At 38.5% G+C, this 116,703-nt stretch overlaps 12 protein-coding genes and 1 non-coding gene across 23 annotated transcripts; 6 read left to right on the forward strand and 7 right to left on the reverse strand.

Moving 5' to 3' along the window:
- Positions 1–5,604: 5,604 nt before the first annotated feature.
- Positions 5,605–10,248, forward strand: LOC131320221 (mediator of RNA polymerase II transcription subunit 17). The gene is made up of 8 exons (XM_058350847.1): positions 5,605–5,823; positions 5,913–6,120; positions 6,904–7,017; positions 7,256–7,341; positions 7,684–8,071; positions 8,148–8,615; positions 8,722–9,036; positions 9,710–10,248. The coding sequence occupies exons 1-8, from the start codon at positions 5,735–5,737 to the stop codon at positions 10,034–10,036; spliced, it is 1,995 nt and encodes a 664-aa protein (XP_058206830.1). The 5' UTR covers positions 5,605–5,734; the 3' UTR covers positions 10,037–10,248.
- A 4,250-nt stretch (positions 10,249–14,498) lies between these two features.
- LOC131320223 (uncharacterized) lies at positions 14,499–17,507 on the forward strand. 2 transcript variants are annotated; one of them, XM_058350849.1, is made up of 4 exons: positions 14,499–15,752; positions 16,819–16,983; positions 17,071–17,122; positions 17,248–17,507. In XM_058350849.1, exons 1-4 carry the CDS (start codon positions 15,487–15,489, stop codon positions 17,335–17,337), a joined length of 573 nt encoding a protein of 190 aa, XP_058206832.1. In that variant the 5' UTR covers positions 14,499–15,486; the 3' UTR covers positions 17,338–17,507. The 2 variants fall into 2 exon arrangements, with proteins under 2 accessions (XP_058206832.1, XP_058206833.1); XM_058350850.1 differs by having other exon boundaries at positions 14,647–15,752; positions 16,882–16,983.
- A 488-nt stretch (positions 17,508–17,995) lies between these two features.
- LOC131320222 (probable ethanolamine kinase) lies at positions 17,996–24,443 on the reverse strand. Its single transcript, XM_058350848.1, has 11 exons — positions 24,186–24,443; positions 22,678–22,769; positions 22,371–22,477; positions 21,990–22,095; positions 21,078–21,200; positions 20,823–20,914; positions 20,012–20,096; positions 19,413–19,518; positions 19,255–19,321; positions 18,532–18,624; positions 17,996–18,438 (listed from the first exon to the last, which is right to left on the reverse strand). The coding sequence occupies exons 1-11, from the start codon at positions 24,407–24,409 to the stop codon at positions 18,310–18,312; spliced, it is 1,224 nt and encodes a 407-aa protein (XP_058206831.1). The 5' UTR covers positions 24,410–24,443; the 3' UTR covers positions 17,996–18,309.
- Positions 23,218–23,324, forward strand: LOC131321481 (small nucleolar RNA snoR100). Its single transcript, XR_009198526.1, has one exon. It is a non-coding gene; the product is annotated as a small nucleolar RNA snoR100 (small nucleolar RNA).
- A 1,095-nt stretch (positions 24,444–25,538) lies between the features above and the next one.
- On the reverse strand, positions 25,539–104,992 carry LOC131320229 (ribosome biogenesis regulatory protein homolog). Its single transcript, XM_058350856.1, has 9 exons — positions 104,982–104,992; positions 30,664–30,819; positions 29,556–29,706; positions 28,387–28,438; positions 28,090–28,218; positions 27,702–27,819; positions 26,511–26,694; positions 25,965–26,078; positions 25,539–25,848 (listed from the first exon to the last, which is right to left on the reverse strand). The coding sequence occupies exons 2-9, from the start codon at positions 30,744–30,746 to the stop codon at positions 25,678–25,680; spliced, it is 1,002 nt and encodes a 333-aa protein (XP_058206839.1). The 5' UTR covers positions 30,747–30,819; positions 104,982–104,992; the 3' UTR covers positions 25,539–25,677.
- Positions 31,811–36,020, forward strand: LOC131320234 (uncharacterized). 4 transcript variants are annotated; one of them, XM_058350867.1, is made up of 8 exons: positions 31,811–31,985; positions 32,834–32,946; positions 33,880–33,951; positions 34,496–34,531; positions 34,974–35,019; positions 35,281–35,368; positions 35,597–35,654; positions 35,813–36,020. In XM_058350867.1, exons 1-8 carry the CDS (start codon positions 31,907–31,909, stop codon positions 35,861–35,863), a joined length of 543 nt encoding a protein of 180 aa, XP_058206850.1. In that variant the 5' UTR covers positions 31,811–31,906; the 3' UTR covers positions 35,864–36,020. The 4 variants fall into 4 exon arrangements, with proteins under 4 accessions (XP_058206850.1, XP_058206851.1, XP_058206852.1 ...); XM_058350868.1 differs by having other exon boundaries at positions 31,823–32,043; positions 32,568–32,946; XM_058350869.1 differs by having other exon boundaries at positions 31,828–32,043; positions 32,525–32,946.
- LOC131320227 (chaperone protein dnaJ 49-like) lies at positions 36,963–41,084 on the reverse strand. Of its 2 annotated transcripts, none has more exons than XM_058350852.1 (3): positions 40,707–41,084; positions 38,496–39,380; positions 36,963–37,405 (listed from the first exon to the last, which is right to left on the reverse strand). In XM_058350852.1, exons 1-2 carry the CDS (start codon positions 40,908–40,910, stop codon positions 38,511–38,513), a joined length of 1,074 nt encoding a protein of 357 aa, XP_058206835.1. In that variant the 5' UTR covers positions 40,911–41,084; the 3' UTR covers positions 36,963–37,405; positions 38,496–38,510. The 2 variants fall into 2 exon arrangements, with proteins under 2 accessions (XP_058206835.1, XP_058206836.1); XM_058350853.1 differs by having other exon boundaries at positions 36,963–37,375; positions 40,707–41,064.
- LOC131320233 (uncharacterized) lies at positions 42,049–44,338 on the forward strand. 3 transcript variants are annotated; one of them, XM_058350865.1, is made up of 6 exons: positions 42,049–42,289; positions 42,323–42,343; positions 42,496–42,616; positions 42,750–42,853; positions 43,830–43,961; positions 44,042–44,338. In XM_058350865.1, exons 1-6 carry the CDS (start codon positions 42,098–42,100, stop codon positions 44,066–44,068), a joined length of 597 nt encoding a protein of 198 aa, XP_058206848.1. In that variant the 5' UTR covers positions 42,049–42,097; the 3' UTR covers positions 44,069–44,338. The 3 variants fall into 3 exon arrangements, with proteins under 3 accessions (XP_058206848.1, XP_058206849.1, XP_058206847.1); XM_058350866.1 differs by having other exon boundaries at positions 42,049–42,286; XM_058350864.1 differs by having other exon boundaries at positions 42,052–42,343.
- Positions 46,304–49,656, reverse strand: LOC131320228 (probable sugar phosphate/phosphate translocator At5g25400). Its single transcript, XM_058350854.1, has 2 exons — positions 49,075–49,656; positions 46,304–47,344 (listed from the first exon to the last, which is right to left on the reverse strand). Exons 1-2 carry the CDS (start codon positions 49,462–49,464, stop codon positions 46,682–46,684), a joined length of 1,053 nt encoding a protein of 350 aa, XP_058206837.1. The 5' UTR covers positions 49,465–49,656; the 3' UTR covers positions 46,304–46,681.
- Positions 54,723–83,513, forward strand: LOC131320226 (nuclear pore complex protein NUP205). Its single transcript, XM_058350851.1, has 45 exons — positions 54,723–55,065; positions 55,943–56,038; positions 56,711–56,785; positions 56,906–57,010; positions 57,143–57,253; positions 57,958–58,117; positions 58,951–59,036; positions 60,419–60,541; positions 60,637–60,864; positions 61,228–61,317; positions 62,407–62,568; positions 62,984–63,100; positions 63,210–63,416; positions 64,278–64,379; positions 64,506–64,649; positions 65,604–65,734; positions 65,823–65,942; positions 66,181–66,304; positions 66,463–66,660; positions 68,074–68,192; positions 68,322–68,472; positions 68,622–68,734; positions 68,817–68,898; positions 68,978–69,064; positions 69,168–69,245; positions 70,037–70,243; positions 73,004–73,096; positions 73,171–73,284; positions 73,421–73,591; positions 73,705–73,760; positions 73,836–73,908; positions 74,015–74,205; positions 74,301–74,427; positions 74,523–74,600; positions 75,333–75,497; positions 75,702–75,872; positions 75,945–76,082; positions 79,371–79,514; positions 79,791–79,913; positions 80,027–80,122; positions 80,249–80,386; positions 80,505–80,605; positions 82,072–82,191; positions 82,263–82,395; positions 83,106–83,513. The coding sequence occupies exons 1-45, from the start codon at positions 54,925–54,927 to the stop codon at positions 83,187–83,189; spliced, it is 5,673 nt and encodes a 1,890-aa protein (XP_058206834.1). The 5' UTR covers positions 54,723–54,924; the 3' UTR covers positions 83,190–83,513.
- On the reverse strand, positions 92,045–95,070 carry LOC131320232 (uncharacterized). Of its 4 annotated transcripts, none has more exons than XM_058350861.1 (9): positions 94,877–95,068; positions 94,514–94,644; positions 94,220–94,289; positions 93,821–93,903; positions 93,542–93,580; positions 92,764–92,834; positions 92,578–92,692; positions 92,364–92,491; positions 92,045–92,229 (listed from the first exon to the last, which is right to left on the reverse strand). In XM_058350861.1, the coding sequence occupies exons 1-8, from the start codon at positions 94,920–94,922 to the stop codon at positions 92,417–92,419; spliced, it is 630 nt and encodes a 209-aa protein (XP_058206844.1). In that variant the 5' UTR covers positions 94,923–95,068; the 3' UTR covers positions 92,045–92,229; positions 92,364–92,416. The 4 variants fall into 4 exon arrangements, with proteins under 4 accessions (XP_058206844.1, XP_058206843.1, XP_058206842.1 ...); XM_058350860.1 differs by having other exon boundaries at positions 92,045–92,251; XM_058350859.1 differs by having other exon boundaries at positions 92,045–92,257.
- On the reverse strand, positions 97,122–98,898 carry LOC131320230 (peroxidase 25-like). The gene is made up of 4 exons (XM_058350857.1): positions 98,624–98,898; positions 98,056–98,235; positions 97,829–97,991; positions 97,122–97,634 (listed from the first exon to the last, which is right to left on the reverse strand). The coding sequence occupies exons 1-4, from the start codon at positions 98,828–98,830 to the stop codon at positions 97,213–97,215; spliced, it is 972 nt and encodes a 323-aa protein (XP_058206840.1). The 5' UTR covers positions 98,831–98,898; the 3' UTR covers positions 97,122–97,212.
- LOC131320231 (SPX domain-containing protein 1-like) lies at positions 101,663–106,634 on the reverse strand. The gene is made up of 3 exons (XM_058350858.1): positions 106,255–106,634; positions 102,872–102,995; positions 101,663–102,303 (listed from the first exon to the last, which is right to left on the reverse strand). Exons 1-3 carry the CDS (start codon positions 106,558–106,560, stop codon positions 101,864–101,866), a joined length of 870 nt encoding a protein of 289 aa, XP_058206841.1. The 5' UTR covers positions 106,561–106,634; the 3' UTR covers positions 101,663–101,863.
- Positions 106,635–116,703: the final 10,069 nt, after the last annotated feature.

Consider the following 116,703-nt stretch of genomic DNA (forward strand, 5'->3'; position numbering starts at 1 on the left):
CATTCCCTGGGGAATCTGCATCCTCATCATGGTAACATACTAATATCAATAGTACCCTCGATCTGATTTTTTATTTTTTATTTTTTAGTGTTTTATCTTAATTTTGGCGTGTGATTTACGTACTACTGGTTAGGATGCTGCGCGCTGACGAAAATGTTAAAGAACTGTATGTTCGCGATCGAGTTGCTCCCGGTGGTGACGCGGTGATTCTTGCTAGTGACCCATAGTTTGTATTTGGCGACCCAACTGTTGCCGTGCCTGATGCTGTGAATGGTGGAAACGTAGAGGGGTATGAGGAAGAATATGGTTTGGTAATTCAGAATTAACACGTACTCACTTGTCGGCAGTACTTTTGGACTATTATCTTGGTCGATCTTAGGGTTTTATCGTTCGATTTTTCTCAGCTAGTTTTTCGTTTTGTTTTTTTGTTCTGAGAAGAAAGTGTTCAGGATTATGCATGTATTCCAGAATTAACTTTTGGCAATTTCGGTTGCACGTAGTTTGGGTTGATTCAGCTTGAAATTTTTGGTTGCAAATCGGATAGCACGTGGTATTCGTGCAACACATCCGAGCAATCCAAACAATGCATGCTTGGATGGTTTGAATATGCTGCACGGGTACTATGTCAGCCATCAATTAATTCTTGTTTGGTATGCACATCTGTATCGAGATATTTTTGGTCGTTATAGACACCGTTCGTTTTAAGATTTTGAATTTATAGGTAATAAGTGTAGAGAAAAATAGAGTAATAATTAAAAATATGAGTAATGATTGAAGAAATATAGAGAGAAAATACGAGAATAATGATTAGAGAGAAATAAGGTTATGATTAGAATCCAAACGGGGTCTATATTGTTTGAATTATTTTATAAATTTTAATTATTATTGATAAGTAGTGATAATGTCAAAATCATTTTTGTTGGTGTCAAAATTTTAGTGCACAAAAGGCTTGTAAAATTTTGACACCAACAAAAACGGTTTTGATATTATCACTACTTCTCAATAATAATTAAAATTTATAAAACAATTCAAACAATATAGACCCCGTTTGGATTTTGGATTCTAATCATAACCTTAATTATTTCTCTCTAATCATTATTCTCATATTTTCTCTCTATATTTCTCCAATCATTACTCATATTTTTAATCATTACTCTATTTCTCTCTACACTTATTACTTATAAATCCAAAATTCCAAAACGAACGGTGTCTATAAAGACCATAAATATCTCTATACAGATGTGCTTACCAAACAAGAATTAATTGACGGCTGACGTAGTACCCGTGCAGCATATTCAAACCATCCAAGCATGCATTGTTTGAACTGCTCGGATGTGCTACAAGAATACCATGTGCTACCCGATTTGCAACCAAAAATTTCAAGCTGAATTAACCCAAACTATGTGCAACCGAAACTGCCAAAAGTTAGTCATGGAATACATGCATAATCCGAACACTTTCTTCTCAAAACAAAAAACAAAACGAAAAACTAGCTGAGAAAAATCGAACAATAAAACCCTAAGATCGACCAAGATAATAGTCCAAAACTGATAATAGTTCAAAAGTACTGCCAACAAGTTTTTTTTTTTTTGGAAAGCTGCCAACAAGTGAGTACGTGTTAATTCTGAATTACCAAACCATATTCTTCCTCATACCTCTGCGTTTCCACCATCCACAGCATCACGCACGGCAACAGCTGGGTTGCCAAAGACAAACTACGGTTCACCGCCACCACCAAGAGCAACTCGCTTGCGAACATACAGTTCTCTGACATTTTCGTCAGCAGCATGCTAACTAGTAGTACGTAAATCACACGCCAAAATTAAGATAAAACACTCAAAAATAAAAAATAAAAAATCAGATCGAGGGTACTGTTGATATCAGTATGTTACCATGATAAGTATGTAGATTCCCCATGGAATTACTAGGAAGCAAGCGACAACTAGGTTACAATGCAGTAATAGCTAGGCGAACGTGAGCACAAGGTGGCCGGAAAGTAGCTTCGCCAGTGCACGGGCATCCTACCGTTTTCCATAAACGGCCGCAAAACAAAGAGCAACTGCGAGTGAGGATGACAAAATCCATCCCACAGCTCTTTTACTAGCTAGAGTGAAGAGTGTTCCATTTTCACACCGTAACCCCTCCAACGGCCGCCCCTGTTGAGAACCCGACTGACACTGGTGATACAAGCCGTCAATGCGATCGGCCTTTGGTGAACCCAATCCCGGACATCCACAACAGATGCTTGCAAGAGACATGCAATTATTGCACCCAACACCTGTTTCTCTTTTTCTTCTACACCAAAATTGACCAAGGAAATGCTATTAACCAGTAGAATTATCGCCCCCCACACAACTGCTGACAGCGACCAGAGGAGGAATGCATAGAAGAGATCGAAATAAGCTTGGTTCGCCATGAGAGGGGAGGGTAGCCTGAGATCTATAGAGAGAGAGAGAGAGGAGGAGGAGGAGGTTATGGGATGGGATGTGATTTGTACAGTGTTAACAGCTTTTGAAAAGGGAATTTTCGGAATCATAAATCGGGCCCTTCGAGAATAAAACAGAAGCAATCGGATTGGTTTAAATTCAGAAAGTCTTCGGGTCACCGCATGGACGGTCCACCGCACGCCTTTTGGGGCCCATTTCGGGCTCCAAAAAAATATAGAAAAATATTCATAAATTTTAAAATAATATTTCACGAAACCCTGTAAAAAATTAGCTCCAACAGGTATCGGTAAATATGTTTTTCAGAATTCGTAGGAACGAAACTGTTTAGTTTTGCAGTTTCGTCCTACAAATTCAAAAAACATATCTACCGATATCCGTTGGAGCTGATTTTTTACAAGGTCCCGTAAAATATTATTTTAAAATTTATGAATATTTTTCTGTATTTTTTTGAGACCTGGAATGGGTCCCAAAAGACATGCGGTGGACGGTCACCGCGAATTGCATGCGGTGACCGTAGTCCGGCTGGTTTAAATTTGTTTTGGAATAGGCTCGCTGTGCAATTTCTATTGGCTCGCTACCAGGGAATTGGTTAGCGCCGTGTCCCCGACCCACTGTCATCAACTGAAGGGCACGCACGTAATTTTAACCCCATTAGTTTTGTTCACCCTTCCCTTGAGGGTGTAAACATCACCTTCATTCCTATTAGTTAGTATAGTGTGGATCCCACTACATAGTATGTAAATCACACCACAAAATAATGTCATAATTACCGAAAATATATATATATTGCACAGGTGGAACCTCCTTAAAAATTGCACTCCACGTTGAATTTGTTGAAAGGAGCTTATTGAATTTGAATGCATACCCACAAAGATTTATGGTCGAATTTTTTTAAGCATATCAAACTTGGACCGACAATGAAAAATAATCACCCAATCAGATCTAGTCACCTTCATTTCAACCCAGGAAAAAAATCTCTTACACATGCAATAACAACATTAGCATTACAGCCCATAATTCGGAGGGGTATGGACCAGAGCGGACTAGAGACCTAACCTTGACAATATGTGCTTAAAGTGATTACTTCCAAAATGTTTTACCATTGGAACCGTTCCCTTTTACTTCCAATTTTTTTTTGAAAAGACATATATATAGTATCCCCGACTTAAATAAATCTGAAAAGACATCCAAGATGGATGGAAGCCTTGCTTCTTTTTTCAAAAAAAATTCAAAGCATAAATAATGTACACTTAAATCATATTGTGGGACAATTCATCAAAACAATTGTCCAAGATTGCTAGATCGAGCACGCGATACGCCGATACCCATAGTCTTAAAGTCTTAGATTGATTCTCGTTTGCTTTTCTTGCTGAACTTGTAATATAAAATACCAGTAAAATTCTTTTAATGTTTGCCATCTCCTCCGGGTCATTGTTGCAAAAAAGAATGGTATCATCCGCACTCCGGTTATATCATTGAACTTTTAGAGAGAAAAAAAAAATAGAAAACCTACTAGTCTAATGGGCACCGTAAGAAGGAAAAAAATTCGATCTTTCTATGTGCATAAAAAAAAAAAATAGGCTTATAAACATGTTGGATAATAAATTGTTAAAACTTAATAGGTTTTAAAATAGGCTTGTAAACATGCTGGATAGCAAATTGTTCAAAAAACAGGCTTATCTAAACACCTTTCTATTTTATTATATAGATGGAGGAGTAACTATTTTTCTAACTATTGCTTACTACGTTCATTAGTCTGGATATTGTACAAGGTCCATTGTTCTGGATATAGTTGTAGTTCGCAAAGACTAAAAACTGATCTTTGTTGAACAAGATAACTACTTAACACCCCCACCTCTCTTCATATCATGCGACTCAAACAACCCAAGATTAAACAATAAAGGCTAAACAAATAGTACTATTATTATTAGGCCAGCGAACATAGCCGAGCGTGCAAAGCACGTTGTTAAACACCTAGTATAATAATAACGGAGTACTACAAATAGTGAGGAAATTTCAATTTTTTTTGTTGAGCTCGATTGGGGTGTGACATCTCAAAGTGTTATTCATGTTTTTTACCAAACTATAAAACTGTTATTGAACATTACGAAATTGTGCTTTTTGGGCTGAGTTCTTCGGGCTTGGCCTTGGGTGAATTATTCCTGCTCAAATTTTGGGCTCTCTCTATCAAGCCCACACTAATCCCCAATTGGTCTTGGTCACTCCCAGGCCCATCCAACTTACCCGGCCATAAGCCTTAAATTTATTTATTTTTGCAACGCAAGCAAATGGTTAGTATGTTAGTTTGCAAGGGTTCAAAGATTATCCATAGACGTAAACCCCAAATCACCCCCTCGCGGGGCTCGACTCATGCCTCCACTGAAAGAGGCATACCAACTGAGCTAAGAGCTCATTGGAAGTCAGCGTTAATTCACATATAATGAGTTCGGCCTTAATTTTTCAATGCGTTTTAATGCTGTCTTTTTAGTTGCTTTCTACTTATTAAGTTTTATAAGATTCAGGTTAAATTCTTACATTATAGTTTTCGTCTCGATTTCTTACATTATAGTTTTCGTCTTGATAAGAGAAATTGAAAAAGTATAAAATCATATACCATAGTTGAAAAAAATTTCACATAAGACCACGAAAATAACCCAAAATTTTGGAAAAATTATTTCTCTGGTCGAAACTAAAAACATGGTAGAAAAATTCGACGCATGATCTTGTAAGATGGAAACTTATTATGGAGGCTCCGTGAACAGGTTCTCAGCCATTCATTTGCGCAATTAATGGCTAAGATTCGTTTTCAATTTTAACTGATCACAATTAATTGTTACCGATTACAATTAATTTTCAATCTGGATTATCCAAAAACACTTTAACTAAGATTCGTTTTCAATTAGTTTTTGCACATTCACTAACTAAAATGGAGATGCTCTAAAGATCAAAGGAAAGAAACCACCTCGTGCGTAGGACGTTAAATAACCATGTCAAATTTCGATATTTGTGCTTCATTTTTTATTGATAGCGTTTCATTTTGTTTATGAGTTTACTAGTAGCTTCACATTAAAAAAATAGCGTCATATATGATGCTCCATTTTATTTATGCCATTACTGGTAATTTTACATTAAAAATGAAGCGTGTCCGATAAAAAAAGGAGAGCGAAACGTGGGGATCAAATCGGTCATCTTACACACTGCAAATTTGCTAACCCCGCTTTCTTCCTCTGTTCTAGGGCTCCGTTCAATTTTCTCGGATATTTCCCCGGAAAATAATCATAGGAGTAATGGACGGGAATTTGGAAATCTCTCTGGACAAGCTTCCGATCAGGCGCTTGGAATCCATTGAAGAAAACGGAGCCGAACGATACCCTTCGTAAGCTACATATCTAGTCTCCATCTGATTCGACGTACTTAAGCGTATGTATACGTATATGCAATTTATGTGTATGCTGCATGTTGCAGTGATGTAGGGTATGAGGAGAAGAGAGTGAACCTGATTCGTCGAATAGACTTCGGATGGGCGGTGGAGAGAGAAGATCCGAGCAAGAAGCGGAAGAAGACTTCTTCTTCGAAAGAGGATGCAACGACGCCGTGGCCGTGGCAGAGCATGGTGGAGAATCTGAAGTTGGCTCATCAGGAGCTCTCTGTCATCATCGATCTCATCAATACCGTCAGTCAATTTTCCTGTTTTATATATGTACTTAATTACACTTGAATGTCCATACACTTACCTAATTTCGATAGATGCGTGTGCCAATCGTGTTATAAAAAAAGATAGATAGAGATTAATTGGAATGTAATGAAATATAGGATGTGAAAGTAGAAACTAGAAACAGTGTTATAAAGTCGGCCGACTAGTCAGTGCCTAGGCGCTAAGTGCCCCTCCTCTGCCCAACTAGCGCCGAGCGGTTTTTATAACATTGAGTAGAAAAGAGGACAGAAGAAATTTGGGATGACAGTTTTTTTTTTTTCCTCCCTTGGCAGTTTCTTTAGACAGTTGAAGGGGTAGTTTGGGGACAAAAAGTGTGAGCCAGTCTCAAAATTGACGTACACACCAAAAGGGTTTTTCCTTTTATAATAGTAATAGATATGTATAATAATCTTCGTGATTCATTTTGTTATATAGACAAGTGAGTGAGGATCTCAGTTGAATTTTTTTTTCCCGAAATTTGGACTAGTGCTTGAAATTAGATATCTTATCTTCACAACCAGTGAGGATGAGGATTGCAGTTGAATAACTAAATTCTGATTATCGCTTGGACAATTTTTTTATTTATTTTTGCTTGAACTAAGTAACAAGCTTTTAGCTGAAATTTTCATGCTCTCTAAAGTGCCACTGTTTACAAGCATCAGAGGGAGGAAGAAAAACTTCCAATGGGAAACAGAGTTGTCAAAAGTTAAATTAGGTATAATTGTGTAAGTTGCATGTTTTATGAAAATCTGGTGTGTGTAGGTGGAAGCTAATGATGCAGTTACAGTAGCTGGCATGACCAGGCCGAAGCAGTTACCTAATGAACAATTGTCTGATCTTGCTGTATCTACGGCAACAAAGCTGCAATGTTTCCGGGTACTCTTTGTTGTATTTGTCGTACATTGTTTTTTTGTGTTGTGATACCTGCGATGCTCTTCCTCTGCTTAAATTCACAGTATCGACATAGTTGCATAACTTTGCCTGGGGCCCTGGACAAGTATTGCCTCATAGACAATTTGATCAATAGAAAGATATGTGTGCAGTGTCCTTGCCTATATGTATCATTGTGTTGAATATATCATGAGCTTAGTTGTTCTTTGTTTCCAATTGCCAGCAACTTGGAAAATATTTCAAGCAATCTGCCAAAGCATTGGAACAGCAAGTGGCTAGGGAAGCAAGATTCTACGGTGCTCTCATTAGGTAAGCGCCCCCTAAATGCTGTACTTCTTCAGGACAAGATACACTACGTCGAAGTTTCTTGAATATTGCACTACAAACTACAGCAGCATTTCTAGATGTTTCTGGAATAAACAATCTTAATATTTTACCTTTCTTGTTTGTCCTTGTCGTCGCATAAATTGATTGCGTCCCTCTATAGATCGTGTGCAGTGACCTCAGAGAATTACAAATTGTTTGTATCGTTTTCTTTATCTTCACTGCCCTCTTTCTATGCCTTTATTTTTTTTTTAATGTAAGCTTACTGCGTCACAATGACGTTTGCATTACATCCTGTGTCAACTTGATTTCCTGACAAGCTGATAGATTGCAGCAAAACTGGAAAGTTAAACGGCAGCGTGTGGTCGCTGCCACTTCTAGCAACGAAGGGTTCTATATTGATCTATTAGACAATTCATTACATGATTCAGCGGCCATATCTCGCCCATCTGCTTTATCAACAGTGCGCATCGAGCATGACCCAGCTGGAATGCTTTCTGTGAACTTACCTCCAAAGTCATGCCGCTCTCTTCAATTTGTGTTTCTTGGTGCGCATCTGTATAATTATCCAACACAATCTAGTAAAATGCGAACTCATTGCTCCTCTAAGGATCCATCCAAAGAAACTAAAAAAGAACATTTGAGTGATGATGAATCTGTTAAAGAAACCCATTCAGTCATCCGTCAAGTTCATCGTGCAATCTTTGACGAGCAGGTTTGTGCCTTGCTTATATTGTTGACCTCATATTTCTGAATATTGTTTTTTACCACTTCTGGTTCTCTGGTTCCAGGTTTTTGATTTGGTGAATCGTGAAGCATTCAACCAGTCTTTAGGTGTGAATGTGACCGGAATACGAGAAAACTATTTACAATTGAGCATAGATCAAGGAGCTTCTGCATCTATTTCGCTTGTGCCGTCTTGGAAAGAAAATCAAACAGTTGACAGTGCAGGGACTCAGAATTTAGAAACTGCAATAGTACCTTTAGAAACATTTGATGGGTCAAGGTTAGGTGAAGGGAAAAGTGATACCCATAAAAGAAAACCCAAGCTTCCTAATCAAGTTAGTTGTGAAATCTTTTTGGAGCAAATTTTTCATGAACAAGTACTTGTGAAAGCAAAGGATGGATCGACATCTGCTGTTAGAACTCAGTTAGCCAATCATCCAGCGAAGAATCGGTTAAATCTTCTGGGTCATTTCTGCATGTCTCTGGCTCACAGGATCTTTTCAAACAAAGTTCTCGCTGAGCTGGAAAATCTGGTATAGTTTGACTTCTTGTTCATTCATTTTAAATGGAAGAAAAAGAAGCTGTTTATCTTTGTGTGGCCATTTCGTTTATCTACAATTGTTTGTTTGATGCTTGAAGGTTTCTGGGGTCCCATATGTCCATCTTATATCCCATCATACTTGGAATTCTCGTACATCTTCGTGGACCCTCTCTATGAATGTTCCTCGGTCCATTGTTCATGCCGGATCCCAAATCCAGAACTCGGGCATTAAACATATTGAGGATGGGAAGTCACAGTTTCGGACTAAGGTGGTTGTGAACGATGATTGCATCAATGTAGAAGGGGAGGGTGCACCAAATGTTGTTGGCCTCTTCAAAAGGTCTGAGAGCATCTGCTCTACGAACAGATATGACTGTGACTTGGCAGATCTTCCTGTGATACTTCTTCAGCAGGTATGCCTCAGTTTTTGTAAGCAATTATGGTACGTCTAGATGTAATAAAAGATTAAATTTGAATACAATGAAAGGGGTATCCTTAAGTGAATTCATATTTTGCGAGTTATGATGACTTAAAACTTAGCATTAAATTGACATTTGGCAAGGGGTCAAAAGGGGGGAGGGTCTTACATGGCAAGCATTCTAATTGTAGATTTCCAAACTTCAGTTATTGAATATGGATAAAATGAAGGTTGTACGATTTATTTAACCAAATTGGGTATGTTGCTCCAAAAAGGGTTGGGTATATCATAGCATGGTATGCTTGTATGTGTTGTCATGTTGCTTCCAGTTAACCAACCAAAGAGTTGACAACCATCATTTTCTTTACACTTAGGAATTGCATCAGCTAAAATTTCTCTAATGCATGCTTGAATGTTGCATGTGAGATTTCAGAGGCTTTAATCTCAGCCTCAGCTCTTTCTGTTTGATAACAAGTTCATTGGTGTGTATGCGCTAAACATTCATAAAACGCAATCGTTACAACTTCAATCCACAAAGTCTTTTATAAAATGCACTTTGGTTAATACGCGTGTGCGAGTCTTTTATGTATGCCTCTTTGTACTTCTTTTCCTGCTGTTCTTGCATTTCGTTAATGTTCCTGTCAATGCTATGGGTTTTTTCCCAACAGATTGCAAGCCAGGTTATTCGGTGGCTTCACGAGGAAGCTCTTATGGTTGGAATAAAAGCAAAGCGAGACTACCTGTGCTTATCCTTTGAGTTAGACCAAGGAGAAACACTAGGTTTAGTAGCTCATGTGGATCCAGAAGATACCCAAGGGTGCATCTCCTGGTGGTTGGTGGTGGAGGATGGATTCACTGAGGAAAGCAAATTTCATCCAGATATTTCTGATGGCGGATCCGAAACTCGGAAATTCCTGGGTTATTTATCACTTGATGTGTTGTATTCGACATTGATGGACTTGGTTTGTCTCTGCAATGGTGGTGGGAGGCCCTGATTCTGCACATTCTTCCTGCACTTTGTTAGTGGGCTAGGCTTCCGGTGATTATGCGGTTTTGATGAGCCAAAGCATTTCTCTTGTACTTTCTTTGCTGATTTTCCCCCCTTTGCTCTCATTTGTCTTATTCGATTGTGCTGATCTTATAAAGGGCATAATGGATGAAATTAACGGAGCCTGTTCTCCTAAATTAGTGATGATTTTCATTGCAATGAGTCTGACTCTGCGTTTTATATCCAATTTGAGGTTTTAACCGACACCAAAGCTGCATATGTAAATCAAAAAGGCTCTTCTTTGGTATACTTAACTAATTCACTTTCCTATCAGTGTGTGGGGTATATATACATTGGTATACACATATTGGCGTGTCCCCACGACGTGTTGTGTCCCCCATTTTTTGGAAATTTGCGTCTCAGCGTGTCCATGTAGTTTCCGTGTCGTGTCCCGTGACAGTGTCGGTGCTACATAGCATATAGTTATGGGTCATTGACTGTGATCAATATGTTAATGTTATTTGAGTTTTCAACCATCATTAAAGCTGCGAATGTGATTAACAACACACCAAGGTTCTCTCTGGGGTAAGAAACTAGCTCAAGGAACCTACCCTTTGTGAGTCCATCACACCAGGTCACTTTCGTTTTTGACAGATCACTCTTTTGGACCATTAGAGCAGTTTAAAAACTAGGTTATCTTTTCATTTAAGAATTTCAATGGATGAATCAGTTGTTTGGGGAAGAACTGCTCACCTAACACATGATGCCTGCCTGTTGGAACCTTGGAACTGATGAGTCAGAATGCAGCAAAGTGCACCACTATAACAAATAGGGACTTTAGTACTGGGCCGACAGAAATGTGCGGCGGATAAGGGTGTTGGGACATCATGTGGCAGTGCTAGACTGCCCAATAATTATTGTAGAAATACATTAGTTCAAGGCCCCCGCTATGTACAAATGCTGTGTCTGCCACCGGGCGAAATGCACCACTATAACAAATGAGACTACTAGTATGGATTATCTTTTCTTCACAATACCCATGGTCTGACTAAAAATGGAAGCGCCACAAGAAGGGGCAGATCTGCAGATGCATTTGGCTACACTCTCTAGTTGCATCAGATCATAACCAAGCTCCTTGTTTTTATGTTTATTCTTGTTATTTTTTGTCTTTCGGATAAACCTCAATTACTAGTTACTAATAATAAATTCACTTTTTTTGGGTGGGAATAGAGCCTTTTTAGCAGGGATAAAATTATTAGCGGTCCACAATCATCACCAAGGTTTATCTTGAGGGAGTTTATTGAGTGCTGCTGGTTTTGTCAAACCAGTCACTTTCATCTCAACAAATCCACTCTCTTCAGGACCAATAGGAGAGAGGTGAGAGTATTGTTTCAATGTGATTGATAAACTCTTTCTTGAAAGAGTTTCTCAACAAACAGATAAGGCCTATCTGAAACTGTGTGTTTAGATAACTACGTAGGAGTACTATTAATTAGAGGGTTAAGATATTTCAACCCTCCCTCCAGTTATTTTTTGATAACTCTGGTGTCCGAGGCAGCTTAGGAGTGCCTCAACTAATCCTGAGTCCCAATCTGATCGCTCGGGAAGTCGGGACCAAACTGCACCAGAAGAGTAAACAGCACCTATGTATATCTTTTTTAGTCCTCCAGAATAAAAAAGGGAAAACCACAAGAAGTGGCATTGGCGCATGCCTGAGCCCCACAAATTGTACACCCCATGATTTTCAACAATCTCAAAGTTGCACACCCCATGATTTTCAAAGTTGCTTCCACTTTTCGTGGGTACGGGAGTATACCCCTTTCGGCAGGGATAATAAATAAATAAATGGTCCCCTAACTATTTCTTTTTTTTGATCAGCGTCCCCTAACTATTTCATTCACTTTGTTTTCACACATTCGTGCTCTACCACTTTGAACAAAATTAGGAATGAGGATTAAATAATTGGGAGATTTGGTGATAGGTCCACTGAACAGCATCTCTTCCTCAAAAAGAGGTAAGAGAATCATTCAAATTAAGTTATGATAACAAGACGATACATCAATCTTGTGAGGTCTGCAATAATTAAATCAAACTCAATGCACAACAATTCAAGGAATGGCCGCACCAGGTAAAAAATACAATCCAACGGCCTCTCCAAAATTTTGCTCCATAAGCTATTTGGAGGGAAAATGCTTGTAAAAAAAATTAAAATTCATCACTATAAGACAATGGTCTCACATAAGGCTAGTTAGGAGGCTCCCTAGAATTACCTAATATATAGTATCAAAAGTATAATCATTCGTCGGATTTGTGTGAGTTTTTTTAGATTAATCATTCGTCTGGATGAAAGAAATTTGAAAAAGTAAAAAATTAAGAACAAAAGTTCTTCAAGAAAAAACCAAGTCACACAAAATACAGTTTTAACCCAATTGTGTATTTGGACACCTTTCAACTTCGGTCTATATTTCTATACTAGTGATTCTATTTATTTTGACAAAAATAAATAAATTAAATAAGCGCTATATATCAATAATGCTTTCCGTCTTTATAGAAAAATAAATTTTTCTAAAGACACCTTAAGAACAGCAACTATTCAACTGATACCCAATACTAATTTAATGGTCCAAATTATAATTATTCTCTACTGATAGTTATAGGTTGGCGCATTCATAAGAGTCAAAAATAGAAGTGATGGGCAAGCATCATCCATTGTGGTTATGCATTGCTGGCAAAACACCAAAGACGGGGCCTTGATAATTTTAAAATGGAAGCGGTTCCTCTTCGGTCCATATTTTGAATTGAGGAAACAAGCGAAATCTAAATCATCCAATATTGTAATTAATGATTTGGATCAGCTCAAATACTTTTTAGGGGAATAATTCTTCGCGAGAAGAATCCTTAAGCAGATCCGAACCATTGATTTTTTCAATGTAATAGTCCAAATTTGGACCTTTTCTTTCAGTCCAAAACTTCGACTAGAGAGGATCCGATCCCATATTCTCCATTAACTTTAAGTCATTTGACCATTCCTATGGGAAAAAACCTCTTGTTATAAATTAAAAAAAAAAAGGGTGTATTTCAGTGGACGAAATTCCCGCATATGTGGAGTTTGGCCAAAAAGATTGAGAGACTTTTCAAGATATAGAAAAGATATTTTACACATTAAAAAGAGAACTTGAAATGATTTTTTTAAACATTTTTCTTGAAATTCATATACCTTTTTTGCTGACTAAATGCATAATTTGAAGTTGTTCTAAAGTTCTTGCAATAACTCGTGCTATGTTTTTGACTTTCAAAATGTGCAATCAAAGATAATAATAACATGGATCCAGACGGATCCTCTGCGAGGATTGTATCTGTGGTGATCGTGTGAGACTTTCAACAGGAGGGTGCCACCTCTTAATGAGTGGATCCAACGGTATAGATTAGAGCCAATCTCATCGGCCTTTATATTCTTGCCAAAATGACACCGTTCCATTCAAAGGCAACCAACGGAGACATAACGTTTCATGTGTTTCCCACAAGAACAGAAAATCTCTTTCCTCCATCGTTTCAATTTCATAATCCGATGGAGTATTTGTAATGTAATTTGAGAATTTTCGTTTATTTTTTTATAACTTAGGTATTTGGGTCAGTTTATGCGCATTTCAATTAATCTTGGGACCAATTCCACCGCCCACTTGCAGGGATCCCAATTAAAATTAGTGCAAAGCTCTATATAGACTAACCTCAAAAGAATTGATACTATCACTTAAGAGGTTTCGAACCTGAAACCTTAAGAAGCAAACCCCTAAGTTTCAAGTCTTAACTATTAGCCAACCCCTGGGGTTAATATTTTGATGGAATTTGTTGTACATACGCCATGTGCGGACCTTTTTAAAAATAATTTTTCGAATAGTCTAGTCCTGCAAAAAATCAATTCAATTGAATATGTAAGCGGTCGATCTAATCTTCCAAGTTTCATTCAAAATTCAAGATCCTGAACTTTGAATGAAAATTTTGAAGATTGAATCGACCACTTAGACATATTTAATTGGATTGAATTTTTGTAGGACCACCCAAAAAATTATTTTAAATATAATGAACGGTTTGAGTTATTCAAATAGAACCAAAAAGTGAACCTCACACGGTGTATGCATTTTGGTATCCCAATATTCAGTTTGTTCTTTGAACATTAGATGGTCATATCTGAACTCTAGTCTAAGTACAAGACACGTAACATTTCCCAACCGCTGCGTTTGGCTGCCTTCCAGCGAAACGGTGTCGATTTGTAAGAAAATAAAGGCTCATGGGATTTTTTCTATTCTGTTGAATCCACTCATTTAATAGGTGGCGCTCTCCTATTGAAAGTCTCACACAATTACCACATACACAATCCTCAGACAAGATCAAGATCCATCATGGGATATTCAAAGAAGAGCATAAAAAATGAACAGATCCTTGTTACCATTGCATCATTTTATATTTTCAATGTTACTCCGATATATAATTCTGATATTATTATTATGTTATTAAGTCGTACAATCCACGCTCCCGTAACGACTAGAATTCAAAATTGAATTAGTTGGTCAACTAGTTGAGTTAGTAGGGAAGGATAATCAATTAATCATCAGGCCTTGGAATATTTGGTGGAGTAATTGTTTTGGTCACGTATCTTGAAGTATTTAAAGAGAAGTTTCAATTACGATCCAAAAATTCCTCAAACGTACAAGAAACGAATCTGGCCGCCTACCCCAACTGCAGTTCTCTCCAGTTCTGCCGCTGTAAATACACTTGTACAGATCCCTCTTGCTACCCACACTAGTTTTATTAAACCTTCATTTATTATTGCAATCTCTTTGCTGTTCATTACCTCTTTTTATTGATTCGCCATTGGTGCCTACAACCTTGGAAGTCGAAGAGGTTGAGATTTGGGAAAATTGGTGGGGATGCGAATCGTTATCTGGGTTTCAAGAATACAAGGCATTTGAGTGGTATAGACTTTGTGGGTTGTTCCATGGGTTTCTCAAAAAAGTGAGGAAAGTAGATTGCGATGAGGGTTTTGTGAGAAATTTAAATTTCTTGATGTGGGTTTTGTGAGAAAAATTTGATTTCTTACGTGGGTTTTCTGTGGAGTTAGATTTTTTGATGTGGGTTCTGGATAGGAACAAGATTGGATTATACAGTTAGGATATTTTGGTTTGAGGATTTTATAGGGTTTGGGGTTTGACTCCATCTTGATAACGGTTTGCTTGAAGGATAGAACTTGAAAGGATCCTACGGTTAAATTTGAAACTGTTCCATTAGTGATATTGGCGGATCATCTTTAGGTCTGTGGATTATTTTTCAGACAGGATTTAGGAGTTGCAAAGAAGCAGTTTTCTTTCCTCCATACTAAAAAAAAATTTGTAGGGCTAATTTTTTTTTTTAGTGGGTTGGGTATATCCTAGATTTTTGTGGATTGTTTTGTTTGTGAATATGTCTGGTGGAAGTGGAACACCAACTGGGGGTGGATTGATGAGGCAGAGGCACAACAGCCAAGGATACGCCTCGAGCAACGATGACCTAGAGGATGATGCTAGTTCAAGGTCATTTTCTCAGTCGACATCATCGGAGAAGAAGAGGACTTGGGTTGAGATGGTGGAGAATTTTCTTTGGATTGCTTCTGCAGTTTTTATCATATTTCTCGGTGACGGGCATTCCAATTTTATTTTCATCTTGTGGCATGATGATCGGATTAGAAGGTAATTTGCTCAAGCTTAATCCTTTTCACATCTTCTCATTGCTCATTCAAAAAGATGGGACTCTTGAAATTTGAAACTCATTGTTTGTTTTTTAGAGGCCTAGACTAGCGGAGTTTTGTTAAGAAGCTGAGAATTCTTTCGGAGTTCCCTGTATTGAAGATTAAACTTAGTTTCTCAGTTCCTTCTTTGGGACTGCTTATTCGGGTGATCAATTCGTGTAGACTATGAAATCCCTGTTCCTCTAAGCACGTTTTCCGTTATGGATGATTTGGATACTTGAATTGATTATGAAAAGGTATCATATGGTTTGTTTTCTTCATTTTCCTCTCTTTTAATCTTTTGTTTTACTGTAGTTTCTCCATGTGGATTTGTTGAACAGTTATGATAACAGTTATGATTCTGCAGAAAAACTGGACGCTGTTAACTAATACAGCTTCAAGCTTGTTTGAACAAAAGGATAAAAGAAAATTAGTCCAGCTTCATTGAGGTTCCGTACTTGTACACGGTGTCACACACCTGAAACCTTGCACTGACATTTTGTCTGATATATTCATTCAATACATCAATGAAAAAAATGTGGTCTTCTTTCAAAATTCACACAGGAGGAGTGCAGGATCTTCTACCTTTCAATCATACCAAATAGATTTTGAAGGCTCTTTGGACGATCCATTCAGTTTTGGGCCATTAAACTATTTGTGTATGCTGCGAATTTAACTCATCAGATCAGATTGTTAATGCATTCTGTCTGTCTACTTAATTAGGACAACATCCAATCACAATCATTTTGAATTAAGTAGTGAAAATGCCATGGCTTAAGTGTCACTCCTAAAGGTTTGGATGCAGAGCTCATGCTTCTAGATATTGCTAGGCGTTGCTGTAAATGCTAGGAAGTTATTTAGACACATCAGCTCTGTTTGTCATCCAAATGTGCCGTATTATTTGTCTTTCGTATTCTATGTGCATTTTTACATTCGTAATGTACATGTCGTCAAGACTTGTGTTTTTTGTGGATTAATGAGAATCTTCTTGCTGTTATAATTTACCTCCACGGGTCTGCTTCATGCAGAGTACCATTTTACCTTGGGATGGTGGGAGTTGGTTTGAATGTCATCTTCTTCTTATACACCAGTTTGTCAGCATGGAGTTCGCGGAAGTCTGGTGAAAAGTGGGATTCTCCTAGTACATCTGCCCTTCCGTTCGTTACCTTACTTGGGATCATATCCTTTTGCTTGTAAGAGAGCTATCCTGCCTTCAATTTTCTTCGATATACCACTAAGTTAAAGACTGCTCATACTTTTCCTCTGGACTCCTCATTCAGGTTTTCGTTTTCTTTGTGGCCACTTTGGAGTTTCTTGACCCTACCTCTTCTGGTGAGAGTCTCAATTTACTAGTGTGTTTCACTTTTGTATTAACTTTGTAGATATTCAGAATTCACTTACAGATATGGAAATTTTTACTCGACTAAATTAGCTAATCTATTTGGCATATTGTGCAGTTCACGCTATTTATGGCCGGCATGGTCTTGGTGCCCTACCTTATGCTTGGGACATTGAGGCCACATACCAATGAGCTCCGTAGAGATTGATCATTTTGTTTCACAGTTAACAACTCCATGTCCATACAGAATTAGGTGAATAGTTTATACCTTAGATTTTACAGTTGGTGACATTGAGAGCATAATCATAGTTTTGATTTATTGTGTTGAACGCATTACCAGACGATCAATGTTTATAAGAGCAACAGTTCTAATTTTCATATTGAGTGATTCATACTTTCACGTGTCAATTCATGAAATGCTGGACAGTTTTAACCCTGTGGTGTGCAAATGGAACGGATCGAGTTGAAATGGAATTGCTTAATTTGTTGTTGATTTGGAGCCAATTTGCGGTTCTCATGAGTACTTCATTATTGCCGAGAAGGAAAAGTCTAGGAACACACCTTCCTGACACTATGTCCGGAACCGTTGAATGTATGTGGACCCACATTTATCGAACAGTTCTAGATACAGTTGGGTTTTAAAGTCATTGCCTCGCTTTCGATTGTGTAATTTTCTGAATTTGCTTCCATTTGTTTAGCCATTTTGACACCAGCAAACTACCTGTTCATAACCAGCTGATGCCTGTATAAGACAGATGATGTTGCTCGGTACCTGTTCATGCATATTATCGTTACTTGCTGTGGAATGGACAACTGCTTGATAAAGTTATAAACTAGAGAGAGAGAGAGAGAGAGAGAGAGGGTTTCAACCATATAAAGAATACAGAACATACACCATTTTTAGCTACCCCTTAAATTGCCATCGTTTACTACAATTGTTCCCAATCATGGAGAACATGAATGTTGTACGACAAGACTATCAAAATCTACTACTTGACCGTATACAAATATCAGAGCTACAACAAATGGAATTTCACAATTCCCAGTTCGCAATTATTTCTCCACACCCTTTCCACTTTCTTTCTCGTATATGGCAAACAAATGAATCTAATATGGGACAAGTGTAGGACTCGCACATCTCTCCATATAATTTTACGAAATACAGAAAGAGCAACAAAGTTCACCCGGTCCGAGATCTTGAGAGGAAATATTGTGCCAGAGAGAAGCAGTTCTCCTTCTGCTTCTTGTATTCATTGTATCGCAGGAAGAAGTAACTGAGATAATCAAAATCAATAGGAGACATCTTCGCCTATGACCAATGAGCATAGACTGAATTAGATGATGATGTCTTTGGAATTGTGATCACTGGGATTGGATACGAAGACTGAAGAACAAAATGTACCTGGATTAGAGCCCATACAGCCCAATACAAGTGTGAAGCCAACCTATAAGTGTTTGTCTCCACATATAGGGCTTCGAGATGTTTGTCAGATACCTGTGTTCAACATATAAGCAATTTGGAAATGTTTCTACTCAAATGAAAGTGCTAAACCCCAGTGCAGATTAGATGCTCAGTGAAATATATTTGAGGGTGGTATTATAGAACCAGGGGAGGTGCTGTGCTGCATCGTGATCTATATAAATATTACATACCACACCCTGATCCTCGTGCAACTACGAAAGGTGTACAAGATTTAAGATCCGACCAATGGGATTTACGTCTACGAACTGTTATAAAGATTTAGTGCCACATATTTCAATGACTTATCCACTTCAACCCGTGTAAAAGTCAGATTCCATGAACCAACTGATACAACCCACCAAGAACACATTTTACTTTGAACAGAACCAACAATAACCTAAAGAAGCAAAACAATAGGGGGCCCTTCTATGAGTGCTGTATTACCAGATGTGTCGTCTATAAACAAGCAATAATTGCAATTTTTTAATTAGACAAATGGACATCAATGATCAAACTCAATTCAAAGAGCTTCTTGCCCTTGCGGAAATAATTTTTTTCACCATTTTGTTTTTTTGATCGTCTTTCGCCAATTTGGAACCCTAGAAACATGCGTAAGTAATGAAAATCTGTTTCAAGTTAGACAAGCTTGCAATACTAACGTACCTCAAGTGGTTTTTCAGGTTCTAGATAGTGCCTGAAGAAATGATACTGCTCATCTCTACTTGGATATCTACCCAAGATCAAGAATCAAAAAATCTCGTTAGCCATTAGGAACATTAATTATAACAGACAATGTAGTAAGAGCAAGGAAGATCACGTACAAGCTGTAGTCACAATCGTATCCAGCATATTCGTTGAAGTGATTTCCAATGTCAAAGCCTTTGTAATTGTAGGATCCATACTCAAAATCAATGAAGTACAGCTTTTCTGGATGTCAACCAAGATAGGGGTCACTAAGGGAGAGAAATGATAGTAGCTATGAACAAACAATTAATATCCGGACTCTCTCCAGTGTAATGGACACCATGTCCCACACTAACATCACAGGACCAAAATCTAAGAAATGTTCTAAGCACATCGTATCAGACACCTCTATCTAAATTGGATGACAAAATTGTTCAGTTGTTAGATTAGCCAAGTACACAAATTTTTGGAAGAAAACATCTGACTTCCTCTATCCGCTCAAAACTTTTCATCAAATTGAGACAAATAAACCCTGATTCCAAAAGTTAGTCAAATTAGATGAAAGGATATGCAGTTATAACCTTCTCATGCAACAAAATTTTCTTGCAATAGCTCAGGGTTAACCATGCAGCACAAAACAAAACAGAAATATATTTCAAAATCGTGGAGAACTAAGGGCAACAAAACGAGGGGAAAAATTGCAACGCTGAAACAGGTGAAGAAATAATGCAGATACCCTCTTCATCATTGAACATCAGATTTCCGGAAAGTAAGTCATTATGAGCAAACACCACAGGAGAATCAAGGCGGCCTGTCAATTCCTGTTCCAAAGCAAAAGACACTTCTTCACAAATTAATCTATAGCACCTTGATAGCCTTCAATATAAAACTAGCATATGGTAATCCCAAAATGAAAAAAAGGACTTCGAAGCTAGCCAAAAAACAAATGAATATTTTCTTATTCCCACAACACCAGATCGATTTTTAGATTTGTTTTGAAAGTGAACAAAGATTTGATTGATCCAGTTTGTCTCAACATGGAAGAGTCCATAAGAAACTAAAATAACAACTTAGAATACACTCCAAAGGAAAAACTGCCAAATAAGTGGGGAAAATGAGGCCAGGAAACCAATTCAAAGTTTGAATATGTAATTGCTCTGCTTTAAAAAAAAGAAACATATCTACAGATACTAAAAAGATGCCAAGCAGCAAAATCTCGGCAGCAACCAAAGGGGAGATATGGTGCATTACTTTTCTTATCTTGAGTTCTATTGACCTAATTTCCACAGCAAATTTGGATCTTCTAAAACTACACCATAAGAACTAAGATGAGTAAACAAAATTCATCCGCAAATACATAGAGGCATCAGAAAGTCGAAGGAAATTTTTTCAAAAGTGACAAGAAAGGTGCATAATAATATTCCACACCAGGACCCTTCAGCTGGAAGATTTATCGGCAGAGTCATTCATGTCCAATCCTTTTGCTAGGAAAGAATGTCAACCACGGTATAACACCAATTAAAGCGTGGCATAAGAAGAGTGACTACCTTGAGCTCAATAACTTCAGCATTAACTTCTTCGAATGAAATTGTCTCATATTTATTCTGTTTCTCATCCTCATCAAATGTAAGAGTGGATGCTGCAAGAAGCATTGACTTGGACATGAGGAAAGTGACATGTAATGGATAAGAGACATTCTCAAACTACCAATATTTACAGCCTAAGTTATTTTATCCAAGAAAAACATATGTACTTTGAATGTCTGTCCAATAGTAGAGGAGCTAGTTAAATCAGTAAAGGACCTTTTTGAAAGAACTTGAAAATTTCAATCCATAGCTGAGGTTCTTTTGAGCCAGGAATTTCCACCTGATGGAAACTGCGAAGCTGCTTGGCAATTTCGGCAGCCAGCTTTGGCTTTCTCATGTCTGTCAATCAAACAAGATCCGTCAACACAACGTGGTCTTTAGTAAACTTCTTCAGGAATCCATTGTCATTTCAATAGAAAAACTCCTTGGTTACCAAAGGCCCCCAGTTGCAACTAAGGAAACACCTCCATACTTTTGTCAAATGATCAGGACATGCTAGATAGAGAGGAGATCAAGAGAACGATTTGCTAAAGCTTTAACATTGTAATTCTTGGTGAGATTGGGTGAAATTCACAATTTATCTCGCAAACTTCACAAATTGGAGAAAAATTATCATTTCGGCAAATAATGTATTGACAAGTGGCACCACGCTAGGTGGTGACGCATCTAGGTGGACGAAACAATATAAAAGCTACAAGCAAGTTAAAATCCCTCCACGGGGAATCGAAGTTGGTTTCCAATGCTACAAGTGAAGTAGTTTATAGTAGCAATCACTAGAGATTGTCATAGCAGCAATCACTAGAGATTATCATAGCAGCAATCAACTAGGGATTTTCTAGTGATTTTTTTGATTTCTTTCTTTCATACTTCTCTGAATTTTTAACTCCCATGATCAATCGATGGACAGGAGAATTGCGCAATGACGAGACCGCCTAACCTAAAGTAAAGCCTCTTCCCTCTATTGATGGCGAACCTTGATTGACTAACACTAGAAACTCATTCGAAGTATCAAAGGTCTTAAAGAACAAACAAGTAAACTACGCTCAGCAAAGAAAAAAACCCACCAATTCATTCCTTAAGAATCCCAGCATGAATATTGTTCAAAGAATGCACTTCGTAAGGACTTACCGGATGGAGTTAGTGTGCGTGCATTTATAAATGATTGCACCATGCCATTTCCAAAAACTCCAAGCAACTTCGCACCAAATCCTGCAGCTGAGAGGTATCCAATAGCCTAAAAACAATAGGAGGTCAATAATTACAATCTGCGTCAAGCCATTGACAGGTTACATAACCTATCCTGCGTCAGAGGATAGGGGGTCATGGAAGTTTGCTGTGAAACGGTTGGGTTAAATAGAAGAACTCAGATACCATCTATATAAATGTCAAACGGAAGAGTTTGTCTTAGCAAACAAACAAGAACACCCAAAGAACAAAGGAAAGCTCAAATTTGATATCATGGATAATCCATAACCAACTACTTAAAAATAACAATCAATAGGAAGTCACCTGCAATTCCCGTTCCCGATCGATGACATATTCGGTATTAGGTCCATACAATCTAACTGTCATACTCACTACATTTCCATTTGCTTCCCTAACTGATACCTTCAATACTGCATGGATGAAAGGTAATTTGCTTCCTTAGACTGGGCTTGAAGAAGAGAAGATAGATAAGAAAGCAAGAAAGTTGCCATATCTAACAATGTTTGCATAGATTTATATTATCATTATGCACCCATGAGTTGGCTAGGGGGGAAAGTGAATAAAATAACTAAATGAATGACGGAAATAATACAACCAAAAGAATACGCACAAAGGTTTGTGATGCCACCGGAAATAGTCTCAACAGAGAAGTGAGAATTGTCCAATTTTGACCATTTCTTGAAGAGATCTTTGCATAGCCCTCTGTATGTAGTAAGATGTTGACAAAAAATCAGGCGAAATAAGGGGGCAAACACAAAAAACTAAAGAGAAGATTACTTAAGAACTAGTTTTCCATGTTAGGCCACTTTGAAACCGGATGAAGTAGAAAAAGGAAATGATTTTAGCATTTCGCACTCCTCCTGTGAGAGGCTAAAAAGACCAGAAATCAAAGAGTTGAAAGCTAAACATGAAGTGCTAAAATTACTTCCCAACTGAAAACTAAATAAATTTCGCAAGACTTACTCGCCAAAAAATTGAGTGACACAAAATATAAGACATCAACTCAGTCATTTCCCAAAATTTTCTTAAACTATGTTTGATTTCCTCGATGAATGTTGTCCTCTACTCATATTATGGTTGATTTTCCTAAAAATGTGAGTTTTTCTCTGATTTTTCTTCTGTCTTTGTTTGTGCTTTCCGATGCTCTGGACTAAGAATGAAGCATAGTAATGTGCACATAAATTGATTTGGGTCTCTAGGCCTGCCCTCTCTGATGCCTTTCGGCTTTGATTGGAGGCATGGTTCCGCAGTAAAACGTCTCGTTCATGGAGTAAAACATCCCTTTAGCTCCTCGGTTCTTGGAGGTATAGGGGCTACTGTTTTAGTGTTACTTAGAGCATCCGCAATGTAATAATCAAAAGTGAATAATCAAAACTTGCCACGTCAGCTTTTGATTATTCATTTAGAGGGTTGCTAAAGTTAGCAATGTGAGGTTCCACATTGTTACTTTTGATTATTCAAATGTCCAAATTTGATTATTGGTTAGGAGGTTGCTAACTTTGATTATAACAATGTGAGCACTTTTTTAAGCACACATTGCTAACTTTGGCAATCTTTTAATTTTGATTATTACATTGCGGATGCTCTTAGAGAGCATCCACTTTGTGCATATATAGCCAAATGTTGGTCTGTCTCCAATTCTCCCCCGCCCATACCGCTAATGATTGGAGACTAGGTGGGTTCTGTTATTGTTGTTATTTTCTTCTGTCTTTGGACAATCATTTCGTCTGATGGTTTGCTACAACGGTAAAACTATCTTGTAGCATTTTTTGAAGCAGCACCTATTTGGTCGCCTTCTAAAGAATAAGAGCCAAAGAGGTAAGAAAAAGACAACAAGATTCCTTCGAAAAAACGAATATAGGCAGTTTAGCCAACCCAAACATAGCATTGGAATATGTCATAAGACATTCGACTCCATTTTCAGTTCTCTATTTCCTAAGATTCTCCGCAACCGAAAATTTTATTCTGTTTGCAGAATAAAAAAGATCGAACCCATATTCGTCGATATACTCATTTATGCATTACTTATATCTGCGTATGCGTGTATACCTACATATACAGATATGTGTGTGTGTATAGAGAGAGAGAGAGAGAGAGAGAGAGAGAGAGGAAACAAACATGAGGCGAGGTGACATTTCGGGAAGAGGGAGAGAGTGGTCAACGGTGAGAGAAGACGAGTGGATTGCCGAGCTACCGTTCTCTCGAGCTCCCTCGGCAACTTCCATGGCGTTCCAGATGTTCACTGCTCCCATTCTCTCTCTCTCTCTCTCTCTCTCTCTCTCTCTCTCTCTAGACTCTGCAAATTCAAATGCTGAGATTGGGAAGCGTTTGGGGGAAACCATAACTGCCGGGAAGTTCTTTTTATTAGATTAGACAAAGCCAAGTTTCAGTTGGGCGGATTTGCACGTCTAATATACTGAAATTACAAGCGTGCCCCCTTTGTTTAGTTTTAAGCCGACAAGATAAGCAAACTTACTTTTAGACAACTGGGCCAATAAACATTGTGTGGTGCACGGTTTTTTTTTTTTGAATAATAGTAAAAAATTACCTTAGTCAATGCAAACGTGTTTCCTTTTTTCAAATTGATAGAAAAATGTTTTTATAACTCAAGTGTCCGGACTCCGGGCCCGCCTACGCTCACGTCGATTAATTCTAGAGATCAATCTCACTACTTTCAAATAAAATCATATCAAAATTCTGTATGAATTGGCTCCAAAGGACTTAATAGCACCTTAAGATGTTTCGGACCGGAGATCTTGAGAGGAAATAAGCCTCTTAAATTTACGAGACTCTGAGAAAAATGTTGCCATCGTATAATTATTGAGTCAAAAATTCTAAAGAAAATAGTAATTGATGATGCAAACAGAAAGGGCTCACATTTATCTTACACCAGAAAAAAACAAAAACAAAAGAAGAAATCATTAGAAAGAAGATGAGGGAATCAGCTCTCCGGTCCCTTCATTGCAACAAAATTGAAACCCATTTCTCTTACAAATATATTTCAAAATTGCATCAACCGGTATCCGATCAACCTAATTTTTGACATGATTAATTGATAGTTTCGACAAACTCTAAATCGTCAATGGTTTGTCAAAATAAGCTCAGGAATGGCTCACAAGTGGACTAGGACGGTTCAAATATGAACAGCAGAGAATCCTCTGCCTAGAAAATCTATCCAAGATCGTGACCGACATCCAACAAATTATTGGTACGTGATGTGTGACTGATATCTAAAACGTGATATTTCGGATTGGTCAAACTCTTACTTTTCTTTTTTATGAGGTAGTCTGAAAAAAAGGCTATGGAATTGTCAAAGGAAAAGAAAATTACTACTCCGCATAAGAAATCTTGATAAATCTGCAGAAATGCTATGGTGTTTCATTTTAATTATGGACCTCCCTGCTTCTTCAACAAATAAATACGAGAGAGAGAGAGAGAGAGAGAGAGAGAGAGAGAGAGAGACCAATACAATTAAGGAAAGCAAGGTTTTTGGCCCCGAAAGAACTAACACTGACTTGAATACAGGAAAATTTTAGTACCTCGTTCCGAATTAACAACAAAACTGTAGTAGCGAAAAAACTCGGATTGAATAAGCTCATAGAGATGGATTTCACTTTGATTTGCCTTTGTTCGAAGGACCCTTTTTGAAAGACGTTTTCTTGAAAGGTTTGTTGTTATTTGGTTTCAACTTGCTTGAGCTTTTGCCTGAGGTTGATGAAGACTTTCGCTGTTGTTGGTTACTCCGCTTCTTATCCTTCTTCACATTATACATATTGACAGCCTATTTGGAAAGAAAAAAAGAAAAAAAAAACGTTCAAAAGTCATAGGGAATGGCAAAAAGGAAATCTTAAGACCTTGGAGCGTAAACGAAAGCGTAACCCGATGAATAAGGCATACCCTTTCCACATTCAGTATCTCATGGGAATTTTTGGAGATTAACTTGCTCAGAACCTTCTCAGTTTGCTGCCTCTCTAGTGAACCCATTCCGGAGCCTTCGACCACGGGTAGGAACTGAAAGCAAATAAAGGGGAAAGAAAACTTTTTTTAGTAGTTGCAGTGAGGAATCAGCACAATCAGGGATCCCAGGGGATCAGAATGTGTTTGTTTTGCAGCTTAAAAGAGTTGCTGGAAGCTTTTTCAAAAGGTGAGAGTATGTGCCAGTGTTGTTAGCCTAGCTTCCATTTACAATTCATGCCTAAATACAGATCAAGCGATGCTTTTGGCTTCTGCTTATAGATTATCAGCTTTCAGCTTTTAGGTGCAAATAAACATGCAATATATGATCCACAGAAATTAGTACCGAGAAAAGTACTCAAATGGCAAAAATAAAGACTAAAGAGCATAGCCAAAATTCAACTATACTGAACACTGTTGACGACAAGTTATAATTTTTGGACACTAATCTGGCCCTATAGCACTTATGATTAGGAATAGTGTACAAACCTTGCGATATTTCGCTTCATGCTTTGGAGGTTTTTCTCCAGCAAGCTTCTTGTCAAATTTTCCACCACTGGCTGTTGAGGTCGCTGCCATTCCAGCCACACTCTCAAGTTCGTTTTTACTTGCTTTCCTAGGTGCAGCTTGAGTTCCTGTTATGGGAAGAGCTGTAGCAGCGAGTTGGATATGGCTGCAGAACAAAACACATTCATTATCGTTCTACAATTTGAAGCAGAAGAAATTTGCTGTAACTCAGCACAGTGTTTTCCCTCATAATGAAAACCGTAGAAACAGAGAAAGAGGCTATGGCTATTGGCTGCAATATGACCAAAAACATTACTGGAAGTTCATGCTCAGTGGAAGTCCAAGCATGAGACCTACAAGTAAATCCCTTTTGCAATAACAGAAAAACAATTTCACAGGGAAATGAGTACATCCAACCCAACGGGAAATATCAATCTTTTCATTGTTTTACCTTTCCTCCCCAAAGCAAAAAAGATCAGCACCAGATCGAAAATTGTAGCAATACTCATTCTATAAGAATACTCCAGAGAAAAGCTAAATAGCAGAGGAGAAAATTAGTTGCTATTCAACTAGTAAGTCAGCATTACTTTGGGGCATTCAAATCAGAATCAGATTGTATGCACAGAAGATAAGCACAGATTCTTTCAACTGAAGAGGTAGAGATTTCCAAACTCAATCACATTCGTTGATCTAGTGACCCACCTGTCCATGGGACTCTTCTAGTTTTTCATTAAGGAGGGCGGAATCAGAAATCACATGGGACAGTGATTGGGTTTTTTGACCATAATAAGGAACGGGACGGGACTGAAAAACAAAAATAAGAACCAGAGAATCCCTCCAAAATTGAAACAAAATGAAAGGAAAATTGGCAAGCCATCTGAAGTTACTTGTGTTTCCAATGAGTAGAGATCTTAAGCATAAGTTGTTAACTACAAAAAGGTTTTAAACTACAGATGATCACACTTAGATAGTGATCAACTGTGTTACATGAAAGTAACATCATTCCATCGACCTCAGACTATTTGAAGATCATGAGTCAACAAAGTTCACCAGATAATCCACAAGGACGGTGTCTTGTTTGTACTAGAACACCAAATGTCAAGCAATAAAATGCAAGCATAGGACAATGAATAACAACATCACTGCAAATTAAAAATGGTTACAAGGTGAAACCTCGGCAGGGCACCAACTTTTGCAGCTTGTTTCAAATTCTGCAACCGATGCTTCTCTTGCTTTTCTACTCGCTGCTTCTTTTCCTCTCGTCTCTTAGCAAAAGGATCTACTCCTGGCTCTGAAAGAAGTTACAACCACGACTATTAGAACTATTGTTCTATAATGAAAACTTCGTCATGATTCACTACAAAGGTGGGGCCGTGGGGGATGCAGAAGAGAGAAGGTCAAGGGGTGAAACAATAATGAGATGCTTAGCGGCTAGAACTTGACCATATCAACTACGTCGCAACGTAATCTTTATATTCAAAATATTTTAAGGCTGCATTGAACATACAGAAACAAAAGGCAATTATAGACTGATGAAATTAAAAATACTTGGCATATTTACCATCAGTCGCCTTTGCCTCAATGATGGGTATATCATTGTCATCATTCACACGATCGTAGCCATGGCGACGCTTCCAAGTACCAGTTTGTTCATCAAATACAACCTTGTCTTTTTTGCGCTGTACTATACCTGCAACATAGTTCAAAAGAAGATGACAAACTGTTGAACTAGCAGCATAAAACAGTCAGCATTATGGTTTCATTGCCGTTGTTCTGGTGTTTGGCAAGAAAAATCTTTTGTACAGGAAACATCAAAGGTGAAGTACTTTCTAGGAAGCCAAGATTCTTATTGACTAACCTTTCTTTTTAGCAAACTCCTCCCATTTTGTAGGAGGCTTTTTCTTCGGCAGCTGATAAAAGCAAGAAAAATATCAAATATGTAATCACTAACTGTTGCTGCACATGAAAACCAATGAAGGCTACAGCATCACATATTAGGGAAAGAGGAGTAAACAAGAACAAGCCAGTACTGTAAGAACTTCAAGATTATAAACCCGGCAGTTAACTACTCGAAGTTGGCTACCTCAGAATCACCCATTGAAAAAGGAAAAATAGTGCTATACAAAGCGACCAATGGTGTGATTCTACCAGATACCGTTTTCATCAATGAAACAACAACCACCGAAGTACTCAACACGCGTTGCCTGATATCATTATTGTGTGGTAAAAGCTCAATATAGCAAGGTGATGGTAGCTCGCTTTTAAATTTAGGCTAGTATTAATGTGGTATAATTGCTCCAAGTCTCCTAAATGTAGGCAATCAAGAACTGTGGATGATAATATTGTTGTTATGCTTCTCCTTCTTCCCCTTTCCCCCTTCATCCGCTATGTTGTGTGTTTAAGTGAAGGAAATGCACTACTATTAGTTAGTAGTAGCCACCACAAAACTGTCATAATTGAGAAATATGTGGCATTCTGCAAGATACTCCAACCTTCACTCCCTTTAGCTGTTTATAAATGATGGGGGAAAAGCAGCTTCAAGAAAGGTTACCAGTTATCCAACTATCAGGGGATTTCAAGCACTAGGTAGTAGGTACGCATAATGCCCCAGATTAGTTGAGTGTTTATTCGACAAATTGCCAATGGATTTTCTCAATTTATTTGCCCCTCTCTACCTACCCACCTGTGACGGTTTCGGGTACAGGTACCCAAAGTAAAAGCACATATATTACAGGGAACTGCCATAAAGGTGGTTACAATAATAGGTTCTCTGTAGCAAAAAAAAAAATTTGTTGAGGCAAACCAAGAAAGCAATCTCGACAATTTTTACTTTTCCGTAATTTAAAGAAGTATGAGAAAGCGATCAAAACAATATGCTTTAAGAAGCCACCTTTTGCTATTCAACAACTTAAAAGGAGAAAAAGGAATGAAAAGGGCATTAAGCAAAATCAATAGAGAGGCATGAAAATGGTACAAGGACAAAATTTTGATATTACACAAACATGAAAGAAACAAAGAAGTGCATACAGGCTTCTCTCTTGGCAATCTTGTAGTAGGTTGAGGCAACGTGACAATGGGGCCATCTGGGTCATCAGTTGAAGGTAAGTTGAAGAGAGCATCTGCAACTGCTTGAACCAACTTGGTGCTCTTTTCTAGGCATTGCTTCACAAGCTCCTCCCTAAGAGAAACACATACTATAAAGCTTTCCCCATACCATACAAGTAACATAACACAACCGAAAGGCTTTTCACTAGATAACCAGCCATAACATAAGACCAAACAAAATCCTAGTTCCCAACATTGTGGAATGAACACTTTGGCAGCCCATATATGGTGTATGTCATATGATTCATCCTTAATCTTGCAGGTCAAATGCATTGCACTGTGAATAAATAAAAAGTTGGCTCCTTAAATACCGGAGAGAGTGAACTTCAAATACAACTTCAACTTATGAGCATGAAACTGCTAGTCAATGAATAGGATCAGTGATTGGGGTCTCTCATAAAGTTAATTCAATGCCAACAAATGGCCAGGTATGTGGCAGATTTAGATCGGAGAGAGAACTCAACAATTAATACCTAAGGCCATACTTATTAAAGAAGAAGAGCATGAAACTGCTCTTTTATTTCTCGGCCCGGTTGTACCAAACCAGGTTTCCTTGTAGCTTGTATCCATACTTCAAGCACTTCTGTATACCCATTTCAAGCACATAGCTGATCATGTAAAAAAGAAAATGAACAAAAAACTCGAACCCCCAACCCAGAATATGAAATATTGCTAGGTTTTCGGTTTGGTTGCTCAAATATACACATACATATACTGATACACGTCTACATACGTACATACATATAACTTCTACATATTGTATGTGTAAGATGGAGCTACATCCATGAGAAAAAAACTCAAATATAGCTATGATAAGGGCAATATTTGTCTGTTTTTACTACACGTCCCTTGAAATCACAAGGAAAGTGAAGCGTATGGTGCAAAAGGAAAAAAAATAAAAAATCAATCCTTCTAGAATTCCTTCGAGCCAATTTTCCTCAGTAGCCAAATCAATTAAATTGGAAAGGAGAAACTTGTCCAAATCAAAATAAATAAATAAATAAATAAAGGAGAGAAGAAGAACCCTAACCTGGAAGAGGGAAGAGATGGAAAGTGGTGGTGAGGGTCGAAGGCCATGAGATTGCCTAGGTCGATCTGATACTCTTCGGCCATCGCTCCGTCTGTCTTACCAGCTTGAGCAGCTCACTGTGTTTATGGCTGTCGGGAGACCTAAACCTAGAATCGAAGGAAAGAGTCGAAGGGTTTATGAAAGGATTTTATATATGGTGGGAATAAAACTGGAAAAACAGATTTTCTGAGTGGCACTAGTCGAAACACGTGTAAATTTCCAAGTGACACTTCAACTTTATTAATTATATCAATTAGGCCTCGTTATGTTAAAATTTTTATTTTTTAAATATTTATTTTTACGATACAGACCGCTCTTGCATGATACATCACCTTCAACGGGGCCTTATTAGTGACTTCAAAATTTAAATAATAGCGAGATTCAATAAATTTTGATAAAAGATGTTTTAAAGTAATTTTATGACAATATAAATTACCAATTAATTTATACATCACTTATTATGAATTTTCTTCAACGTATTTGATTATTCAAAAAGTTTTCTTAAACGTAGACCTAGTTTAAATATGCATAATTAGAGGGCATTAAGAATGACACAAAAAGCTATACTATCTAATAATATGTTCAACTAAATAAGTTAAATTTTGAAGAAGAAACTTTTACCTTAGAAAAAAAGATTACATCTAAAAAACACCTCTTCCAAATCTTCTTAAATGGATAATGATTTTTCACGCACTCTTGATTTATACGTACACGTTAAAATTTTGATACATACAAAGATATTCGTTGAAAATTTCTTGAATGAAGATAAATAATGCAAATTTTTAGAATAAAGTGTGAAAGCTAATAACTCTCTCGTCCGTCCTAAATTGGAATTGGGAGGGCCTGTTGTGCGGCTGCGGAACTACACGGTGTAGTGCGGACGATCGACCGTCCATCTCGGTATAAACGGCTCAGATTTAATTCGAGCTCCTGCTAATCTGAACCGTCGATTGTTTGGATTCCAATCCGAACTGTCCATTACTGAGATAGACGGTTGGATCGGCCGCACTATACGTGTAGTGCGTCTGTGCGAGATGCACTACGGGCGGCTTGTCTCATGTCAAGCGATTTTCAGATCGAGAAATAAATTACGTTTGTGTATTACTATTTTAAATTATTTTTCCAAATTTAATACTCCCTCCGGCAGTTAGCAAAGCGCGAGCGAGAGCACAGTTCAGACCAGAGAGAGAGAGAGAGAGAGAGGATGGGGTGGATCGGAGAAGCAGTAGATTCCGTCAAGTCCCTACGAATCAGACAAGTCCTCTCTCAAGCCGTTAGTCTCGGTTCGTTACATCACTTCCCATTCCCTCTCACTCCTCCGCATCGATTCGTTACACATCGGTATATAAGCAGTGAACCAATTCTTGCCTTGTTCGTTAAATTCTATTTGATCGTTTCTCGAAGTTTGAAGTCGTTATTTTTTTCGCGAGGTTCGAATTGTAAGGTGTTTTGCATCAGTCGAAGCTGTAATTAGGGCTTCATTTTTCAAGGTTTTGTTTGATTTATTGCTGTAATACTGAGGTTTTATTTGCTCATTTTGACCGGAAAGATTGGTTGCAGATATTCACCTGTTTCAGAATAAAATACGGTTTCTTTTGAAAGCTTGATCACTTTTAAAGCAATTTACGCAAAATGCATAACCCTTTGCTTGCAGTAAGTTTGTGTGGATTAGATACACTGGAATTTTGTTTACTCGAATTGTTTTAGTTGATATATTATATATAGATTACCGATTATCATATTTAAGTAATTAAACTCTACCATGGTCGATTATGCCTTTTTTGTACGTACATTACAGCTTTCTGTTCGTTGTTATCTGCAGTTTGTTTGTATGCATTATGAGATTCATTCTCACATTATTCCAGGCCTCGTGACAGTGGCGCTTTATTGGTGTCTTTTGATCGGCATCTTCCGACAATTCCTAGAGCTTTCAATCACTCCAGCCATATTCTTGGAACTATATTTGTTAAATTCATTCAGCATATCGCAGTGGTCACTCTTTCACCTCTTGTGGCCACTTCATTTAGTGTTCCCTTATTCCTACTTATTCTGCTGAAGTTCAATACATATTTGTTGATGATAAAGAAAGGGAAATAGGTAAAATTTGTTTTTGAATATATTTTTTTTCCAGGTATGATCGTTACCTCTGCACTTATTATATGGAAAGGATTAATGTGCGTAACTGGTAGTGAATCACCTGTTGTTGTTGTGCTTTCTGGAAGCATGGAACCTGGCTTCAAAAGGGTGAGTCCCGGCGTAGAATAAGTGGTCATTGGTTCCTTTTTATGCAAGATTATTTTAACTGTAAATTCCGATTTCAAATCTCATTTAAATTTGAAACATTGTGGACATGCCCCCTTACTCTCCACATGTTCTGGTGGATTCTCCACAATGCGACTGAGTAGGATGGGAGATTTCGGACATGGCATGTTGCTGCAAATTTTTTAAAATCAACGAAATGCTGACTCCTAATCAAAACTTAAAACTTTCTTTTACAAGATCATTTGTAAATCCTAGTTTCATACTATGCTTTCTTTTCAAGATCATTTGCAATTCTTACTTTGCTTTCTTTTCAAAAAGAGTAACTATAAAATACCATGCCTTATCTCCGAAGTGGAGAAATATGTTACAGTTCCCGCCACGGTCATGCCCTCTAGAATTATTTTCCATTTTTTGGTGTGAAGGTCTAATTTATTAATATGAAGCACCGACACCTCTAGACGTCGAAGTATCGCAGTGTCGGACACAAAGACACGGCGGGGACACCTTGGGGACACGTAGATTTAATATAAATTTTTTAGGGGGACACGGTTGGGGACATGGGAGGACACTGATGGGGACACAGCAGGGAGCCAAATTGTATTTTTTAAAAAATTTAGGGGTCAAACTGTAATTTTTTTTAAAAAATTTGGGGCCAAATTGTAAATTTTGAAATATTTCTGGGTGTCAAACTATAAATAAATATACACCGTGTCCCCATTTTTTTAGAATTCCTATGTCTCCGTGTCGGTATCCATGTCAGTGTCGGTGTCTGTGTCGGTGCATCATAGTTTATTAGGGACATGTCATTTGCTTTCCCAACTTTTAATTCAGCCAAGTTACTTGATGTTAAATTTATATTCCCCAACTTCTGTTTGCTTTTCGCTGGATGATTGGATAAACTTTGTGCTATTGCAGGGTGACATTCTGTTCCTGCATATGAGCAAGGATCCTATTCGTGCAGGAGAAATTGTGGTGTTTAATGTCGATGTATGTTCCTTTTAATTTTCAGGTTGCTATTTTTCCTTGGTCTATTATTTACGAAGTCGTTTTGAGTTCAGTTCTTTTTGGTTGTTAAGTTCAATCTACTACCTAAAATGTCTTCTCCATCTTCCTTTCAAGGAGTTGAAATAACTGCAACTAATTTTTTAATTTGACTATTTTGATTGTGGATTAACTGGGGCACATTCAGTTGTTGAGCTCTATAGTGTTTCTCGCTTCTTTTAGTTTCTGGAAACAACTATAATTGAGTGTGGCAAGCATATTACTGAAAGCCAAGTAACTCTTCAAGGGCCTTGCCATAAATGAAAAATATTCAGGGAGATTTACTTCTGTTCTTCTCTGCCACACATTATTCCATAATTCATTGTAGGTGGATTCAGAATGTTAATGTTATTCTTGATGATTTTCCCCTGCATTTCGTTTGATATGACTTGTGAGGATGTGACGTTGTAGTGTTCTTACTGTTCTATTAGCATGCGGTCATGGATATTGAGTTTAATCTCTTACAACAAACCGTTTCCTTACTGTGTAGGGACGGGAAATCCCAATTGTCCATCGAGTAATAAAGGTAAGCATTGAGGACCCTTACTAATTTTCAAATTTATCACAGCTTATTATTTCGACCAGCACTGACAGCTGAAAATTGGAGCAAGTGATGAACATATATAGTCTTTTGTGTTGGTAAACATAGAACTATTTCTATTGAGAGGGTAAACGCAGGAAGAAATGAAAATCGTATCTCTCTGCCCGAAATAAGGCACAACAAGAATTAGATTATTTATTGTGGTCTTTTAGCTTGAGCTCAATGGTAGCCTACACATTGAAATTACTCTCCTGAAGTCTTCAACTGGTTTATGTGTGTTGTCTTTGAGTCCCATCCACCTGTATTGGGATGTCAATGTTGACAACAAAAGATAAGTTCAGTTTCGATGCTCCAATGCGGCAAATTTCTTCTTTAGAGGCCATCTTTATTTTCTTTAATGCCTCAATTTTCGTAATGGTTCTTGTAGGTTCACGAACGTCAGGATACAGAAGACGTTGATGTTCTAACTAAAGGTACTGCTGTAGTATGCCCAATCCTAGAGTTAGTCTACCTTTCTGATATATTTCTACAGCATATTAGTAGAAGAGATACTTTTTATCCTAGTGAAGTTCATATCGGCATGAAACCACATCTCAAAGAAATGAAACCAAAGAAGGCGACAGGTGGATGTCATTGTGAAATTTTACAAGATATCCACAGGTGTTTAGTTATGCAATGACCACAGGCGTTATCTGTTTGACTAAGTTTCTTCATCATCTGTTTGACTGTGCCAGGGGACAACAATATGGGGGATGACAGACCTTTGTATGCTCACGGCCATCTCTGGCTGCAACGGCACCACATCATGGGGAGAGCTGTCGGGTAAATTGACATTACCAAGATTGTCTTGATAGTTTTTGGTTGCCCTCAGAAATGATTAATCATGTTGGACATGTTTGCTTATACAATCCATATCGTTGTATTTCCGCATACCATGTACGTATCCCTCGCTGAATAATCCTTTGACTCATGTTGCACTCGTAGGGATACGTTCTTCATTTTCAACCTGGCACGAGTTTGTATTCAACATTTTCTTCCAATTCTCTGCAGGTTCTTACCTTATGTTGGTTGGGTAACAATTATCATGACTGAGAAACCTATCATCAAGGTTAGATTTATTTGAGCTATAAGTCAAAAATGGATGCTTAAAGATTGCTATAGACCATCTGTATGTTGTGTTAGGATGAGAAGGTCGTGGTGGTTGGTTATGAGACCACTAGAAAAAAAGGCTTCTTCATATTCTTACTCTGGTTGTTCCTCTTGCAGTATCTGCTTATAGGTGCTCTTGGACTGCTGGTCATAACTTCAAAGGAGTAGGAAATCAAATTTTGTGCGTTAAGCCCAACAGGCATCGAATACATCTTTCTTTTGCCAATTGGGATTGCAGAAACCATTTTCGTCATTTCTTCCCCTTCTCTCCTTTTGTAAACTATAAATTTTTTTTATGGGAAACTAGACATAGAATCTCATAGAATCTGGTGTGTCTCTGTTGCTCGCATGTGTATTTATGTGTGTGTGGTGTGTCTCTGTTGTGCGCGCATGTATTTGGGCATGTTCGTGTCTATGTTTGATGATAACCACTTCAGTAGCGGGTTTCAAAAATACTCATGAACCTCAATTGCATTCCGCGCATACACATGGAGTCTCTGGAGTTTTATTGACTCCAATAGGTTTTCCCTGTTTGTAGGATAAATCTTATCTATGAGGTTGAAGTGTGAACTACAAGCTCGAGCTCGGATCGATTACTAAATGTGCGGAGCTGAGCAAGCAGCTCAATTCGTTTACAGACCTGACCTCAGGCTCCACTAACTTCTTCTTTTTCCTCTTTTGATCGGTTAGGCTCCACTAACTATTAGTGGAGTAATCATTGGGCGGGATGGTGCCTAACCAATGGGAAGTTCTTCCCGGGGATGTGTTATGTTCCAACATCATGTAGAATGGACTTGAACACTATTGAGTATAAGCTTCTTGACACTCTCTTCTGGCAAACTTGCTTTTAAAGATGAGCTATATTCAAGAGTTTGTATCCTGTTGTTAAAGAGAATGAACGAGGGTTTTTGTTCTTCACATGATAAACCTGAATGCTCAAATTATAAAATGGCAAAGAGTAGTTCGAGGAATTGTATCTCAACCAGAGAACTACCAAAAGCGAAGCAAACCAGAAGTGCACTGAAAGTAACAGGATTGCAAAAATATTGTCCATACTAGAAAACCTTTGTGTGGCATGGATCAAGGTATGCAGCATGCTTCAGAAGGCATCAATATTGCCTCTAGCGGTCAACTTTCTGTGAGTAGCAATGCCCGCTTTAAGCATTCTTTCCGCATCACAAACAACCGACAAAGAAAAGAAAAGGAAGAAACACCCCTCACCTGAAGAGAGTAACAAATCTCCGTACAGAGTTGTTAGAAGAAAGGCTGGGTAAATCTCCATGGCCAAGAATTGGCAATAGACATGGTAAGTAAATAGTCAACAGAAATACCACATAAACATTTCAGGTCCTCCCTGATAAGCAATATCGCAGATTTAACAAATATTAAGTTACACTCGGTGGCTTGAATGCATGGGAGGAACAGTTGACATTATCATGACGTAAAATATAACGTTTGTACTGTTGCAGACTTGCAGGTCCCAACCCCTGCCATGCAAATTGCAGACAGCAATTGCAGCTGGAATAGGGTACAGTTCTATGAAACATCCATGGCACATCCAGAAGATATAGGCTAACTTGTGCTCAGAAAAGATGATCCGTATTACATGGAAACAACCCCAAAATCAGAACTCTAGGAATCCTTCATGCCTTTGATTAAAATCTGAAGGATGTGTGTAGACTGTAGTAACAGATGAACTGATTAGGCTATCTGCAATAGAGGAACTTACGGACTTTAAACGAGTGCTTCAGTATGCATAAATTATCAAATATCGCCAAAAGAAACAGAGAGGATTACAAGCTGGAATATATACAACAAGTAGCTTGCAGTATGTCATTAGTCAACAGAGATTTCCATCAAATTTCATAATGGAATAGGCATGTTATACATTTCTCCTTTTGAAGACAACATCATTATTCTGATCATATTCAACCAAAACCACGTAAAAAGTGAAGTTTTATGGCAACAACAGTCTTAAGAGCTTGAATGTGGAAAAATAAAGAAGGTTTTCCAGTATTGGTGCTGTCAAAGTTTTTTTTTTCTTTTTTGCGGGTACACGTGCAATATTATTTTAATATTAAACAAGGATACAACTAACAAAGAGGAGGACATCCAGACCAATCCTCAAGGCTTGTACAAAGACCTACCAACAGCCTGCTGTACAGAGTCCTTTCTCCTCATCTTTTACAAACTAGGACATAAAGCTAATCCAAGCTAATATATTCATCAATTTCTAACTCGTAAGAACTAAATATGTACTCCATATCTCTTTATTTTTCTAAATTACTATGATATTACATAACAAAAACTAAGTTGAATAACTATTCTCAAACAATATCTACTGTCCAACTGAAAGCTTCATGTTTTCCCACTTGAGAAAAAAATTCTAATAGCAATGTTAGACGCTGGTTGAATGTAATTCAAATTTAAGAAAAAATTTCAACCCCATCAAATAATATTGCTAGAGTAGCCACTGCTATATGCTTTTGGTATGTGGTTCTGGAAAATGATAACCGCTTGAAGAGGAGAACCACTTGTCCAGAAAATTTGTTGTGTTTATATTGGTGACGTGACATCTCTTTTTGTTGTGTATAACTCAAATTATAGTGGACAATACAAAAGAAAAGGTGATCTAAGCAGTGGGCCAGTGGCAACTCGAGCAATATTATTTGATGGGTTGAAATTTTTCTAAAGTTTGAATTACATTCAACCAACGTCTAACATTGCTATTGGACATTTATGAGCAGTTGAAAAGTGAAATGATAAAAGTTGGAAACAAAACCTAGGAAGGAATATGTACCTTAAAATCAAATCATCAGGCCGCCGCCTCAAATTGCTTCAACGAGTCACAATGTGGTGTTTCTCGTACCATGCCCCATCGAAAATGTTGCATCTCAAGCCGACAATTTTGCACAAGGATGGAAACATAATCTCTCTCAACCTGCCCTTCAAGCGCCACGCGAACAGGACTATGAGGAGGATAATCAAGTTCAAACCTTGCTGATTTCACATAAAAATTAACACCCTTTTGCGTAGTAAACTGATGCTCATACGAATACGAAGGCGAAAGCGAGTATATGGGTCCAGATGATGGCAGAAAATTCAATAGCAAAATTAAAATCACAGGGATCAATTGAACCCAATTCCTAGCAGATCCAGCAGACCCATTGTTGCCGGTTCTCGCCCCCATCCCAGTTCCAAAGCTAAACGTCCCAAACTGTGTAGCCATGGCTGGATTCATTCCATTTCCACCAAAGAAAAAGTTTCTAAATATTTCCTCAGCATCAACATCACCTTCATAAAACCCATTAAACCCTTGTGCCCTGCGCCTCTGGTAAACGGGTTCATCAGACCCTACGAGATCGTACTTTTTCCTGCTCTCTTCATCACTCAAACACTGAAACGCTTTGGACACCGCCTTGAATGACTCCTCAGCCCCAGGAGCTTTGTTCTTATCAGGATGAACCTTCAATGACAGTTTCCGATATGCTTTCCGAACATCCTCAACTGTACAACTCTTTTCCAATCCTAGTATCTCATAGTAATCCTTCTTCTTTTTAATCTCTCTCACAATTGAGATTTGTTCCTCCGTATAGGCGACTGAATTTGTTGATGCTGATGAAGTCGACCCACCAGCTGAAACCCTACGCCGAGTAGTGGAATCGGCTTGGTCGAATACATGATTCTAATTTTGGGTGTGAATGTACATGTTATGAAAAAAAAATTAGGAACCTGAGAAATCTAATATCAATCCGGTAACACAAATTGCTAGGATCATCACAGATTTACACAAATAGGTTGTTTCTAGTGAACAAATATTGTTATATTTTCCAACCCTATGGTCTTCAATCAAAATAGTAATCCAGCCATTACTCAAATTTGAGTAACATTTTAGCAAAAGCTTCATTTGTTGTGAAGTACTCCAATTGACAAATCAAAATATATGCACAAATTTGACTAAAAGCTTCATTAAAGGCATAGTTGTGAACTGTGATTCTGTGAATGACCCAATTACAAGGGATCAACACAATAGTCCACACCACATCACGGTGAATGACCCAAGTCCACTTAAAAGCGCCTTGTAGGTGGTGAGCCACCCACTAGTATATTAAGGCCCAGCCATTTTTTCTACATGCCCAATGAGAGACTCAAATCCTTCACACATGTTCCAACAATCTCAGGAATAAGAGCACCGGAGCAGCAATAGAAGCAATGAAGGATTTGTTGTTTAGTGTGCCTTATCATGAAGCTGTTGAACGCAAATAGCTCCTCTCCCTCAGGCCTCAGTCTATATATTGTGTTGATCCCTTGTAATTGTGGTGTGTTGTGAGAGAGTGTGGCAAATCAGTGAGTGTGTGAGGGGCGAGGACTGTGAGGCAGAGAAAACCAGAGAGGTGAAAGAGGGAGGGAGTTGGGTTGAGCTCCTGTTCAGTGTGCTCCTCCTCCAAGAGTTTTTTGTACAATCCATACTAATTGTCGAATATAATCGGCCATTTTGTCTCAATTCGTGTGTGTGTGTGTGTGTTTGGTTTGCGGTCAATGTCGCACAACAGAGTGTCCCTTGATTTGGTGAAAGCTTCGAGTAAACCTCATCCTGGTAGGCTGGTTTGAGGTTGAGTCAAGGACTAGAGCAAGTTTAGGAGGGGTTCACTCAGAATTTGGTTTTTAGTCAATTAAAAGAGCAAGGGCCGGAGATGCCCTAATATCATTCTATTTTGAGCAATGCTCTAAAAATTGCTCGGGGCTAGTCGGGCAGAAAAGGGGCACCTGGCGCCTAGGTATTGACTGGTTTGCTGCCTAGCCCCTAGGCAGGGACTAGACGCCACTAGTCGGCCGCCTAATCTAGGTGTTGGACCACCGCCTAGCGCCAAGTAGGGGACTAGTGAGCCGACGCAGGCGGCTCTCAAATGGTGAAGCTGTAGTATTTAAGAAGATTCATCCATAATTCAACTACAGAACCGGGGTATGTACAAAACTACGAGTTCCTGCGTTGGAATTGATCGTCCGATACCTTTGTTGAATCTGATGACGATTCCTTGGTGGGTTCATCGGGTGATTGATTTTGGAGCTCGGATAGGAGATCGTCCACGGCGAGAGACGGGTCGAGACGGCGAGCTTTGGTAATGAATTTCTCGGCCCGGATCTGATCGCCGGACTCGAGGGCGTCGCGGCCGATGTTCAAGCACTTCACCGCCTCGTCTTTGTTTCCGTCCATCTCAAATGTTTCAACAAATACAAACAAACTTCAAACTTGGTAGGTAAGTAGTATCCACCGATCTTGGTAGGATTACGTACAATATGTGCATAGAGAGAGATACGGAGAGAAACTTCGTCAACGAGTTATTCACAGCAGCAACCAACCAATTGTGACCATATGAAAGTATTATGGATGGTTATAATTTTAATGAAGCTTCTGAAAAAGAGTTTAACTTTTTCGTGGAATAGTTTCATAACATTTGAACCGCCAAAAATACTTTTGTACGCGACTCGTGATTAGTTCTATAAATAACTATTTACGGCTCCGCCGTTAAAACGATTTTCTCATGTGCATATTATCAAATATTATCTCATTGTTAATTACTAGTAAAATCTAACAATCTATCAAACAATTATTTTACAATCACAAATACATTCACGAGTCACGTCCACGTGAGAATTCACACACAAAATAGTTTGTGGGACCCACAAATAAATGTAAGTATATGTAAATCCCAATAAATGTAAATTATTTGTGGTTATAAAATTTTCTCATAAGCCTGTTGTGTAATTATGTGCATGTTGTTGTGTTGGTTGATTTTCATTTTTGTTTTTTAATAGCCCGTTGGCCATTAAGAGCTTTTTTGATTGGTGAAAAATATGAAATTAAAAAGTTTTTTCACAAGAATGTATTTTATTTGGTACATAAGAGGGTCTAGACTCTAGAAAACAAAAACACATGATGCAGTAGCAATCAAGCCCATTGAATCTAGACATATTTGTTAAATAAAAAAATTAACGGATAATGTCATGTTTGGAGACATTGCATAAATGGTTTCATTTTTTAGGGCGAAAATGGCTGGAGGGTGGATAAAGCCATATATGGCTGAAGAAAGGGGGCACACCATTACAAGTTTACAACAATCGCGTGCCCTTTATTGTAATTTTGGATGACAATAGTTGAAGTCAACCTCCTACCGAATTAAAAGGAGGAGTGATTTTTCGCACTCTCTAAATTGTTAATCGCACTCTTAAAGACAACACAAAAATCAATATGAGTTGATTCGGAGAGTACGAAAATCAATTCCATATTATTTTTTGCACACTCCTCCGGAATGCGGTTAACATTTCGGAGAGTGCAAAAACCACTCCCTTCTGAAAGTTCAATATCTGAGTCCAGCCTAAACATCCGTAAGACTTGGGCCGATGAATATGGTTGGGCCAGATGGGCTTTCCATGCGATGTCGGAATACCCTCTCAACCCATGCGACGTCGTTCATCTCTAAAACCAAAGCCCTATATATCCTTCACGTGCACATCCTGTCCCCTCCACTTCATAAACCTCGCAATTCCTCTGCGTTGACAGGCCAAAACCCTAGCCTCTCTCTCTCTCTCTTCTCTCTCTCTCTCTCTCTCTCTCTCTCTTCGCTTAAAATCAAACAACAAACAATGGTAATCTCTCTCTCTCTCTCTCTCTCTCTCTCTCTTTCTCTCTCTCTCTCTCTCTCATTTCTCTGGATTCACTTTGATTATATCTGGTGAAATTTTAGAACTTGGATGGAAATTTTACTCCTTTTTCTGTATATATGTATTTGTACGTATAGACGGGCGAAGCAGTGAACCCTAAAGCATACCCGCTGGCCGATGCGCAGCTGACAATAACCATACTCGACCTTGTCCAACAAGCTGCTAACTACAAGCAGCTCAAAAAGGGTGCTAATGAAGGTCAACTCCACTGACATATATACACACATACACACGAGGGATATGTTTTTTATATCTTGCTGTTTTTATTTGTGCTGATTTGTTTTCTTTTGGTTTAAATTGCTGGGTTTTTGTTTTACTATTGGAATTTCAGCAACCAAGACCCTGAACAGGGGTATCTCGGAGTTTGTTGTGATGGCTGCAGACGCTGAGCCGCTTGAGATCCTTCTCCATCTTCCGCTACTTGCTGAAGATAAGGTAATGAGCTTGTACGTATTAGCTTGCAAGTACATGTGTAGTTGATTACTGTAATTTCAGGGCATGATTATTGGCAATTCTTGGCAAAAGTTAGCATCTGGTTCTATGCGATTCTGTGAAATGGTCAAATGGGTTTGACGTGATTCTGTGATGCTGTCATCTTTGTTGTATTTACATTGCCTAATCAGAATTTTGGTGTGATTTTAGTTATTTTGGTGGCTCATTCATGGCTTTTAGGTGCATTGAATCAAGGAAGTGGACGGTTAAGGGGATGTTGGGGAGTATTTTGATCGCAAAAATTATAACATAGTGCTTCTAAAGTTGATTTTCCCTTAAACTAGGATTCATATTGGCCTTTAAATTTTGTTGGCAAAGTTGATCTTCCAAATCAAATTCCAACTTAGGAACGGGGTACATGAATGCTCATAAATTTTCTGTTGCCTCTCAGTTGTGAACTGCTTTGTTTTTGTTGTTGTTATCGCTATTTGGGGTTAAGTATTTCAATTGATTTTACATTTAGTCTTTGGGCTATGTCATGCATGCACTCGCTTTTTCGTTGCTTCTGAAGTTACCTTAGTAAGTGAAAAGAGCTTCCTTACTATTCAAATCCCATGGCTACTCCAGGTGCAAGGAAACTGTGGTGTCCAATTGGTCTGTAACTTGGCATCTATGTTTGATGTCACAACATTGCTATAATTGATGAAGTTTTGTTCCACACTCGGTTGTCGTAATTGGATAAACCTTTTATCTTTGAGGCGATTGAGGGATGAGTGTCTAGGCAGTATGATTAGCAGAAGAACTAACTTAAAACAATATGGTTCGGACTAGTTTTGTATATTAGCTGTATTTTCCTTTCTTTCTTTTTTTTAAATATAAATATCATTGGATCTAGTTATATACAGAGGTTCTGTTTCAAGTAGAGGTTCCAGGGAAAGGTATCTGAATTCAAAGGTTGTGTTATGTTTGCATTTGGCAGAACGTGCCCTATGTTTTTGTCCCTTCAAAGCAAGCACTTGGCCGAGCATGTGGAGTCACAAGACCAGTCATTGCTTGTTCTGTCACAAGCAATGAAGGAAGTCAGTTGAAATCCCAAATACAACAACTCAAGGTACCTTGCCCTCTACTCTCTCCTTATATGAGGTTACGAATTCTAGTTTTCCTATTTATTTTTTACCTTGTGTAATACAGGATGCAATCGAGAAGCTTTTGATATAAAAGTTCCAACAAGCATTTCCGGTGTGATGGGCCTCTTGAGCGTGGGACTTGCTCCTTTGGAGGCTTTGACTGATGAAGTTGTATTACAGTATTTCTAGCAAGAGAGCTTTCCTTCTTCTTTTTTTGCTAGTACTTTTATTGTCTTTTCCTTGTAACCCCAAAAAAAAAAAAATTGGTACTTTTCTTGTACTACTTATCACATAATGTGAGAAACTTATGATTTGGAAGGATTGTTTTTATGGAAATTAGGATCAGTGCGTGTTAATCTCATATTCGTGAATTTCGTTTTCATAATTTCTCTGTTTGTCCTCTGTGTTTTTTTGTGACAAGTGCTTCTGAATAGTGCGTTTTCTCTTTCTTGGAAGTGATTGTACTGTCAGCTCCACTCTTGGAAATGATTGGTATTGTGCGATAATGATATGTTGCAATGTCAATGTTGTCTGCTCAATTACTTATCAAAAGAAAAAAAGTCTATTACCTGCTCAATTAAAGTTTGATTAAGTCATTGCATTAGCTACCAATGATTGAGCACTCTCTAGGAAAAGGTCAGTTGGGTGGTGGTGTTTTCATGGTGTACTTTGGCATTTCCTTTTGGAAACCATATATTTATTCGATAGCTTTTGAATTTGTTTTCATGTTCTATAAAATCAATTTCGAGAAACTAGACATGTTTTTTGGGTTCCTTGAAAAGTGAGTTATTTTAAGAAAATGATACGAATGGCGCCTCAAATTCCAGAAAGTGAAGAGTATAACGTCTCTAGATTTTTCTTAGACAGCTATTCTCTCATAATTAAAATTAATTTCCCAGAGAATTCTCCATGTGGAGTCTTCCGAGCCCCACAATCTAACACTGATTAGTTTAGTGAAGTTATAACCAATACAACAAACAAGAAGGAAAAGTGAAGGATAAAGAAAAAGGTAAACTCTAGATTCAGAAAGCCAGAAAGTTGCCGGTGAACAATGCTAAGGAAGTTGTCCAAGGCATACAACTTCTAACTGGAAATGGCACTAATTTTCTGGACTGTATTATCTAAAAGATTCAAGCTAGTAGACACAACTAGCACGAAGAAACATATTCCTGCGGAGCAATTCGTCGTGGATCAATTAAGGCAATCAAGATTCAAGTATTGAACCTTTTCCCTGCCCGGGCACTAACATGAATGTTCTCTTGTCGCTTCTCACGTGCACCACAATGTAAGATAGACTGCTATAGGGTAGAACTGACACAATCATGAAATCACGAACAAGATCGTGATTAGAAACTCACACATACCAGACCAATTATCTGAAGCTTGTAAATGATCAAAAGTCGAAGAAATGCAAAAAGAAAGCAAAGATTGTACTACAATCATCGAAGAAGTTGAAAGTACAATACATGCAACAATTCGAATAAGTTGAAATGTGCAACCCATTTCCTTAGCACACAGATAAGTTGAAATGTGCAACATCATACAACCACATAATTGTATAATGAGGTTTATCATTTAATTTGTAACGACACGACAACAGTAAAACAGATAGGTTTACTGAAGTTCCCCCGAAGAAGGAACGCGCCACTATTTTATATGGCAGGAGACGGTGCAAATATTACCACATAACGATACTCAGAATTCTTCTGCATAAGTGCTAATATCTTCTGTATGAGTGAAGTGCTCTTATCAAATACTTGAACAGAAGAAGTTTGACGGTCATCACCACACTTTTCAGGAGTGAAACTGTTGTTTCTGTAATACAGATACCCGTCATACGGGTGTCCAAAGAGACAACACAAGTTAGGAGACCATTGGTACCCAAGGCAAATACGTCTATGACACTGGAAAAAAACGTTATTTGTTATGTTCGGTAGAAACAACCTTATCATACGTCTGGGCCGGCTCCCCCCACACATCTTTTGACACAAAATTTGACACCCAATCTCAGCCATTCAAATCAATAGCTGAGATGATACTGTATTCTCTCCCATCTATCTCACTCACACCTAATCTCTCTCTCTCTCTCTCCCTCCCTCACGACAGCCTCCCCTCCCACTCCGGTACCTCCATGTCCAGTCGACCCCAACCCCGGCCAGCCACATCTCCAGCAAACCCCGCATCTTCATACCAGTTTGCGTAGTATAGTATTTGAATGTCAAGAACAAAACCTTAGCACTAAAATCATCGACCAAAAGAGAAACAGGATCAAAAAGTGAAAACAAGTAGTAATTGACATGAAAGAAGATTGAATTAGAACAGACAATGGAGGGAAGACACTTTGAATAATAAAACTGTAACTGTCCTGAACGACAACTAGATAAGCATCTGTAGCCACATCTTACGAGAGAAGACAAAGGTCTCTTGCATGAATTTGGAACAATAGGTCCTAGACATTGGACTCCACCCCCACATAACATGGAGTGACAATTATGAAGATAAAGATGTGAAAATAAGAACAAAAATGGATATAATATCTGAAATACTAAGACCACATTCCAAGGGGAAAAAAAAGAAGCTAAGAAACCCTATTGGCAGTTTAATCCAAAGACTGGATTCTCATCTCCCATCTTTGAAACACTTCATCTCATCTTCAATTTCCAAATTGTAGCAATCAATCAAATTAGAAGTGATTGCCGTGAAATCAAGTCTCTGACTCGTTTTTCCTCTCATTACCTGCCCCTTCTTTCTCATTATCCAACAACCTTCCGGCCTCTTCATCGGGCTGTCCAGCCTTCTTCTGTGCCTCCTTCGCCTTAAGAGCCTGCAATTTTGCATGGTTATAATATGCAACACCCAAGAATGCTACCCCGTACCCCAACAAATTCACTGGCGTCACAATGTCCTTAATCACTGACCACGAAAATGCAATCAACAACCAATCCTTCACCACCCCAGCCACATTCATAGTCAATGCTGACGTCTTCCCAACAAGCAAAAATACTGCTAGATTCAAAGCAAACGCACAGAGCGAATTGGTCCCGAAAATCCAGAAATCAAAGTGAAAGCTAGATGTCTCCCTCAGCAATGGGTACTCCACAAAAATCCATGGCACAGACAAGAAAACCAGGCAACAGGGCGCAACGTAATAAAGAGATGTAATAGGGTTCAATGTGATACCCTTCGAAGTCAAGAGTATCTGGATCATCACCAATCGAGTGGCCTCAAAAGCAACTGCACCCAGTTGGAGGACTACACCCCAGGTGTCAAACTTCGCCTCACCGTAGGCAGCGATGGCCACCCCAATCGAGATTGACACCATGTTGGCCATCGTATCAGACTTAAAATTTTCTTTCTTCAACAATACCTGGTATTGGACAAGGTTTTAGGAATTTTAATCCAAATCCATAAGCTAAATGATAATAACCCACAAACCATAAACACAAATTAATCCTGCAAAATAAAAAGATTCAACAAACGGAACTTCCAATAACAATCCTATGTACTCAAACCAACCTGCCACAATCATTGACAAATCCTCCCTTATGGGGGAATAGCTGTTGAATGAACCAAGTACTCGAGCTCGACTCGTGTTTAGCTCGGTAATATGTTTTTCTTAATGGGCTCGTTTCATAGACAAACCAGTAAGCATGTTTTGTTTAGAAAAACAAAGCTACAAAGTCAAGGCTATATCAATTTGAGTATTAAATAAACCAATTTCTGGAGCTTGTTATATTTTCAAACCAAAATCAACAATTCAATGCTGAGCTCGTGCCACTAATTTAGCAGCTCTACATTGGGTGAGAACCACACAAGTAGTGGGATCCACTTATATATCAATCTCATGAACCAGTAATGATATACGCACAACCATGAACCACCTTAACAGGTGCAGAACTGTTGGATCAGGGGGCCAATGACGCACCCACTTTTTGGTATATTTCATATTAGTATCATGTAATCTATGGTTCAAATCTAGGTTAAATTCAAACAGTTTCACATCATCGTATAAATTTTTTGGATTACTATCACAGACAAGTAGCAAGCATATGTGCTATTTAATTATTCGAAGAACAAAGAAATAACTCAACTGGTGCATTACACCAATATGATCTAACTTGTATGGTGTATTTTACCAAAACACAGAATACCTATATCACATAAATAAGTAGTATTCTTTTCAGAATGAAAATTTCTCTCTTATAGGGGCCCCCTCAGATCGAAATCCTAGCTCCAACACTGGAACTTTAAGAAAACCATTGACACAACTTTGGGTCAATAGTAGTGAGAAATTAGGTTGGGACTTCGGGTCAATACTTGTGGGAATTTGGCTGTGCACGAAGAAAACCAAACTGAGCCTTGTGTCCCCATCAATTGGGGTCGTCTAATGAATTATATTTTTCCGTTGAGTTCTGTCCAGGGCTTCCTGTTCACTTGGATAGAGTAAGTCCAAATCTACAAAGAACAGACCCATAAACTCCCTGTTCGCTTGGATATAGTAAGTCCAAATCTACAAAGAACAGACCCATAAACTCCCTGTTCGCTTGGATATAGTAAGTCCAAATCTACATAGAACAGACCCATAAATTATTCCGGAAATTGCTAATGTCAATAAGGTTTAAAAAGTGTGTTGAAAATTTTTCAGCTTTTTTCTCCGATTAGTGACAGCCCAATAGGCTGGCTGTCAATTACTCCCTCCGTCCTAGTTTGTTTGTCCAATTTCGACATCCGTGCATTTCAAATAATTGTCTATATCTCACCATCTATATCTATAATGTTGTACATAATTCCAAAAATACCATATTTTAGACAGATCTATCAAAGATCTATCAAACATGATCCATATTGCATATAATTTTTTTATAAATTGAAACGTATAGACAATTTTGTAGGAAGTCCCGAATAGTGCAAATGAACAAACAAATCAGGACGGAGGGAGTATTACGGAGCTACTTTAGGATTAGAATAATAAGAAATTAATTCTAACCAATTAGATCTATCAAGCCGTAGTCTTCCTTGCTGTAAATAAAGAGCATCTACGAAACGAAAACGAAAACGAAGCAAATTGTACAAAATAAAATCCGAAATTATTTTTACCCCAATTGAGTAAACGGCGACGGGCATGAGGGCCTTGAGCATCTGAATAAACGACACCGAGAGATAGATATAAGCGGAGTTAGAGAACCAGAGGCTGAGCGAGTACAGGGCGCCGATCGGGACGACGGACTTGAGGTACAGATCGCGGGACATGGAGACGGGCTCGACGACCCGGAAGACGCGGACGAGGAGGTAGGCGATGGAGGAGCAGAAGGCCATGTGGATCATGGTGAGGGAGATCGGGAAGGGCCAGTTGAACATCTTGCGGTCGAGGATGTACTTGTTGAACACGATCACGGTGAAGCTGAGGAAGATCCATATGGCCACGTACGTGTAGGACACGACGATCTTCCTGACTACGCCTTCGCTTAGGGCTCCTCCTTTTCCCATCGCGAAAGACACCCTAACCCTAGATCGAGGTTTGGAAGTGGGATTTTGTGATTTCCGTTTCTCTCTCTGGTTCTGATGAACTGTGGAGGAGAGAGAGAGAGAGAGAGAGAGAGAGAGAGAGGCGTTAGAAGTAAGGTGTACGAGGTGGGCTTTTTATGGGCCTTGGGAGTAATTTTTTGTGTTTGACTTTGAAAACTTTCGAAGTAATTAAAGTGGCAACTAGAATAGATGATCTTAATAAAATTAAATTAAAGTGCCAGTTAAAATTATTATTATTATGTGGCGTCCGGCTACCATTTCCCAAAACAGTGTTGGGGCATCATGCCCCGTTTTTTTTTAAATCCTTGGATCTTCTCTTTCAATCTCAATCCTTGAATCCATTCCCCCCTCTCTCTCTCTCTCCTTCCTGTTAACCTCTTATACCGGTTAAAATTATTTTGAAAGGAAAATGATTTTGTCACTCCTTTTTTTATTAACTTCACATTCCTGTAAGTGTATTTTTGTAAGGAAGTGACATTAACAAAAAATGAGTGGCAAAATCAGCAGTCTTTTGAAAACACCAAAACGTTGAACTACAGCCTTTAATTGTGGTAAGTATGCCTTATTTTGTGGTAAGTATCAGCATAAAATATGATAAAAAAAAATCAATGTTCATGGTAAGTATAATGGTTTTTTTTTGCTGAAAAAACGCAAAATCATCTTACTTTTTGAAAGTGGTTTTGATCCAATGACCCAGATTAATCTAAAACATGATCTAATGATCCATATTAAATGGAGGCACAACGCCCCCAATACCCCGTTGGGTCATCATAGAAATTTTGTATTATGTGACGATTGCGTGTCGTTGCTTTGGGTGGCCTTTTGTGGGCTGGCTTTTAGGGCCCTTTTTTTCTTTTTTTTTTGAGTTTCAAACTTATTTAATTTTTTTTCCCGCCAAATTTTTGTAGACTATCAATTCATCTATTTACAAAAGTTTGAGACAAAACTGACAAACGCAAAAAAAACATAAAAAAAAACAAAACTTAAAAAGTCAAAAAACTCCCAAAAACTCCTTAGACGAACAAGGTCCCTAGTTTTTGCTCACGGTCTCGATGTTTAGTTTGGGATTGTGCTCTCAATTCTTGAACTTACAAATTTTAGTGGTTTGTTAGGTTCTTGAAATACAGTTTCAAGCTTTCACTGCTTTCCTGCACTTGCATCCCCACTCCCGTCCGCGCATTAGGTGACAAGGTTGGATGATTTTTTTTTTTTTATAATTATTTTGTATTTTTTCAAAAAAAATTTATTTCTCTAATCATTTTGCAATCAGGAATTGCGAATTTCAAAATACATATCATATTTGAAAAGCCAACATTTTTCCTTCTCTCTTTTTGTAATTGTTTTTTTCCCAAAATAATTTACTTCTCAAGTCATTTGCAACGAGGTATTGCGAACTTTAAGAAACAGATCATGTTTGAAAAGCCAGTTATTTATTTTCTTTCCTATTTTTTTGTACTTGTTTTTCAAATATTATATATCTCTCAATCCATTTTGGGATTAGAAAATTAAGAAATGGATCATGTTTGAAAATAAGTGAAATTATTAGTAAATTGATTTGCATTTTTTTCCCTTTCTTTAATTTATTAACTTTTTCAAACATGTATCCACCTTTTTTTTTTATAATTGTTTCAAGAGAAAATCCAAGGTGAAAGTAGAAAATAAAAATGCATTACCATAAAATAAATAAATAAATAAAGAGGGGGTAAAGTAACACCTGTATTGTATCACCAGCAAGCATGGTATTTTGTTTTCCCAAAGTGGGACCTGTAGCACTTTTAGTAATGCACAAACTAAGTAAAGTTTAATTAATAACATTACTGTAATTTCATAATTTATTATTCGCTTTGTTAATGAGTTTTTTTTTTTTTTTTTGCATCAAAGAAGAACTTCATAGATAAATAAATAGTCAAAACAAGAAATAATTTGCACTCAAGAACTGAAAACAAAACCAACAAGAACTAGAAGATTACAAGAAACGTAAGGGAATACAACAAGCATAACTAAGATAGACAACATCCAAAGCAAAAGAGATCCATTAAGACGATTAACTGTTGTCGAAAAGATAGATAATATCCGTTTATGAATGAATCCCGGTAAATGCAATAAATCTTGTCAAAGAATATGCTTGATAGATTCTGGTACGATCACATATTGATAAACATAAACGGAAGATGAGATGTCTCTTGTGGGAACTACATTAGTTGACTTTTAGTCTGTTCGCATTCAATGTGGCATCTCATGATTCTCATGCATACAAGGGGACTGCAGTACTACATCTTTTAATTGTTGCCAATTGGCACAACTGACATTAATCAGTGAACGGTATCACTGTAAAATTCCGTTAAGCTTCTTATTTTTTGTGGCGTGGAGACCACACAAACACAAGTTAAAAAGAAGGGTTGAGATTCATTTGATCTAAGGGCTAATGTGAGCTCTCAAACCCTCTTAAGAAAACACACTCTTACAAATATATTACAAAAATGTCATCGATTCTGTTTACCCAAATCAAATTTTATCAGAATCATATAAAAGAAAAAAAAAAAAACCTACTTCTATTGGTGTTTGGGTCTCTCTCTCTTTCAATCGACACCGCTCTTTCGAATCTCCAGCGAAATCTTTTAAATCTGGGCCAACAAAGCTGCGTGAATGTTCCTTACCCGATGAAATCTTTCAAATCTGTCGAGTATCGTGGATGGTGGGAGCTGGGCCAAGAAAGCTTCGCGAAAACAAATGTATTTGGGATTTTTTGGAGTTTATTGGGATTTTTTTTTGGATTTTTGGTCTATTTTTTTTTGAAGTTTTGGTGTTAGCAAAGGGGGTCTAACAAAGAAATCATATCCATTTGGAAGAAAGCCTACGAGTTGCGTGGACGGTGGGTAAAGAAAGAACCCTAAAAGCAAAGGTATTTGAAAATTTTTGGAGTTTACTGGGATTGGGATGTTTTTTGGATTTTTTGTCTCTGTTTTTTTTTTTTTGGAGTTTTGGTGTCTAAAAGCAAAGACAATGCTCTATTAGGATCATTGTTGGCAGTTTTTGGTATTAGAAATGATCTTTATAGCGAGCTTAAAATTTTAGTTTGGAGAGTGCCGTAAGCATGGATAATTATCTTTTGTGCCACTAAGAAAAGGATCATATACTACACATTAATAAATCGATTTAGTGTTTGAGCCACTAGCTAGCAAGTGATGGGCAATTTCAACTGGGGTGCGTAGTGCTGTAGGCACGGATAAACACTAGTCTTTTCACAATTTCAATTGGGGTGTGTAGTGCTGTAAGCACGGATAAGCACTAGTCTTTTCACAATATAACACATTTAAGTCAAAAAATAAGGGGAAATGATTTTGCCATTCCATTTTTTGTTAACGTCACTCCCCCTGTAAGTGCATTTTTTTGCAAAATATACTTACAGGGGAGTGACATTAACAAAAAAAAGAATAACAAAATCAGCAGCCAAAATAAGCACTTATTTTCCTTAACAGAACCGAACCGGACCTATATCTTAAAGGATGGTAATACATCTCAATTGGCACAAACTAACATTAGTGATTGGGCACATTTTTATTTATTAAAATAACTAAAACCCATACAATAAAGCTGATGTCCAAAACTAATTTCTCAGGGTTTTGTTGGGCACCGACAATTCGATATTCCAACTTTCTCCTTATGGTTGTGGCCTCGTAGTTTGGTTTTGAGTGGCGAGGAGGAAATGTTGAAATAAATAAATATCTTCTCGAGTTTAGTCAAGCTTTTTTTGAATTTAGATGTGTCTTCGGGCAGGACCATTTTGCTAGTATACAAATAAAAAAGGGACCACTAACGTTGATAGAGAAAAATATACAGCGGCAATCAACACGCACAGATTATGAAATTAAATTATACGATATATTATTTGGCAAAATAATATTTTACATAGCGTCCGTGTTGTCTAGAGCAATTACAATAGAAAACAACAACGAGCTGTACATACAACTATTATCTATTATTTAGGGAGATTTAGCCAAAAATTTCTCATATTTATATTTAATATTTATTGAGTCCTGGTTTATGACTCCTTTTTTTTGGGGGTAATAAAATCATTGAGATCTTGCTTAGAAGACTAATAAGACACTGAGACTGCAAAAGAAAGAACTCTTAAAGCTATAAACTCCTACCAATAATGTCTTTTGATGGTAAAGTTAGTTCCAACGCAAATTCAACTCAAACCAAACGTAACTCAAATGTCTAATGTATTTTCCAATGCTTTGGTAAAATTTTCAAATATTTATAGGCCAGTTTGACCGACCCCCATGCTCACCCTAAACGCAAACTGTGGTAAATTTGACCTTAATGATCTTGTTAACTGTAAGAACCAGATTTGTTACTATCTGAAAGCAATGTATCTGATTTAGGCTCCGTTTCATAACACCTTCTTACAAAATAAGTACTTATTTTATAATTTTAAACTAAAAAATAATGTAAATAAAATTATTATTTTTAATTTTTTTGCACTGTATAAAAGATCTCATCGACGCTTTCAAATAATATTTATATTGCATATTTTTAGAATTCATTAAGCTCATTATTTTTGAGCTTGAAATTGTCTTCTTAAAAAATAAGTACTTAAAACTTGTTATGGAATGGAGCCTTCGTGGGATAAATACAACCGTTTTTTTCTAGTTTTTTTTCCCCCACATTTTGCGAGGGGCTACGCAGTCGCCAATGAGAATTTTGATATTTTTTTGTTTTTTGCATCAATAATTTTTCTGTCTCAAATGCTACTTTGCCCGTTGCAAATAATCACAGAGTATTTGTGACAGAAAACCCGTCACAAAACGTATTTGCTATACCCCATCCGCCTCCCCAAAATATTTTCCTTCTTATGAAACATCATCTACCGACTGTAATCTAATCAACTATGAGCAAAATTATTCATTCAAAAGCTTTAATAATCAGTTAAATAATAGGTATTATAGTCTGTCGTTCAAAAAAGAAATAAAAGTAGATTTTACTTTTATGTTGTACGTAATTTTGATGATAATTCTACTTGAGGCTAGTAATTTTTTAAAAATTTTAAAAGAAAACATAGAGGGCCCATTTTTTTGGTTGTAGTACTTACTTCTTAATGAGCCAACGGTCTGCGGACCGGACTAGGAAAAAGGCGCGTGCACCGATAAAAAAAAGGAAACGGCGCGTGCTCGGATTATATATAGGAAACAAAAAAAAACCAACTGCAGTAGCGTAAATCCTCCAAAAAACCCCCACAGACGCCCGCACCGAACCCTACTCTCTCTCTCTCTCTCTCTCTCTCTCTTAAAACACTTCTCAATTAGGGTATTTCCCGCCTTCATTCACACACTGCCCCGTGCCTTCTGAGCGAACAAGTCGAAATCTGGAGGTTGATTCTAGGGTTTCAGACACCAGAAGCGGTAATACGCAAGCACAATGGTGTCTCCGAAGCAACTCCTCTCCACAATCGAGTCCTCCCTCCTCGGCCCAACCCCTCCGACGCCTTCTCAAAGGATCGAGCTCATGCACTCCATTCGCCTCTCTCTCCCCTCCCTCCAGTCCCTCCTATTTTATCCGGTATCACCGCGGCTCCCCCCCCCCCCCCCCCTTCTCTCTCTATCTACACACACATTATAACATGTTTTGGTTACTGTTCAGTCTCAGAACAAGAAGTGGAAATTTTCTTTTGAGTTTTGTTTTTCTTTATTTTTTCTCGGAAAGAATCCAATTTTGTGACTGCGCTAATTTTCTTTCCCGAATTGTCGAAAACCACATTCGCTGAACTTTAATAGAGCATGGAAAATAAAAACGAGCTTTTAGAAAAAGTTTGGTGTCTCTCGAAGTTTTTTCTTTTTGTCAAAGCAAACAACCCAAGTTCTATGTTTTCTGTACACGACGTGGAAAGTTGCCTGTACATTTTTTTGTTTTGGGTTGAAAAGAGCCCAAATTTTACGAAGGCCCCAAAACTTTTTTCCCGAATTGTTGAAGAAAACCATATTCGCTCAACTTTGATGGAGAACGAAAAAGAGGAGCTTTTAGAGAGAGTTTGGTTGGTGGGATGGATCCAGGATTAGAATTTAGGGTGCCAAGCTAAAGTTTTGCGATTATCTTGCAAATTATTGAATGATAAGAGAAATTATGTTTTAAATGTCTGAAAATTTATTACTCCATTCAGTTGCGGCCATTGCAAGTCCAAGTACTCTGACAGTTGCTAATTCAATTACTTGGATTTTTATGAATGCACTAAAATCTGAGTTATGGAAAACAATATTAGCTCAACTTCAACAAGGTATGAAAAACGGACTGTTAGAGAAAAGTTTGGTTGCTGGGATGGATCAAGGATTACGATGTATCATGCCAACCTAAAGTTTTGTGGCTATCTTGCGATTGTTTGAAACGATACTCGTGACAGTTGCTAAGTTTGAAAAGTGGATCTTTTTTCTCTTTTGGGCAGCCTCCAAAACCATCTGACCGAGCTGAAGTCCAGTCGAGAGAAGTCAGGCTTCCGGATTCTTCCCCGATTTCACTTGATGATCAAGATGTCCAAATTGTCAGTTTGTCTCACCTTTGATATGATTGCACTTTCAGTCACAGTTGTATTGTTTTTGTTGTGTGCATTACATTGTGTGAAAAGCTATTTACTTTTGGAAGAAACTTCATGGATATGTCCCGGTAAGACAATCTGCCTTAGTGGCTTCTACTTTCGGAAATAAGGCAATATAAAGCGTTTGATTTCACCGTTAACTTAGTTGCTGCCTAGTGTAGGCAATAGAATGCCTAATACTTTTGCAGCACCTTTGTCTTAGGTTTTGGGCCACGATCTATGACCAATCTTGCCCTATTACTGTAATAATGCTGCAACCAGTATATCGTTATTGTCCTTGAAAGGTTCTATGGACTCCTCTGTACATATCCTCTTCCAAAGAGTAGTTACAGCTACATCTATCCCCCTATAGTAGTAAAAGGTGTGTTCAAAAACTGTGGTGTCACATTAACAATGTCAAAACACAAGGCGGGTTTGAAACATACTCGTGTGTACGTATATGTGTGTGTATATTTGCATTGTCTTTGATTATATGCCATGAAGATGATACCTGATATTGATCTTTTCCCATTTTGAGTGATTATTGGGTGGGTCTTTCTCATCTATGTTCTGTTCTTATTTTGTCATTATTCAAGTCCTAGACTGACAAATTATATCTTATGTTCTGCTGGAATATAGGCTCTGAAATTAAGTGATGATCTCAACCTTAATGAAATAGACTGCGCGCGTTTGCTTGTCTCTGCCAATCAAGAGGTAGACTTCATTATATTTGGTGACTTATGGCATACTTGTTGATATGGATGTCCTCATATCTTGTTACTGATAAAAAAATTGATGTCTTTGTATTTGTTGGTTTTGTTTTCCCCTTCCTAGTGGGGCTTATTGGGACGAGATCCAGTAGAAATTTTGCGCCTTGCAGCAGGGCTTTGGTATACAGAGAGAAGAGACCTCATAACAGCACTTTACACACTATTAAGGGTATCTCTGCTTGTCATGTCTAACAACACAAGTTGTTAGGGTTAGAAATTTGTTTTCTTCTCCTCATTTTTTTTTTCTTCTTAAATTTGTTTCCTTCATTCTTGGTATCTTCTTTTTGGTACGATTTTGCAGGCTGTTGTGCTTGACCAGGGACTTGAAGTTGATCTTGTGGCTGACATTCAGAAATATCTGGAAGATCTTATTAGTTCTGGGCTTCGACAAAGATTAATTTCTCTCATAAAGGTTTTTGGTTCTATTGTCATTCATATTATTATACTATGCTTCGTAAAGCAACTATGCCTCGTAAAGCAACAAGTTATTGTGCCATATGGGTGTCTGAAGTTCCAGGAACAGGGACCTGATTTTTCAAATTAGACTCCCTATGACTTGCGCTTTGACTGAGTTTGCTGTGATAGTGTACCAGTATAGATTAGTCTTAAGGTTGGGGTCCAGTGATATGTTTGTTATAACTTATCAGTTGGTTTTGGAAATGAGGATTTTAGCGGACAAGTTGTTAAGATGCCTAATTAGGAACCATAGGGCGTAGACAAACCACTATTGGAGCTTTGAGGTATATTTGGGTATTGGATTTGAGGAAGGAAATTGAAGGGAAAGAAAAAAGATCAGAAACAATGAAACGTTGGCTGGTTTAGAAATTTGAGGAGAAAATTAATAGGTACTTTATTGAAAATCCATATTTTGTGGTTTGTTAATTCTTGGGTTTTCTTTTTATGGAGATGTATGGTCCTTAGGTTCCCTTTTGAAACAGTTGCATCATTTCTTCTGGTGACGTGATGCGCAAGCTAAGAAACATGTTTGTTGTGGTGGGATTCACGTGTCTCCTTGGAATTCTGCTGAATGCTAGACTCAATTGGTAGTGAATTTTGGTAATCTGCTGCAAACTTTTTTTTTCTTTTCTGTCTAATGGTTTTATTTCTCAACTTTAGGAACTGAATCGAGAAGAACCAGCTGGTTTGGGCGGGCCTCACTCAGAGCGCTATGTTCTTGATTCAAGAGGTGCTCTTGTGGAGCGTCAAGCAGTTGTTTGTAGGGAAAGGCTGATTCTTGGCCATTGCCTTGTACTTTCTATTTTGGTCGTGCGGGCAAGTAAGCTATATAGAAACCCTTTTATCCATTTTATGCCTTGTTTGAGTTGGTTGCATCTTGCAGGTCTCAATGTGTGGCTGCTTTAACCATTTCCCACTAGTAATTAACTTCAACAATTTCATGCAACCTGATTTACTGCTGTTGATATTTATATAAAGGGGAACATACTGCCCAATTCTCCTTTGGAACTCATTTCCTTAACCATATTTTGCACTTTTAGGGACCATAAGAAGTTTTTCGTATGAGAAATTTCCCTGCGCTTGGAAAGTGAAAGTTATGAATTTTGTTGGGGAATATTGTGGAATAAAACAATGAGAAGTTTCTTAGTCTCCCACCGGGAACGTAAATATTGTTTGAAGAAGATAAGTTTAATTGAACTACCTATGGTTGGTTACAGGAATTTATTAGAGCCTTGTTCTTTACTAAATTCTTGCAAATTTTCTGTGATCTCTTTTTCTTCCACTGGGTTTTCATTTTTTTATTAAAAATCACACCACTCCATAGTTCCAGAGCCAATGCATCCATATGTTTCATTTGCAATTCCATAGACAACATCCTTTATATCCACTTCTTGCTAACATATTGTCTGGGCGATCCATTGCCATCAGCTTATTTCTTCAGTTTAGATACTTGTTTTGAAGGCACATGCAAATTTCACCTCATATTACCGTAGAATTATATGTTCATGGTTGAACATTTTAGGGGGTGGAGTTAGCGATACTGTGGAGGGGTATCCTGTTCTTTAGCTGACTTCCTGTTGAAACTCTCAAAGATAATATGCTTTCCCCCGTTTTTAAAGACCTTTAAATATGGACCCCCTTTTGCTCTTGCAGGCCCAAAAGATGTGAAGGACATTTTCTCCACTTTGAAAGATAGCTCTGCTGAACTTAATGGTAGCAATGACACCCTAAAGCATCAGGTCTAATTTTTTTTGGAACTGGATGAGTATATTCTCCTGTCTTTTTCGGCCTTGAAAACAAAATGATGTTATGTACATACTAATTACTATTACAGTATCCTCCAGAGAGCTTGGAGATCCTTTTCATTTTGTCATAGAATTACTTGAACTTCTAGTTCCCGAATGCTATATTCAGTTTGATTGTACTTCATCTATGTTTAGGTTCCTCACCCTGCAACTATGCCATAGCTCACAATAGAGATGACAAACCTTCCTTGATTCAGGTGCAAACCACGAGAGGTGCCACCACCTTACCTGCACACAAAAGATGAGTTTCCATGTCTATAGGAATTTCGCACTGCCGTTCACCCCATCTATGACCACTCTACAGAAATTAAGCTTCAGCAGCTTTTGATCTTCAATCTTGCTCACTGAAGGAGATTTTGGCTCTCTTTGGCAAACCACGGCACTCAATGACCAATTTAGCGACAGGTGCTTCCATGGACCCTGTATAACCCTCACGAAGAGAAAATGACCCGTCTTAATTCCACACCTCTGCCCCCGATGGCAACTCCCACTGCCGATTTTGACTCACTGTTTGAGATATTGTTTTCCAGGCACATCATGTTGGACATATCCAACCTCCCCACAATAAACCCCCACGGATACCTAGTGAAAGACAAATTGAGTTCAAAGTCACACTCTTCTCTCTGATTCTGTGAGGAAATTGGAAATTGAAGTCTAGGCCAAGAGGGAAGCATAGCCATCTAGGTGCAGGTCTTCTGCTGTTTCCTCCATGTTAATATGATCCGAACGCTGGCATGGCACAAGCAAACCCACCCCTATGGAACAGGCCTGGCATCTGTTGGCTTCTAATCCTATGTGGGGCAAGATCTTTTGTCGACTATTACATCTTGAATATGAATTTATGTTGAAGGATTGTAGCTTTGTTTCCCGTTAGTTGTTTTGTTTCTCTTTTTCTAATTTATCCTCTTTTGATAGCATATGCATACTAAATGATGTGCCAACCTCTTTATAATTTTGTTGACCATCATGACTATAGGCACACTTTAAGAAAGAGGGGAAACATTGCTTTCTGATGAGTTAATAACAAAGAAAAGATTTGAAGTGAACATAAAAGAATGTAAAGTTTTTGAACTCCTGAACAAGTTTAGATGTATGAACATTGTGGGAGGGATAATGGCCAAGGTGCTCAAACAGTGGTTGTGGTTGCAAAACAATATCTGTTTGGATTACTGGAAACCTACGATTTATTGCACTCCATGCATGATAGTTAATGGGTATGTATGTACTTAATGTAATTTTGATAAGTTAGCTATCGATTTCATTTTTTATGGTTTTGTGTCCGGTTATTGTATGATGTGTTTTGTTTTTCTTTGCAGATTGCATATAGCCTTCTCTTTTCTCTTGTTATCGCCGTCATATCTGATGCATTGAGCACAGCACCTGATAAAATGTCTGTCTTATCTCGCGATGCATCTTTTAGGCGTGAATTTCAGGAAACAGTAAGTGAACGACGTTTTTTTTTTTCTTCCCATTTTAGCGGTTGAAATAATCTTATTTATAAATTATAAGTTGGTCATATTTTTGTTTGCTTTAGGTAATTGCTTCGGGAAGTGATCTAATCGCTGAGGGCTTTGTAGATTGTGTACGACTTGCATGGGCTACACATTTGATGTTAATACTAGATGGAAATGATACAAGGGAGAATGTACCAAGTGCTTCACCTAGTGACATTGGATATATTTCCTCTTGCTTGGAAATAATTTTCTCAAACAATGTGTTCCAGTTTTTCTTGGTTAAGATTCTTCAAACTGCCGCTTATCAGGTTTGTATCTTTTATCATATCTGTCCACTTACTGCAAAAAGATTAAAAAACCGCTCTATTTTTCTTATCATTGTACATCAATAGCCACCTCTGGCCCAGTTATTCCTTTATTATTATTTTTAATGGCCTGAATGTCGTATTTTGTTGTTCTGTTAATGTTAGTACAAGGGACATTAAAATACATTTGTTGTTTCTAATACTTGCTTATGCTTAGAAGATCTGTAAGTAATTGAATCAACATCTTTGGATGATCAAATATTTTATTCGGTCTTGTTGCGATGATAATATGTTGTTTGGTTTTCTTTGTGCTGGAATTCGAGTATGTCTTCATAGTTATCATTATTTGTCTTTGAATTTCTACAGAATGATGATGAGGATATGACCTATATGTACAATGCGTATCTGCACAAGCTTATTACATGCTTTCTTTCTCATCCACATGCTAGAGAAAAGGTATGTGGAAATTCTTTCTTTTCTTGATAGGGAAAATTAATTGACTTGCTGTAGAGAGGTAAAAATCCCTGTGAAATGGGGATGTTTTTTATGAAATGCCTGAAAACAGATCAAAGATGATTCCGTAGACATTTTCATTCCTTTGATCAATGCTTTGGAGATATATATATGTGTGTGTGTGTGTGTAACAATGAAATGGCCTTTTATTTGATTTATTTATCGTTCACTTTTGTTAAAAGGAGGTGACTTTGCTTTCTAGTGTTCAGTATTTATTTACATACTACACGTCATGGTTAAGACGGTTAGGGAATTTAAACGTTGACCACAAGTTGGTATTACTTACCTCAAACTTGTTTAAGTTCTTGAAAATAAATTATGTGCACGAGAAACATCATCTAGAGGTGCCAATAGAGTGAAAGCTAAATTGACATTATCCCTTGATTCCAATATGATTTTGATTTTGTAATCAATAATTTGAAATCAAAGAGATACTCTTGGTTATTTTTGTTGCTACCTCAACAAAAACTGGTAGAACGTCTACATGTACCACTTGCGATCCCTTTGGCTGTTTTATGGTGTCTTTGTGCATTTGGGAAGTTCTTTATTTATCTCTTTTTGGTACCATTTTGGTACTGTGTGAGTTTCCTTGTGGTTATATTGATACTGTCTGTGGGAAGCTGAAGTTGTCAAGTGCCAGAAAAATCTCTCCTTTTTGCATGCTTTTGTACATGTGAAATGGGGGAAATGAAAGACTTCTGTTGAAGGAATGCTACGATTTTTCAGCCACGACATTGTGTTGAAGTGCTTATTTATTTGTTGTCTCATATGCAGTTGTTTCGTGGCGGTCCCTATAGGAAGTCTTGTGTCTAGATTTATTCTTAACCGTTTCTATATGTTAGCAAATTAATATTTCCCGTAACTTCTCCTTGTTCTATTTTCAACGTGTCTGTGTTCACCTCTTCGCTTCGTCATGAATGTTGCCTCGTCTTTTATTTTTTGGAGGACTAACAGTATATCTTTGAAGAGTGCCGAAAGGGGTAACTTTAACATCCAGAGTATAGGTCATGATTGTTTTACTCTTCCTGGCAGGTTAAAGAAACAAAAGAAAAGGCCATGACTGCACTTAGCCCCTACCGCATTGCTGGGTCACTTGATTATATGCATGACAGTAGTGCGCATTCTCAACAAGCTACTGAAACAGCCCCTCAACCCTTTGTGTCTCTTTTGGAGTTTGTGAGTGAAATTTATCAGGTCAGTTGGTTAGTTTTTGAGTGTATTTTATGACCCTTCTCGTAAATAAAATATTTGTTGGCAGCGCTGTACTTGCCATGGGTATTTACTTTGTTGGAGTTATATGCTGAAGCCATTGAATGCCCTGAACCTTAAAGTCTGGATCTGCCAACATGCAAGTATTAGCTTGAAATTGGAATGATAGTTAAACAATTGGTTATCTAGCATGATGCATAGAAAACATAAATGTAGGAATGCAATGGTTTTGTCAACTCTTTCAGTGCTAACTAGAAGTTTGACTATGGTTTTGAAATCTTGTGCTCATTACGATATTACTTGCTTTAGATCTATTGCAGCACACTTTTCTCTCCCTCTCTCTCTCTCTCTCTCTCTCTCTCTCTCTCCTGATTACATATCTTGTATTACTCTTAATTAGAAGGAACCAGAGCTGCTGTCTGGCAATGATGTCTTGTGGACATTTGTGAACTTCGCTGGAGAGGACCATACTAACTTTCAAACTCTAGTGGCCTTCTTGAAAATGCTGAGTACCTTGGTATGTAAAAGCACATGGGAGTTACCTCCGTTGCATGAGAACAGTTGTTTTTATCAAGATGATGCAATTTTATTTACTTTGATTTCTTGATCTTTTTTTTTCTTTTCAGGCTTCTAGTCAAGAGGGAGCTTCAAAGGTTTTCGAATTACTTCAGGGTAAAACATTTCGCTCTATTGGGTGGAGTACTCTGTTTGATTGTTTATCAATCTATGAAGAGAAGTTCAAACAGTCCCTTCAAAGTCCTGGGGCAATGTTACCGGAATTTCAGGAGGGGGATGCAAAAACACTTGTTGCATATTTGAATGTTCTGCAGAAGGTCTTGACTTGTGTTATTTTGTTTTCCGAACTCTTAACGGTTCTTTTTGATCGGCTTGGAGCATTATACCTCTATTCTAGGCTTCTAATTTACTTATAGTTTGCTCTATCAATCAAGATGATAGTATCTATGAACCTATCATACTTCTAAGGAGGTGCCATTTCCACGAGGCAACGTTTTGGACGCGCAGTAATTGGTGATGTTCTGCTAACAATTAAAATCAAAACAATGTGAATTCACACCTCTTAATACTCCTTCAGGCTATGTAAATCCAGCAACCCAAAGCCTAACACTTCATGAGTGTTGGGGTTATTACATTTCAAAATAGATATTAAAGGATTTTGTTCCCCCAATTTACCCAAATAGGAAATTTAAAGGTTTAAATATAATGATATAGTGCTATATCAATAACATTGTAATATTAGAATATGGACCAGTTGTGATTATTTACACTTATTTCCAGAAAATGGTTATTTGAGTCTTATAACTTGTATCCATGTCACAACCGTGACCGTAATTTTTTTCCTCTATTTCTAATATTGCAGTTTTGGCCTCGTCTCTATTGTTTACTACTTGCTCTATGCTTTTCCTTCTTCTCTCAACCTTTTTATGGTTTTTTTTTTATATTGTTTATGTGTCATTTAATGCTAAATAGTCTTAAATCTTCCTTTCTTTTCTCTATGAGCATGAAGGTTGGAAGTCTAGTCCCATTTTTGCCATCAATAGGAAACTTAGTGCTGACTCATGTTTCCTTTCTAGATGATATGCACTACTGCTCTTTTAGAGAGATATTATCTTGTGTTGTATCCATCTCAGACCATTTAGATATGGCTGATTCGATAACTGTTCTCCATGTTACAGGTAGTGGAAAATGGGAATCCCACTGAAACAAAGAACTGGTTTCCTGAAATTGAGCCATTGTTCAAGCTCCTCGGTTATGAAAATGTGCCTCCTTATTTGAAGGTGCTTATTGACTCCATCTTTTTGGTTTCTCTAAATGATCATTATTCGTCCCCTACATAGAAGGTTAGAAGCTGCCCCTATATTCTTCTGCTAATGGTTGTCTTGTGCATTTCATCTGGTTGTTAGGGTGCTTTGCGTAATGCTATAGCTACTTTCGTTCGAGTTTCTCCGACATTAAAGGATACTATTTGGAGATACCTTGAGCAATATGATCTTCCAGTTGTTGTGGGGCCTCATCCCGGGAGCAGCACACCATCCATGACAGCACAGGTTATTATTATTATTATTTTTTAAAATAGATTAGCAGCACTTAATTTACTTGCCATTGATATTCGTTTATATTGCTCACAGCTTTCTTCTCTCTTGATGTACATAATTACCCTAGTTTAGTCTGATCATGCTTGAGCTTGACCTCGGCTATTTTATATTACAGTGTCAAGTCAAGCTAGGCTCGAGCTTCTTAATCACCAGGCGAGGCTGAGATTAAGCTTGATCTGCTAATCCGCAAGTGAGCTTGAGCCGACCGCAAGTGAGCTTGAGCCGAGCTTGAACTAAAATAGTTTCGGCAAGCCGAGCTCGAACACACTAACATTCAGCCTATGTCGGACACAGACACGGATGAGATAGTGATTCTCAAAAATGGGGCCACGGACACTGCGTGGGCCACAATATTTTTTTAATAATCTTGTTGGTTATGCAAACCTACATTGTAACCACTAAATATTTACGTTAGGATTCCTATCGAATGGATAATCGACCGATGTTGTATGCCTATTTACATAAACATGTTATTTTACACTTCTAGTTCAATACTTTTGGAGTTATAAATATTTACAAAGGCCACGCTGCTGTGTCCCAGTTTGCCTGTCGTGGCCCACCAGAAAAGATGCTAAAATTAACTGGACATGCCATGTGACTTGTCCCATAGGTATGTTGGCCTGTCCCTGGCATATCGGGTCCTTGACATGGATACGGCAACCTCTAGGTGTGGTGGTGCTTCCTAGCATTCAGCTCACTTGCAGCCATAGGACTTGTATTGCGGGAACGGGAAGATTCAACCTTTTCTGATTTAGTAGTGTTACGGCACAGTGTTGTGCATTGGGGAGTTTACATTGGTTTAAGTGGAAATACAACTGGATATTAGATGCAATCAGGATTTAGATGCTTAAGGAATTCCATTCAAGCAAATTTTAATTCGAGGTTTTTATACTATGATTGCTACAGGTGTATGATATGAGGTTCGAGTTAAATGAAATAGAAGCAAGAAGAGAACAATACCCTTCAACAATATCTTTCCTCAACTTGTTAAATGTGCTTATTTCCGAAGAAAAGGATGTCAGTGATAGAGGGCGTAGGTACTGGGCCTTGATTTCCTTTCAAGTTGTATGACATTTTTCTTTCTTTTGTATGCTTCACTTTAAATCTGGGTGACGTGTTTTGCAGATTCATTGGAATTTTTAGGTTCATATATGATCATGTGTTTGGTCCCTTCCCCCAAAGAGCCTATGCAGACCCTTGTGAGAAATGGCAGTTAGTTATTGCTTGTCTCCAGCATTTTCGAATGTGAGCACCAAGAAGTGGCAGTTAGTTATACTCTATTTCTACTTCTTTCGATTGATTTTGTTGGTGTCATGGCATTGATTTTAATTTTCCTGGGCTACATAGGTTGCAAGACTTTGCCTTTTCACATTCTGCGGTGGATTTAGATTATTGTCTTCCTCAATTTCTATTCTTTAAAGAGCATCATCTATCAGTTGGTAAAGAAGCTAATGTCTGTTATGCAACAAATTACATTGTGCAGGATACTAAGCTTGTATGACGTTGTGGATGAGGATGTTGACAATATTATTGACCAATCACAACCCTCAGCAGTGGCCGAATCTGCTTCATTTCAAATGCAGCTGCCTATCATAGAGTTATTGAAAGTATGTATTTATTCTTGTGGTTGAAGTCTTGCTGCTTATTCTCCGCAAATGAGATTTTTCACTGCTGGTTTTTGTTGGACTGTCTCCTTTTATTTATGATGTTTCATTGACTTTGGCTCTTTTGTTAGGTAACAATATTTGATGATAAATTTTTACAGGATTTTATGAGTGGGAAAATTGTCTTCCGAAATGTCATGGGTATTCTTTTGCCGGGTGTTAATTCCATCATTTCTGAACGCACTAATCAAATTTATGGTCAACTACTAGAAAAAGCTGTAATGCTTTCTTTGGAGATCATAATCTTGGTCTTGGAGAAGGACCTAACAGTATCTGATTTCTGGCGCCCTCTCTACCAGGTATCTAATGTTTCTGGGTTTTAAGTGGTACTTAGTATTTGTTTATCCTAATACAAGCTTCTCAAATACTGTCTTGGAGTTGAAAGTTGGTGCTCACTTGTGCATTGGTAATGAAAATGAAGCACAAATGCGGTTTTTGAATATTTTAGAACAATGATGTGTGACTTTTACTTGATCCTTGATTTGTAGGAAGCAAAACTTAAACTGGATTAATTTGTCAGTTCATACCTGTTGCTGGGTGGAAGACGGTATGTTGAATAGGGGTCACGCCTTAAAAGTCAATTAGATACGGGAGATGCAGTTTATACTGGAGTGATGAATGGTGACTAGGGGTAGGTGTCCATTGTCCTATAACTCTCGTTATCACAGACAAGAGTTAGGGTTTGTATATCAAACAAGTGATTAGTGGATGCTGCCAAAGGGCACTCCTTCTCCCAAAGTTACGGGGCTATTTTGCCAAAGAACCAATATGCCTTTTTCTTTTGCATTGGCATTTTGGCTTGATCGAAAGGAATTCCTATCACTGTGTTCTTTAGCAGTGTGGAGTCGTGGAGGCTCCTATGATTTGTATACAAATTAATTCTCCCCTTTGAGACCCCAAAAAATGGACAAATTCCTTTTCTCTTCCAATTTGATGTTCCAATATCTTGTCATTTTCCCCAAAGGTCAGCGTATTCAGGGCCAATACGTGGTCACATTTTTACACATTTGGATGGAGCAAGGGATTCGTCCTAGTTCATGGCCTATTAAAGGTCGAAAAAGTGACAGTTTTTCTCATTCTGAATCTGTCAAATCTGAATCACTGCTTTGCACTTTAGCAGTGTGGAGTCATGCAGTAATAACCAAATTTATGTTAATGGGTAATTTGTAAATTATCAAGCTGCCAATGGGAAAATGTAAGTTAATAATTGTGGCTAGTGATGGCCTTATTAGATTATTACAATTTACTCCTATTGATGAATTTAGGCGGTCTTTGATGTATCTTCATTATCTATTTTGATGGAATTATCTAGGGTCTTTGATGTGTCTTCATTATCTATTGATGAATTTAGGCTGTCTTTGATGTATCTTCAGTATCTTCATTATCTGCCAATGGGAAAATGTAGGGTTTTTTTTAGTCTGTCTATTTCTTTACCTGAGACATTAGATAATTCCATTTTACCACTTAGTGTTCCTCTATCATCCTCTTTTTTGGCTGTTTATCATTGGTATTTCCCCTTCTATTCAAACTTCTGACCAGTAGAATTGGGCTAATTCTAGATTTATCAGGATGTCATTAGTCAAAGTTTTGGATGACAGTTTTCATGTGTAATTGCTCAATTAATGTTCTTCTTTTTCAATATTTTGCTTTTGTTTTAGAGTGTCCAACACCTTCTATTATCCAACTTTTATATTTGCTCCTCTTTACTGCAGCCTTTGGATGTCATCCTCTCCCAAGATCATAATCAAATTGTGGCTCTGTTGGAGTATGTCAGATATGATTCTCACCCCCATATTCAGCAATGCTCTATCAAAATTATGAGCATCCTAAGGTTTCCACAAGTGCATACTTTCTGTTTCTTACTTAAAGCGCTCATAGGATTGGATAGTGTGTGTTTTCAATTGTTTTCTTTTAGTGCGAATCTTTGTGTGGCCACTTAATGACTCTGTGCATGCGACAGTTCTCGTATGGTTGGGCTTGCACAGTTGCTGTTAAAATCAAATGCTGCAAGCTCTTTGATCGAGGATTATGCTGCCTGCCTGGAGCTGCGATCAGAAGAAAGCCAGATTATAGAGAACAGTAGTGAGGATCCCGGCGTTCTCATATTGCAGGTAACTCCAGGTTATACTTGCTTAATTCTATCTTCTTTTACTGTTGTTCGTTTATTATTTTTTGGTGGGCTGTGGCTGAAAGGGTCCTTCTGTATGTTTGCGTTACTGTTGAATGATGCTCAAGTATTTCTATCTTTTCACTTTTGCAGCTTCTTATTGACAATATTAATCGCCCAGCTCCAAATATTGCACATTTACTGCTCAAGTTTGATCTTGACACACCTGTAGAAAGGACAGTGCTACAGCCTAAGTTTCATTACAGGTAGCGATCAGTAACTGGTGTTATTACTAGTTATGGTTACTGCTTTGGATTCTTATTTGTGAATTCTTTATGTTCTTTCCAGTTGCTTGAAGGTTATGCTCGATATTCTTGAAAAGCTTTCAAAGCCTGATATCAATGCCTTGCTACATGAATTTGGTTTTCAGGTTTGTTTGTCACCTATTTTATGACATTGGTTAAATTCGTCGTGTTTCTAGAGAAATGCTGATTGATTGCCACATGCAGCTTCTTTTTGAGTTATGCTCGGATCCACTGACAGGTGGCCCTACCATGGATCTTTTAAGTAATAAAAAGTACCAATGCTTTGTAAAGGTACAATTTGTTGTCAATGATAATTTTTGAAGCTTTTCAGTATGTATGTTGCTGCTTGCATGATTTACCGCTCATATGTCAAAATTTGCGTCTTTCATGGCAGCACCTGGAGACAATTGGAGTTGCTCCGCTTCCAAAAAGAAATAGCACTCAAGCGCTTCGCATCAGCTCCCTCCATCAGGTTCTCACTGAGTCTTATCATTTTTATCATTAGTGAATGTCATTCCAACCTGTTATTCTGGTTTTAGCATTTCTCAGTGGTATTACTCTTGAGTAAATTGTGCGGTGTACATTTCTGTATCCATGCCTATTCTTTTCATTTTCTTTAGTCGTCTGATAAGACAATGTTGTTGCAATACTGGTTGCTGTTTGCCAGAGGATCAGGGCAGTGGCCCGGGTGTGGTTTCTGTGGTGTGTTCATATTTTAGTTACTTGAGTATCGTATAAAGAGTTGTCACCACCTTAATAGCTTAGAAATTTGTTTGTTTGAATTTCAGTTGAAAGTATGAGTGGGCATTTTTTGAAGTTTAATTGTTTTTAGAGTTTAGGGAAGCAATATTTTGGTTTCGTTCCTTCTCTGTTATTTCTCTGTGGTTTCGTCTGATATTGAACTTGATAATCGAGCCTCTAGTCATTCGGCTGACGTCAACAGTTACGTTGCATTTTGGAAGATAGACATGCTTTCAATTTGTTAAGACTTACAGTATACACAAGGAAAACTATTGTTGTGGCGTAAACATGACAGTGTATGCTATCTGATTCAATTATGTTTTCCTATTGAGTGGCTATATGTTGTTCTGGTTGGTTGTGTGCGTGCGTGTGTTTTTGTTTTGATATCTACCAATGTGCATGTAGGAAATTTTCTTCGGGTTAAAGGACTGGGACTTCATAACTAACTGTGTGTTTCTCAAATTCTCTGCTTATGCAGCATTTGATTCTTAACTCTTTCTCCTATTTCGTTGCCTTTCGTAGAGAGCATGGCTGTTGAAGCTTTTGTCTATCGAGTTACACACCGCTGATATGGCTAATTCCAGCCATCGGGAAGCATGCCAAAGTATTCTTGCTCATCTTTTTGGGCAGGATGTCGTCGAATATGGCACAGATTCTAATATACCTCAATCGTTTCTCCTTCAGAATAGTGCTGATATTGTGGGAACCGGAACAATCAGTAAGAGTAAGGTATTCATACTTACCACTCTGTTCAGTTTTCTTATTTGCTAATAATTATATCAAATGATTGAAGCTGAATGTTGTTTATGCCCTGCTTCTGTTATGTTACATACCCTTTCTTTGGGGATCAAAATAAAGTTTCTCGGTTAGTCCTTAGTCAAAGGATTTTTTGGGCTTGACGTATTCACTCTAGAAGCTCGATTCCGCAACTAAGAAGATTCTCCCGAGGACCTCACTTCCACTGAGAAAGAATTGTGTTCCCAAGTGGAATGGAACCAAAACAAATCCAAAGCAAGATAAAACACTTGGCAGCCATCTGATTGTATGGAATATTATCAAAATTTATTTTAGTACTTTGTATTACCATATTATGCTTTGGTATCTGTAGAAAACAAATAGCAATGGACATCTATCTTCATTTTGTTGATGTCCTAACATATATTTTAGCACTATGTGTTTTATACAATATGGTTATACTTTTTAATTGCAGTATATAGGTGCTCAGAACCTTAAGAATGTTCTATTTATCTCGGTCTCCCGCCCTGCTTCTGCTTCCGCTTTGTGCAACTATGAGTTTGTGAACTCTTTCATTTTGATCAACATATTGTTTACCTTGTCTGATGACCTCACCACCCTTGGCCCGTCCATCACCATGTTACCACTTACCAGGGAATACTACCAACCTAGCAGATTACGTGTTAGTATGGACGTTCCTAAATATGGTACTTCAGTTCCAGAACGATAAATGTAGCGATCTAAAGCGATCCCCAAAGTTTAATAAAACAAAGGGGGTGTTCCACTTTCCAAAAAAAGTACTTTTTGGAAAAAGAAGGTAATTTCAAGTTCAAAAATCATGTGTTTACGCAAATAATTTTCCTACCAATATGGATCTTGTTTGATAGATCTCATTAAGATCTTTTAAACGGTGCAAAAAAAATTGAATTTTTTTTTTTCATTTTCATTATATTTGAGTTTGAAATTACCTTCTTTTTCCAAAAAGTACTTTTCTTTTGGAAAGTGGAACACCTCCAAAGTCAGCTTATTAAGGGAAAAATCTAGAGAGTAGGTATTTTGGTTAAAAAAAAATGTAAAAAATTCGGTCATTGTGTTTTGCAAGAATAATATGGGAGCAATATTTATTCTTCATATTTATCTCAAGAAGGAGAAATTATTCGTTGCCCTTGGGGCAACATACAGTGGTGCCTTCCACCAATTAGAATTTGCCCAACTGAATTTGTGTCAGACTTCTGCCGGGGGAGGAGAAATTATTCGTTGCCCAAACGGATTAAAATTTAAATTTGGAACACTGACACACGTTTTTCTCTCCCACTACACACAGTCTTCTCTCTAAAATAAATTAAGTGCTCCAAATTTCAATCCGTTTGAATGGGTGAGAATATTTTATTTTTTTATCATTTAATTCTAAAGGGTCATAATTAAATTTTGACTATAGGGCTCTCGTTGATTAACTCTAAGAAAGTCGTAGAATCAAATATCTCTTAGGACTAACCAATGAGAGCCCTATAGTCAAAATTTAATTATGACCCTTTAAAAATTAAATGATTAGAAAAATAAAATCTTCTCACCCATTCAAACGGATTGAAATTTGGAACACTTAATTTTTCAACCTGCAGTTTATAAATTAAAAAATATAGTTGAAAAATTAAGTACTCCAAATTTCAATCCGTTTGAATGGGTGAGAAGATTTTATTTTTTTAATCATTTAATTCTAAAGGGTCATAATTAAATTTTGACTATAGGGCTCTCGTTGATTAACCCTAAGAAAGTCGTAGAATCAAATATCTCTTAGGACTAACCAACGAGAGCCGTATAGTCAAAATTTAATTATGACCCTTTAGAATTAAATGATTAGAAAAATAAAATCTTCTCACCCATTCAAACGGATTGAAATTCGGAGCACTTAATTTTTTAATATATAAACTGCAGGTTGAAAAATTAAGTGTTCCAAATTTCAATCCGTTTGAATGGGTGAGAAGATTTTATTTTTCTAATTATTTAATTCTAAAGGGTCATAATTAAATTTTGACTCTAGGGCTCTCGTTGGTTAGTCCTAAGAGATATTTGATTCTAAAACTTTCTTAGGGCTAATCAACGAGAGCCCTATAGTCAAAATTTAATTATGACCTTTTAGAATTAAATGATAAAAAAATAAAATATTCTCACCCATTCAAACGGATTGAAATTAGGAACACTTAATTAATTTTAGAGAGAAGGTTGTGTGCAGTGGGAGAGAAGAACGTGTGTCGGTGTTCCAAGTTTAAATTTTAATCCGTTTGGGCAACGAATAATTTCTCCTTACCGGCAGAAGTCTGACACAAATTAAGTTGGGCAAATTCTAATTGGTGGAAGGCACCACCTGTGTGTTGCCCCAAGGGCAGCAACAGATAATTTCTCCTCAAGAAGCCTATCCCTAGCGCACCAAAATTTAGACATGTGGCGTACCAAGTACTCTTTCCCGTTCCTCATGCCGGTATGACCCACGTTCCAGGGTACATTGGTCCATCATACTCAAGAAATAACTGGCTTCTTGAAGCCTTGCTCGGCTATGCATCCAGTCCTTTTTTGGTTTGTTAGGCCAAACATTCTTCTAATCCTTTGAGGAGCTTTAGCTGTTGCTCACAACCATCAGAAGAAACATCTAGGACCCTCACCATCACTAAAATCTGCTCCTCTCTTTTTGTAGAACTTGCTTTCTTGTGCCTTCTCTTTGAGTGAAGCTAATCAGTTTTTCCTTCTTTCAATTTCTAGGTGCTGGAAATGCTTGAAGTTGTTCAGTTCAGGTCTCCTGATACCAGTATGAAGTATTCTCAGGCTGTTTCTAATATGAAATACGGGTTCCTGGTATGATGCAAAAACTTGATGCTGTTTCGTATTTTGTTCTCCCTTGGCTGTAATTGATAGTATGTGTTTTGTAGGCTGAGGATATACTCAGGAATCCAGCAACTTCTGGAAAGGGAGGTATTTATTACTTTTCAGAGCGGGGTGATCGTTTGGTTGATCTTGCTGCATTCCGCGATAAGCTTTGGCAGGTTGCCTTATTTGGTTTTTAATTTTCGTGTAATGGATTTTCGTTTTCTAAGAGTTTTGTGGCTTAATATCCCTTCTCTTCTCCAGACTTTTTGGGTATCTCTTCTTGTTATTATACTTATAAGTTTGTTCTTGCAGAAATGCAACGCCATTAATCCCCAACTGAGCTCTTTTGGCAGTGAAGTTGAGCTCAATGAGGTAAGTGATACTATTCAGCAGTTATTACGATGGGGATGGAAGTATAATAAGAACCTTGAAGAACAAGCTGCCCAGCTTCATATGTTAACTGGCTGGTCTCAGATTGTTGAGGTCAGTGTCTTCATTTTCTTACTCATTTATTTCTATGTTCATTTTGGAATTCTCAATTTGCATTTTGCTATGATACTAATAGTTCTTTTGCTCACCCTTTGTTGCTTTGGAAGGTCTCCGCATCCAGAAGAATATCATCTCTTGAAAATCGATCCGAAATTTTATTTCAGTGAGTCTCCTTCTCATTGTCTTTTCTTCTTTTGAGATAGTGGCACTCTTACTAATTCACTCTCTGTACTGACAGGTTGCTTGATGCCTCTTTGTGTGCTTCTGCTTCTCCAGACTGTTCACTGAAGATGGCGATAATACTGACACAGGTAGTATATTTCTTTTTATGAACAGTGTCCTCAAAACACTTCACACTATCTTCCAGCAAGTTCTTAGTGTATTGTTTGACGTTTTTCATTACCATCATTGCCCAAGGTTGCTCTTACATGCATGGCCAAGCTGCGTGATGAAAGATTTCTATGCCCTGGAAGTTTAAATGCTGACACTGTAACATGTCTTGATATAATCATGGCTAAACAATTGTCAAATGGAGCTTGTAACTCTATCCTGTTCAAGCTCATCATGGCAATCCTTAGAAATGAATCATCGGAAGCATTGAGAAGACGGTATGATTTTTGTGAAACCCTTAGTCCTTGTACCCTCCTAATTGCTTACTTTTAGTAGTATGCCATTGACCTCCTTTACTATTTTCTGCATCCAGCCAATATGCCTTGCTTCTTAGCTACTTCCAGTACTGTAGACATATGCTTGATCCGGATGTTCCGATGTCGGTTCTGCAGTTCTTGTTGCTTGATGAGCAAAACGCTGAGGATTTGGACCTCCAGAAGGTGTGAAATTTTGGAAGTGTTAACTTCTTTATGGCGAAAGGTTTTCATTGATGTATGGCTGTCACGAATTAAATTTGTGAGAACTGTGGTTGCAGATTGACAAAGAGCAGGCAGAATTAGCTCGGGCCAATTTTTCAATTGTTAAGAAAGATGCTCAAGCAATCCTAGATTTGGTGGGTGAGACGTCTTATGTTTCGTCTTTGTTCTTTTGTCATCTCTTGGAGTTTGCTTTTGTCATATTTGGATTGTTCTCCTCTTGCATCCTAGTTTTTTCCTTTTGCATTTGCGTGGGCATTATCTATTGTGTGCCTTCTTTCAACCTGGCTTATGTTAATGGATAAATTCTTGATTGTTGACTTATTTGTTGGTTATCTATGGAGCTAAGCACTCCCCTCTGTTGTTTGTTGATTTTAAAACTATTTAAAACTGATTTTTTTTCTCGAACTCCAAAATAGATTTGTATCATATGTACGACATCAACAAGAATGGTAATATTGTGCAAGAATAAAATGCTCTAACGATAGGTGGAGGAAACTGATTGGTCTTACGGGGCTGTTAGGAAACTCATTTTGAGACCGTACTTGTTCATTCCTTTTTTGTTACAGCCTTAGGAGTTAGGATTGAAAGTCAAATTTAAGTTTGTTGCTTATTGTAGCTGGCTAACTATTTGTAGAGGCGGGGCTTGAATTAGGACTGGAAAATGAAATGGGTAGTCTGAGCTACATTCAGGTTCAGGTTGTGAGGTGGGGCTTGAATTAGGACTGCAAAATGAAATGGGTAGTCTGAGCTATATTCAGGTTGTTTTGTAGTCATTTATGCTGTCTATGTTCTTTAGTTGCCGTCACTTTGTTTTGCTTACAAAAATGCATGTTTCTTTGTCTTTTCTTTTCAATTTTAACATTCAGGTTATGAAGGATGCTACTCAAGGCAGTGAATCTGGAAAGACAATATCACTCTATGTCCTGGATGCAATGATTTGTATTGATTATGAGAAGTTTTTCTTAAGCCAACTTCAAAGTAGAGGTTTCCTTAGGTCTTGCTTTATGAGCATCAGCAATCTTTCTTATCAGGTAAATGTTCCTTGCATGAAATCTCTATTTTTAGTCGTCTTTGTTTTCAGAAACACTAGTGTGTGTTCAGAACTGCTGCTAGCCAGGTGGCTTGCTAGCGTTTGTCTGGTAATAGCTATAATCTGCCTGTTTGCCCTTCCAGTCATTTTTTGCCTTTATACTCCCAAATCAAAGTGATCATTTTCCCCTCCCCTGTAACTTTAGGATGGTGGGCGTTCATTGGATTCTTTGCAGCGAGTTTGTACTCTGGAGGCAGAACTCTCTCTATTGTTGAGAATATGTTACAGATATGGAAAATCAGGGGCCCAGGTTCTATTTTCTATGGGTGCTTTGGAACATATCGCATCATGCAGGGCAGTCAATATGCAGATTAAGGTATTGTTCTTGCATTCAATTAGCCTCTTCTATTTCTTTCCAATTATGCATTTTGTGCTTGATTTTGTGCAGGGAAGTCTAAGGCGGGTTGATGCTAAGTTTGGAAGAGATTTATCTGTGGATGTTGATAAACGACGAATGATCATTGCTCCAATTTTGAGATTAGTTTGTTCTCTCACTTCATTGATTGATGCATCAGATTTCTTTGAGGTCAGTCTCTTTTGTCCTTTATTACTTCTTTCTTAAGTCGGACTAAACTTGCTTGTGTAAATATACTGCCTGTATTTCCGCCCTTTTTGTTTGAATCTCTTCTTGTGGTGTAGTTGCATCTCTGGAATTGTGATTCCATGTACCATTTGCTAGCTAGGGTTAACATTGGGTGTGCACAGGTCGAATCGGGTCCGGTTTTTCATCTACTTTGTTTTGAAGTCCTCTCTAACTTGAGCTGCAGACACATTAATATCATCACCAAACCGATCACATTGGTGGGATAAATGAGCACCTGATTTTGAATTGAGACCAGTGAGAAAACGAACACAAGTGGCCGGTTGGGTTTTCGGGTTAAAACCAAAACAACAAAATAGCTTTCAGATCTGGGTTTCTGCGCTCGAGGAAGAAGGGGAAAGGTGATGAAGGTGACGGAGACAGAAATGGCAGACGATAACCATTTTTTACTCTTTCTTTGGTCCAGTTGAGAGCCATCGACTGTGTTTAGGTGTTGTTACAGTGGGTTTTGTTTTTGAAGAGCAGAGGAGAGAGAAGGGTGAAGATTCCAGAGAGAGAGAGAGAGAGAGAGAGAGGTCTGGGACATGTGCTGGAAAAGATGGAGGAAAAATTCTTTGCTCTTGTGTTGGGAAAAGAAAAGGGGGAGAGAATGAGTAAATGCCTCGCACGCCCCTTAATTAAAAAGGACAAGACTTGAAAGGGATAAGGTGTAATCAGTGGCGGAGTCAGGATTTTGACCCTGGGGGGGGGCTTAATAGACATATTTTTTATCGGAACTTATAACTTGAAAGGGATAAGGTGTAATCAGTGGCGGAGTCAGGATTTTGACCCTGGGGGGGGGGGGGGGGGGGGCTTAATAGACATATTTTTTATCGGAACTTATAATTATTATATATCACAAGGATTTTGCTTTCCAATACTTTACATTTGTACTTTGAAATGATTGTAGCCTAATGTAGTTAAAGTGTACCATTTTTTTCTTTAGGCTATTTCTACTATCACGTACTTTGAAATGATACTTCACATTTTTTTCTTTAGTCACTTTGTGCATATATTGTCAAAGGTTAGGTCTGTCTCCAATCATCCCCCGCCCATACCCCCAATGATTGGAGACTAGATGGGTTATGTTATGTTGTTGTATGAAAGAAATTGAGAATGTAAAATAACCGTTTTTTTAACAAATCAAACCAAAATTATCGAGATTATAAGTAGCTATACACGAATACGTATCAATAATATTTAAAATCAGGTATATAGAAAATAAAAATTTTGAAACACAAATGCTTGGGGGGTTGGGGCCGGGGCCCCCCCGGGTCCCAACATAGCTCCGCCCCTGGGTGTAATTATTATAATTATTATATCACAAGGTTTTTGCTTTCCAATACTTTACATTTGTACTTTGAAATGATTATAGCCTAATGTAGTTAAAGTATACTGTTTTTTTCTTTAGGCTATTTCTACTGTCACGTATTTTTTTTATTATTTATGAAAGAAATTGAGATTGTAAAATAACCGTTTTTTTATCAAATCAAACCGAAATTATCGAGATTATAAGTAGCTATACATGAATAATTATCAATAATATTCAAAATCAGGTATATAGAAAATAAAAATTTTGAAACACGGATGCTCTGGGGGTTGGGGCCGGGGCCCCCCGGGTCCCAACATAGCTCCGCCCCTGGGTGTAATCCTTTTATCCAATGATATCACGCCATGTGTACCACACTATCAATAGCCTAAGGCACCTTTTTCTTGGTCAGATCGGGTCCAACGGCTAGGAATTGTGCGAATCCAACATCCGCTCCGAAACCTGTACATTTCACACATCTGAAATCGATGCTGACCAAATCAATAGTCCAAACCGCCCGTAATAAGTTCGGGTTGAGTTTTTTGGACAGGTTTGGCAGGTTGTCTGGGTTTCTGCACACCCCTAGATAACACCATGCACTGGCCAGGAATAAGAACGGAGTTGTAAAGAAGTGAAATATTTTCTTCTGGATGGTTGCTGAGACAATAAAATCGAGGCCTTGCACTACAACATCTACAGTGAGTGAATTCTGCACGCTATGAAGTTCAGGAATGAAGAGCTGTTTAGTGACACATTTCAATGACTTTATTAGTGCCATCTACTTCTAACTATTTACTCTTTTGATAATGCCATTTGAAAATGTCGTCAAGATCTTTACTGCACTGTGTTGCTCTCTCTATGTATGTTCCTAAATAGCTGAATCTTTCTTCTTGGAATTGTTGAATCTTGCTGTGAGACCTCTCTCTTGCTCTCTCAGCGATATACATAGTCACTTGCATGCATGTGTTTCCAATGGAGTGATGGTTAGATGCTAGTGGCCCGATTTTTGAACATTGTTCAGACCTGGACTTCATACCTATTTCAACTTCTGCTTCAGACTTCCCTTTGCACCTGGAGTGCTGGAATTCGTTGTCTCTTACTCATGGGCCCCATTTGGTGGGATTGGGATTCGTAGTGACTAGGGTTAATTGTGAGGTTGTTAATCCAACCTCCATGTTTGTTTAGCATGGGATTAGGTGATAGGATTACTAAAACATGTTGTTAATCCAACCTCCATGTTTGATTAACAAACCTTGTTTCTCCCCCCTATCTCTCCTCCCCCCCCCTCCCCCCCCGCATTGGGAATAAAAACTAAAAGGAATTCAGATTCCATACACACAGAATGACAGAATCATAAATAACATCTGCAGCACATGCAGTAGTGGACATATTTTTACAACATTCATGACCCCTGCTCAAATTGGATTACTTTGTCCACAATGAAACAACAAAATCGGGCTAATGGCCTCCTTTCTAGTCCCATTGGCTTCTTAATCCAATGGTGTAATGTGATTACCAAACGTGATGTAAGCCCCACAGGATTTAGACTCCCATTCCAAGCCCAAGTGGCTTATCAAACAAGGCCAAAGTTGCAGGAGTGTAGTTTTGGCAGTAGCAGTAGTTCACTTTGGTTCTGCCTGGCTACATTTGTAAGCTACTGTATCATACTTATCACATCTATGGATTCTCGGGTTGATTATGGTATTACTGGACTTGAATTTATTCTATGTGATGGAAGGAACTGGTTTTTAAACCTTCATTGGGCATCCTTGTGCTTTCTCCTTGGGTTATTGAGATATTATAGTAGGACTTGTTCAGTTGTGTGACTTATGATTCCTCAGGCTGATTGTGTTTACGTTCTCAAGCATGTGTTGATGGTTGTTGTTGTTTTTTTTTTTTTTTTTTTAAATTTTGGCATCTAATAGGTGAAGAATAAAATTGTTCGTGAAGTGATGGATTTTGTCAAACGCCATCAATTTATCTTTGATCAAGTTCTTCGGGAAGATGTTTCTGAAGCTGATGAATTGATGACGGAGCAGTTAAATCTTGTTGTTGGTATACTTAGCAAGGTATGGCTCTTTCAGACATGTTGAGGAGTTTATACTTGATACTATGCATATGTTGAGAAAGCTCAGAACTAACTATGCGGGGAATCCGTAATCTCTTTTTGAGATCCCTTGGAAAAATAATCAACACTAGTAATCTCTTCTAAGGCATCACTCACCTCTCAACAATCTTGTCCTTGCTAATTTTCCAATTAACTTGTCCCACTATATTTGTTTTATGATATCTTCTTCCCATCTTTAAGCCTGCATTTTATGACATGAATCTTCTCTTTTTCTTAGGTCTGGCCATATGATGAGAGTGGCGAGTATGGTTTTGTTCAAGGGCTCTTTGGGATGATGTGTGCTCTTTTCTCACGTGATTCAGAATCCCTTTCTTTTAACAAATCCGTACCAGCTTTAGAGGTAACCGATTAGAGTGGAAAGTTTACTGAGGAAGTTACAGACTTGATCAAAAGTGAATGGCTATAACTAATTTTCCCTTTTCACTCTTTCTTCATTGTTTTTCCAATTCTTAGAATCAGCGGAAGTCAGAGTTGAACACTTTTGGTCTTTGTGTTAGCCTAAGCTCTTATCTCTATTCTCTGGTCACAAAGCACACAGTAAGACTACAGGTAAATGGACAAATGTCGACATTGTAAATCATGGGTCTCGGTGTGGCAATCCAAGAATTCCCATCTTCTCTTTATTCAATAGATATGACATATGCTTCTTGTTAAACCACTACGATTTTTCCCCAGGTTTCAGATAGTCTCACAGATTATCGTGCATCTGCTGGACAGCAGCAGCCCACACTGACTCTACTTGGTTCTTTTCTTAGTTCTGTGACAACTGTTCTCGAAAGAGCTGCTGAGGAAAAATCTTTACTGCTTAACAAGGTGAAAGAAACTTTGTAATTGGTTGTGGCTGTGCCTCCCAGATGTTGGCACTTGCCAATTGTCAGTATCCTTTCTTTGCTAAGTTATAACTAAAGGATATCTCTCTTTTGTTTTCTAGATTCAAGACATAAATGACCTATCAAGACAGGAGGTGGATGATATTATCAGTATGTGCATCCGACAAGATCATGTTGCTTCATCAGACAATATACAGAGAAGGTAGGTATTGTTATGTCGTATGTTACTTCCGTTTCTATATTACGGCACATGAATTTTCTGTAACATATGTGGTGATCTTTTTGAACTTCCGGTTCCTGATTGTAGTCTAGGATATCTGATCACTGATCAGTGTCATGTTTCATGAATAACTGCTCTAGTCGAAACAAGTCTCTTGTTCTAACCTAGTTTTATTTTATTTTTTTTCCGTTCTTTCTTCCCCCGTTGTGTGGTCAACACTATATTAGACACTTTTCTGTGTGTTACATGTCAGAATCTGCACTACCTTTACCTCAACCCAACCCATTGCCAAGGATATCGACCTCCTCTCTATATAGTTAGTTGAACCCATAACTTCACAGGACATGAGTGCAGCACTGCAGCTACGCAATCGATAGGCCAACTGCCCTGGTAAATTTCATGTGGACTAGTAATCCAGATAGTGGATTCTCTTGTAGGATGCTACCTACTCTGCTCGCAGGCAATTCTGCTACCTACTCTGCTTGCAGGCAATTCTGAGGACCCATCTTGGGATGGAGAATCTCACTTAGCCTAGAAAATGGAAAAGAATGGGTTGAGAGCTTTAATTAGTTATCGTCTGTAACATTAAGTTTTGGTTGAGGCCTTGGGCTACCAGCCCAACTAGCGCCCCATATATTTAGGTGTTGATTAAGTTAACGTTGGTGTTCCCTTATTCCACGTGTTTTGGTCATGCTTACTTGTTCAGGTGCTTATTATTTGGACTCCCGCTTGTTAGATTCCCCTCTCTTAAAAACTTTAGCTGTTATTGAGGGCCTTACTTTAGGTGTTTATAGGTTGTGCTCTAGGCAGTTATACGTTACATGTCCAGTTGCTCCAAAAGATTAACCTGTTCATATTTCTAGCTATTTACCTCTTCCTTCACGTGCAGTTAGACAATGTGGTTGGTATATATACCCCTTGTTTAATTTGCATAGCTTTCATAGTAGGTTGTCATCCTACAGGTTATCGGAGGTCAAGGTCTTCGTTCAAGTCTCGATACGTTTTATTGTCCTCTTTTTGTTTGTATACCTGCACTAAATATTTGCATGTTTTATAAGTTTTTTTTGGGCACATAGTGATGAATGGATTCAGAATTTACAACCTCTTACTCAACTCTATATGTCACCGACAGCTTCGTCACCAAACCAAATTCCAACAAATCGAAACCATCACTTTTAACTCAATTGTTTATTATGGCAAATCCAATTTGTTTAATGATGGAGAGTATAGCGGTTAAGGTCAACCACATGGCCATGCTATCAATCTCAACTGAGGATTCCGATTCATATGCATTTCTGTATTTTTAGTCAATGCTGTTGGGTTTTAAACTTTCCAGTTACCATTTGTTGGGGAAGCTAGTGAGTTTTTTTGTTACCATTTTTCATTATAATTTCCTTTCATTGTTTTAATAACTGTGCTGTTATCCAAATTATTATTGGTTTCTGCAGGAGATATATCGCAATGGTGGAAATGTGCCGGATCGCCGGAAACAGGGATCAGCTTATCAATTTACTACTTGTGCTTGCAGAGAATGTGGCGAACATTATCCTTGTCCATTTTCAGGATGGGTATGCCTCCTATTACTTGCATTGCATTATGGTGAAGTTATTTGTTTTGTTGATGGAAGTTTCTTCTGCAGTTCTTATCTACCCAACCCAGTTGCAGCAATGAAGACGATAACGTACAGTTCCAAGCCTGACACTGGGGAGGATATGCCTTCGCTATGTGAAAAGTTAATTCCAACTTTAGAAAGACTAGAATCGCTAAGTGAGGTATGTTGTTTGAATCCCTTGGAACTCTTGGGTCCTCTAAGTAAATATTTGAGTGCAAGATCCATTTTGTATAGCTCACTCCATTATAGCTAAACTAAAATTTGTGTAAAAGTTCCACATGTCGACTATTGAGTGTCTCTGTGTAAGGGAAAAGTTGAGTAATGGTAGAAGTGAAAATTTTGGTAAAAGATGACAAGCGTCCTGTTTGGGTTGCATGAGATTCGAGTGTATAGAAAGGGTATCAAATTTTGAGTCAGAAAAAGGGCTAGGGAGAGAGATTCTGCCTGCCATCCTAATTAAGTTACAGATCAGCTATTTCCCGATTGACTCATTGGGCAACGTTTTCCCTGTGATTGGGGCTTCGTTAGTTGGAAAATAATGGAATCCTGTAATTGTGACTCTTTGGGAAATGTTTTCCCTGTGATTGGGGTTTCACTAGTTGGAAAATAATGGAATCCTGTAATTGTGATTTACTACATTTTCTGAAAAGGATTTTCCTCGACAACAAACAAAATTTGCATTTCCTCTGTTTTCAAGAATGAAGCCTTTCCTTTACACAATTCTTTTTGTGCAACTTGAGTTCCTTCGCACTTATCCGAGTAAAATACGAGATGATTTCCTTGCTCGGAAACAGTTCTGCTGTTAAATTCCAGTAACTTGTGCAGTCTTGTGGTTCTCATATTGCTAAGTGCTAACACTTGTGTCTGCAGGACAAAACGGGTCATAACCTTAAGGTTTTCCAACGATTAGTATACTCACTCAAGGAAATTGCAATTCAAAACTTAAGTTTATGAGAGGAAAGAGTTTCTGCTTCGCTTCGACCGCAGCTTTTCACATGACTTGAGTAAAATTCCAGGTCATTTGTTGTACTATCATGTTGTCCCGCGGATGGCATATGCTTCTGTAATCTTATAAGTATAGGTAAATGTATTGAGTTATGTAATCTCCTCGCGGTTCTGTGTAAATGTTTTTGAATTGTAAATTATATAGTAGCGGCTTTTTACCCATGATTTGTTGGTAGCCAGATCTCCCTTCATTCTGCAAGGCTTCACTTTCCAGTGTAATTTTTGGCCCTTGCGGTCCTGATTTCATATAGCTTCAATTCAATTTCCAAACAAGAATTTTGAAATGATGAAGAAGTGTAGTAATTTTCTTTGTTAGCCCTCTCTTTTGCTGGCCTTGGAGTGAGGATGCTTTAATTTTCCGTCAATGATTAACGGGATTATTAAAAAAAAGTGAGTTTTCTTGAAAAGGAAAGTGAAGTGTAAACAAATTTATAAAAGTAAGATAATGCAAAAAAAATTTACTCATCAAAGTAAGGGAAGTTTAGATTTTTTCCTCTTGTCCATATTAAAAGTGGGAGGCAAGTTTATCTTATCTTCCCCTCTTTTCTCTTACGGTATGTTTGGATAGTCGGAATGAAGAGAAAAGATTATGTCCATCCGGCATTAGATCTTTAGTAATTCAATACTTTTAGTGATTTCATTTGAGTGTTTGATAATTTCATTAATTTTATATAGAGAATATTTATATTACATAAATATATTAGAGTAAAAGAATTTCTTCCTTATCCTTAGTTATTTGGTCCTAACGACTATTTAGTACCTTCGCTTGCTCGTTGAAATTGCAGAGGTGACGAATGAAATTCTTTCTCTCTTACTGAGACAATGATTGACCAAGAGCTAGCTTGAATCTGTCCGCTGAGAAGGAGCTCTAATAGATTCATCTCTGTGATTAAGGCCATTCAAAAATTACGTCTTTGAGATTTAGGCCGTTCAAATTACGGTGAAAAGAATCTTCACCTAGGGGTATAAACAGTTCGGTTTGGTTGTTTAGGTAATTTTTCCAAATAAAATTGAAAATTCCGGTTTGGACATTTACAAATTAAATCAAATCACATCAAACCAAATATTAGTAGTTCGGTTCATTTTGATTTGTTTGACTGGTTTATTCCGATTTGTTACTCATGTTGCAGCGCCACTCAGTCAAAAAATTCTGCATTTTATAAATAGCTCATACATTTCAATTGAAAATCCAAAAAAACAATTTCAAATGTGATGATCAATAACAATTGGTGTCTAAGACAACATTATACTACTACTAGTTACGAAAGTAAAACAACCAATAGGTGCTAGAACTACCCACTAAAAACACAGAACATTAGAGAAGAAAAAGAATACGCCGACTAAAAACACTTCTCACTCTCAATCGCCTCGATTTATTTCTTATGAAACTCTCAATCAAGATCCATTCTCTGTTTTCCCAAGAAAAAATCCCCCAGACTTCCCTTCCCTTCCCTTCACTCTCTCCTCCCGTTTTCCATGGCAAATTTCTTTTTCATCTACATTGATAAGGAAATTTCTCTGAAATTGGGTTTAGATTCAATCTTAGCCGATTTTCCTTGAGTGAAGAGTAAAGCCAATCTCACACAGTAAGCCCTCCCTCGCCCAGAACACGACGGAGATGGTGATCCACGCCATCACCGGGATTGGCCTCTCATGAATCCAGTCCCTCACAAACACAACCACGACTTGCACTTGCAAATGTTGTGGCCAACACCTGTTATCTTCTACACTCAAATCACTGCCAACAGGGACAAGAGGACCTGCCACCAACGTAATGCTACTACCCAGGAGGACTGTCACCCCCAAACCACTGCCAACAGGGACAAGAGAAGCAAATCGTAGAAGAGCTCGAAATAGGTTGGTGTCGCCATGGGAGACGAAGTGTAGAGTGAGATCTAGAGAGAGAGAGGAGGTTGATGTGATGTGAGCAGAGCGTTAATAGCTTTTTAAGAATTTTTGGAATAAATCGGGCCCTTATGGTATTTGGAATAAATCAGAAGCAACGGAATAAGTTTGTTTGTTTGGAATAGGAGTTTTGCAATTCTATTGGCTAGTTGCACAACTTCAATTCCAAACAAACTTATCTTAAACCTATCTGTTGCTTTTGATTTATTCCGAATACTTTAAGAGCCTGATTTATTTCGAGAATCCGCTCTCTTGAAAAGCTGTCAACTCTATGCTCAAATCACATCAACCTCCCCCACTCTAGATCTCACCGTCTTTGTCTCTTTAGAACTCACTCTACACTCCGTCTCCCATGGCGATGCCAACCTATTTCGAGCTCTGTTTGCTCCTCTTGTCCCTGTCGGTTAGTGGTTTGGGTGGTGGCAATCCTCCTGGGTGGTGGCATTACGTTGGTGGTTTTGAGTGTAGAAGATAAACAGGCGTTGGCCACAACATTTGCAAGTCTCGCGCAAGTTGTGGTTGTGTTTGTGAGGGACTAGGTTCATGAGAGGCCAATCCCGGTGATGGCGTGGATCACCGGTCTCCATCGTGTCGTGTTCTTGACGGGGGAGGCCGGTTGAGGGCTTACTGTGTGAGATTGCCACTCTTCACTCAAGTCGAAGTCTTCACTCAAGTCGAAGGGTTGTGGAAGTCTTCACTCAAGTCGAAGATTATCAAAATTAGGCTTTGGAAGAAAATAGAAGATGAATTCCGATTTTCGAGATTTCAAAAAGCACGCCGAATTCCATTTTAATAGATTCCCTCTCTAGATCTCACCGTCTCACATGGCGATTGAGAATTTCAAACTATCTCGAGCTATTCTTTGGTTCTCTACTCTGGCCGGGGTCGGAACCCTACTGGTTGGTACTACTTTGGTTGGTATGAGTGAACGAGACAAACGTGAGTGAGTGAGTCAGAATATTCGCAGTTCTTGCTCAAGTTGTCATTGTCTTTGGGTTGGAGTGGCTTTATACGAGGCCACTCGTGGTCACGGCTTCGATCACTCGTCTCCGTCATCTTATGGCGGTGGAGGCCGGTTTAGGGTTTACTTGGTGAGATTAGTTTTACACGTTATGTGGAAAGCCACTCTTTACTCGAGTAATAAGGTTGTGGCCAAGACTCTTCCTGCCTTACTCGTAGCCATTCTTGCTTTGGTCGACATTTTTGCTAAACGGGATGACGCCTGTGCCGTCACAAAGGTGATCTCCAGCCATCTCGCGATCACTTAGTGGCAAGATTTGAAGTTGGAGGTGGCACCGAAAAACATTCATAAATATTCAATATAAAAAAGAAGTGCACATGTCCTAAGATTAACCAATAATACCAACAAAAAAAAAGGTTAATCATTCATAGTTTAAAGTTCTATCAAAATGGAACTCGGCTTGTTTTTAAATCACGAAAATCACAAACTTCTATTCAGTGCAAAAGTAGGTAAAGAAAGAAGACTAGAAAATAGAAGAAAAGAATAGAAAGATATGAAACAAAGGAAGCCATCATTGGGAAACTTCTTATCTCACTTCTTCATGGCAACCAAAGTTTTTTGTTGACTAGGCGTATAATGATAAGTGGAAGTGTAACTTTCTAACTGCATTATTTCTTTAAGCTCCCGTATTCACTGTTTCTTTAAATCAAAATAGTACTAGGAGTCTAGGGCACTAGCAGTAAAATAAGTTTATTGTTGGTATACTTCTTTTCACACTTTCATCTCTTTTCTCCATGGTTAGGTGTGGCACTTGGATGTTTTCCACTCACCAGTTAGCTGAGAAGTTATCTACTATGTGTATGAGCTGTTTCTGTGTGCGTGGGACCACTTGGTCTGTTGTGTGTATAGTTCAGAGACTTTAGACCACATGAGGAATTCAACCTTTCCCTGGTTGAGCAGCTTGTTTTTCAATTGAAATCCTAATAACTGCTAGCTATGTGTGTGTGTGTGTATACAAATGATACTTATGCTGGTACCTTGGACGGGATGCATGTTAGACATAAGGCCAGATTGGTGGCAAAGGGTTATGCTCAGCGCGAAGGGATTGACTACAATGAGGTCTTCTCTCCAGTGGTGAAGCATGCATCGATTCGCATTCTATTATCTTTGGTTGCGCAGTACGACCTCGAGTTACAGCAACTCGATGTTAAGACTGCATTTTTGCATGGCGACTTGGACGAAGAGATCTATATGTCACAACCAGATGGTTTCAAGGTCTTTGGAAAGGAAAATTGGGCTTGCCGTCTTCGCAAGTCACTATATGGCCTAAAGCAGTCGCCACGACAATGGTACAAGAGATTTGATCAGTTTATGGCTACGCAGAGGTATACTCGCAGCAGTTTTGACCATTGTGTTTACTTTCGTAAACTTCGGGATGGTTCCTTTATCTATTTGCTCTTATATGTTGATGATATGCTAATTGCATCTAAGAGCAAGGTGGAGATTTCTCGGTTGAAGGCACAACTGAGTTCAGAATTCGAAATGAAAGACCTTGGAGAAGCAAAGAAGGTCATTGGGATGGAAATTCAGCGCAACAGGAAGCAGGGCACAGTTTGCTTATCGCAGACTCAGTATCTGAAGACTGTACTTCAACGGTTTGGCATAGATGGCAAAGCTAAACCCGTTAGTACACCGTTAGCCCCGCACTTTAAGCTCAGCGCTTCGATGTCACCTCGTACTGATGCGGAACGAAAACAGATGGCCCAAGTTCCGTATGCCAACGCTGTGGGATCCTTGATGTATGCAATGGTATGTACCAGACCCGATATTTCACACGCTGTCAGTATGGTTAGCAGATATATGCATGATCCAGGAAAGGGTCATTGGCAGGCCGTGAAATGGATTCTCAGATACATTCAGGGAACAGTTAATGTTGGCCTAAAATTTGGGAGAGATCAGAAATTTGGTGATCAGCTTGCAGTTGGTTATGTAGATTCAGATTACGCTGGTGATCTGGATAAGAGGCGGTCAACTACTGGTTATGTTTTCACTATGGCAGGAGGACCAGTTAGTTGGCGTTCGACTTTACAGTCCACGGTTGCACTATCTACTACGGAGGCTGAATATATGGCGGTGACTGAGGCCATAAAAGAAGCCATCTGGTTGCAGGGTTTGATTGGTGATTTGGGTGCCAAACAGGAGCACATCAATGTCTATTGCGATAGTCAGAGTGCCATTCATTTTGGCAAAGAATCAGGTGCACCATACCAGGACAAAGCATATAGATGTCCGTTTTCACTTTGTTCGGAAAATTCTAGAAGAAGGGGACATATTGCTTGAAAAGATTGCCACTGCAGACAACCCAGCTGATATGTTGACAAAGGTTGTTACTGGGATCAAGTTCAATCATTGTTTGGACTTGATCAACATCTCTCCGGTTCAGAGCGCCTAAGGGCGCATTGGGGGCAGCATCGGATCTTGGAGAATTGTCGCCAAGGTGGAGATTGTTGACTTTTGAGGCCATGTTTTGGCTCCATCCTATACAAATGCAGATTTGCATTTACTCAGAAGATTTGGCGTGGGTTGCATTGAATGCAATTCATTCTCCCATGTGGGTGATTGAAGTCAAAGATTGGCAGCCTATGAAGATTTCTCAAGCCACGCTCAAATCAGGAAAAATCTCAGGCGTGGATTTGCATTGATCCTCGCATGGCCATGAACAGTGAAGTTTGCACAGCCTATAAAATTCGAGCTTTGCTCCATGTTTTTGTATCTCTCTTGAGTGAGAGACCAGAGAGTGGGAAATCAGAAACGTATCTGATTTTGTATCAGTTTGAGAGAGTGTGAGTTTGAGTGATTTGTAATCCTCCTCCTCCTAAATATAGTCTGGCTGCCCCCCGTGGACGTACCCGATTTTGGGGAACCACGTAAATCTTTGTCTCTGTGTTTGTGTGTGTGTTTGTGTTCTGGTTTGATCCTTAGTTTCCGCAACAATGCATGCGTGCAATGAATGAGTCAGCCCGCCCCTTGAACACTCTTCTTTCTTCTTCCCACCATTTTGCTTTCTCTTAAATCTGTCCCATCGATAACTTCACTGTTTATGTTTTCCAAAAGAAGCTTCCAGACTCTATTTGTTGTCTCTTCATCAACATCAACTTTAGGTCGTGCTTTCCGTTTCCAGACTGGATCAAATGAACCTTCAAAAGGCATGACGGTCCCATGTCCTTGAAATAAATTGAGCATTCTCAAGACTTCAAGCTGCACGTCATAGAACATGGTAGTCCTTGTCCCACACAAATCTGCAACAATCAAGTTAGACAATGTGCATGATGTGGTTGAACTCTGCCCTTTCTCAATCCTCTTTTTCTTGTAATTTGCTGGGAAATATATGGCAGGATTTCCAATATTGGTATACATATCTGCTGGAATCATTGCCCAGTATTCGCGCAAAGCAGTGTAATGACATCCAATCACATTTGTGGGGCTGTGTTCTGCCTCATAACTCATGCATTGATTTCCTCTTTCTAATTTCTTTTGCTTGTTCCCCCTCATAACTCATCCCTTATATGATGCTTTCCCCGTTCATCATGTGTTTCATTTGAGAAAACAATCTGGCATTTTCCTTCTATAGGGGCATCTTGGTCACGACCCTTGAAATGTTCATGAAGTGGGTCAGTTCTGTTAGGGGTCTGGGGATTCGGTGCTCTTCTTTCTTGGTTTGACATGCAATCTTTGACCACTTCGGCATAGTGGGATACTTGGGTTCATAGGCAATGCCTACTCGTGTATACTCATTTGAATTTGATTCAACTCTGGTATAGAAGTTTTGTGCATGTGATTCTGATTCTGCATTGGTTTTTGACTGCAGCCTAGACGAAGAGCATTCTTCTTCCGTCGCTTGGCTTTCGGAGTCAAAATTTAATTGTCTTTTGCAGAACTTCACTGTAGGTGGTGCAGGCTCCATATCAGTAGTTCTGCTTGTTGCCTCTGCAGTGGGAGTACTAGGGGTTTTGTCAAGTTTGTTTTTTGGGTCATATTTCCTCTTACCCATTGGGGTGTCTGCGGGGCACACAGGCTTTCTAGTCCTTTTTGGCTGGCCTTCTCTACAACCACTTTTGGCCAATGTTTTCTTCTTCGTTCTTTCTGTTGTGGGCTTGTGTTCAGGTCAATTGCAAGGTTGCTTGCCTTGTCAGGGATGTGATTCTCGTTCAATCGTGTGGAAACAACACAAGCCAAATCTTTTGGCAGCCCCTCAACTTCAAAATCTCAGGTATCAATATTGTTCCCTCGCTTCTCCCTTCCGTGATTTGCTCTTTCGTCAATGTTCAAAACAACTATATCATGAGCTTCCTTGTTTTCTGTTGCTTTCTTGGACTGATCAGGTGTTATGGGTGAAAACTGCGAGGGGCTATTCCTGCTCGAGCATGTAAATATTCTAGGTGGCGAATTGGTATCATGGGCGGGTCCAGCAGGAGCAGAATTTTCATCTGTAGGAGACAAATTCTACGTATCATATCAGTTTAACTGTTTAAGGAACCAATAGAATCAAAAGCAGATGTATTGGTAGCATCAGAAATGTTATTTCCCATGTGAAAGAAAATAGGGTTGCGATTCTAATATGCATAAATGTCTTTTTATAAGCCTAAAACTACATGTTCAGCCCTATTTCAATATTCATGCCCATCTGGTTTGACTTGCCTAATTGGTTACTGTTTCAACATTTTTCAGTCTTTAGTGTTAAAAAAATTACCCTCATAATTTAGTGAAAGTAATTCGTCTTGAAAAGAATGTAAATGAAAGAGTAATTTTCATAATTGACCCAGTATCATTTAAAGTTCTTTGAGGAATAAAACAATAAAAAATTAAAATTGACATAGATTTGGTTAAAGTTGAAATAAAAATAAGCTAATGAGTAGGCAAACTAAAATGGAAGGGTTCTTTTTGCACTTCAACTGCGGACCATCGCATGATCTTTTACTTTTTTGATTTTTCTCATCGAGACGAATTAATATATAAAAATTTGACGTAAAACTAACAAAAGCAAAAAATACTTTGAATAAGGACAACCAAAAAGTTGTGGTGTACAACTTGTCACCAAAAAGAACTAAGGAGAGTGTATGATATAGCAAGTGATAATTTTTGACATCACAAATGGAGCCTTAACAGCATAAGGGGTGCTCTTCGCAAGTCGTATCGAAGCAATGAGAAGATTCGCTTGACTTGAGTGAAGAGTATATGTTTCATTTGGCGAAACCTTATGGAGTGATTGGGTCAATGGGGATTGTTATACGACTATCCGCTATCGGGTTTAGCTGGTTGTTTCATTCAGGTTTTGTTCATTGTGGATTTGTAAGCTTTTGAACATGTGATTCATTATTCTTTCAAAACTATCCATCCATTCTTGATTCATTCTGTACAGTCGAGGTATCAATTAGGGACACTTTTTTATACGTGAACTGTGTTTAAGCCTGTCATTCCCTTTCTTACATGCTCCTTTTCATTTGGAGATGAGAACCTAAGTCAATTTGTGGAGGTATCTATGGAGGGAAAGAAAGAGATGTAAGAATCGATAGAATTTTCTGCATTCACAAATTTCATCGTTCCCATCGCTTCTTGTTTAGTGTTTAGGTCTGCATTCGACAATGGATAAGGTGATTGTGAACTATACATGCTAAATTTACCCTTTGTTTGGTTCCTAGTGACTTACTTACAAATGGTAATTGAAGCCCTTTACTTGGGGGATCATAGAGTCTTCCGGCAAACAAATAAACCACAAATTTGATGAGTTCTGCGCATGAATTGGCTGAAAGAAACTTTAATCTAGCCTCCAACCATCAAGCAGGATTATCATCAATCGGGTGAGAGTTTGGATACAAAACTAGTAAAAACCCGCGTAACAGCAAGATCCATTGTCAAGGGAAAAAACATTACAAAGGACTATTCAAAATTCTCCTCCTGATTGCATACTTAAATTGGAATTGATTATTCCGGATTTGTTCAGTACAGTATATGAAGAAGCTACAATGTTCCTTCTAAACAGTCGTGTTGAAAGTCTGATGAATACTCAAAGCTGTACACACTTAGTAAGTATATGCAGTATGTTCTATATGCGGTGTCACGCAGCTGACAGAAAAACCTCTTTTACCTGCAACTGAACATAGAAACATGCAATCAGAGAGTGTGTTGGTAGCTACAAAGGCTCATTTTTCAGGAGTATCGTGGGTGGTCTGAAATAAAACGAGACTGTAGATACATACCTCATGGTGCTGTCTCAGATAGCATCGGAAGGTTAGAAGTTACCGTGGAGCTCTTATGACTGCTTTGGACCGCTATTTTTTGAAGGGCCGGCTCGTTCTACCATAACATCATAAAGTTGCTTCCCATTCTACTTGGAGAAAGACAACACATAGAATCAGTAATGAGTTTGGAAATTGGATAGGATACGTAAGTTATGCACCCTTTCATACTTACAAAAATTACTGGGAAAAAATGCACTTGTCCTTCTGGCTTTGTTTGTGTCTCCTTAAAATACACCAGAATTGGAAAATTTGGCCACCAAAGCTCCCAATTTACAAATGTTGAGTATCTGCAAAAAGAATGCAGTGTCAGCAAACTACAATAGCCTGAAATATGTGTGCGGCGAATCATTCTACTCACTTCCACCGGTTTTTTCCACCCACAAAAACGTTCTCCTCCGATTCCTCAAGCTGGTCTCCTATTTTTACCTCCTGCATCCACAAGATATCAAACATGTTTAACATTGATGCAATTCAGGTGGATCCACAAACCAGAAGGGTTATGAAATAAACAGTATGAAAAGATTTTAACGACCAATAGACTCGTCGTATTGAGGAAAAACTTCAAAAAGAACCAAGAGAAAGTAGCTACTATTCTGCACACTAAAGTGCTTCCCAATCGCAGAGAAACCTGTACCTTTGCATAACATGAAAATATCGAGATCGAGATCGAGAGAGAGAGAGAGAGAGAGAGAGAGAGAGAGAGAGAGAGAGAGAGAGAGAGAGAGAGAGAGAGAGAGAGAAGGTTCGTAACATTTGCAACACTTGGGCATCTAAACATGATGTCCATTTGATTTGTAATCACCCGGGAACCATCACCCTTGGAATTGCATGATGTAGGATGTCTGGATTGCATGTTTATGTAACCTATTCAAATGATTTCTCACATTTATCGTGAAGGATTGTCATATAATAGCTGGTACCCCAAATGCCTACCCGCGGCCTGAGTTTTAGCTTTTACTTGTCAACACTAAACAAGCCAGGCTTTGGTTTTCAGGAAACCTCTAAAAGGATAGTGTCATGGTGCATGATATGAAATCACAGAGTTCTAAACATTTTATATTACAAAATTTGTCTCTTTGGTTCAGAATTGTACTCAAACAAAACTTTGCTAAAATGGGAAGAGAGAAGGAACGAACCAGGGCTTCACCATCGAAGACAAATCTCACCCTAGTCGTCTGAAAGAAGAAACTAGAAGTGTTAGATGACCTCAGACCACAAAACACGAAACAATGGATGGCAATATGAAAGCCAACAGAAACGGAATAAACTGCAGTATGCAGTAGAACGTGGTATTTTAGACATGCATTAGCATCAAGGAAGTACGTGTTTCCTGTGGCTGTTAAAACATTTTGTGTCTCGTACGGAGCATCAAAGCACAATAATAACTCATAGATCTGTACACGGAATATCATTACCTGGAACAATAGGAGCAACCCAAGAAGACCAACTGGAGCTGCTGGTAGTATATTGTTAGTGTAAACTAAGCCACCAGCAAAACCTGTTGCATATAAATTTCAGCATCAAAATAGAGAAGAACATTTAGACAATTACTATCATGATAAATGAGATCTTAAGCAAAAGCCATTTCAGACTAAGGATTATGGCAATGCAAAAGGGACTGCTGAGATCATAAATGATATTTTTTTAGATCCTTTGGATTTTTACTCATCACATACTAGAGATTGAACATTATTTGTAGATGCATAGTAATTTCCAAAAGGCACCTGGAAATGCTGCTTCAAAATTTTACGAGGCAAGTCTGAACGAATTTCACTTTATGTAGACTGATTACAGTAGATGTATTCAATACTCACCAAGTAGGACAATTGGTATCCGATAATCTGGATCGGGAATCACAGTGTCTTTCGTGACCTTCTTACCAAGCTGAAAAATTTCAACACAATAGAGACATAAGAGTATCAGGCCAAATGAAATCCCATCTCCAAAAGTAAAACTTGTATATGTAAGACCTGTTACCGGATCAACTACCCTCACTATCCTCAGATACGATCGAATTAAACAGCATAACAACAAAAATTCCAAGAGAGTACAAGTGAAATTGATGTAAAAATGAAAACTTGTGAGGTAAAGAGTGGAGTATTATGAACCACTGAAGCTACTATGCGGTTGCCGCTTCGGCGCATACTGACATCTCTTCCCCCAAAACTTCTGCTATGGAATTCCACTTTTCCATAATATGAGCTCTGAAAACTTCCTAGTAGTCCACCCAATTCTCTATCTGTTTTTGAATACACATAACAATGTCAGTTCAAGTTCGAAATATGTGCATAAATTTGTATTTCTTCAAAAACCCATTGTCTTTTTTTTTTTCCTTATATCAGCAAAAAAACCCATTGTCTTGTTGGGACTTCTCCTCAGTTTGAAATCATGAAACCATAAAAAGAAGGCTTGAAAATGGGAAATCTACTAAAGTTATCATCAAATGGAACTGGAGAGCAAGAAATGCTTACTCTGTGAAGGGAGAAATCGAGGAGATGATAAGAGAGCGCTCTCCATTGTACCGTGCGTGTTTTTCTGTTTTTGTTTTTGGAAAACAGAAGGATGTGTTCTTGTTGTGGAATGGGCGAGCGGTTGTGCTTTGCCGGAATTCGTTTCAAGATAAGGAATGGATTTACGCTAATACCTTTCTCTGTCCGTTTGATGATAACTTAAGACACCTGGACGCAAACTTTGAACCCAGATGTTGTTTTGCTACCCGGCCGTAATCTTTTTCATATAGACGCAATCTTTTTCATGTGGCCGCAATCTTTTTCATCTGGCCGAAAACTTTAAACTTTTTTCCGCAATCTCACCACGACGATGTCGTTTGGAGAATTTGTAACTCGCGTTTAAAGCTCCACGACTTTACATAAACCCACCCTTCTCCCCTCCTCGTCGTGCACAGTGATAACGCCTTTCCGTATTTCAAAAAGAATCGTGCATAGTGATCACGCCTTGCAATATTTGGCGGCCAGATGCAATTTCAAGCGGCCAAGTGTAGTTTCAAGCGGCCAGATGCAATTTCAAGCGGCCAAGTGTAATTTCGAGCGGCTATAATACATGTAAAATACGAAAGAATCGTGTACAGTAATTGCGTCTTTCTGTATTTGGCGGCCAGACGCAATTTAAAGCGGCCAAGGGTAGTTTTAAACGGCCAAGTGTAGTTTCACGCGGTCATAATTCATGTAAAATACGAAAGAATCGTGCACAGTGATCGCGTCTTTCTGTATTTGGCGGCCAGACCCAATTTAAAGCGTCCAAGAGTAGTTTTAAGCGGCCAAATGTAGTTTCGAGCGGCCATACATGTAAAATACGAAAGAATCGTGCACAGTAATTGCATCTTTCTGTATTTGGCGGCCAGACGAAATTTATAACGGCCAAGGGTAGTTTTAAGCGGCCAAGTGTAGTTTCGAGCGGCCATAATACATGTAAAATACTAAAGAATTGTGTACAGTAATTGCGCCTTTCTGTATTTGGCGGCCATACGCAATTTCAAGCGGCCAAGGGTAATTTTAAGCGACCAAGTGTAGTTTCGCGCCGCCATAATACATGTAAAATACTAAAGAATCGTGCATAGTGATCGCGTCTTCTTGTATTTGGCGGCCAGAGGCAATTTGAAGCTGCTAAGGGTAATTTTAAGTGGCCAAGTGTACTTTTGCGCGGCCATAATAAATGTAAAATACCATAGAATCGTGCACAGTGATCGCGTCTTTCTGTATTTGGCGGCCATGCGCAATTTCAAGCGGCCAAGTGTAGTTATAAGCGGCCAAGGATAGTTATAAGCGTTTAAGTGTAATTTCTCGCAGAGATAAAGATTTAATTGAAGCCCTCCCAGCCACCTTTTAGGAGAGACGGTAGAAAGCGGTCCGACAGCCTGCCCCCCCTCTCTCTCTCTCGAATTCTCTGGTTTCTTTCTTCTCCCTCCCATATCTTACAGGTACATCTCTCTCCTTTCTCAGTTATAATTAGTTTAGTTTCTATTTCGATTATTTTTAAGTCGTTGTTTAGGGACTTCAAGCATAAACTCTCCTTCCGAATCAGTCTGCCAATTTATGTTTTAATTTTCCCAAACAGTGGTTCACAATTGAAGCTTTACAGACCCAAACACAAATCTGCAAAACCAACAGTTCTCAGCTCGGTAAGGGTTCGTTCGAGTTCTATTCTTTTACTAAACGAATCAAACCCAAGCCTCGTTATAGGCTCATTTACACAAGCCCAAACCTTTAGAGTGTTAGGATAGATTAGGCTCGCGAACCTTGAATCAAAATATAAATAATAGTTTGCGGAGGACTATTCATAGAAAATACTTTGGTGGGGTATATATGCATATGTTGTGGAGATCTCAGATAAGGTTTTTAGTGTTCTTGATCGATTTTTTGTTTTTTAAGTTTTCGGCTTATATTAGGTAATATTGATACATTGCAGTAAAATAAAAATCATCAAACTCGAGTCAGAATTCGGCTCGTTTGAATTTAACAAGTTTTGACAAGCCAAGCCTGAGCTTCGAAAATTTTAATTGAGCCTAACTCAAGGCTGAGTTCAGCTCGATTCAGTTTGTTAAACTTGAACGAGCCGAATCCACTTGAGCCCAACCTTTGAAAGTTTTAGACAGCCAAACTCGAGCTAGACCAATATTTTATCAAGCTTAAGCCGAGCCTCCCAGGGTTTGGATCGATTCGGCATGTTTGCACTCCTATATCTAACACATCAAGAAAATATTTAATTTTGCCTTCTTCATTACTTTGATGAAACCTTTTTACAAGTTTTCACACACATTATGCATCTTACAACTCTTCCCATTTTCTACCTAGTTGAACTTTGAGCACATCTTCCGAATTTCCCCCTGTGCCCCAATCTTCACCTCAATGCCACTCATTTTGATCATAGCCTTTGGAAACTCCAAATCAAATCTCAATCCCAACAACCCTCTTATGCTGCCTGCATAGTTCTGAACGATTCTACCAGTTGCAGCTTCTCCCAAGAGCCTCTGGTCCGACTCTAGAATTCCGTTGCCATCGCGCACATTCTTGAAGAAACTTGCGTCGAATTTGAACTGGCTATCTTTGTCCAAGGCCACGCGTTTTGAGTCATCACCATCTTTGGGGCAAATTGCTTGTAGCTGTGGTAAGAATGCTTGATTAATGGTTGGATCTGCATTGCCTGTGGTTGTGAAGTTGTATAGACGATATCTGAAGAACAAACAATCTGTTTGGCCGATGGAATGTGCTCCTGCAAAAAAAAAGGTACCACAAAATAATACTACATGTTACATCAATTCCCCATTACAAGTGAAAACATTCTAAAGAATCTGGATTGGGTACAAAGTGGACCTCGAATGAGCCAAAAATAAGTTGAGAGCTAGTAACTCCGTTTGTTTTACAGTTATGAATAGGCTTCACTGAAAGAGAAACTGAAAGCATTACCAACTAGTGTAACAAGGTCATGGTCATCTAGGCCTTTAGCCATAAATTTCTGCCTCTGAACTGCAATGGAATCTGTAGGAGAAGGTAAATTTGAGGCTTCAGCTTTGGAAGAGATCCTGCCGTCTCTTCTTCCTGTTGGCACTGCCCAACTTGGTCCATCACTCTGACATTTTATCAAACTATCAGGTATAAGTATATGCCCATGAGAGAGAGAGAGAGAGAGAGACCAAGACAACAGCATCACGGGCAGCCAATGCTAGTATGTCAGCACAGGAGACAGCTCCCTGGCACAAGGCCTCTATCTGTGTTTTTGCATCATCAATTACTTCAAACCCTCTTAAACCAAGATTTGGCAATGCATTCCTCTCACCAGAAGCTCCTGTTATCAAAATGGAACCATCGCAGCCCTATGGAATAACAAAGTGTCATTTTTGGTGCACAAAGCTCCAGCCAACCGTAAAACCTCAGAGAAAAGAAGATGCGTGGTTCTTCTATGTGATCATGCGTGTAGCTAATAATGGTTACAATGAATATTTTTCAAGAAAAGTAGGAGCAAAGTGATGATGTGACTGCATGTTATTGGCCAGATGCGCGGGAACAAAGGGAACGGCCGACTAAGCTGGTATTCCAGTGCACTCCAAACTGTTAATGTGTTGAAAATCTTAAAATACATGAATCTCAAGACAAGATCGATATCATGGTGTTGGAGAGAGAGTAGGCATGTGGTTTTCACCGTAGTTAATCCTAATTTCAAAGAATTGGAAATACCCTTGTGTTGATTCAAAGATTCATTACCTGAACAAAACAGTCATGGAAATGAAGCCTAAGCAAGCCAGCTGCAATGGTCGGATCTTTATTGAAGTGTGCTTCAACAGTGGCCCTGATTATTTCCTCTGCTTTTGGGCAAGAAGAAGAATAGAACCCTGTTTCCAATCCTCCTTGGCCTTGTACACGAAAACCCATTATCAATATCACTAACAAAACTGAAAAAACAACCTCCATTTGCAATACTTAGTGAGTGGAGAAAAATCCGCACAAAACTCATTGTGCACCACTAGTACTATTTATAGACGATTTGATCCATTAAGCTTCTACTGTAGTTTTGATTGTTTTTCTCTCCACATTTTCGGGCTTTTCTCCCATTGAGGTAGTCCCTTCCTTTCTGTGGAGACGTGTGGGACCATTGAAGATGTTGGTATCCAAACCAGAAAAATTAAGATGGTGGATTATCTTTTAGAGTTTCATGCGGTTACTGGAGAGCTGGAGAGAGAGTTCACTGAATATAGAGTTTGAAAGGAACTTGCGCTTATCTTTGATGCCTTGGCTTTATTCCTACTTTGCGCGTTAGACCTCACTCTCTCTACTTTGTTCTTTTCCTTTATTCCTAGCAAATATTGTCATTGCGTTCACATTTACTATTTATTTTTGTGTTTGAGTTGGCTGATTACATGCAAGTATCATTCTCATGCAATATTTGCCTTTACTTCAGTTCCTACTTAGGTAGGATATTGCAAAAATTCTAATGAATTTTCTGGACTGCAACATGAGAGTAATATGTTACTAGAGTTGACCTTTGTTGCTATATACTGGGAGGCAGCAGGTTTATTTGAAGATTTCAATGCATTTTGGAAGCTGGGAGCATATAAAGTCATCAGTACATGTAGCCAATAGCCATATATTATCTGCTCACCCCTGTCCCCATCTTTACCCATCTTTAATCACTAAATAAGGGTTATGATCCTCAAGCCATTTCCTGGTTCAATTGAGGAATCAGACAAAAATGGTTCTGATCAACAAAACGATAGGTGAAAACAGTGAAATTCAAGGCCACTATCATCTTATGCGGTATCCAGATTGTTTGGGGATGCACGAGATCCTCTGTACCTAAATAATTTGTATCTACATCCTTATATAATCCCAACTCTGTGGTAACACCCCGATTTGGTGTTCATTGAGATTCTCTGGTGATTTATGTGATTGAAAATTCCTCAAAGAGGAGGACAGAGGTACCTAGGTATGGATAGCCCCTTGGCAACATAGTTTGTGGTGCCTAAGCACTTGGCTAAGCAAATCCTTCTTACCCAATGTGAACATGAGAAAGGTGCCATCTTTTGAGGTGTGAACCCAAGGCCATTGTAAGGCACAAAGATATATAAGTGGCATGCTGAGTCATCAGCGCTTCAAAAGGTCTTGCATAATTGTATATTAAAACAGCTACATTGCCAAAGCTGGTGAAATGTTAAAAGGTACCGAAGTGTCACCCTTTCCAGTTACAAATACTACCTCTCCACACGCGAGCAGACCTGCAATAGTTGGTCTCGCGTATTGAATTGCACTCTCCACACTTGGTAATGGTTGCAGGTATTGAAACTATGCCAACTTACTTGATCTTCTCTCTCAAAGATGATGTATTCATGTTCAGAGATTGTTCCTAAGAATGAAAGGAATGAGTTTTTCGCACATCTATTGTACACCAACTCCCTTGATCAGTTGGCACAGTCAGAATCCATTTTCCTCTTTACATCCCAAAATTTCTATTTTAACACACGACACCGTCAACAAATTTCACGGGCTTGGTCTTACTAAACTGTGGCACATATAGCAGTTTGCTTTCATCATTGCTCTGATGCAATAGTCTTCCTGTTATTCACATAAGCAACCAATAAGCCACAAGTGCAAACACAAAGTAGGGAATACGGATCTGGAAACACACATGATTTTATTATTTAGGCAAGTCAGATTACAATAATGAAGGGCTTCTCCTTTTATAGATATAAGGAGAAACATAAATTCACAACAAGAAAAGCATATCTTACATGGGAGACAAGCATATATTCGTATCTTACATAAGACAAACAACTTTCACTATTCTCAAAGGAAATTAAATGAGTAAAGACAAAGCAACAATATTCTCTCACCTTTACTTTGAACTTTTTTTTTCACTTCAGACACAAAGTGACAAAGAGTCGCACTTTTGCTCACAATACACCAAACTAGTAAATTAACAACTAGCAGATGGTGATGACTTCAATCTGAGTAGTACTGCCATGCTGGGAATCATCTGAGTCATACTGCTGGAGATGGACCTGATATATCGGGTGGTCACGGTCTCTGTCCTCCATTTCATACTAGGTGTGAATTCCATCCAAAAGATACCGAATTTTTTGGTGCCATTCTTCTGGACCTTTCTAGGAATAGTTTGGTGTTGTTTTATTACTAAATATAAACCATTATAGTCAGTTTGGTTCCCCGTTTACATAGTTTTTAATTTATATCCACCAAATTTTCAAGTGCAATAATTCTAAGTTTATGTTGTCTTTAAGACTGTATCCACCAAGTTTTCTTTATACTAAAACTGTTGAGATTAACTACTGTGAGATTCTTGACTCATTTTTTCCATTTTCACTGCAGGATTTAATGTAATCGATTACAAAGGTGCATACTAGTTTAGTTGAATGATATCGTGAAAAAAAAAATGTAGTACAGAAGTAGAAAAGTTAATCTGCGGTTTGGTTTCGTTCTTTATGCTCAAAAGTTCTATTCCGTACCAAAACTTTCCAATCAAAGGACTGATTCAGCCAAGTGTCTGGTTACTCAAATAGATAAACCATGTCTGATTTTCAACCTAAATTTATATGCTGTTTGGTTTGGCTTCGTTCTCTATGCTCAATAGTTCTGTTCTAGACCGGAAATTTCCCAATGGAAGGAACTGGCTCAGCTCAGTGTCTGGTTTACACCCAAACAGACGAACCATATCTAATTCAACCCAAATACACATCAACAAGTGTATTGCTCAATCTGCTATTTTAATCTAACTGGGTGCTCCAATGCAAATTTGTGGTAAACTCTGAATTACTGGAATTACTATCAAGGAAAATCACTAAATTTCCAGACTTAAAGCTTACACAAGTGGGCTGAAAAGTATGCATTTTTTTACATGTGGTAGTGTCTAATACATGCATGAACACAGAGAACAAGAAAATCAAAATTACGATACAGAACTGACACTTTTGTAATGCCCTCCGCAGCATATAACTACTTCGCTATTTGTTCCAGAACAGGAATTGTACTCCACGTATCCTCCATTCCATTAGCCTGGAGTGGTGGCAACGAGAATGCGCTGACAGTTGAGCTTTTGCTCCGAATTTCTTTCAAAGCACGCAACGCTGAGATTGTGCTCTTCATATATAAGCTTTCCATGTACTCTATCTCTGCTAGTTCCTTGGGACCTCGAAGGAGGCCATCATTCTCAGTCGTGGTAGAAGTTGAGGTTTCATCTCCAACATCCAGCTGATCAGTTGAAGTTGGGGGTTCGTTTATAGGGAAGAGACGATCAAGCAATGCCTCACACTCTTTCACGAGTTTGGAAAGCAAGTCAGTGGTGAAGAATGGTTGTTGTAAGACTTTCTGAATGTAGGGAGAGCGGATGAGAGCTCCGGTTCTTTTGTCGTACTTTTTGAGTATCTTTACCAATCCTGTCAGCATATCGAGGTGAAATGAATCAGTTTGAGCCATTGGAGAAAAATAGATAAGATTTGGGATCTCCTGAAATCCCACAAGTTGGCATGACAAATGAGAAGATGTTTTGGGCAAATAGGAATGTAAGATGAACTTTCAATTGAATCATTTCCCATGCTTCTCATGATCCATAAAGTTTTCAGCCAATAGAAGATTCAGATTCTACCAACTCTCCAAGCTCAATGAGCAGTTGAAGTTTGTATAACCTGGGCCTCACAGAAATTTAAGCTATACCCATAATCTCTCTGTTTGATGTCATTTCATTTTCCTAAGCTCGATCATTTAAGCCAATACACCACTTTTATGGTGATGATTCAAATCCATATCCACCACTTTTACGCATTTCCTTTTTTTTTGAACCCTTCTCACAATACATGCATGAGGCCGTACCATGATTTGAATAGCATCAGTCAAATTGTAGCTTTTGGCTCCAATAGTGGTCATGGAAACAATAAAAACATGAGATGATTTAACTACCATACTAGCCTCTGCATAAAGGTAAACGAAAATGAAAATGGGAACTACCTGTATAGTTAAGGGCACTGTAATTCTCCAACAAAACCATCTCTCCATGGAAGTCCACAATCTCCTTCCGTATGTTTATCTCTTCGCTCGAATCTTTTGCCTTTGCAACTCTATCTTGCAAGTCCTGTAGCCGAACCCAACAAGAAATTGTCACCTCACTAGACCTTGAATATAAACCCAAATCATCTCATCTTACTATCTATGCTTATAGAGTCAGAGATGTGGAAACCACAATAACGACTAGTAGCCTCACAAAACCATTATCAATACAAGAAACTAGTTTCCGTTTGACCAAAAAAAAAAAGGAGGAAGAAACTAGCCACCAGAGAACTTATACACACCAGGTTTGGATATTGCCTGTGGGAATCCAAAATGTGGAAGTCACGACGACAAACGAGACAACATCCTGACTTTTTAGACACGTGACATCAAAGGGATTGAGATGAAATTTAACAGAGACAATAGTTATTTACATAGAACCACCCAATGAGAATTTTTTCTAACAGAAGTCGGAAGAAAAGAAAAAGAATAGTATAATCTACGTGGACATAGATGTGGGGTTGAAAGGAACACCAGCTAGCTGGTAGATTAATGCAGCATTTAGCGCAGCTTATAGAGGTCGCAGCTTGTTAATGCTGCAAACAGCCTTTACAGTTTGGGAGTACAAGGGTTTACTATGACTCTGCTTATAGTTATAGCTTATTAAGGCCACTTATAAAGTGCTTTCAACCAGTGGTGGAGCCAAGATTTTGACCCCCCGCTTAATATACATATTTTTTATTGGAACTTGTACTTATTATATCACAAGGTTTTTGCTTTCCAATACTTTACATTTGTACTTTGAAATGATTCTAGCATGATGCAGTTAAAGTATACCAATCATTTTGATTTTTTTCTTTAGGCTACTTCTATTGTCACGTGCTTTTTTATTATTTATGAAAGAAATTGAGAAATGAGAATGTAAAATAACTATTTTTTTATCAAATCAAACCAAAATTATCAAGATTATAAGTAGCTATACAGGAATAATTATCAATAATATTCAAAATCAGGTATATACAAAATAAAATTTTTAAAACTTGGATGCTTGAGAGCTGAGGGGGGGGCATTTTCACTGAACAGCACTAGAGATGTTGTGAGACCTGAATTTAAAGTTCGCAGTGGATAACCGGACACAACTATCTGGCATATGCTAGCAGAAAATTTGCGCATTAATCTATTAAATTAAACGTAAATTAGTTAGTTCATAACAATCTCAAAGCAAAGGGTAAAGCTTTTATGACAGTTTTCCCTCGTGTAGTGTCAGCAGAGGAAAACTAGCGACTAGCTGCTCCAGCGAAGCTGTGAGTTCATGAGAAAGTGAATGAACGAGCCACGCTCCTAAAAGGACTGACCATCTTTGTATTCTTCTATTCCCCAATCCCTTTGTGTGATATAGGCCTAAGAGATCCTGAAAGCTATGAAGCACCGACACCTCTAGAGGTCGAGGTATCGCAGTGTCAGACACGGGGACACCGCGGGGATACGTACGGGACATGCCACGTGGCGTGTCCCATACTTTAATTTGAATTTTTCAGGGGGACACCGCGGGGACACGGCTGGGGACACGGCAGGGGTCAAACTGCAATTTTTTTAAAAAATTTGGGGGCCAAACTGTAATTTTTGAAAAAATTGGGGGTCAAACTGTAAATTTTTTTAAAAAAAATTGGGGCCAAATTATAAGCTTTTTAAAATTTTTGGGTGCCAAACTATAATTAATTATTTATTTATATATATAAATAAATATACACGTGGCGTGTCCCCCGCCGTGTCCGTATCCCCATTTTTTTAGAATTCCCGTGTCCCGGTGTCGGTTTCAGTGTCCGTGTCCGTGTCCGTGCATCAAAGCCTGAAAGTGATCCAGGATACCAACGAGATGCTGAAGGCTTGGGTTGACAAACCTTGAGGAGATAACCCAAGGCAGATCCTAGAGAGAGCGCAGTAGTGGAAGGACCAAGAGATTTTTATGAGATGCTTGGAGATAAGGGCTTAGGTTGTGATAATACCTTAAGATAATACAAGTGTCCTTATAGGTGGAAGTACCCTGAGATACTAGGTGAAGGCACGTGGCAGGGCCCCAGTGGCAGCCCGGGTGAAGGGTCAAGGCCTATGACCTATTGGATACAGGGTGAAGGCACGTGGCAGCCTAGGCGAAGGGTCAAGGCCTATGACCTATTGGATACAGGGTGAAGGCACGTGGCAGGCCCCCAATGGCAGCCTGGGTGAAGGGTCAAGGCCTATGACCTATTGGATACAGGGCGCAGGCAGGTGGCAAGCCCCCAGTGGCAGCCTGGGTGAAGGGTCAAAGGCCTATGACCTATTGGATACAGGGTCAAGGCACGTGGCAGGCCCTCAGTGGTAGCCTGGGTGAAGGGTCAAGGCCTGTGACCTATTGGACCAGACATATGGAAGTCAAAGGTTATTGGGACTGAAGTCTGTTGACGAGGGCCAGGTAGAAGGCCTTCAATGGTTAAGCAAAAGGTAGGGATCAGACATGTGAGGCCTCGGTCGTAGGTCTCAAGGAACTACCGGTCAGACATTATACTAGTCGGAGGTCACGTTGGCCAAAGGTCAACGATATGTACGGTAGCATATCATTAGACCTTAGGGGCTGCGCGAATGTCAGGTGCTAGTTGAGAGTTGACCGCGTGGTCCGATGTTTCAATGGGTAGGTATTATACAAATCTTGAGAGTTGTGCTTCAGTCAGCAAATCTACCTCTTGTCTCTAAGACTGGCTTAAGGTCTAACTCCAGAGGGAGTTCAGACCTTCAGACGATCCCATGAGTTCAAGGCTCCATTCCACAATCCTCCTTTGTCCCTGAGAAATTGGGCCCTACCTCCAACCCAAGTATGAGCTGTCTGGCAACTCAAGGGATGAGTTGCCATTCAGATAGGCCCCAAAGGCCTAGCACTGCATGACAACCCTTCGCTCCTCAAGTCGTCGGAATAGTCCTCACTCCTCAAGTCCCTCAGACTTACCTACACCCTTCAAGCCCGTTCTTCAAGAAGAAGAACAAATAGCAGACCACGAGCACCATTTTATATCAAGCCATGAGTACATACGTAACCTTAATCATGTCAAATATTCTTACTTCATGACAAAAACTCTGTAGGTATACATTAGTATATAATCACGGATAGACACGTAAATTATGTAGCAACGTAAATACGTCGATTAGTACTGAAATTACGGATAAGAGCACGCTAACATTGCATTATACGTATTAGACGTCAATTAATTATGAGTCAATGCAACTGCCCGCAAAAACTTAGCACTAAATACACTATTCTTCTAATCACGATCAAAACACGTAAATCGGATATTAAGGTACTCGATAATTACCTTTAATCTGATGATGTACTCTTCCTCTTTCTCCACGAAGAACCCGTTGAACTTCTCGATCTCGCCCTCGAGCAACTCGATGAAATCGGACTCCTCCTTCGTCATCTCCGCCGCAACTGTTTCTTCCTCTGCACCACCACAGCCGTCCGTGCAATCTCCCAGCCTCGGCCGCTTGGCCCTGTTTTCGCCCGCTTTGGGCTCGATGAGCTTCAGCCGCTTCTTCAGATCCTTGTAAGACAGGAACTTGTCTCTCCACTCGGGCAAGGTCTCCTCGATCTGGTTGCTTAGACTTTTTCCGAACTTCATTTTGTAGAAGAAAGGATTTGGGGACAGAAATTTTCTCGGGAAAGTTGGTTAAGAAAATGGAGGGAGGTGGTGGGTTTGTGGAAGGGGTGTTATAATGGTGGGGTCAGAATATCCGTTAGATTGGGAATATTCTTTTGTTTTTTCGCTTCTACTGAATTTTTTGCCATCAAACATAATAATTGATCTAGGGGCCGGTGCTGTGCATAGTTGTTGTGTACATTCGGACCGTCTGTCTTAATAATGAATAGTCTGGATTGTCGAGATGGTTAGACAGCTGAAATTACGCACAACAACGAGCAATTCAGACCATTGATTGTCGAGACGAACGATCCCGATGTGAACAACATAATGATCGATTTTTGAGGTCAGGCCAGAGGTTTTTTTATTATTGTTTATAAATGTTCTTATCTCGATGTAGATGATCTCCTTTGCCGAATGGGAGAGAAGATTAGTTGAGGTCAGTAGAAGTTGGCTCGAGCATTGACCTTTAAAAAAAAACGAGAAATTATACTTTTTAGTAGTATTAGATTGGGAAACGGGTTTTTTCTTCTTCTTTTTTCTAAAGATATTTACGCGGTTTCGAGATGCCACGTGGCAGTGGAGTGGCTTGGGAGGGAGCTGGTTGGTGAGTGTAGCCATTGGTTTTGCTTTTCTTTCAAGTGAGTGGAGAAACCAATGTTATTATTGGTGGGAGGTTTTTATTTGGAATATATGGAAGAAAAAGAGATAAAAGGAGATAAGAATAGAAGGAAGAAAAAATTTAAAAAAAAACCCCTTCTGGGATGGTTAATTACTTCCTTTATAAAATGTCTTGTCTACATAGAGAATGGAAATAAGTTATAGCGAGAGAATTTAATTTTGTTTGATTTCGTTGAAAAAAACCAAGGCAAATAACAAGAGAAATTAACGAATACGGCAGATAAGGGAAATAGAGAGGAAAATAAGAGAGAAGTAACTTTCTGTCAAATTTCTCTTTTAAATCCATCAAGGTGTGCTCAACTTAAAAAAATTATAAAAAAGTTGACAAGGTAGGTAACTGTCACCTCATCTATCTGTATAATATTTATGTACTTTATTACGCTGTCCTCTTTTGATCCGTTCAATTATTTACAGTACTCCGCACTCATAAAGAACACTCCTACCTGGAAGGATCTCTCGAGACATGTGTCTTTGTCGGCGCTCCAAGTTAAGAATGAATAATAAGTGATACTAGTATCCAACAGGATATTCAAAAGCAACATTAATCAAAAGTCTGAAAACTAAATCCAATATCAATCATGATACTTTTGTTAAGATATTGACACTTAATATTCGTTTTATTTTTCTGGTAACATTTATCGAAAGTCTAATTATATATGGTCGCTAGCCTGTGTCTCATTCAATCAAGACTTTCCCAGGAAAAATATAAGGGCTCAAAATTAGCTTCTCAAAGAGCCGAGTACGGCTTGAGCCGAGCCAAAGTAGACTTTCACTTTCATCGTCCTAGTTTAATACCGAAGATTGGAATAATCCGAAGGCTTGGGGAATATCCGTTGCAGTTTCCAATGCGTTGAAAAAATCAAAACGGATAAATTTCACTGACACCCCCCTGAGGTTTTTGATAATGACAGATATCCCCTTTATGTGTGAGAAATGACTGTAAATCCCTGTGGTTTCAATGTTCATTTTGTTAAAATTGGCTCATTTTGTCATGTGTCACCCTTTTTTTACAATATAATAGTAACGAATAAGAATGTCTCAATTCTCATTTCTTTGGACCTAAAAGTAATAAATTTGTACCTTTTAACCAAGACAGTTTTTTTTTTTTTAACGAGTAAAAAATAAAGAGATGTTAATAAATCTTACCCTTTTAAATCAAAACAACTCCTCTAAGATAGTTTTCTATCATTACTATTCGAAAGGGATAGTTTTCTATCATTACTATTCGAAAGGGTGAATTTTTAGATAGTAGTTACTTTTGTCTCATTGATTCATAAGTTTGGACAAACAATAGTCTATTTGAGATATTGGTAAAACACACATAGAAACCACATAGAGTTATTGTCACTTTTAATAGGTGAATGGGGTCTTTGTCATTAAAAAACCTTAGGAGGTGTCAATGACATTTACCCCAAAACAAATAAAAATCGAGATTGTTGGTGTTTCCAATGATGCCAAACGAGGTCGATGCAAAGGAAAACGATGCGATACTGTAACGTGGTATGTCAAAGTTTGTTTAATCAAAGCTTTAGTATTCATGCCCTTCTGCATTTGATAATTCAAGTGATGAAATGATACGTCACATTACGAATTATGGAGAGTAATGTGTCGAAATCACGAGATGAAGAGCCTAATGCAAGGGTGTAATTGAAACAAAAATTAGATAACAGTTGGCGTATGTAAGTCTTCATGGGGTTCGCTGATCATTTTCATGATTTAACCTGAATCAATCATTTTAAAGGCTTGTTAAGCATAACATTTATGTTAAAAAGCAAGAACAATTGATTAATTGAAACAAAATAATGAGATCCAAGAAAATTTAACAGAAACAAATACTGTAAATGTTTATTCTCCATGTGTTCGTATGTTTGAATTCTACGAGGACCAAACATTTCAAACTTTAAGTGGTTACTAGAGAGTTTGTCCGACGGTTAATCTATACAAGATCGGAACTCACGGCTCTCTTCTGTTCCAAAAAAGTTGGACAAAGAACTGTACTACTGTTTTTGGGTTTTCTGAAGAGAATATTCGGATCATTCCATGGCATATACTCGGAATTGTGGAATTTGAAGACTTGGGAAAATACTTTATTTCCTGTTTTCCCTCATCGATCTTGCTTCTCCTCTAGGAACTCTCCCCATAAACCTCTCCACAGATGTCGCTATACCTTCAATGGAAAAAAACGGAAGGTCTCTTTCTCACTATGTTGCTTTTCTCTTCATTCATTTTCAAATTTCAATGCATGCGGGACCTGAAAACCCTGTATTGCGGCATGCCCCTATTATTTTTTACAATAAAAAAGAAACAGCTAAAATGGGCTTGAAGTTCTTCTGTGTGTTTTTTATGGTTTTTAGGTTGGCAGGTTTGCCGACAACAATGGAACGCTACCAAGAACAGTGCTGTTCCTTTTGTTGTATTATTCTGTTTGAAAAGTTTTTTTGGAGCGTCGTGGGTAATTGAAAGTATGACTCATCATGCTTCTGTCGCGTAGCATGTGTCAGAAATGAGGCGCGTCGGATAACTTAAGTAGATTTGGCGTCCGTGGCTCAACTGGGCTCACTCAGCTAGCTAGCCGAGCTGCTTTTGAGACGTGACAATAGAACACTGTACGTGTCGTGAAATAATTAGTACCCATAAAGAGAGCATGAATGACCAAATTTTCTACTCCAACTATATAAAATCATGCCCTAAGCCTTGGAGGATTTAGCAATGGATCGTAGATGACACAATTTCTTCCTAATTTTATTGCAAATGTGTACTATGATCCGCATATTAGAGGGCGATTGCAAAGCCAATTTAAGGTTTAGAAGCTTGAAACGTACATAAAGGAGGAGTAATGTGAAAGAAAGGGGGAAAGTGAAGTGGCATATTCCAAAATGGGTTCCTTTGTGCTACCACAGTACTATTGTTATTATTAGCTTTAAATAGGGTTTGTGGTCCATCATCTTTATTCTATGTTATCTTATCATCCCATGCAATCTCTTCCAAATTTTTTTTTTCTGTGGTTCGTAATAACATGCATGTTTTGGGATAATCTTCACAATCACATTGTGTGGGAGTGCACTATATAAAGGTGTAGTATGCAATCCGAACTGCCCATACTACTGACTCTGCAGCACTATAGGGTTCTCGATTCCCACAATATAATAGTCCAAAGTAAAACGATTTCCTTCAAGTTTTCAATTAAAAGCTACATAAAACACTTTGCTATTACTATTTATTACATATATAAATAGTAATAAAATTTGGGCAAAATAGTAATAAAACGATTGCCTTGAAAGTTAAATTATACTCCTTCCGTCCCAAATTCTTTGTCCGGTCCGCAAAACACAGTGTTAAAAATAATACAATTTTTGCAAGAAAAAATCAAAAGTTTTTCAACAACTTACTAGATATCAATGAGTATTTTTAATTTGTGAAAAAAGTTTGAATTTTTTCTTAAAAAAAATTGCATTATTTTTAACATTCCGTTTACACCGGACAAAGAATTTGGGACAGAGGGAGTATAAAATTGCCCTTACATAGTACTTGTAAAATTTATCAATAATCGATTCGAGCATCTCCAATCTTAACACATTTTAAGATTCAAATTTAAAATTTGGACAAAACCCACAAAAAATTCTCTCCAATCTTTGACCCAAACCCTTCCATATTTTGGATTTTACCCATTTCTTTTCCCAAATTTGAGACAACCCAAGTCTCTCCATTTTTTTTCCCCAATATTTCAACAGCTCTCTTCTCTTTTCAACGGTTCATTCCATGCTATTTTGAGAGTATGGCGTTGGCTTTCCCAAATTTGGATACCAGCAACTCTCTCTCTCTCTCTCTCTCTCTCTCTCTCTCATGGCCGCTGCCACCAAAACGAGTTCCTACAAATGGGAAAGAAAGGAGGATATATGGTTCAGAATTTTGTGGGTGGTGGTAAGTGGTAGGTAGACTATTTGGGTGGTTAGAGGTTGGCCGAGTTCTTCTTCTTTTTCTTCACAACAGTCAGTCACTCTCTACCCGAATCAAATTTGTTCCATTCTATTATTTACATTATTGCCATTGAATACTTAAAAAATATATATTTGAATAAAATATCATTTTGCCATTGAAGTGAGTCCGACCCAAAATGAATTTTGACCCAAATTTGAATAAAATTTTGGGTTAGGGCTGGAGATGCATGTTTCTGGTGATGATAAATCTTCATTCTCTCTCTCTCTCTCTCTCTCTCTCTCTCTCTCTCTCTGTATGTTAGTACTATTATTTTCCCAGACCAATCCGGCCTAGAAATACAAGAACAAAGCCCGCTTCTAAGTTCTAAGGATCCAAACTTTAAGTGGGCCTTTTGGTGATCGAACAAAGCCCTTTTCTTATCAAGTAGGCTCGGTGTTACATCCCAAAACCCAAACATTAACACACACACAAAATAAAAACAGAAAGTTTGTACTTGCTCCCTAAACAAGTCCGTGCTTGACACGAGCTCCATATGATGTCACCCATAACCATTTTGGATGCATGATGTTCGGCGTCCACTTGGCTGAACACATGTTCGGAATAGGCCATTGGTCTGCTGAGTCATGATCTTCGGGTCGGGGCAGGCTCGTGCCTGTCCCGACCTTAAGTTCTCCACGAAATAGACTCGTGTTTCATGGGAGCCTGTCCCGGCCCTAAGATTTCCACGAAATAGACTCGTGTTTCATGGGCTTCAACAAACGGTTTTGCCATTTAACCCAGCCCATGTTGTTTGGCCCAACTGACTGGGCTGCCCGTATTGTCAGGTCTATTACGTTTGACGTTTCGGCCCACTACGCAATTTATATTACAAATTCACAATAAGTAAAATAGCCAGTACAACTTTATCGTTACATGATTAAAATTGAACACTCAATAAGATTAGCTGCTGGAGAGTGATGTTCTCGCAGCTCTCTTCACTAGCTAGATGACGCTTTTCCCTCTGTCCTGAATTTTCTTCGGAGCATCTCCGACCAATCTGTAAAACATAAAAATAGAGAACTGATATAACATATTAAGGAAATATTTTGTAATTTATCTTATCTTTTTTTACTTTATGAGAGAATATTGGAAGGACCCAACGTCCTTTTTAGAGATTTGGTCTCCAAATTTACTTTTGGGTCTCCAAAAATAGAGACCCTACTCCCATGCATTTTGGAGACCAAATCTCTAAAAAGTACCATGATTCCTTCCAAGATTCTCTCATAAAGTGCAAAAAGAGGGAATAAATTACAAAATCTCTCCTCTATATGTCACATCCATCCTCTATTTTTGTGTTTTAGAGGATGGGTTGAAGATGCACTTAATCATAGTACGTTAGCGCTTTTACTGTCCTAAAAATATTGTCCCATTGGAAGAGTAATAGACCAAAAGTGATGATTTTACTCTTTTGCCCTTACTTTATGAAATTAAGTAAATATAATGGTGATATTTTGAAGGGTAAACAGAGAAAAGAAAAAAATATGACAAATGCAATGATCATGTTCTCCTAATAAGTTGGAATCTCGAAAATGCACCACTAAATTAGAACGGAGGGAGTAATATATAGTACGTACAGACACTAAAAGAGAAAAAATCAATTAATCCCTACCTAACCGCGACTTTCTCAAATTTTCACAATCCTTGCATCTCATTAACAGGTCTTCAATTAATCCCCCACCTAACCGGCTTTCTCAATTTTTCACAATCCTTACATCTATCTCATTAACATGTTGTATAATTTTTTTCCTCGGTTCATTTTTTTCCTTTAATGTTAGCTTAATTAGTTAGATCGCTGGCCAGAACCCTAATTCCCAGCTATCGAGTCCTGAGTACCTCATTATATGAGAGAAAAAATAGCCACCCATTTTTTGGACCCCAATTGTTAAAAGGACCACTCGAGTCCTGAGTACTATAGTTTTCATTAAACGTTGGTGGGTAATGAGTCTGTGGCCCGTTTCTATTTTGGGACCTTTTTTTTTTCTGTACCCATGTGGTCCGTTAATTAATTTTCTTACCAATAAGGCAATAAAAGAAGTAAAAGCCCAATTAAGACATAACGCAAAGATAAATAACCAACCACTTTTGGGTTGGTTTGTCGTACATGATCCCCTCCAGGCTACACTGTGTATAGACTCAAGGGGGAGAGTCTCCACCACAAAGTAATTTTTCCTTTTTTTGTCGGCATGTCCACCACAAAGTTGTAGTTGCGGCAATAGGAAGGCACGTTTTCAACCAACCGGAAAATACAATTAATAAATGCAAGAAAATATTACAACTAAAGCGGACACCATCGGTTTGAAAATACAGAGGAAAAAAAAAAAACAAACCAATAACCATTTGGAGCCAAAACGCTGGAGTCGGACCCGTCAATTACACTTGTAAAGAGGGGTTGGAGTGGCCAAGACTGGAGGGGTCAGGTATGAATATAGAGCAGACTCTCTTGGATGGACCCGCCGCACCAATTTAAACTCGTTTTTGCCGCAGACTGAAGGCTGAAGCCGCTGCAGACGCTGCTACCGTCGTCGTTGTACTGGTTCTAGTTCTGGCTCCTGAATTCAAAAATGATAAGGAGAGTGGGAGGTCTCATCTCCCTAATTAGGAGAGAGTCTCAACCACCTACAACCATGGGTCTAGAAAGAAAATAGAAGGATATGAGAAAGCTGGAGATTGGGGATTGAGAGGAGAGGAGGAAGGAAGGGGGGGGGGGGTGGCGGGAAAGGAGGGGGCGGTGGGGAATGTGGGGCGGGGGAGGTGGGGGCGGAGGGTAACCCACCCCAGAGCTTCTCTCTAGCTGCTTACTTTCTACACTTTCTAGTGGGGAGGGAGGGGGGCTGCTGTCCCCTTGGGGCAGCATGCTGCTGCGTCCAATTTTGGGGCCCATCCCGGTCTCGCTCCGATGATCGGAATCGTTCACTTTGTAGAGCTCGTCGAGTAGAACAGCTATGAAAAAAATCAGCTTAATTGGATATCATTAAGTGCCTGATCAGAACCTTTTTATCATAAAAAGAATGGATCCGAAACACTGGATCAAATTCACTGTAACCGATGGACTGAGAGTTATAGGGGCTCCGATCAGGTATTTAATGATATCCAATTAAGCTGATTTCTTGCATAGTTGTTCTACTCGACGAGCTCTATAAAGTGAACGATTCAGATTATCGGAGCGAGACTGGGGTGGGCCCTAAAATTGGGACAGCAGCCCCCCCGCGCCCTTCTAGTGGAGACATAAGAAGGCACTTAGAATGCATAGATGATACATATCGGTAGGGGTGAGAATTTCAAACACGCCACGAAATAAGCGGGTTATGGTTGATTATTTTTGACATAAAAAACTAATATGACATGACACGATAACATGAAAAGTTAAACATATCGGATTAGGGTTGAAAGAATTTTGATACAAACACGGCACGACACGACGCGGGGTGAGAATTTATAAAAGGACACAATAACACGACACGAATCAGACATGAAGTTAGTGGGTTAGGGTCGGCTATTTTTGACACGAAATACGAATATGACACGACTCAATAACATGAAAAGCTAAATAGGTCGAGTTATGGTTTTGAGATTTCTGACACGAATACCACACGATACCCACACCCTTAGATATATGTAGCTTTTTGACCATGTTTTTTGTTTTTGTAATGCAGAGTATTGTTTGGGTCAGCTAGCGCACCATAAACTAATTCATACAGCTCATCTCACAATTCTTTTCACATTTACACGTGACGTGAAATGGCCCCAAAAGTTGTTGCAATAAGGATCAAACTTGAGATCTTAGAAGAAATCTAGCAAACCTCTAAATCTCAAGCCAAGACCACCAAGCCACCGGACCAATCTCTCTGGGCTAACCATGTTCTTGATCTTAATCATGTTCTCATGAATCTCATGTACAAAACTAGAAGAAGTTTTCCCTTTGCTTTATAAACACATGCATGAATGACCAACATCGATCAAAACCTGGCTACAAGAAGTTATCCCTTTGCCTTCGTTTTGTAAACATATATATACATGAGCCCACATAATATGTACAAATTATAACCATATATGTTTGATTCCTTGACAAAATCTATGGAACGTGTGTATCGTAATCTTATAGATCGATGGATAAACCAAATGAGGGATAAGAATGGCGTTACGATGTTTGTACCTAAATCTTTTTTAGATGAGTACACTCACACTCTAGGGCTAGTTTCTTATGTTTTGTCCTTGTTCAAATTTCTTTGGCATCTGTTAGTTTTTTATGTCATGTTAGTTTTTTATGTCAAGTTTTTATGAATCATTGGTTCGTCTCGACAACTTTTCTACTTTTTCTTGGACATTTTTAGAAATATTTGGGTAAAAGTCATAGTAAATTTTTACTTTTCCGGTTCCTCTCGTCAAAACGAACTAATAATTCACAAAATTTTGACATAAAAGTAACAAGTGCGATTTTTTTTAAATAAAGACAAAAACAAAAAGTCAGGTTGTACTAGTATTATTTCGTGAAACTAAAATTGAAAGTGTTGGGCTTCACCCACGTGTGATAATTTATCGAGAGGGTGCTTGGTAATTATTCGCGTGTAGTTATATTATATTCGGTTTTGGTTAGAGAATCAAATCCTATGACAAGTTGGAGGAGTTCCATACTTGGCGGCATTACTATGGAAGAGTTTCCTTCTTGGTGCATTTCCTAGTCCGAGTAGGAAAAGGAATTATAAGGCAATAGGAAGCCTTGGAGGTCAAGACTTAATACTCTATAAATACCGAGGCGTATTTGAGATTTATGTGTGACATAATGTGAGGGAGAGGGTGAGGCGAGTGCGGGGGGCCGAGTTGTGGCCTCCCGGAGAGGAACCGGCGTGTGGTTCCCAAAGAGTTTTTTCATCTTTATTGTATATTGTGTGAATATATAATTGAAGGAAGTTTTTCTCTGAAATCACTGCGTTGTTTGTGTGCATGGTGTCCCTCACGGTCCTAACAATTGGTATCAGAGCAGGGTTGAAGAAGAGGGTCACCAGAAAAACCACGGGTTCGATTTCTGGAAAAAAAAAAAAAAAGATGCTCACGAACCTCGTTTTTGTCACCCGAGGAGGTTGCACAAGCGATTGGAAGTGGCGGAAAGGACGATTGACGAAGCAAACTTGCAAGGATCAGAGGTTAATCAGTGCAAACATGCGCGAAACTAGTGAGCAAGGATACACTCGGGTTGGTAGTGACACAGGCACTTACTAGAGCGAAGGTTTGCGGAGATGATTAACAGTGATCAGAGGCAGTCTGGTTCAATCGGGTTTGAAGACCTATCATCAGAAGTTGCAATTGTGATTTGGGCTGCATGAGGATGATGATGGGCAACTGATACATACTTGTGGAGAGTACAGACAGATGGAGCTGATGTTTGGTACTAGACAAGCAGTATGATTTTTTGGTGACAGTGAACAGGTGAAGCGACAGTTGCGGAGACACACAAGACGGGCACTGGAG

The sequence above is a fragment of the Rhododendron vialii genome, chromosome 3a (assembly GCF_030253575.1).
Source record: "Rhododendron vialii isolate Sample 1 chromosome 3a, ASM3025357v1".
NCBI lineage: Eukaryota > Viridiplantae > Streptophyta > Magnoliopsida > Ericales > Ericaceae > Rhododendron > Rhododendron vialii.

What these genes read in the sequence shown, in the direction of transcription:
- LOC131320233 (XM_058350864.1), top strand. Translation starts at nt 42,098, where the DNA reads ATGAATATGGTTGGGCCAGATGGGCTTTCCATGCGATGTCGGAATACC. An exon ending in CGCTACTTGCTGAAGATAAG is followed by an intron (nt 42,854 to 43,829) that starts GTAATGAGCTTG and finishes TGCATTTGGCAG; the next exon opens with AACGTGCCCTATGTTTTTGT. An exon ending in CCCAAATACAACAACTCAAG is followed by an intron (nt 43,962 to 44,041) that starts GTACCTTGCCCT and finishes TGTGTAATACAG; the next exon opens with GATGCAATCGAGAAGCTTTT.
- LOC131320231 (XM_058350858.1), bottom strand. Translation starts at nt 106,560, where the DNA reads ATGAAGTTCGGAAAAAGTCTAAGCAACCAGATCGAGGAGACCTTGCCC. An exon ending in AGTACATCATCAGATTAAAG is followed by an intron (nt 102,996 to 106,254) that starts GTAATTATCGAG and finishes GTTCGGCTACAG; the next exon opens with GACTTGCAAGATAGAGTTGC. An exon ending in CAGTGCCCTTAACTATACAG is followed by an intron (nt 102,304 to 102,871) that starts GTAGTTCCCATT and finishes ATATGCTGACAG; the next exon opens with GATTGGTAAAGATACTCAAA.
- LOC131320227 (XM_058350852.1), bottom strand. Translation starts at nt 40,910, where the DNA reads ATGGACGGAAACAAAGACGAGGCGGTGAAGTGCTTGAACATCGGCCGC. An exon ending in CGTCATCAGATTCAACAAAG is followed by an intron (nt 39,381 to 40,706) that starts GTATCGGACGAT and finishes ACCCAAAATTAG; the next exon opens with AATCATGTATTCGACCAAGC.
- LOC131320230 (XM_058350857.1), bottom strand. Translation starts at nt 98,830, where the DNA reads ATGGAGGTTGTTTTTTCAGTTTTGTTAGTGATATTGATAATGGGTTTT. An exon ending in CCCGTGATGCTGTTGTCTTG is followed by an intron (nt 97,992 to 98,055) that starts GTCTCTCTCTCT and finishes ATAAAATGTCAG; the next exon opens with AGTGATGGACCAAGTTGGGC. An exon ending in TGACCTTGTTACACTAGTTG is followed by an intron (nt 97,635 to 97,828) that starts GTAATGCTTTCA and finishes TTTTTTTTGCAG; the next exon opens with GAGCACATTCCATCGGCCAA.
- LOC131320232 (XM_058350861.1), bottom strand. Translation starts at nt 94,922, where the DNA reads ATGGAGAGCGCTCTCTTATCATCTCCTCGATTTCTCCCTTCACAGA. An exon ending in ACCGCATAGTAGCTTCAGTG is followed by an intron (nt 94,290 to 94,513) that starts GTTCATAATACT and finishes GAAATTTTTCAG; the next exon opens with CTTGGTAAGAAGGTCACGAA. An exon ending in GATACCAATTGTCCTACTTG is followed by an intron (nt 93,904 to 94,219) that starts GTGAGTATTGAA and finishes TATATGCAACAG; the next exon opens with GTTTTGCTGGTGGCTTAGTT.
- LOC131320221 (XM_058350847.1), top strand. Translation starts at nt 5,735, where the DNA reads ATGGACGGGAATTTGGAAATCTCTCTGGACAAGCTTCCGATCAGGCGC. An exon ending in GGAGCCGAACGATACCCTTC is followed by an intron (nt 5,824 to 5,912) that starts GTAAGCTACATA and finishes TGCATGTTGCAG; the next exon opens with TGATGTAGGGTATGAGGAGA. An exon ending in CAAAGCTGCAATGTTTCCGG is followed by an intron (nt 7,018 to 7,255) that starts GTACTCTTTGTT and finishes TCCAATTGCCAG; the next exon opens with CAACTTGGAAAATATTTCAA.
- LOC131320226 (XM_058350851.1), top strand. Translation starts at nt 54,925, where the DNA reads ATGGTGTCTCCGAAGCAACTCCTCTCCACAATCGAGTCCTCCCTCCTC. An exon ending in TCCGCGATAAGCTTTGGCAG is followed by an intron (nt 73,285 to 73,420) that starts GTTGCCTTATTT and finishes TTGTTCTTGCAG; the next exon opens with AAATGCAACGCCATTAATCC. An exon ending in TCAGCAATCTTTCTTATCAG is followed by an intron (nt 75,498 to 75,701) that starts GTAAATGTTCCT and finishes CTGTAACTTTAG; the next exon opens with GATGGTGGGCGTTCATTGGA.
- LOC131320229 (XM_058350856.1), bottom strand. Translation starts at nt 30,746, where the DNA reads ATGGCCGAAGAGTATCAGATCGACCTAGGCAATCTCATGGCCTTCGAC. An exon ending in CCATCTCTTCCCTCTTCCAG is followed by an intron (nt 29,707 to 30,663) that starts GTTAGGGTTCTT and finishes TGTTTCTCTTAG; the next exon opens with GGAGGAGCTTGTGAAGCAAT. An exon ending in ATGAAGCGAAATATCGCAAG is followed by an intron (nt 26,079 to 26,510) that starts GTTTGTACACTA and finishes ATTTGCTTTCAG; the next exon opens with TTCCTACCCGTGGTCGAAGG.
- LOC131320234 (XM_058350867.1), top strand. Translation starts at nt 31,907, where the DNA reads ATGGGGTGGATCGGAGAAGCAGTAGATTCCGTCAAGTCCCTACGAATC. An exon ending in TTGTCCATCGAGTAATAAAG is followed by an intron (nt 34,532 to 34,973) that starts GTAAGCATTGAG and finishes TGGTTCTTGTAG; the next exon opens with GTTCACGAACGTCAGGATAC. An exon ending in CTGAGAAACCTATCATCAAG is followed by an intron (nt 35,655 to 35,812) that starts GTTAGATTTATT and finishes TTCCTCTTGCAG; the next exon opens with TATCTGCTTATAGGTGCTCT.
- LOC131320222 (XM_058350848.1), bottom strand. Translation starts at nt 24,409, where the DNA reads ATGGTTTCCCCCAAACGCTTCCCAATCTCAGCATTTGAATTTGCAGAG. An exon ending in ATCGGGAACGGGAATTGCAG is followed by an intron (nt 22,096 to 22,370) that starts GTGACTTCCTAT and finishes TATTGTTTTTAG; the next exon opens with GCTATTGGATACCTCTCAGC. An exon ending in TACGATTGTGACTACAGCTT is followed by an intron (nt 19,322 to 19,412) that starts GTACGTGATCTT and finishes GATCTTGGGTAG; the next exon opens with ATATCCAAGTAGAGATGAGC.
- LOC131320228 (XM_058350854.1), bottom strand. Translation starts at nt 49,464, where the DNA reads ATGGGAAAAGGAGGAGCCCTAAGCGAAGGCGTAGTCAGGAAGATCGTC. An exon ending in TCGCCGTTTACTCAATTGGG is followed by an intron (nt 47,345 to 49,074) that starts GTAAAAATAATT and finishes GTCCAATACCAG; the next exon opens with GTATTGTTGAAGAAAGAAAA.
- LOC131320223 (XM_058350849.1), top strand. Translation starts at nt 15,487, where the DNA reads ATGTCTGGTGGAAGTGGAACACCAACTGGGGGTGGATTGATGAGGCAG. An exon ending in CATGATGATCGGATTAGAAG is followed by an intron (nt 15,753 to 16,818) that starts GTAATTTGCTCA and finishes TGCTTCATGCAG; the next exon opens with AGTACCATTTTACCTTGGGA. An exon ending in GGGATCATATCCTTTTGCTT is followed by an intron (nt 16,984 to 17,070) that starts GTAAGAGAGCTA and finishes CTCCTCATTCAG; the next exon opens with GTTTTCGTTTTCTTTGTGGC.